Source organism: Toxotes jaculatrix, chromosome 1 (assembly GCF_017976425.1).
Source record: "Toxotes jaculatrix isolate fToxJac2 chromosome 1, fToxJac2.pri, whole genome shotgun sequence".
NCBI classification, from domain to species: domain Eukaryota; kingdom Metazoa; phylum Chordata; class Actinopteri; family Toxotidae; genus Toxotes; species Toxotes jaculatrix.
Window position 1 is genome coordinate 17,408,147 of NC_054394.1, and position 140,266 is coordinate 17,548,412.

General features: G+C 40.0%; 7 protein-coding genes across 11 annotated transcripts; 4 read left to right on the plus strand and 3 right to left on the minus strand.

Annotated features, from left to right (window-relative positions):
• Window positions 1-1,223: 1,223 nt before the first annotated feature.
• On the minus strand, window positions 1,224-40,213 carry aldh1a2 (aldehyde dehydrogenase 1 family, member A2). Its single transcript, XM_041067334.1, has 15 exons — window positions 40,197-40,213; window positions 35,463-35,571; window positions 23,042-23,198; window positions 14,981-15,085; window positions 14,607-14,747; window positions 14,055-14,184; window positions 11,794-11,855; window positions 10,981-11,109; window positions 9,055-9,168; window positions 5,492-5,594; window positions 4,675-4,859; window positions 4,366-4,530; window positions 4,086-4,243; window positions 2,417-2,491; window positions 1,224-2,161 (listed from the first exon to the last, which is right to left on the minus strand). Exons 2-15 carry the CDS (start codon window positions 35,534-35,536, stop codon window positions 2,089-2,091), a joined length of 1,671 nt encoding a protein of 556 aa, XP_040923268.1. The 5' UTR covers window positions 35,537-35,571; window positions 40,197-40,213; the 3' UTR covers window positions 1,224-2,088.
• Window positions 25,953-35,570, plus strand: aqp9b (aquaporin 9b). Its single transcript, XM_041029235.1, has 6 exons — window positions 25,953-26,140; window positions 26,979-27,105; window positions 29,965-30,102; window positions 30,372-30,490; window positions 31,503-31,762; window positions 35,463-35,570. Exons 1-5 carry the CDS (start codon window positions 26,039-26,041, stop codon window positions 31,722-31,724), a joined length of 708 nt encoding a protein of 235 aa, XP_040885169.1. The 5' UTR covers window positions 25,953-26,038; the 3' UTR covers window positions 31,725-31,762; window positions 35,463-35,570.
• On the plus strand, window positions 40,194-48,570 carry lipca (lipase, hepatic a). Of its 2 annotated transcripts, none has more exons than XM_041067447.1 (9): window positions 40,194-40,330; window positions 42,813-42,997; window positions 43,369-43,548; window positions 43,652-43,769; window positions 43,935-44,168; window positions 45,478-45,720; window positions 46,664-46,778; window positions 47,226-47,444; window positions 48,009-48,570. In XM_041067447.1, exons 1-9 carry the CDS (start codon window positions 40,249-40,251, stop codon window positions 48,142-48,144), a joined length of 1,512 nt encoding a protein of 503 aa, XP_040923381.1. In that variant the 5' UTR covers window positions 40,194-40,248; the 3' UTR covers window positions 48,145-48,570. The 2 variants fall into 2 exon arrangements, with proteins under 2 accessions (XP_040923381.1, XP_040885060.1); XM_041029126.1 differs by having other exon boundaries at window positions 43,935-43,964.
• Window positions 48,571-49,397: 827 nt separating this feature from the next.
• Window positions 49,398-72,772, minus strand: adam10a (ADAM metallopeptidase domain 10a). The gene is made up of 16 exons (XM_041067218.1): window positions 72,493-72,772; window positions 68,024-68,174; window positions 61,670-61,788; window positions 60,544-60,702; window positions 57,678-57,778; window positions 57,420-57,578; window positions 57,172-57,264; window positions 56,771-56,954; window positions 54,022-54,185; window positions 53,721-53,904; window positions 53,451-53,601; window positions 53,154-53,337; window positions 52,920-53,031; window positions 52,589-52,809; window positions 52,312-52,438; window positions 49,398-52,150 (listed from the first exon to the last, which is right to left on the minus strand). The coding sequence occupies exons 1-16, from the start codon at window positions 72,542-72,544 to the stop codon at window positions 52,053-52,055; spliced, it is 2,259 nt and encodes a 752-aa protein (XP_040923152.1). The 5' UTR covers window positions 72,545-72,772; the 3' UTR covers window positions 49,398-52,052.
• Window positions 72,773-75,042: 2,270 nt separating this feature from the next.
• mindy2 (MINDY lysine 48 deubiquitinase 2) lies at window positions 75,043-95,700 on the plus strand. Of its 2 annotated transcripts, XM_041043594.1 has the most exons (9): window positions 75,043-76,030; window positions 76,482-76,539; window positions 78,755-78,819; window positions 84,704-84,862; window positions 86,056-86,158; window positions 87,579-87,721; window positions 88,887-89,060; window positions 90,164-90,364; window positions 91,246-95,700. In XM_041043594.1, the coding sequence occupies exons 1-9, from the start codon at window positions 75,119-75,121 to the stop codon at window positions 91,429-91,431; spliced, it is 2,001 nt and encodes a 666-aa protein (XP_040899528.1). In that variant the 5' UTR covers window positions 75,043-75,118; the 3' UTR covers window positions 91,432-95,700. The 2 variants fall into 2 exon arrangements, with proteins under 2 accessions (XP_040899528.1, XP_040899538.1); XM_041043604.1 differs by lacking the exon at window positions 91,246-95,700 and having other exon boundaries at window positions 88,887-89,078; window positions 90,164-90,253.
• Window positions 95,701-98,090: 2,390 nt separating this feature from the next.
• Window positions 98,091-107,059, minus strand: sltm (SAFB-like, transcription modulator). Of its 2 annotated transcripts, none has more exons than XM_041043570.1 (20): window positions 106,925-107,059; window positions 106,171-106,258; window positions 106,032-106,087; window positions 105,778-105,805; window positions 103,790-104,411; window positions 103,142-103,185; window positions 102,891-103,003; window positions 102,623-102,772; window positions 102,385-102,497; window positions 102,070-102,233; window positions 101,870-101,970; window positions 101,707-101,763; window positions 101,471-101,616; window positions 101,161-101,341; window positions 100,720-100,844; window positions 100,019-100,192; window positions 99,464-99,775; window positions 99,208-99,346; window positions 98,804-98,958; window positions 98,091-98,706 (listed from the first exon to the last, which is right to left on the minus strand). In XM_041043570.1, exons 1-20 carry the CDS (start codon window positions 107,057-107,059, stop codon window positions 98,595-98,597), a joined length of 3,015 nt encoding a protein of 1,004 aa, XP_040899504.1. In that variant the 3' UTR covers window positions 98,091-98,594. The 2 variants fall into 2 exon arrangements, with proteins under 2 accessions (XP_040899504.1, XP_040899513.1); XM_041043579.1 differs by having other exon boundaries at window positions 98,091-98,738.
• Window positions 107,060-109,027: 1,968 nt separating this feature from the next.
• On the plus strand, window positions 109,028-134,981 carry rnf111 (ring finger protein 111). Of its 2 annotated transcripts, XM_041034929.1 has the most exons (16): window positions 109,028-109,145; window positions 109,484-109,547; window positions 112,094-112,980; window positions 117,781-117,913; window positions 125,236-125,390; window positions 126,668-126,862; window positions 127,112-127,503; window positions 128,138-128,390; window positions 129,567-129,930; window positions 130,013-130,138; window positions 130,313-130,430; window positions 131,199-131,279; window positions 132,007-132,102; window positions 132,391-132,477; window positions 132,929-133,032; window positions 134,362-134,981. In XM_041034929.1, exons 3-16 carry the CDS (start codon window positions 112,104-112,106, stop codon window positions 134,477-134,479), a joined length of 3,099 nt encoding a protein of 1,032 aa, XP_040890863.1. In that variant the 5' UTR covers window positions 109,028-109,145; window positions 109,484-109,547; window positions 112,094-112,103; the 3' UTR covers window positions 134,480-134,981. The 2 variants fall into 2 exon arrangements, with proteins under 2 accessions (XP_040890863.1, XP_040890870.1); XM_041034936.1 differs by lacking the exon at window positions 132,391-132,477.
• Window positions 134,982-140,266: the final 5,285 nt, after the last annotated feature.

A 140,266-nucleotide genomic window follows, 5' to 3' on the forward strand; every position in this document is an offset into this window, starting at 1 on the left:
TTGGCTTTATCTGGCTGATTTTGACGCCTTACTATACTACGACGTTTTTTATGACATTTTGAGGTAAAAAAAAATTTTGACTTTTTTTGGCCGATTTTGACAACTTACTATACAATGAGATTTTTTATGACATTTTGAGGTCCAAAAAAATTTTAGTACAGTAAAAACACAAGATCGACCAATGTGGTTTTATTTTATTAGTTTCTATTACGAGAACACACAGAAGGGTTCATGTTTGCACCTTTAACTTGAGAGTGTGTGTCCACAGTCTCCACAGACATTCCCTGTTGTGTTAACAGAGTGCTGCAATAAGGAGATCACTTTTTCATCTTCTCTTTGGAAAGGCTGCAGATACCAACTGGGAAGGGAATTGTGGGAAAATGTACCCTGATAATTTAAAATCTGATTGCCAAATAAAGGCTCCAGCGCAACAAGAACAGCAACAACCTCCAGTCTCAAGTTTCTGTTGGTTTAGCCCCTCTCAATGGGCACATGTCCTCATCTCATTCTCTTTTAATATATCAAAGGCAGAGCTAAAACAATGTAACTGTGTGTGCTTATTGTCCAAAAACAAATTAAATGTAGTTGAACATTCATGGGAGGGAGCTCCAAATCTGTGCTGATGTCCTGACTGATCTAGTTAATTATTAACGATAACAGCATTCCATTTAGCTGCTTCAGTTTCAGGGTCCTGGTAAAACAATATTTGTATTTAATCCTTTAATTCCTGTTTCATGTTACTTGCATGTGCCATATTTAACTCTTTAATTCCTTTGTTTTTTTACCTTACAATATGTTGCTAACAGCAGTAACAATACCAAAACTTTGAAACCGAGGAAGCTAAATGGAATAAAGCCATTATCAATGTATTTATCTACACCTGTGCAATGACAAATGTCTTCTGTGAAAAATGGCCCCGCATTTTGAAATGAGTCTACCTGCCCAGTAGGTGGAGCTGACATAAATAAAATAATCTCTTTAGGTCAGTTTATTTCCACATTAAATGCACCAGTGTAAGCATTTTCAAATACAAGTTAAATTATCAATGTGTAGGGACCCAGGTCTGTGACCCTAAGGTACGGAGTTGTTTCCCTGCTGGTTAACATGAACTGTGCCTGAATGCAGCTGTGAACTGTGTGACCTCTTGAGCAGTGGAGAAAAGTTGGATACTGAATCCTAATAACGTAGTGAACACTCAGAGAACAATGGTTTTCCAGGAAAAAAGCTTTTACTGAAAAAAAAAAACTATGGTCATTTTATAATTTTATAGCATATGATTGTATAAACATAAACATAGATGGACATCAATGAAAATCAGTTACATAATGTTTAAAATACATCTACTCCTCTTTTAGCAGGTGAGAGTAAAATGCTTTTAAGAGGTTAAAATCTTTCACGTTTACATCAGTCAAAGGTTGACATACAGTGTTAAGTCATATGAGCTAAAATATAAACAAAGACAATTAGAAATCAATTTTAATTCTGAACATTTCATTCATTCATATCTGAGGCTGACAACATCAGTGGTCTTGAATGAGCTGACATGCTTGCATAAATTCTACCAAGACAATGACACATGAGGTTTTTAATGATCATGCCGCACAGTACAAAGAAAAACTGCCTCCCAACACATGACAAGTTGCTAGTAAAGGGCTGATTGCAAGTGCAGCGACTGAGTCTCTGAGCATCCAGCATCTGGGGAGTGAGGATCAGGGTGTAGCGGCTGGGGAGGGGGGTTGTTATTGGGGTTTGCAGTCAGAACAGCCTCCCCTTGTCTCTGTGAGTGCTTTAGTGTAGTTAGTGGAGGAGGTATACAGTATGGGGGTAGTTCAGTGGTTGTCAGTTAGACTACAGACAGTCCACAAATTTGAGGTGGGTGGAGTTAGCTGGACAGGACTGGCCTGTCCAGCTGGCGAGCAAAGGCGGAGCTGATGGAGGGACTGAGAGGGCAGCAAGTGGTCACAGCCTGTAGTTACCATGGAGATAACAAGTTTTGATGGTTAATCTGGTTTGCCACTGTGGATGGGCCAACGAGAGGCGGGTCAGTGATGAGGAAGGCACTACCTCCTCCTGAAAAGTGTGGCTGCCTTAAGAGTTCTTGGCGACCATCTTCATTGTGATGGTCTTCACTTCTGAGTACTCCTTCAAGCCGTTTTCCCCCCTGAAAGCAGACGACAGGAAATATTAACAATGCTGCTCATTTTGTTTAAACCATCAAGCTGAGAGCAACATTGAAATATAACGTAGACACTGCTGGAACCCCTTGGAGCAGAAATATTGCAATATCCTCTTAGATAAAGATTTATGTGATGTTAAGCAATTTTGGAAAGTAGGTTTTCAAAACACAAAGTCAGTATTAGTAATATTGTGGTTAATTTGTGTATATTTAGAGGGCAGAGAACCAAGTCATACTCACAATTCACGTCCATTGCCAGACATTTTATATCCTCCAAATGGACACTGTGTGCTCAGAGCGTTGAAGCAGTTTATCCTGGGAAATACACAGAACATTGATCACTCTTGTGTGTTTGAATGATGTGGTTTGCCATTGTAAAATGGAACATAACTCTGTCCAAAGCAGTAGTATTAAAGCTGCATTTCCATTTTTATTTAGGAAATACAGCTGAAAGCTGTCAGGTTTTCAGTACATTTGTGAATTTTCTAGCTACATCTGCCTGGGAAAGAACTACTGAAAGGATGAAGAACAACGTTTGAGTAGAGTATGGCAAAAAAAAAATAAAAAATGAGAAAGTGGGTGAACTTTGGGATTGAGAAAGCTGAAGGGAGGAGTGTGACTGAGTGTCTAAGAATTCCCTTACAGTCCACCCTTGACGGTCCAGTCATCCTTTACATGGATGGAACTGAGTGAGAATAAAGCTATTTGAAGAGTTTTGAAAATCTTTTATTGTGAAAAATTTACTTGAAAATGGGGTTAAAGGAGTAACAGAATTTCTCCTTTAATGGGTTCAAACTAAATATTTGCTAATAAACATTTTGAAAAACTGTTTGTAACATTGAATGTTTAGTATTCATGATAATTTATCTTGTAAATTTCTGTGTCCACTAGGAACAAATATTTTGTAAATATTACTCTAAAAAAATGATGGTAGTAATGTTGTGTGTAATGTCATGTACTGATCAGTGGACTGTATGGATGAAAACCAGAAACAACTTCAAACACCAACAGGATAGTGTACCAGAGAGATGGTGTGTGATGTGTTTTAATTTTGGAAAGCTACTGAGCATCGTGGGAAAGCCAAGAAGGAGAAATCTACAGATGAGAGCAAAGTTATGACTGAATATCGAAGGAAAGACTAAAGAAAATTCCTGAAGACCTGAATCAGCATACGGTACAAAAGACATATCTATGACATCAAATGAAGACACAGCTGGTTGTCTGTGGTCCGTCCCAAAGATCTTTACATTACAGAAATTGGTCAATGTGGTGTTGGTATCAGCAGTAAGGAATTGTTGTTTTAAAAAGGCAGGATTTGTCGAGGAAGAAAAGATGGTCAAAAAAGGTATGGTCCTTCTCAAAGTTCCAAACAAAATCCTCAAAAGAGAAAGAGAAGTAGGATGGTGATTGGTGCGGCATCGTGGATGAAGGACAAGGTAGAGAAATGTTTTCTCAGCTAGCAGAAGATTGCAGTCAAGTATGACAAGTTGTGAAAATTTCTTGGCAAATGCTGTATGTCCGCTATACTTCTGCCCCTACCCATAACCATCTGCAGGTAATTACAAAAGAAACAAAACAATTTTAGGTGAAATCAAGAAGTAACATTTTATGACCATTTAATTTATACAAATTATAAAATGAGGGTGTCCGTTTACATTTACAGTTTATGTTTTACATTGTTGTCTTGCACTGGCACATTACTTCTGATATTTTTATGTCTTGAATGTCTGGGCTGAGGGGAAAAAAGTGGGAAAAAAAGGAAGGAAAACATTTCTTTGAGGCTTGTGTAATGATGAGTGCAGTGGCACGTTGCCAGTTTATAGTTTCTGGAAGCCTGTAATGGTTGATATTTCCCACATGAAAAATATTCCTGATTGCAGCTAAGAAAAGACAGCAGAATGAAACTTACCAGACAGTGCCGGCTTGCATGGCTGTGGATATGGTCATGGCTTTGTTGATGTCAGTGGTGAATACAGCCGCAACCAAACCATAATCTGAGTTGTTGGCTCTTTCTATCACTTCCTCGATAGTTTTGAACTTCATGATCTGCTGGACTGGTCCAAATATCTGTACAGAGTCAGCAACTTAGGTAAAGAATCAGAGAACCTCCTCCACCACTGCTTTCTACACAGCTATACAAGCATTAGTAGTGCCGGTGCTATCAAAATCCCTGTTGTTTATCATTTTACCTCCTCTCTGGCGATGCGCATGTCGTCCCTCACATTAGAGAAAACAGTGGGCTCAATGAAGAACCCTTTCAAGCCCAGAGCTTTGCCGCCACACTCCAGCTTGGCTCCTTCGCTGATGCCGCTCTGGATAAACTCCAAAACACGATTCTGCTGCTCCCGACTGATCTGTGGAGGTCAAGGACAGATACAATATGAGAACCCAGGGTAGAGGAGATAAAGCTAAAGGAGGAGAGACATTTTTAATGTGAAAGAAAAGGCAAAATGCAGAAAATGATACAAAGAAGTGATGGATCTGTTGTCCTCACTCACCTGAGGACCCTGCTCAGTGGTGGGATCAAAGGGGCTGCCAACTATCCTCCTCTTGGCTCTCTCCACACTTCGCCGAACAAACTCATCAAATATGGGCTCCTCCACATAGATGCGAGAACCTGCCGTACAGCACTGGCCTGCGTTGAAAAACACACCCTGGTGGGCCTGTTCTACAGCCAAATCCACTGGGGAAAAAATTGATTTTTGTTGATCAATACCTTAATTAAACCACTTGTTCAGTTAAAAAAAACTGCCCAATGGAAATCATATTATAACCATAACACTAATTATTCAGAACAAAAAATCTGAATTGGGAATAAAAGTGAAATAATGTTGAAGCTACATACATGAAAACACAATAAAGTTGTGTATGCAGAGTATTGATACAGAATTTGCCCTAATATTGACTGGAGCTATCCTGTGCAAATCTGATACCTAACACCTCAGAGACAGGACCCTGCTGTTGCCCACGAAGGGTTAACACCCCCCTGTGATTTATGGGTCTCGGCTGAAGCACCCGACTGAGTCAGGGTCCATTCTCCTGATTTACAGGCCATAGGGAGCCCCTCTCACGGCTGCTGAAAGCATTTGAAAGCCTCAGCACCCCCAGTTTGGTGAGCCATATAGGGTTTATATGAAACCTATCCATCCACAGGTTTTCATAGCACTACAAAACTTTTAGGATTCTCACTGCATGTTCGTTTATTCACAGATTGAAGGGCCTGAGAACAGGATACAAAACAGTGATAGTGGCAGACCACCTGGTGAGGGTGACAGGTAAACAGGGCAATGAATAAAACATTAGTTGAAAACTCACAATCAGCATCTGCAAATATGATGTTGGGATTTTTTCCTCCCAGCTCCAGCGTCACTCTCTTCAGGTTACTCTTCCCAGCTGCTTCTTGGATCAGCTTGCCGACCTAGCAGAGGAAACAGATCTGAGGTTTACTCACAGAGATGCAGGCACGCAGCCAGATCAGTAAATCAGCTGGAGCCATTAAAAAGCTTAAAGAGGCTGGTTAACTCCGAACAGGGAATGTACCGGTAGGCCAGCTGAAACATGAGTTTTGCAAACACACAGAATGAATATCTATTACAGGTTCCTGGAAACAGCAACAGGAAAATAAAATTATGTTTTAGCCAGGAACAGCATCTTATGTCTAATGAAGGGCAGGAAGAAGCAACCACAAGGTGTGTGGGTGGTGTCCTGTGATCTAACTGACCGAGCGGGAGACGGGCTGTTCGGTATGAAACGGGTCTAGTGTGTCAACATGGAAGACTTCAAGACCCACATCAGTGTTTTTACAAGTTTTAGCTTCTTAACTTCAAATCATGTTTTTTTTTTTGTTGTTGACCATTTACAAATGCATGTTAAACAGTTTTAGATTTTGTGATGCATTTTTTCCTCTTGAAACTTGTTTATATTGTGTAATCAATGGCAGAGAACATCATCTGCATTCAGTTTTGTTACATTATAGGCTATTGTTGCATGGTGACACAATTTAGGAGCAGACTGTGGAGAAATGTCTTCATTTCTTTACCTCACAAATGATAATTTGACTCTAAGCAAACAAAATTTAATGCAGACTTGATGTTTACTGTGATAGATTATACTACTCAAAGAGTCTGTGAAAGATTTTCATACTGTACAGAATTAAATGGAAACCAACAGATGCCTCGAGCCATTGACAAAATACACAAACACAGTTTGCGAAATGGCTTGTGATGATGTAAAGAATAAATAATTTGTAATCAATAGGCTAAAACCACCCCTGGTACTGTCCTTCAAGGGAATAGTGTGACATTTTGTAAATTTGCCGTTTTGCTTTCTTGCTTCTTCATGAGAAGATTCATACCACTGCATACCACCTACTTAGCTGGAGTCAGCTGTTAGCTTGTCTTAGGACAAAGACTGGAAACAGGGGAAAACAGCTAGCCTGGCTTTGTCCAAAGGGAACAAAAAATTAATAAAAAATTCAACTACCATCACCTATTAAGCTCAATAATCAGAATGTTATATATTATTTTATTAATCCATACAAAGTGTAACTGAAGTGTAAAAATTACACATTGTGGTTTTATGGGAGGTAATTTTATGTGTAGAAAGGCAAGGCAAATTTATGAGTATGGTAACTTTCAACATGAAAGACTTGAGTAGGATTTAAAAAGTTTAAATCTAACTAAAATAGAAGATTAACATAAGCTAAAATAGAATATGACTGATGTATTCATTATATCAAAGAAAAGTACATCATAATACATTATACACAGAGTTTTTTCTGTCAAAGGAATTTACAGGAATATTTAATAATAATTCCTGATTCAAATCCTCCATTCAAAGAAAGTTTCACACAGCAAGATAATGCTATGTGGACATTAATTCACACACTAGCAATTTAGGAAAACACAATTTTGGGACAGTAGAATGAATCAGCTGCTTTTTTCCAGAATCTAGAAATATTGACTCAACAGATAAAAACCTGAGAAACCCCACACACCTCCCTCACAACCCTAAACCCTAAACAAGTATTCATTTTCCTGTTACTCATACAGCCTATTTTATTTTCCGAAAGAACTGACAGGATAAAGTGGAAAAATACCCTCTCAGTGTCCAAGCTAAAAAAAAAACATGGAAGCACATGGAAAAGACTCATCTTCAAGTTATAACAGAAAACAAGAGAAGAGAACAGAGTCAACTGACTGCTGTGCTGTGGCTGGTACCAAAGCTGTATGAAAACAACACAGTACTTGGCCTGGCTTCATTGTTTCTGATGTGTTTTGTCTGTCTTTGATCAGAAACACAAAGCGGCTGACTAAGGGGAGGTTAGCGTGTGTTTATTCAGGGGTAAAGGAAACACGCTGGGCTTCTAGACTCCTCCATGTGGAGTCACAGTCACATGCAAGCCAGGACGAAGATGAGCTGTGGTCCTAAAATCCACCTGTAGCTACACCACCACCTTCCACAATGTGAGGAGATGCTGTGGCGGCTACTATCCCCCACCACTGCTACTACAGTGCGGTGACTCACTGTCTGGGCATCAGCAGTCTCTTACAGCACTGGCTCATTCTCTCAGTAATTGACTCCAGATCACATGAAACAACAGGAAAACTAGTAAAAAAGGGAAAAAAAAGAAACTGGGCCACTCACAAAGGAAACGTTCAATCAAGCCGAGATGATAAAACAAAGAAGATGTTTGTGTTGGAAGGTGCATTTATGCAAGCTCGCGTGCACACACTGATTGGGTGTGTCTGTGTTTGTGAGTGTGTGTGAGGGAGACAATGACAATTGGAAAATGTATGTTATATGTTATACTGTGCTGGAAAAGCATAAAGACACAATGTTAGAGCCCTTCATTCACAAGATGAATATTTGTTAATATTTCAGATTAGTACTTTATATGGCCGGTGCTAATGTCATTTGTTTAGATCATGAACCAAAGTACTGAACAAACATTCTGAACAGATGCTGCCACCAACCAAAATTATCAGAGACCTAAAATGTTATTACAAACCATCTTGAGGGAGACATTATGTGTGTAACAAATTAATGGCAATACATCCAATAGTTGTCGAGACATTTCACTAAAAAAAATAAAAATGTGAACCTCATGCTGGTGCTAGTGGAAAAGTCAGTGGGTTACTGAACAAAGTGGTGGCCCAACGATCAACAAACCACAGAGGCTGATCCACATATTATATAAACCTGGCTCATTTACCACAGATACATGTGAAATACAGACTTGTCATATCAAAACATAAATTCTGCATTGGAATTGCTGTAAATGGTTTTACCAGGAGGGTTAGTTTGCAGTTAGAAATAACAGATGTTTATAAATGATCTGCAGAAAAGGAATCTGCTGTCACTCTGGCTGTTACCTCCGGCCGGAGGAATGCATTTGGACCTCAACACCTCTGAGCGCTCAGCGCCTAACATGGTATGTCCTTGATGATTTAGCTTTCCATTAACTGCTTCCCTGTTCTGCAAAGCTACAAGGGTTTATCCTGTGTGTGTCCTGATAGTAAGTTCGATGAAAGGCTCTGTGAAGGTACATTAATAGAGCAGAGACAGTGGAGGGAAAACAGAAGAGAGGCAGTGTTTTCACAGAGATGTGTTTGTATATTCTCAACAGCGCAAATATGTGCATGTCTGCAAGATAAAATCAGAGCCCCCTGTCATGAGGAGTAATGACAGGGCACGCAGCTTATGTAAGACCCCATTTGTTTGTCATTTAGACTTCAATACAGGCACACAACGTCTCCTAATTATCCAGCCTGCTCTTATGCTCCGCACATGTTGGTCACTGTGTCACTTGCGTTCACTGACAAAAGCGAGCTGTAAGCAGGTGTTGATCTGAGCTGCTTTACTTTAGCTAAACGTACCTCAGTTGATCCTGTGAAGGCCACTTTGTCTATGCCCATGTGCGAAGCAATTGCAGCTCCTGCCGTTGGCCCGTATCCTGGCAAAATATTGATGACTCCCGGTGGAAACCCAGCCTGTCAAAACAATATGAGAGGAAACAAGCTTTAGCGGAGATGACCGCAGAGCCAAGCAAAACCACAGGCAGTGTGGGGGAATCCGGACCCAACCCAACCTCCCTACCAGCAGAGAAAGGAGAGAACATCAAAAAGAAGAAGGCAAGAGACAGATAGTCTCCGAAAAGAGGAGAGGCCACAGAGGGCAGGGGGAAAACAGGGAGGATGTGGACACTCAGACATGTACAGCATTATTTGATTTCACTATGTTATTATGCCATACTACATTGTCCCTATCGTGTTTAACTTTTGTTTTTTTTCTATTGTACACAGCTGCACTCGCTAACAACACTACAATTCACTGCTGTGGACATATCCCACTTTGGATTTGAATTTACTATACACTTGCATTAACTTTTCTTGGACATATTTATGCTGACTTGACTATTTTGGCTGCACTATATGTATAGTGTGAAACATGTCCTGTGCCATGTGTCAGCATAGATTACAGTAACCACTAAGTTTCATGGTAGATATGAAAATAGTGAACGACTTTGCTGAATCAGCTCAATTCAAAGGTCAAAATCACTGACTCAGTAGCAAGTTCACTTTTTTTTAAGCTAAACAATCACATTGCCATTCAGTCTGTTGCTGATTTAAACTGTTTGGTACTAAACTAGGCCTGTACAAGCACCGTTTTAGTTAATGCTGCAATGTCAGCAAAAATGGAAAGAACATTTCTTAGCTCTTTTTGTTGTGTTAAGTATTTATAGCAGTTTGTTACCAAATGAGACCAGATACAAAAAGTGTATAGCTCCTATAGAATGAGCTGCATTGATTATATTAGTGTCATTGCTGGATTTTATTTTGATAGTGATGCATTTGCAGCTGTTCTGCGAAATGCTTATTGGCATGTCTGTAGTTCTTTTCACCACGTGGCAGATACTGTTGGCGTCAGAAATTATCTCTGATATTGGAATAAACCCAGAGTTACAAGTTTGAGGATGACGTGAATGGTTGTAGTTTAAAAAAAAAACTGTTTCTGTGGCTTTTGCATTTTTTTAATAAGCTTTTAACAAAACAGTATAGAACTGTGAATCACAGCTGAACTGACAATGATGCTCCCAGTTGCCAGTGAGAGAGGCTCCACTGCTGTAAACTACAGATTTAGTCAATGACAATGGTTATTCAGTATAGTCAAAAATCCAAATTGGCTGATAGAGATTTGTTCATACATGTACATTTTTTTTTCATCTCATTCCCTATGAAAACTGTCCATAGGGAAGTGTCTGGGTTCTCCTGAACAACCAGAGCATTGTTCATCAGCATCATCAAAGACATGTTGCTGATGAGTTTTTAATGTGGAATGCTTTAACAACAACCAACAAAACTCTACTGACCTCCATTGTATGGAAGTAACAGCAAAAATCTCACAGACTGAAATCTGTGCACTTCAGCTGATATAATTATAACTATTTGTTTGGCTTCTTCCTTCTTTTGTGATTTAGGTGAACTGACTCTTTAACTCTGGGCAAGGTGTTGGCTAGAGTTAATCTAAGGGTAGAAATTCGGATTACAGACTCTGAAAAGATGCAACAGATAGACGAGTGACACTTCGTTAAACATCTGTTTTTTGTCGCTTTGTGGTAACATTAACATTGGACTATCCAAATAAAGTGTTGGCCAAATTCATAGTGAACACTGTGTTCTTGGCAAACTGAAACCTGTAAGTGATTCTGATTCAGTTATTGGACTATTAACATTGGTCTGTCCAAATAAAATGTTGGCAACATGCCTTGTGAACACATTTGTGGTTGGCAAGGTGTCATTTACCTCTTTGATGAGAGCTGCTATGTAGAGGCAGGTGAGCGGTGTCTGCTCAGCAGGTTTGAGGACAACAGTGTTTCCACATGCGAGTGCCGGGCCCAACTTCCATGCTGTCATCATCAGAGGGAAGTTCCACTGTGCATAACATACACACACACACACAGGAAAAAGACATCATGCATCTGACTGACACACTGGGTGGTCACAAGTCAAGCTCAATAACTCATCGCTCTTAAGTCACTTACTCTCATTTTCACTCTGTCTAAACATAGTCAAGTGAGAAAATGTTCTCGGCACTTGTGCTGTATTTTCTCTTCCCACAGTATTCTGAGAAAGCCGGGAAATTGCAACACATGTGCAATAGACCCGTATCACTGTACAACACACAGGCCTGTGTTATTTCTGCTTTACACAGGAGCCCATGGGGCTCAACACAGAACCACACGCTTTCTGCACTCTTGCACAATCAACAGTGTCTCTTTCTCCTTGATCTATTCCTCCTTTCTCACCCTTCTCCTTTCCTCAAATCAACTATGTTAAATCCTTCAGCTCAGTCCTCTGCTTCTCACTTCTTGTTCCCTATTACTCAAACTCACTGGCACAGTCATTCTGGGGGCTTACCAGCAGGATTTACCCGAATAAACAGTGACTGTCAGGGAATTACTGGAAAATGCAGAATGTAATGACAACAAACAGGCAAAACTAACAAACAACAGTGTCTCTTTTAAACGCAGCCAATTCACTGTTATCTGTTTTTTTAATCTTTTATGTTCATTTGTATCCATCACGTGTGTCACTTGTAGGAAGGGTAATACTCACAGGGATAATTTGTCCACAAACTCCAATGGGCTCATATCTGGTAAATGTCAGATACTCTCCATCTGTGGAGGAACACACGTGCAGACAAGCGCACACACACAGTTACAGACAAAGATGTTTAGCTTTAGCACTTTAAAGTTTGAAAAATGCCTCAAACACATGAAATATGTCACCACCTGATACCCCCAGTGTTGTTGACTCAACATGTTAATTTGTAAGTGAATCCACACGCAACATTCCTGGTTACTTTACCCCGGTGAGAGATTACATTTCGTTTCGAGCCTCCAACAGCACAGGCATGTGTGTAACTGTTTTAGGTCATAGAGATGGGTGTTATGCTGGAAAGGTTTGCTCATTCCTCTTGCATTACTTGAATAAAAGGAGGTACTTACTGAGGGTGTGCCATGCTTGTTCATCGTCCACAAAAACAATTGATATTGAGAAATGTGTGCATAAATTTGTTACAACAGTCATTAGCTGATCAAACATTGCTTAATGTAGCATTTGGACTGGAATGATGAGATGTACCAGATAATCATTTTCAGTATGATACAGTGAAAATATGACAATGGACACACAGTTGATGAGATTTTTTTCCTTGATTCCAAAGTGGATGCTGGATCTTTTCAAACTGCTATTGTTTGCAGAATTAAAAAGAATGAAACTATAACCCTTTTAGACATGAGACTTTCAGGAGAAACTCAAATATCTGCAAGGTTTGTTTGAAAGTATGACGTCTGCAAATGACTTATATTTCAGTCTGGAACCAGTAATGTAAGCTATACCAAAATGTGTAGCCAAAGGTGCTCCACAGGATGACACTCCCTGTTCATTACAAATTTAACACCATAATCATAGCATAATGTGAAGAATGAATAGATACCAACGGGTTGTTGCTGATGTCCTGCACCTCATCCTGACAAGTGAATAAATATGATTACTGACTTCCTTACATCTTATCTGCAACAGGAATATCCTTGTTTATTTTCTCTAAAAATCTACAAGAGGAATAAAGCTTAAACCAGAGCCCTGGGAAAATGCTCACCATGGTTGGTTTGGCAGCACTGTACAAGAGAAGCTTTGAGAAGGACAATACAGTGGTATCAGGAGGTTTCCCATGTCCTTTCTCTTATTCTTTTTTTTTTTTCTTTTTTGTGCCTCCTGCTGAAACAGAGAGCCAACTTTCCCCTCTTCCACCTCCAAATTCAGTGGCCTTAGAGCGCGACACTGGTGGGCAGTCTCCTCAACGTGTTAGTGTTTTGATTTATTGACAATTTGATACCTTCATCAGCTGAATATAAGCATGCTTTAATCAATATTTTTATAAATAAAAATGGATGAAATGAGAATCTAAAAAGAGCTGCTCAGATGTGCCACAGATAATAATCTGACCAACTTTACAAAGCTTTACTGTGCAATGATGCGAAATCTTTTCATGGGTTTTACTTTCATAAAATAATGCTAGTCTTTGTCATAAAACTTATTTAACTGCAGATCCTATCATGTTAAGTTTAAAGTTGTGCTATTTAAATGTCTTATATTAACAGCTGATCCATGATTACAGCTCAAAACAGCATTTTAGCATCTCCCAGCTTATTGTTTTGGTTCACTCTCGCTGCTCTTGAGGCATTGTTTTCGGTAGGCAAACAGCAGGTGACTGTTTTCAAACAAAAGCTCTAAGAACCTCAGCAGACAGATAAAGACAACTAGCTGGTGAGCATAGTGGAGCATTTAGCAGCTAAAGAGCCTGATATGGAATTGGTGAAAACCAAAACAGAGCTAAAAGAGAGTGAATATTGGACTCAGGTGGCCAGAAACAGGTCTCCAAGTGAATGATAATTTCTTTCTGGAAGCGTTGGAGGTTGGACTTTAATAGCTAATGGTTTCTTAAAATGTTCATCCTATCAGCTGTATAAAGATGCAAGTACGTTATTGTTGTGTTTACAGCTAATTTTAAAAAAAGTTTCTGGTGGTTTAAAATTGCATCTCTGTTTATTGTCCTAACACAAAAAGTTGTACAAGAACTTTGCTTTAACAAATACCCTAAACAAAGAAAACAATGGTTTAAATTAAGCCACATCTGATTCCTGAAAAGTAAACAAGACTAAGAATCTGACAAAGCAACCAACTTTTAATACTTTTGGTTTGGTACCCAGCCCTAATAACAAGCCAGAGATTTTTCCTGAACTCTTTCTCATCACCAATCTGCCTTTAGTCCACTTCACTGAAACTCTGCTGCAGTGCTTAAAGAGCAATCTTACCCATTGGAATGGAAGTGCCGTGGATCTTGTCTGCATATCCAGCAAAGTATCTCAGTGTCTTTATGGTTCCTTGGAGGTCGACAAACAGGGTGGGCAGGAAAGGCTTCCCACTGTTCAGTGACTCAATAGTCTGAAAAGAGACGGGGGAGACGTTTGAGAAATATGTGATATAACCTTGTGATCCTCACATAATTCCATACTGTTCAGGCCTTTACACTCTCCCATGGGTAAAATGTGACACTAAGACAACACTAAACTACAAATACAGCCCCTAAGTTACAGTTATATGTTCTCTTTAAGGCAAGTTTATTTGTATTTTTGAACAGAGGCAACTCAAAATGGTTTATTAACAAGGAAAACAAAGGAAAACTGCTTCAATGCAGTTAAAGTGCTGTTATAAATAACTTATTGAATATGGTGATAATCATGTAGATACAGCAAATTTTTATTATTACATCCATGTGGAAAATAATGTCTCTTAACTAAAAAGAAGGTTTGTGTTAGAGTTTACATTGATTAATACAGAGAAATGACAATATTCAGTAAACTTACTGCTAGATAGACACTGTCTCTCTCCACCAGGTCAGCCAGTTTGGACAGCAGACGACCCCTCTCAGATGCATCCATCCGTCGCCATACGGAGCCCAGAGAAAAAGCGAGGCGAGCTGCCTGCACCGCTTTATCAACGTCAGCCTATGAGACCAGAGGGAACCATAGTAATTCATTAACCTGATCCAGTGAACGGGTGTATTTTTGCACTGCCTCATGAAGTCATTTTGCATTTCTGCATTTCTTAATTCTTTGGATGCTAGTAGTTTACCTGTGTATATAGATCTAAAAGCAAGATTTTAGGCTGAAAGGAATAAAAAATGAATTTCCAGACTATCCAGGAACACACAGAAAATGTCATGCTATAGAGTATTTACCTTTTCAGCTTCCTGGACCTCACAGATCTGCTCTCCAGTAGCTGGATTGTAGACAGGGAAGACCTTCCCACTGACTGAGTCCTGCCACTCATTGTTAATGAAAATCTGCAACAGAAAATGTCAGTCTTCAGTATTGCAGCAATAGAAAAGCTGTGTTATAGAGATTCAAAAGTCATGAATGGAGTTTATTTATTTGAAGCAAATGCACAAATGAATTGTTAAAACCTTACGCATTTGCAAACATACTGAGCTTGTGCGGAAGACAGAGTAATGGCTACCTCTTTTATTTTTGAATATTGATGTTGTGTTAAGTGATCATTTCATTACACCATGTTGGCTGCAGTAATGTGCTTGTAGTTGAGGCTGTGAACCACTAACAGCTCTCAGGCAGCAGCCCTAGCACTTCCAGGCTCTTGTGTAAGGGATATGGTTGAATCTCTGGAAATCTGGACAGAGATTCCTGCCTGTCCAGCATTGCTCTCTGGGGAGTGCTCCACCATCCAGACAAAGGGGGTGGGTGGGGGCAGATAAATCCCTATCAGACACCAGACCCCCACCCTCCCACCCACCCCAAGCACACAGACACACGTTTCACAACATCACTGCTCGTTTACGAGATCATAAAACACGTGCCGCGCTTGGTTTCTGTGATGCGTTAAAGCAAGTCTTCCGTTAAACAACTGCCTGGGATTCCAAACAGGACATATTCAACATCTATAGAGGCCAAAAGAAAAATAAATGTTTACACAGTCACAAACGGAGAATTATGTCACTGGAATGCACACAAACCCTTCATAAGCTGATGAAAAGAGGAACAAAATGCATGGTGTGATTTGAAATTGTAACTACAACTTACGCAAGTTAAGCCACAAAAAAGAAAAAAAGTTCCTTTCTTGCTATAATGTTTGGATCCATTAGGCAGACTACTCACACACTGTTTTTAATGGCTGTCAGTCTGTCTGATAAATAGAGTGCAAGGAGAACATCTGCTGGCACAAATCCCTCTGTGTATACATATGCTCTTACCGTCCTTCTACTTTAGAGGAGTTCAGATGCACTGAGAGCAAACCTGAGAGCAGGGTTCAAGTATCCCACTGGCCTAAGCCTCCCTAAACTCTCCAACATGTTTACCTCTATAAACGCTGGGCTTTAAGTACTATTTAATTGGCTGTAAACTGTTGGCTGTGTTTACTTTTGGGCTGGTATAAAATGCCAGGGAGTCTGAAAACTGCTGGAGTCACAGCAAACACATGACTCTGCCTGCCTCCTCCTCTTCATTCCCACGGTTCACAAGCTCATAATGGGGACTCCACATATGAATAACTCACACACAGACATTTAAGGTGTTTAGTATCTGTGTGTACCACCCCACAGAACCATACGTTAACAGACTCATTCCTCTACGGCTGCTTTGTAGTGGTCACCCCCAAACCATCCCCCACACACCTAAACACACACACACACAGAGAGAGATAGACACAGGCCAGAGTAGCTTCTCTCTCTACCAGCTCGGTATTCTCTGTATTCTCAGGCGCCTTCCATCAGAGGCCACCTTTAATCTGCTGCTCATTAAGAGCACTTCATAAAATTGTCAGTAACGATAAGGAGCAGAAGGCCAGCTACAAAAACAGAAAGTCCTGTAGAGCACTGAATTAGCTTTTAAATTTATAGGGGCCACTGAAGTGGGGTGCCCTAAATCAGAGGAGCCCCTTGACAGCCTCAACAGTCCAAGCAAGAATGCAGGCCATGGGTAGCTTTATGCATGGCGTAACCCCTCTCACAAGACGCTGCTAAAGGAGAACGGATGAAGCACGAGAACAGTGGAACAGGCCGCCACCTAAATCACAGCCAGAAAAGGACAACTGTCAGCCGCCGTTTGGCTCGGCCCTCTCTCTGGGCTTGGACTGGTGTTAGACTTTTGTCTCGTTCCATTGAGAGACTTGATTAAGATGACAGGCCCAAGTTGTAAATCAACTCTCAAGGTTTCTTAAAATTGCTTTTAGGATCATTTGGACGAGGGGCAAAGAACACAGGAATGAAAAAACAAGTGCAAGGGTGCACATTTTCAAATGATAAATAGTGTTTTCTTTCCCATTCCCTGCAGCGTTGTTACTATCACTTCACATGATGTTTTCATGTTTATAAAAATCTATGCTGCCAGTGAGTCCTTAGAATTAACTTGGTATCCCGAGGCTGCAGGGATGATGACAACATTTTCAAAATAAACTGGTTTCTGCTCTTGCAGTGATGACATTTATAGGACAATCTTTAAGGTTGTAAACATTTCTTAAAAGATGACATGATTTTTTTTTTTGTGATAGTGCATTTCAAACCAGCTACAAAACGTTTTAACACTCAGCACTAAAAATGACCTTGCACCTAGAAAAAAATTTGAGAATGTTCATTTTTTTCATATTAACCAAACTTTGCGTGTTTTTTTGTGAGAATTCATTTTTTAGGAATGAACTGTAATGGGAAGGAGGAATCGCCAAAATAGTTTCAGCAGCCAACAAAACATCTGTTTGGCTCTTTGCTTCTTCTCACAGCTCAGATGCTAACGGCCGAAGGAAGATGTAATGCTACTCAGTTCCTGTCTGTTTTTTTTTTTTAAAGCAGGGGGATAAGGGGGAGGATGGGAGGTGGAGAGGGTTGGTGTAAGGGGGGAGTTTAGGGGTGTGTGTGAGGGGTGGGGGGGTTATATGTATATGTGTGTGTGTTTATACACAAGGCGCCAAGATTCCACAGCCACACGAATCCTACCCGGGCACCTGCAACACTCGTCTGCGCAGGAAGTTTCATATCCTCCTCTATCACAGGACCTCTATTTCCTTTCTGTTTCTGGATGGGTTTCAAAAGTCTTATAATTACTACTGTTACAAGTGAGTGGAGAGCATGTGAAAGTGGAGACCAGCTGGCGTTTTTTCTCCTACTCCTCTCCACATGTCTGACACCATGGAGCCTTCATGTTTTTCACTCACACACCCACAGACAATGCCACTCTGCGCTCCTGGGTTTGGTGAGGGCGACCTTGCTGTCACTGACTGGCAAACATCTTTGTCTCATTGGTGTGTGTGGGCCAGTGGTTAAAATTGTTCATCCTGACTCAGAAGTTATGTGAGAAACATTAATTCGACACAAGGCTATAATTACAAACAACTTCTTATTCATTTTTTCAGTTGATTCACACATTTCTTCCAGTAGTTAGAAACCACAGCAGACTCTGGACGTCACTGGAGTATCAAACAGTTCAGACTGAGGTCTTTTTCAGGCTGATAAGGTGCTCATTTCTTTACAACTTTTTTAAACCTCCAAAGGGGATATTAGATTTTGCATTTTACAGCTGAAAACAGTTGTTTGAGAAAGTTTCTGGACAGATTCTTGTACAATAATTTCATATTACTAGTCAGTAGTTAGTTAAGTCAGCAATTTATCCAGCTGACATCTATGAAACCCAAAACTTAGTCTCCATTTCGAAATATCTCAGTGGAGTAAAAAGCCAGAAAACTTATCACTCAACATAAATATATCACCTTTCAGACCTAAAATAAATATTGTTACCACTCAAAATATATTAGAACTTAATCTTAAAAAAGGCAGAGAAAAAGACAAAGACTATACGCAGTTTAATTTTCATGCATCAGCAATAAAACTGACCTCTCACACTCATGGTTGTTTTTTTTTTTCTCTTTGAACATCTGAGGTTTGATGGGTTTCCTGTGTATTTAACCATTTTTTTTAAATCTCAGGTCAAGGAAATGTTTGAAGAAACATTTTTCACGTAGTTTTACTCATGGGATCAGTGGACAAAGAAGAAGTCATTTTTAAAGAAATGTGACGCTTTTCCACAGACAAACATCTAGCAAAAGACCTCTGTCTCTGCTGTGTCTGATGCTCGCTGAAGGAAGAGCCTATTCCAACAGATTTATGAAGCCAAGTGTTTTTCATAATGACACCATAAGGATTTACACAGTCCTTGTCAAGAGGGCTGCAGACTGAAGGTATGGGAAGTTAACAGGGTAACCTCGCTGTCACTGCTCTTCCTTAAACAGTGATTAAGAGACAGGGGACATGATGTTGACGTGTCTACTAAGATGATAATTTACACTCGCTGCACAAGTAGGCATTTCACACCAATGGACATATTAATGGTGGTGCACACTTACCCTGTCACAATCAAAGAGATGTGTTTTAGAGAGTACGTGGCCATGTGTGTGCGAACAGGGAGATTGTGTAAGCAAAGGCATTGAAGGGGGTGGAGGGGGCTCTCGCTGCGCTCGTTGTGATAAATCATTCAGTTGCACAGTATCCCCTAACTTTGGCCCTGTTTGATCTTGATCGCAGTAAGATGGTGGTTTTGAAGTGAAAAACTCCAGAAATGCAGGTCAGGCTCTGGCGAGGCAGGGCCACTAACCCACACAGTGAGACAGGGTCATAATTTACACCCCAGTGGACAGCACCTAGCATCGGGGAGCCCCAAGCCTCCATCTGTACTATCTCAATCAGTGACAGATTGATGGAGCCTCTTATTCATCCAAACTGAGTAGATGTCTCGGCATAGACTGCTTTACAAATACACAGGTCTTCAGCAGACAGGTTGTGCACAGGTTCCTATGGAGAAAGTGCACTAATGCCACCATGAGCAAATCAACAAAGAAAATTTATAACTGTTGATTAGATTAAGAGATCTATAACTCAGACAATTATCAAGGCCACTGAATTTGGTTCTTGTTAGCTCTATCTTAGTTGCACTATTTTCTATGTTATTACCCTATTAGGACTACAATAAAAGCAAATTGGAACTGTAAGACACATCTTTAAAAGGCAGATTTCTTTGCATATACAGTCAACTAACTGCACTCATTTGTTGAAGCTTGAATTTTTGTGGATCATTCTTGTATTTTAAAAAAAGTTTGTAAAAGGCTCTATTATATCAAAATAATGGACAAAACATGTTCTGACTTTTCACTTACATATTTCACACACACACACACACACACACACACACACAACCATTTTACAGACTGTTCTTTCAAAGCAAAGGCAGAAAAGCCATACTTTTATTTCCATTCTTGCTAATTTTGTCCCCCTGAGTGTCTGCTTTAACAACTCATTATCACTGAATAGTGTGAAAAACCTCAAAGGCCAGAGGTATTACCCATCAAATAGAGCAGGAAAAGTATCTTCTTTAATTATTCATAAAACAGAGTCTATCTTCTCCACTACTGCCGCAAGTGAAAAACATCAATAAATAGCTATCATGGCTCTCTTATTTATGGCTTCCTCTGTGCTCCTATCAACCTTTAAACTGTTTCTATCTTGTAACCCAGCTGCTGGAGCCTTCTAGTGATAGAAAAGTGGGGGTAGGGGATAGAGAGAAAGCTTTCCTCCTCATTTTTTTTTTTTTTTAGCTACAAGAGAAAGTGTGTATGAAAACTGCTAACTCTAACTATTAACAGCACTCCACTCCAGAACACTTTCATACAGATGCACAAAACAAGGAGGATAGATTTTACTGATATAGTCACACAGTGTGTCTTTGATGATGAGCAGTTCATGACTCGGTGAAAAGGACAAGGGGCAAACCTCAATTGCAATAACATTTTTTATCACATGCTTCCCTTTATAGAAGCAAACCTGTTAAGTAATGATACGGTATCGGAGATATCTCTGTTGCCAGGGTTGCTCAGATGTAATCTTTAGTACTGCCAAACAAAGAAGTTGTGGTGACTTAATAGCTGAAATTTGCCAAGATGTTTTAAATTTTATTTAAGTTAGAAAAAGTTTGACATTGCCTTTATGTTGCAGAAAAAAGGTATGTATATTTAGTATTTTGTCCCTGAATGCTTGCAGCTCCATCCACATGTCCTATAGGCCAGTGAACAGAGTTGGCTGTTTCCCTTGCAGTCAGTGGGGTGGAGAACAGGAACAGGGTGTGAGGAGAGCCCACGCCAAGGGTGCCCATAAATCAGGGCCCTTCTGCCCCCTATGTCCACCAAACCAACAGGGACTGGATGATCCAAATTCCTGGGGGTTAATTCACCAAGTCGCTCCCTAAATTTCCTCCTGTACAACACTGTGTCCACCCGTTTAACTAACACTCTGCACTGTGAGGGAACGGAAAGCTTACAACACGACAGAGCCTATAGAACACGTACCGTCCTCTTTACAGTGCAGCAGCAGCAGCAGTGTGCCCTTTGCACTTAAAACACTGAGGTATGTGTTAACACGCAGCAATAATAGCACTGAATGAACTTACACCACACTATCATTAATCTGTCCTCTGTGAGACGCGCCCTTTAATCTCACAATCATAAAAACACTTGTTCTGCAGCTAAAAGACTCTTTCAGGACTGATGATAAGACCTTAGGCTAAAAATGACCATCAACATTACAAGAGTCCCAGAGGAGCTAAACATGTAAGTTTACTTTAAAGTGTAATAATGTGTTCATGATATGAAATTAAAAAAACAAACAAAAAAAAACTATCAGGACATGTTATCAAACCAAAACAAAACAATTCTTATGGGTGCTATTTTCAATATGTGTGTCAGTGGCTCAACATTAAAAGCGGGTGAAGAATCACACTCAAAGCATGAGGGCTTAAAATAAGGAAATAAGATCATGAGACTGATTAATTATTGCTTCGATTATACAACAGTATATTCACTCTTTCTTCATATCATGGCAACAAACTGTTGAGTTATGGCCAGATGTTTTAATTAAAATCTCTCTCTTTTTTGGGGGGGTCATATCTGCAACATGATTTGTTTCATGACTCAAATAAAGTTCTTTGTTTGTCTCATGCTCCTTTGTCCAGCTGTTTCTGCATCCCCTTTCTCCCACCCACACACTCCTGGCTGCAGAGTGATCCAAAAACTGCACTGATAACATGTTTTTTTGTGAACTACATGCTTTTTAATTCCAAGCAATTTATTCTCTAAAGCTACTTCATGCTTGTAATATAATATTGAGACAATGCACAAGTGTGTGTGTAGTCTCACTGATTTTCAAACTGCTGTGACAGATGTAATTAAAAGAAAATACTTTTAAACCAGGCAGAAAGAATGCTGGTTGTATCTGCTTCATCTATGTGACTGTGAACAATCTTAATAACACTGAACTCACTGAATACCACAAAAACACCAAGTGAAATATTATAATTATAATAGGTGGAAAAATGGGGGGAAAAAAAGAGTAAGGTTTGGCTCCAATCTGGCTTTCAAAATTAATTTTATTAATTGGCTCCCTATGCAGTAACGTGAGCGGATGTTCGCTTGCGTGTTGAGCACAACTATACTTCGGGTGCAGTGTAGAATAAATGTAAACGATATAATAACACTTGGAAATTGCCCATGTGACTCTAGTAGGTCTGGTTGGTCTGAAAACCACTTTACTCAGTTTATACCTAAAACACGCTCAAACTGTGACACGCCCTTTTTTAATATACGTTATTATCTCTACTATTTCTGTAGCATATACATTTATAACTGACACAAACTATATGGAAAATCTGGTTCAGTTTTTATCGTTATCTCAGTTCTGTGCAGTGACACAATGAATCACATTTAAAAATGTGAAAATCCACTAAAGTGCTTTGAGCAGCCGGGTCTGTTTTGTTTTTTGTTTTTATAAATCAATTAAAGTGATACCACGAAAACACAAATATTCAATGTAGTTTATAAAATATGTCCTATATTTGATCTACTTCATCAGTCTAAAACAACTTGCCCTGGAGTTATTGATAATTTAATGCTGATCCACACTGAGCACGTGGACGCAGGGAAAAAAAAAAAACTTGTCCTGACTTTAAAACGTGCAGTAGTCCGCTTTATCAGGTCTGTACCGGAGGTTATGAAGTTTTAACAGCTCCAGCCCTGTGTGAGCTGCAATGGTCTGATACTGAAACTTCAGCTGCTGACACAGGACAAAACAAAAAAAAAAGTTTTGTTCCAACAGATTTCTACGCCTTTGGGTAAAGGTACATACATGAGACATCTGCGAGTAGAAACTAAGTCGTTACGCGTAAAGTTAACTCTAAGAGGGTTGTCGAGAGAAACAGACCTTGGTGTACTTGATCTCCGGGTTGGGCACCGGTGAGGGCATCAGCTGGAGGGATGCCATGAGAGCGGCGGGGTCGCTCTTCACCTCTCCGGGGATCTCGATCTTACTGGAAGTCATCACTGCCGTCTCTCCGCGCTCGTCTGCCTGCTGCGCCTCTCTGGGATTTTTTCAACAGATTTCTGATTAGGACTTTGGGTTCCTTCCTGGGTTTATAGCCAGGTGTCAGCCGCGGTTCATTTTCATTGGGCAAAGAGAAGGGCTGTCCTTTTGAAAATTAAATTCACGCATTTACATAAACGACCTCAACCATGCGTGTTAAGGAGGAGAAACACGTCCACCCCACCCACCTCACACTCCCGATGTACTCAGTTTTCCACTGCTCTCATTCACCGACAGCTGACTGTTTTCTACTCTAATTCATAGTTTAACACATTTCAGTTCTGAGAGAAGATTATCGCAACATGGTGTCTTGGATCACCAGGACATAAACAATAGGTCACAATTTAAATCACAGGTATATTATCTGAACTGCCTAACAATAATCCAGCATGTTCATACATTTGACTTCCACTTTTCCCAGTTTGGCTCTAAAGTTCTAAATAACACAGGACCTGTTTAACAAAAGTGTTTATGAGTGGCCACAGTGAAGCATGATGGTATAATGAAGTGTTCATATTTACGTGGCAAAACAATCTCACCACAAGGTCCATTTAGTGGCTTCTGAAGCTTATCTCACGATCTTTCTCGTTGTAAATGTTCAAATTTCCATTTTTCTGAGCACTCTAAGGACTTTGGCATGACAGTTTAGATTAAAAGGTAATTCTTCACCTTGGAAACAGCAGTTAGGAGCCTCTCCACAGAGACATAAACGCATATCTCCTCTTTACTGAAAACATAAACTCACATTCTTGCGCCATCATTAACCATTTCCTAAGTGACATAAAGGTGTCAAACTACTTCCCTGGGCTCACTATCACCCTGTGGTTCTTTATTTGCCTAACACAACCTCCCCATGGTCTAAGATGTTATGTAAATGTGGACTGCTGCTACTTGCTGTGGTGTTGTTGGCAGAGATTTGTCCTGCAGGTGATAATTCCTTCCAGCGCCTCCTTTAAACCTCCCAATAAACATCCACCAATTAGCCTTGAGAGAGCCTGTCTCAGAAAACTATGGGGGAAATTAAAAGCAAATCCACGCATGTATTAACACACGCACAACAACTGCACACCCTTACGCATTCATGAAATCACTCAGGTAAGAGCCAGCCAGCACTTAAAGGGTAAATCAGAAGTTTATTTGTGATATAGAAGCCTATGTGGATTCAAGAAGAAATATAGAGATGAATCCAGGGAGAAACGTAATCTGTGGCCAGTGCAATGACAGTTTAGGTTTAATGCAAGCTCAGGCTCACTGATATCCCCAAAGATAAATCTCCACAACCGGCGCCTTTAAATGTTAGATCTCATAATCTAAGCCTCTTGACAGGACAAAGGAGTACGGAGACAGATGTAGACCCATAATTTGCAAATCCCCGGAGGATGCTTTTTCTCCATCAGCACGTATCACCCTTTTTTCACAGCATGGGCGACACTCTCAAAGTGTCTGTTTCACATCAAAGGGGGACGAGCCTGAAACAGTGACATTGATTAATGCATTCAAAACATCCTATCCTCAGCCTGTCGCCTCACCGTTTCACAAAGCTCAGCGAACGGAAGATAAGACATACCGGGGAGACGGTGTGACAAACTTTAGCAGGCGGTTCATATGTATTCACGGAGCTCCCTCTGTTGGATGAACCGGGCCTCGGACATTGCAGGGTTATACACACACTCACACACACACACTTAACAATATTCATCAAGGGTTGTTGGGAATAAAAGCGAAATGTGGTGGTAGTGGTCGCATGAAACCATTCTGAAAAACTTGAAAAAAAAGACTGATAAGATTACTGGGAGAAGTTTTCGCACTCGCACTCAGCTGCCTGCAGCGTGAAGAAAGGTGAGTGGGAAAAGTTTACAAACTTTCTGATGTAACAAAAAGAAAAGTGAGATTTTCCCCGAAAATGCAGAATCTCTGGAGTTTTAAAACGGGAGACTGATGGATGTAGGTCAAGATTTTTGAGTTTTGATTTGCAGTTTTTGTTATTTTTATCAACAACAAAGATAAAAGAAGATAACTTATGACCAAAAGTCCCTAAGTCCAAAGATGTTGCTTATAAATATGGTTTGTGTTTGTGTTTGTGTGTGTGTGTGTGTGTGTGTGTGTGTGTGTGTGTGTGTGTGTGTGTGTGTGTGTGTTCAGAGTCCTTAAGTGTACTTAAATAGTGTATATATTTGTGTGGATTGTATAATAGTCATGGCAAACGTGCTCTGAATATGGCCTCCGTCTTAAAATTAGTTTTCAAAATATATTCATCACTGAGGCCAATTTTTCTTGGATTCAGACACAATTGCATTCAGACTTAGTTGAGCGAGAGTGAAAGATTTTAAAATCCAAAAAAACAGCAAAAACTGCTTCAGTCACCTGGCTTGAGAAAATTACATTTACAAAATGGAAACATAAATAGCTACATAAATAAATAAATAAATAAATAAATAAATATATAAAATATAAATATATAGCTTTTTTTTTTTTTTTTTTTTTTTTAATTGAATATTATCTAAATGAAGTTCTGTTCACAAATAACAGAAACAGACACTGCTCCACTAAATGTGTTCAAATGTTTAAGAATGCGTACAGAAACCAAACATACTTTCAGGTCTCGAGGGCAGTGCAACAATCTGAAGCCCATGTTTGTGATAGAAAGTAGACCCCTTGTGGTTGTAGAGGGAAATAGATGCACAGAGCTTAACGTGCCTGTCAGCCTGCTGAGGGCTACACGGTTCGAGCGCAACCGAATGGGAGGCGGCAACCTGCACCGACTACTGCACAGAGACCGTAGTTGTTAGCTGTTTGTTCTGGTCGGAGGAAGACATCAAGGACCCCAGGAAAAAAAAAATGGAAAACGAGAGCAAGAGGAAGATGAAAGAGAAATTTGGCCTAAGGCGGGACATCTTTAAGGAGTTCCTGGCGGAATTTCTGGGGATATTTGTCCTGATAGTGAGTACCTCCCTCTGCACCTGTCATCCAGCTTAAACAGCCGCTTTAAAGCTGTGAACCAATATGCTAATAAGGTGTCAAACCGGGTCTCCAGGGGCTCTGACTGCTGTCTCTCATATGTCTCTATTAACAGACGCTATATTCTGGAAATCACATAGTTTCTCTTTGATGTGCTCAGATGTAATTTGCTCCTGACAGAGAGCTTGTAGAAATCAGAACAAGATGTGACTGATGTGGAACTGTTCGTTTTATTTTTTTCCCCTCACAACTCATCTTGAAGTGTACTGTAACACAGAATCTGAATCCTTATAAATACAATAAGTACATTTCATTTCAGTTATGAGGTTAAGGGGAAAATAAACACCGGATTAAAATAAGTAGAGCAAATTACCACTTCACTTTGCATGTCAGAGTACTATCCTTGTTTTTCTGTTTGTTCTTGTTATTTCTTGAAATAACTGCTTCTCAGTTATTATGTGTCTCTAGCCTGGACTGTCCTCCACCTGTCTCGCCTGAGCTCCACCTGTCACTTCTCTGAGTCCACTTTAGATGCCACACCAGAGGAGTGATGCAGCCTCCACAACAACCCCTTGTTATTTTTGAATGACTGCTTTCATCTCAACACTTTCCCCCCTCTAAATTGCTACTGCATTTTACTTAAAAAGTGGGGGATTAATTATTTTTCCAAAGCTCCAAGTTGGACAAATTGTCTGTGGCAGTCAGAGGCTGTTGGTGGACAAGAGGGCTAGTGTTAATGGTGGGTATAATTGGAATAATTAAAAACAATGAGTCTTTCTGCCTCCACCCTTTGTGTTTTTGTTCTTGTCTGTTGTCCCAGCTCTTTGGATGTGGTTCAGTGGCCCAGACGGTGCTGAGTAAAGGGGCTCTCGGGGAGCCCTTGACCATCCACATCGGTTTCACTCTGGGAGTCATGATGGCCGTCTACATGGCGGGGGGAGTGTCAGGTAACAGTCGCCCACACTTAAAATGAACACATACACAGCTCACAGTCATTACAGTCCTAAAACATCTACTTCTCAGGTCAGTGTCAACTGTTTGATCCTGAAAGTGGGGTTTGCAAATAACTGACATTTTCATTATTGTTTAATCTGAATTAATAAATTAATCGCTTGGTTGATGTGTCAGAAAATGTTTAACAATGCCAGCCACAATTTCCTAAAGCCTGAGGTGATGTCATCAAATTTCTTTGTTTTTGTCTAAAACCCAAAGATATTCAGTTCACAGTGATATTAAACAGAGAAAAGTAGAAATTTCCCATAATTACAAAGCTAGATCAAAGGGGATGTTTGGTATTTTTGCTTAAAAAAACTTAAATGATTAACCACCTATTGAAATGATCTATTGCTGATCAATTTTCTGTTGAATGATCAGTTGATTAGCAGCTCTACCTACAAGCATGTTGACACTAAGGCCATTTTGTTATCATTTTCTTCTTAGTTGAGGTGTTTTCTCAGCTCTTTGGGGTCTTCAGTGAAAGAACACTTGCTTAAAAGTTATTTAATATTTCAGCTGCAAACACAGGCTGGTAACAAAGGTCATCACTCTGTGTTTGTCTGTGGCGGAGATGAAATCTTTGGTCATGCATGTCTGGCCCTCTCTTTGTTCTCTTACACCACAACAGTTCTGTCATCTGTGTCACTTTGTGTCACTTCTGCAGAAAAGAAAACTATCACACTGCACTTTTGTCTTGGTACACTGACATCATTGCATTAGCTTACTGATCTAGGCAAAGTAATGGCCTATGAAGATCAGTTTAGATCTCGTGGACTTACAATGTTGCATAATGGGACTCACCGGACATATAGCCTAGTAACCTTTTCTCTGGTTTCGAAGGCAAGAATTACTGATACTAATGGGAAAATGTGGTTTTTATTGAAGAGTAAACAATTAAGCACTATTATTTAATTACTCTAATGGTTTTCGATGTAAGAATGGTGTAAGTTTGCTTGAGGGCCGGAGATATTGTATCCTGATGTCCAAATGGGACTTTATCTGGTACATTCCTTGAGGATTACAGCAAAAAGAGCCTGCTGTGGTTTGCCAGCAATGATAGAGATAGGGGGGAATAGTTGTTAAATGTCACAGTGCTTCTCCTGAGCTTTCTGTGCCAAAATGGTGAGTGTCCATTAAACTGCAATTAAGGGTTTCAGCATATCAAGGACAGCATTGTACACTAATTCTGTGGTCATTTCCATCATCCTTGGGAAGATAAAAAGCACAATCAAAAACGGAAAGAAGAGATCGTATTAATGTTGTGGTGTCTGATGGCATAATAACTGCTGAAAGGAATAGTTTGACATTTTGAAAACAAGCGGAAACAGCTAACGTGACTCTGTCCAACAATAACAAAATCCACCAATCAAATGAGATTTAGCCTATCCTGTTTAATATTTTTAACTAAACAGTTAGAGGATGGCACAGGTCCTCCTCTATATGTTTTAGTTCATCAGCAAACTGAGGAACTAATATGGTTTATGTTTTTAAAGAGATTAAAAATTACTCTGAGAAATTTAAGTTTCTTAGAAAATGGAAAGTGGTACACATTTAAACAAGCTTTACATGTTTTTGTTGTCGATTTGTATGGTTGTGGTGATCATTCTGACTCAAGTTTCAGTGTTACTTGTGTTACATGTTTAATGAGAGGAGTTGTAAAGCTTCAGGGGAATAGTAGAAAAGCCTGAGGACAGGGAGGTTAATATATGGAGAGCTTTTGCTGCATGACTGGGCCATTCAGCCCCAGGATCCACAGCTCAGTGGGAAGCTTCTGTCCAACGACATCTCTGAAGATGATCATAGGTATTGGACTAATGAGCTTTACTGGGGCATGGGTCTCTGGAGAGGAGGGGGGGGTCAGGTGTGACAAGCCTGGCTTTCTAGGCTTTCCTGGCAGGACGGCCCCATAGGAGAAGAAAACACAATTGTTTTCACTTTGTAGTCTCAGATTTTAGATGACAGTGTACCGTAAGTGTGACACATCATGGTCACTCTAATGACCTGCAGTCTACGTGTGCCTTAAGCAGATTCAGGCAGATTATGTCAGATGCAATTCAGACAGGCAGGTCTGGCTGGTTGTCGTGGTCAGTGTTTGTGAACAGGATGGGGAGATTAACAATGGGCGCATGGCTGATACCCCCAGTGGTGTTACCACTGCGAGGTCAAAGCCAAGATCCCACAGTGTTAAGTAAATGGCCCCACACTGCCACCACAGCCATGTAACAACTGGCTGGAATGTGTTCAAACACACCTCTTTAGGACAATGTATAATATAGATAAACAGGCCAACTCTGAAGGCACACAAATCCAGCACCTTTTGTTTGAAAATATCCTGAAGGTTTTGAATGAATGAGTACCAGAGGGTGTTTGGTATTTTTAGAGCGATTAGTCAGTTAATCAACGAATCAGTTGACAGAAAAATAATCAGCAACTATATTGATAATCAGTTGTCATTTAAAAGGGAACTCCGTTCATTTTACATGAGAGGTCTTGGTGAGTACCAAGTTGTTTTTCAAAGCCTTTGGTGGCTTCAAAGGAAAGTCTGATAAACTGCTTCAAATGACATCGCCATTGTTTCACCATTTTCTGACATTTGAAAGACTAAAAGATTAACTGATAATGAAAATACTCCTTAGCTGCATTCATTTGATTTTAGTTTCAACCGTTAAAAATGTTGGGACTTTTCTGTCACTTCCAGTTGTTCATGTTATAATCTTCTTTTTAAAACACTCTATCATCTGTTGTGTTTTAGGTGATCCTCATGTAAACATTACTTCCTTTTGCTCATCTGTTTTGTTGCATTGTTCTAGGAGCCCATGTGAACCCTGCGGTCTCTCTGGCCATGGTGATCCTGGGGAAACTACCGCTGAAGAAGTTTCCTGTTTATGTGTTGGCACAATTCCTGGGTGCTTTTGCTGGTTCCTGTGCCGTCTATGGGTTTTATTATGGTAGGTGTAAATGTCATCACTTCCAGAGAACTGTCTCAGAGAGGGATAACCAGATTATTGAAGTGACGTTATCCATGTACTTTAGTAATCTTGCTTCATGAGATGGCCCACTAGTAAAAACCTGAAAACAAATATGCTCCTCCAAGCAATTGTCCCCACTATACTTTTTTTAATGCTTGACTTATTAATAATAAAAACACAAAAAGTAGCTTGTTAGTAATAATTGCAAGAAATAGTTGCTTACCTTTATTGTATTTTCTTTTCCTCAGATGCTCTGATGGAATACACCAACGGAGAATTTGCTGTTACTGGTGCCAATGCCACAGCCAACATATTTGCATCTTATCCTGCTAAACACCTCTCAGTCCTAAATGGGTTTGTTGATCAGGTGGGGGCTTAAAACTAACTTCTAGCTGATAAGTAATTTCCCCTGAAAAATACTACTATACCCAGATGGATGATAATACTTAATACAGTATACACACACAAACTGCCTGATGATATGCAAGTAAAAGGTTTTGAATCTTATGTCAGCTTAGCTTTTGAGGGCTTTTTCCTATTTTTTTTTTTGGGGGGGGGGTGGGGGGGGTATTACTGCTGTCAGTGAGATAGCAAAAATTGTTCCAACAGGATTCTGTGTATATGGAAGCCACTAGAGCATACACAGATACATGTGAGCGTACATTTTGTGCAGTCATGGGCATGAATGTAAGCATAAATGGTGAGTGAGTTGTTTGCTGATGGATGAGCAATTCTGCTCTGATGCTAAGAATAACAACCATCTGTTCTGAATGAGTATGAGGCGAGATGTACGTGTTAGATTGTGTAGTTGTGAGGGTATTTAGAATATTATAGGTCTAATCCATGTTTTCTCTTTTTTCTCGATCATATAGATTTGAGGTTCATTCAGATTCATAAGAGTTTCTGTTATAGGTTAAACCGTAGCATTGTGTCTCGTAATCAATTGTATTTCAAAACAAAGCCATCAGAAACATGAATAAATTTGAGAGCAATAGCAGGTACTCATGGTGTGTTTTGATATGTGGTAATGGGCATTTTGATCATAGACTGTGTATGTTTAAGTGCTCAAATTAAAATCTATTAAAGATTAAACAAATGAATTTTAAAAATAATGTTTAGTGTGTTAAAGATAAGTCTCTGACAATCACACTCAGGAGTGTTTTTCTAATATACAGCTATATGGACCTACATGGTAATGCTGTCATACAGTCTGAAACCAGGGGAAAGGGGAAGCCCCATAATGAGCTTAGACAAAATAACATAGGGCACAGGTCACCATAGCAAATGAGGTAACTGACAAACATCCTCTCAACAACAACAACCACCACCAATATAACTATTGTTATGCTAATTGTCTGATATTTTCTTTTGTTTTGAAGATAATTGCAACTGGCGCTCTGGTCCTGTGCATCCTGGCCATCACTGACAGGAAGAATATCGGTGCTCCCAAAGGCATGGAGCCTCTGTGCATCGGCCTGATCATCATGGCCATCGGAGTGTCCATGGGTCTGAACTGTGGCTATCCAATCAACCCGGCTCGAGACCTCGGCCCACGGTGCTTCACGGCTGTGGCCGGTTGGGGCATGGACGTATTCAGGTAATTTTAATGATGTAAAAACGAAATGGTGCCTGGTATCATCGGTAAAATACAGTGTTTGAAACATGCAAATATGAAAGAGAGAATTTAAGAGTTTTTAATATCCAGGGCTAGAATGAAATTATTATGAGAAAGACTCCAGAAAACGGAAGAATATTTTTCTGAACCGCTCGCCTGAAAGAGCCAGGAGTGCATTATGTATTGCTACTTTCACTCTCGCCAGTGCCTGAGACTTAGTTGATGTGTGATGTAAGAAACGCTCAAGTTTAACCAAGTGGCTCCTCTTTCCTGTCCCACATGAAGAGCAGCATTTGTAGCTCCATTTCTACTCTCTTGACAGTCTGAATTAATTTTTCAAAGACCACGCATGTATTTCCTGCATTTTGAAAAGGGGCTCTGGGATTTAAGTTAACAGGGAGAGATTCCATGCATATAAATATGAAATATTCAGCACTTCTTTACTGAAAGGGCACAATTGTATGTTCCTCACTCTTTCTTCCTTTTTATTATCTCCTAGTCATCACAGCTGTTCCTGTTTTTTTTTTTTTTTTTTGTTGTTGTTGTTTTTTCATTTTGTTTATCAAAAGGCCATATATACCATATCTTGACCAGACCTTGAAGGATAGAAATATTATTTTTATCTAATGATGAAAATGTCCTTAAAGTATGTGAGCTCTTTAAAGCAACAACTTGAGTTATAGATTTTAGCAGAAGTTAATTTACCATCTATAACATTCTTGGCTAAAGGTACTTGAGGTTGAGGTTTTGACCACTGGTAGTGCTATGGAACAGTACTTTGTTTGCATCACATGTTATACCAATACAGGAATGAGGATGCACTTATGCATGGCATGTATGATGGTTTCACGCTATCCCACTGACTGACAGTTATGGCAGTAACATACTAAATAAATGCAGTTATATTTTAAAGCTGCAAATTAGTAAACATGGATATACACAATACAAGTTACCACACTATCCTTGAGCTTGTCCTGGGGAAATCCCAGACGCTCCCAGGACATACAAGCGATTCTGTTGCTCTTATAAGTTCTGCTTTGCCCTGTTTCTTCCTCCCATGCCGTCTGAATCATAGGCAAAGACACTCAGGAGAAAACTCAGAGACCCCAACCTTCTCCGATGTCTTATCAATGCAGCCACAGCTAAATCAAACCAACAGGGATAACATCACACAGCAAAGGTGCCACTCTAATGTCAACAAATTTCTAAATTTGAGATACTGTCTGCTTATTCCAAACAGAAGAGGGGACAAGGTGCACCCCTGTCTCACTTTCACTTTGGACTTTGTCAAGAGTGCAAACAAAGCTGTCACTATACATGTATATAAACTCAGTGGCCCACAATAGTACATTTTGTATGCCATACTACTACAGGATACCTTTCCAAAATCTAAAAACATATATAGGCTTAATGAGCAAACTTGTATGAGACCTTGATTATCTGTGCAAGGCTAAAATATTGGTCCACTGTTCTGTGTCCTGGACTTGATCTCCATTGTTCTTCCTGAAGCTGAGTAGCACTGGGTGACGTTTCCTTTCCAGCATCTTGATTTAGGCTTTAATTCTCTGCTGAGGCAAAATGGTGTGGAAAGTTGGAACACCTTCCTCAGGTCGCCTTTTGCATGCTCAGAGGATAACATTGACGGCGGACTCGTGCCAGTTAAGAGGCTCACTCCTCAAGATCCCTGTGATAGTGAAGCGGTGTAACAACTGTTGCACCCTAAAGGCTTCCCAAGGCTTCTAGCAATTCAGGAGCTGATCTCATCCACCCCTGGCACTTGGAGCACTATGGAGCCTTCTAACCTACCAATGAACTTTGCCAATGAGATACTGAAGGCTCAGAGCTTCCAGATCCTTCCAGGTCATGTTTTGTTTCTCTGTGTTTTTTTCTGCTTTTCTCCAACATTCCTGGTTGAAGTCAGTGTTTTCCTTGCTGTGAACAATGAATGAATGAATGGTTTACCAAACATGCCCTGGTGCTTTCTTTTTAATCCCCTTGAAAGTGTCTGTGCCTGCCACTGCTGAAATGCATTAAGAGGGGGAGAGTATGTGATTGTTAAATTAAGAACAAAGCACTGCTTGGATAAAAAATTGCGCCTGTGTAAAAGCAGTATGAGTGTGGACTTTAGTTAAAAGGTTAAGTTAAAATAAGGCAGAATTCTTAATTGATCTTCAAAATATTAAGTGGTTGTAGGCAGTTTAAAGGCTCGATCTGGCATAGATAGAGTTTCCAATGCTCTCTGTCCCTATACCACCGCTTCACCAGATGGTTCATATGACCTTACAAATTGCTTTAATGCACATATAAGCCCTTGGTACTATCAGATTCTCCCCATGTGTAAAGTATATGCTAAATCTGACATAATCTTTTACTGGTATGATATAAATACAGCAGCTACAAATGCAGTGTAGATTTCTTTTCAGTACAGTGTGAAGGGTGGCACTTGACTCCATACAATATCCATGCAGCGCTAATGTGACCCACTGTCTCCTGGCCTGATCATCTTAGCTGTGGTCATAGATTAAAGTCTATAATCCAGCAGCCTCCCTCCTGTAGTCTACTTCCTGAATGCCTACAGGAGAGAAAGATGACCCGCTCAGACGCTTGTTTACTTTCAGGACTGTGCATCAGCACTGTTAACTGAAGCCCTTTCACCTGCAGTAAAGGCTCCTAACAGCCACATTGACCAGCAGGACTCTAATCTCCCTCTGGCTAAGTAAAACGGTCTGTCTGAGGTCAGCTAGAGCGAGAATGAGGGCACAGGCAGTAGGTCTAACACAGAGCTCCTTAAGACTTTACAGTAATCTGGGATAACTGTGTATAATTTGCCTCAGGTAGGATGATACGTTTCAGAGAGACAGTGTACATTAGTTAATTTAAAAGACAACTGCTGTGATTTAACAATGTATTTATATAATATTATGGGACTGGTGAGAGAAGAGAATGGTCAAAAGTGAAGCAGCAGAGGTCAAAATATCCTGACTCTGTGTCTAGTATGGATCAAGCTGCACTTCCCATATTGCCAACAGAGCCTTTCATTATGCTGCACTATAACGATAATTACCAAATTCTGACTTGAAAATGGAGTTTGTGTCAATGTCCAAGTCATAATTATGATTAGAAAACATTTCTAATATATCTCACTTGGTGCTTAATAATACATGTGTCAGTATGTCAGAAAACCAAACCAACATCAATGCCTCATGTCAGCTAAAGTCTACCATTCAAGTTAATTGAAAGAGTAGTTGACAGAGCCAAACTAGCTGTTTCCAGTCTTTGTGCTAAGCTAAGCTAACTGCCTATAGCCTCATATTTACCATGCGGACATGAGTGGTATCAATCCTTTTATCTAACTCGCAGCAAGAAAATGAAAAGGCTCATTTTCCAAAATGTAGAGCCACAGATTCTTTGTAGATTCTTTCAAACCAAGATTTAAAGTAAATAGTATAAAACTGTCCATTGACAGTGTTTTAAACCCTGAGGTGCATCTCCACCCCATATCACAGTTTTGTAACATTAGATTCTCACTGCCTCATTTTCTCAGACTTGACAAAGCTCCTTCAGAGCCAAAGAGGAACTGCAATATTTCCGCAGGCTGTGTAATACTCCTCAGTGTTGGCATGCCCCATTAAAGCAAAAGTTTAAGATTTTTAAAGTTTAATTCTTGCAGCACACTCTGTAAATAATAGTAACCACATTGTTAAACTGTATTTTGTGTCCTTACTGCAGAGCTGGAGGTTGCTGGTGGTGGATCCCTGTGGCAGGGCCCATGGTGGGTGGAGCAGTTGGAGCTGGCATTTACTTTCTCTTCATTGAGTTGCACCACCCTGAGCCTGAAAAACAGGAGGAGAATAACATCCAGGACAAATATGAAATGATAACTATGAGTTAAGATTTAAGATTGCAGAGCGAAGAAATAAAGCTGCTGATTTTCACTCTCAGACGACAAAAATGTTCTTCTAGATGAAGCAGTTTTATACATTTCTACAACAGATTTACAGTTACAAAGCATGCATCTGACCACATAATATCATCGTCATTCATAGTATATGCATGAATGAAACTGTCTCTTTTTGTTTTAAATGTGGTGTATTTTTAAGTTTCAGGGCCTCTTTCCTGTATCAAAATATGAAACTTGCTTATAAGGTATATTGTAATCAGACGTCAGGCTTTTCCTTTAATTCCATGATATAATAACCTTGTATGGAAAGTTTCCTCTGTATTATAACTATGCAGTATTCTTTATGTGCTTGTATTTCCTTACTGGGATCATCCCCTCTTGTTAGAAATATTTGCCAAGTTTCTGTACAGCATTTTTATTGTTTTTACTACTGTCTACCTTGCAAATGGGGGTGTTAAATACATGTAGCACTTAGGAAACACTTGATTTAATGTGGAAATGAAGCAATTTATATATTTTTTTTTTGGTCAGCATATCACAGTAATGTATGTTTTGTGGAGTAACATCTTTGTTCTGTTTCACCTTATCCTTTGCATGTGTAAAAAAATGTGTGATTGCTTTATCCTGCTGATAGCATTGTAGTTTTTATAACACATTCATGTAGAAAATCCAGCCTTAAAACATTCTGGTGTCGCTTACTTTTTTCAGTTATTTCCATTATTCTGTGGCACAGAAATGTATGTCATACTGCTGGATTACAGATTTACTCGTTACAGATACCCTTATATGGAAAAGCCATAACTTTACATAAGAGATTTAAGTGTCTGATTTCTGCAAAAAAGAAAAAAAACTTTACTTTGTTTCCAGCAGAAAGTTCTGCAAATGTCAGTGAACTCCTCCATGAATTGTGTTTGAGGCAGTGCACCTACTGTCTCACACAATATGCAAACACTGACCGTAACTGTTTACATTAAAAACTCTTCAGAGCTGAGGTAAAATATGTAATAGAACACAGATGCTGGGGATGGTTTAGGTTTGGTTCCAAGTTAAACACTGAAAATTGAATCACACCTGGTAGAGTGAACACCACATAGCAAGGCTGAGTCTTTACCGGATTGGCCTGGTTTGAATCCAGGCCCTTTGCTGTACATCATCCCCTGTCTCTCTGCTCCCACCCTTACCTATTTCTCTCTAGTATGTCTATCAAATAAAGCAAAAATGCTACAACATTAAAAGTATTACAAAAGGAACAATACTCTGGAATGTAAAATGGAGTTATCAAACATTGGATTTTCCTTTATTAATTGTGTTTTTGTGAATCATAATGCTTGTATCCTGTGAGTACAGAATTGGGAATTTGAGAAGACCATCGTAATGTCAACAGACTTTGTTTTAGAATAATATTACTTGTAACCCAGCCTATAACTATGGATTACATGCTGTAAGCACCACAACATGATGCAGACCTACAGTATGCTGATGTTAATATGCATATGTGTTGGTTAAAAGGGCATTTATACATGCATTAACTGTGAGACTATATTGTAGTGCATTGAATGTTGTTTTACAACAACACAGTGTTTGTGTTAAGTACAAGACACTTGTTTAGCGACTTGACAATCACTGAAAGATTTTTTTTTCATATGTTTGTTGAAAAGAATCTGAGGAAAGTCAGTTTAAGATTCATGTAGTGTGTTAATTATACTTCAAATCCTGTATGTGGCCTACGTTTGAGTCAGATTAATTATAGTAGGTATGTCTGAAAAAAAAAAGTTTAAGGTGTTTTTTCACTGAATGTGTTCAGCGAAGTGGTTTATATGTTGGTACTTTTCTCTCCCTGTCCTACACTTTTATTTAAGTTGCTTTTTCTAAGGTAGTTTCCTACATTACTTAGTACCATCTATCTGAATAAATGTTTTTTTCCCCCATTCTATTCAGTCTATCATAACATTGAATAAAGTTTGTTGAAATGATTTATTTGCTCACAGTTGTTCTGTAGATTTTCTAAAAGTTACAAATAATTACAGGTCTAACCATATATGATGGTAGAATTCTTTGTGATATAAAAAAGGGGCAATATGCAACAATGACACTCTCTAAGAGGTATCTGGGTTTTTTAAACAATAAATGTCAAAGGGTGAAAAATAAGACAGTCAGAGGAGTTTTCCTATTGGATGGAACATAAACTGGGCCTATAGGCCAGAAATGTAAAATCATTACCTGTGAAGATAAATGGGTTTTCTGGCCTGCTAAGTTGCTCTTTATTTGAACAAAAATATTGTCAGTAATCATTGTTCATAATCCAGTGTGAAAAACAGACCTTTTCGCAGAAACCATTTTGACTTGTCACAGCAGGAAAAGCACAGAGGTGATGATCAAATTAATTATTCACACTTGTATTGTGCATGCTGGCTCAGTGTCACGTGTATATACATGTATACATGTATATAATAGAATGATTTTGAATGAATGATATAGCTGTTTTATTCTCGGCCAATATGTCTCAAATTGGTCCTCACAAGAGCGCACACACACGCTCAGGCTGTGTCTGCAAGTGCAGACATTAATTTCACAAATAAAATCAACAGTCATAAAACAGTCCAGAGTACTCCATCACCCAAGTTAATCTATTCAATGGGAGTAGCAAGTACAGCAGTAATACATTAAAATTTAAAAGAAGACAACTGGAAAAGCTTACATAACTTCATGGAGAATAGATGAAGAGTGAACTTTTTGTGGTTCAATGGTTCCAGAGCTCTTCTCCCAGAATGCATCCTCTCTTTGGCTTCAGTAATAACAGCTTTACATTATGACGGACCACACTAGCTACTGTAGACTTTTGTTTATGTGAAAATATTCCTTCAGGGGTTTTTTGTGTGTTTGTTTTGTCCTTAATCCGAATACACTGCATTATTCGTGTATATTTTTACATACAGGCAGTCATTGGCTGCCAAAATACTGTGCCCAAACACAGAAGCAAGCAAACACACACACACTCTCACAGTACGTGGAAAAGCAAAGGTTCATCATGTTTGCTTTTCAAAACTGTTCACCTGCAGATGTGACATCACACTTTGGACAAACTGTGACTTTAACTCCTTTGCTGCTGGACTGAAATGAGCCTTTGTAGAAAGTCACATGTTTACAGTCTGACACATCATTCTGTTCATGCTTAATGTACTAAACAGAAGTGGACACTCACTGAAGCCTGAGCTACAGAAACTATGTGTCTGTGTGTGTGTTTATATATGTGTATATATTTATATATGTATATACTGACCTGATTTAGGACTCAGCAGACACATCTTTCCTGCCACATTCCATAAATACATCTAATAAATAAGATGGTAATTCGCCAGTGCCAGTTTAAATATTAATGTCGATCATTTCACATACTCACTGATTTTACTAATTTTGTTGGTGTAAATGCATTTAAAACCACTGGATAGTTAATATTACCTTTATCATAGACGCTCATTTGAGAACACAGAGGCACCCAGTTGAATGGAAAAGCCTGATTTTATTGCAATTTGACTTCAGCATTAAATAATGACACCACGTACAGTCAGTGAAGGTATGTGAGTTTCCAAAGACTTTCAGAAATTTTTGACTGGCACATGGCAACTTGAACAACATCAAACTGCGATTTTTTCCTGACATATTTGAGAAAACAAAGTCATAAATGAAGGTAATACAGGTTTGTTTAGCAGTTCAAATTTTACCCTACCAAAATCAGCTAATTAGTTAGTTAATAAAGTTCACTTTTTTTTAGTATTGGCCAAGAGTTTTGGTTTTTTTAAGTAGATTGTAAGTACCAGACTTGCATCAGCATTTAAGGATCTCCACAACCACCGTGTGATCATTAACCTTGTTTTTTGTACTGTGCTTACTCACACCATTTACCTCAAACAAACTGATACTTGAAAACAGTCCACTGAAAAGGTGGCAGTACATGTAATCTGTAACAAATCATTGATTTTGATGACCCATTTGACTTAAAAAAAAAAAAAAAAGATAATCATTGAATACAATCTGTTGTCAGCCTGTGTACACTGCATATATGAAGTGCTACCTTTCAACTGTTTACAAATCTTTTGCTGCGATGCAGGAAAATTCAACAACTAATTCTTGGAGGGGTTTACTCACAAATGTTTTGGAATCATTTAAACTACATATAGAAGAACTTGTATGTGTAGGCGGGACATGGACTGGGTTTGAAAGAAGGATCTGGGGTCATTTCTACCTCACAGTCACTATCAGCACATTATATCCCCTCCCCGTTCATACCTCAGCTCTTTCACAATATGTTCGATCTATACAGCCCGGCCCCCCCGCCAATCAGGATAAGACCAAATCCACCTGATTCATAAGCCATTGCTTCTGGTGTCCCCTGTCCTTCTGTACAATATGTATCCTACTCTGATTTCAAGCCTCAGGACAGTGATGAGGCTTCTTTGAACAAGCTTCTACACCCTCAGACAAAAGGATCTCACCTTCGGACTCCTGCCTACTCCCCCACCCACATCCCACTAAAGATTTTAAGCCTGTGCTACTCACCTGTGAGAGAAGTGCTGGTTCAAAGGAAGTACCGAAGTGTCTGTGAGACGCCATGTTTGTGGTCAAAATCCTGTGCTGTTTGCTGTTGACGTATCACCTCACTGAGGGGAAGAAAATCAAAGGAAATGGAGTAGGTGAGTGAAATGTCATATTTAAATCATCCCCAAAAAGTGTGATAAAGACATTTGTTTCATAGGTTTAACTGCTTTCATTCATGGATAGATCAATGAAAAAACACACAAATCAACAGGCAATTCAGAAAACACCTTACTCATCGACATGATCAATGTGGTCTTGGAATTGGATTAGAAGACTGATTACTGTACTGATTATTGTTCAAATGTGAAAACATCCTAAATATAATTGTGCACATCCTATATTATCTGTATCTGTGCCATATTATCTGTTCCTATATTAGAAGCAAAGATACCAAGCTCCCTGTGACATTTTTCAACCAAACTCCTGTTTGAAAATTGGGCCTATAACCTCTTAAATTTGAATTAGGAAAAAAAAATCATCCTACTACATAGCTTCTGGGTGTAAACTCTCAGTTATCCTGTTCTTTTTTGTTTTATAGTACATTTGAGGTATCTTGATTTAAAATACATTATGCATCAAATGATTCTTTGAATGTTTGTTTAAAATCCACTGAACAACACAATGCTTTATCTGAATTAAGATGCTATCTCCAAATGTCTTCACATCTGGTTGCTGTTGTTCGATTGTAAAACACCACAAACATTTGTTTTGTGTTACACTGTGAGCTATATTTTATCATTCCATTTGTGACAGAAGGGGTAAGAATATCTAGCATGGTTTATTTAACCATGTTATACTCACTATTTTTAACACTATTCCGGGTATATTTGTGTTTTGCATTGCATTTGTTTACAGTTCACATCCCTTCAACATTGCAGGTTCAAGTAAAACATAGACAAGTATTTTTAAGTTTAGTTATTTTTTATTGGTTCAATTCAGGTGTTTCATAAGTTAATAATTTTCTTCCTCTGTTACTTACCATGGCCAGCTTGTGTTTGAGGGGCAAAAGGGGGAGGAGCCCAAACACTTCCTGTCTTTATACACTCTGTGACGTCATCAGTGATGTCACTGGACTAGACCAAGTATGGGGGGGGGGGGGGGTAATGTAGATTAAGTGTGTTATTTACCAAATGTAGAATGTGATTTACCTGTGTATGGTCACAGTGTTTTCACTTTAAGTTTAGAGGAAAATGGAGAACTTTTTACACTCACGTGTTTTATTGTGGTACAGCCTAGATCGATTCCTGCTGATGGAGGGGACTATTTAAGCTGTTGCTTTTGGCTGGATGGAGCTTTGAGTGTGGCTGTGTGTATGTGATGTTACTATGAGTTGAGTTTTGTTCAGTTAAGGTAACGGCTCAGCTGTTGGTTTTTTTTTGTTTTGTTTTGTTTTTTGCTGCAAATATAGTAAATACATTAACAAAATATAGCTGCATTCTGTTTAAAGCAGGAGTGAGACCAATCACACACTTCTTATATCATTACAATGCTGAAAAAATCCAAGTGTCCACATAGTACATAACATCCTATCTTGTCCACCACATAGTGAAAGCATTCTCATTTCTCATTCTCATTTCTCAATACCGTAAGACAATGTACCAAATTGGGTGTCCAAAAATTGTATGTCTTTTTTTTTTTTTTTTTTTAATTAATGATAAAAATCCTTCATAGTGGTGCTTATTGTCCAAGAGGCTTTGTTGTAGAAGACAGTGAAATGTAGATTTGCAAAGTACACTCAGTACAGATCAGTCAGTACAAATTCTTGAATTAGTGTGTTTGTGTTTGTTTGTGCTTCAGTGAGTAAGACTGTTTTTAATTGCTCTCCATGTTCAAATGGATAAACAGTCATAACGGGGAGGAGACACATCAATTAGCAGAGGGACTGTTGATTAATGATGAATGGATAATTACTTTCATTACTTTCACTGTAAAGATGTTTTCATCATGGGCTTCATATCAGCAACCAGAGCTCATCTGATGGCAACTGTATCACTGAGAGTTCAGGCGCCTGGGACTCTGGCATTATCAACATTAAAATGTTAGAATAATAAATATGCTGGACAAGAATCAATGACAAACCATAAAGGAAATGTAATGATAGATATCTTTGGAGAAAGATCTATAATGTTTGCGAATGAGATTTCTGAGGTTTGTGGGCTGTGGTTTTCAACATGATAAGGGAGGAGGAGTTTATATAAGAAATTACGAGAAGAGTCTGGCAGAGATTCACTTGATGGGACTTTTTGTGAAGTGTTATCTGTGAGCATCTGCCAAAGAGGTCTGCATGACCTGGAAACACAGCAAAGTGCCTCTGAAAGGGGCGTTAGTCAGCCTACAGTCCAACTGGGACTCAGTGGGAAGTCAAGGCTCTGATTTATCCCTATTTACTCTCAGATAATTGTATTGATACATGAATTAAAACATTTCCTCTGCTCTCAAGTCGACAAGTAAAGTGAATTTTTATGCATTGGTTGTAATTATTCACCTCAGAGTAAACACATCTAGTATCTCAGCATGTTCTGACATTGCAGAGTAATCATGAAGAACACACAGATAACTAGCTGTTTTGATTTCTAGGTGTAGAGGACACAGAGCAGAGGCGAGTCCTGAAGGTGAAAGAGCCGTATGTCAGCAGTTCAGTCTTTGGGCTGTTTTTAGAAGGTGAGGACACCTGCACACTGGACCCTCTGCAGCTGCACAGTCTCACCTCCTGTGGCTTCAACAGCAGTAATCCCCTCATCATCATCACTCACGGGTGGTCGGTAAGGTCAATCCCCCCTCCCCTTCCTTACGCTTCACTTACTTGAACCATTGCGTACAAAACATGGAACTTGACTACAGGAGAGGAAACATGTTTAAAAGCCTAAAATTTACTGAAATAAGAAAATATTCAGTACACATCCAGAGACATTCTGAAATGCCTGCTGAGATTTATCTGAATCAGACAGTAATTAAATTACATATTCAAAATTTTGACTGTTTCACATTTTTATCCACTGGGCCTGTGTGGTTAAGCGTATGTTTACTCTTTCCATTTCAATCTGGATAAGGTTTAGAGCATTGTAATTAGCAATAATACTGTGCATATGCACTTTGACAAGAAACACATTTCTGACCAGCAGTTTTTCCTAAGGTGGATGGTATGATGGAGAGCTGGGTGCTCAGGTTAGCCACAACCCTAAAGACACATCTGAAAGATATCAACGTGGTGATCACTGACTGGCTGTCCCTGGCTCACCAGCACTACCCCATAGCAGTACAGAGCACCCGCACTGTTGGAAAAGACATAGCTCACCTGCTGCAGTCACTTCAGGTCAGGGGAACTTTTCATACGTGTAATGAAGTAAAATCTGTTGAGTCGGTCAAGTAAGAAGAAACATTATAAAATTGTACCACATTACAAAAATTCCCAACAGGAACAGTACCAGTACCCAGTTAGAAAAGCCCATTTGATTGGCTATAGCCTTGGCGCTCACATCTCTGGATTTGCTGGAAGCTATCTGGAAGGCCCGGAGAAGATTGGAAGAATTACTGGTGAGTTTTTCCACAGTGTGAAAGTGACAGCTGTGCTATGTGTTTTAAATTCACTGGCCAAAATAAACATAATTTGCAAAAAAAAAGATGTTTTGGATAATGAACTTATTTATTCTGTATTCTAAAACAAACCATTTCTTGATTGCATATTATGGATTTGTCCAGGTCTTGATCCAGCGGGGCCGCTGTTTGAAGGCATGTCTCCCACAGACAGACTGTCTCCTGACGATGCTGAGTTTGTGGATGCCATCCACACCTTCACTCATGAGCGCATGGGCCTCAGTGTGGGCATCAAGCAAGCTGTGGCACATTATGACTTTTACCCTAACGGAGGAGACTTCCAACCAGGATGTGATCTGCACAACATTTACGATCACATAGCCCAATATGGGCTCCTTGGTATGATAAAGAACACACTGTAACACCTTAGAAAACTATACATACATAGATGTACTTCATGTATGTTATGGTCCTCTGGGGAATGTGTATTACACCACACAGTATCAACGCGGTAGATAGAAAAGAACACTTCCCTGTGGATGAGGTTGGAGAAAAAGTCCAGTAATTTGTAAAATCAAAAAGTTTTATCCACTGAAGACCATGAACACAGTCAAAGAAATTCATGGCAATCCATTCATTTGGTTTTTCATGGCATCTTGGTGGATTGTCAACTTTGTACCAAAGCCAAGGGAAGGAAACTCTCATGAGTAAATTTCTTGACATCCTGCTAAGTGGATTTTCTTGTATAAAGAAATTTTTGCCTGATGGTGGTGTAAGACAGGTCTGCAGGTAGCAGAAACATCAGGATTCAACCTCTGGAAACCATGAACATCCTCAAAACCTCCCAGGCAATCTAGGCAGTAGATATCATGACTTACTCATTTGTACTGACATCCACTGTCACAATTCATGCTTTAGAACTGGTCACCTACAGTGCAGGACTGAAATCTTTTTTTTTCCATTCAACTCCTTTATTATTATTATTTATTTATTTATTTATTTATTTATTTATTGTGGTTTGCAAGGATGATTTTTTGTGAGACTGAAGTCTGTGTGCCATTTATAACCCTGCATCAGAGCAGTGTGTTCTGCTGCTTAACTGCTTACTGGTTTGCCTCTTCTTCTGCTCTATCATAATATTTTTTTTCTTAATTGGGCTTGCCACCTCAAAACACTGGTTTAGAAGCCATATCTTGGCAGTTCATCTTTTGCTTGTTGACAGTTTCTCGTTCTGTATTCAAGCAGATGTGTTTAATTCCCTCCAGCCAAACACAAGTGGCTCTGGGATTTATGGTGCTTCTCAATCCAAAACACATCCGCATAATATGACAGTGAGAGCCACATTAAAGCATCTGTCATCCTCAGGAGTTAATTAGCAACATGTGCCTTCCTCTGCTCTGTCCATCCCTCTGAGCTGAGCTGCCTCCAGGCTACAAGAGTCCACTCAGAGAAAAGGCCCTCAGAGCAGACCAGTATCAGACATAATGAGATGCCGTTAGGAGACATGACAGAAGGACAGTCTGATCAATGTCAGGATTTGGTGATAATGAACTCAATCCACAAATAATGGGCTGAAATTGTGATGAAGCCTTTCAACCCACAGGAGGAAATGTTGTGTGGAAATGACATGTTAAAACTCAGATCAAATTTGTTCAAAACCCCATGTCTCACATTTAAAATTTCCACCATATTTTTCTTCCTCCTAAAGGTTTTGAGCAGACAGTGAAGTGCGCTCATGAACGATCCGTACATCTATTCATTGACTCCCTGCTGAATAAAGACAAGCAGAGCATGGCCTACAGGTGCAGTGACAACAGCGCATTTGACAAAGGTGTATGTCTGGACTGTCGGAAGAATCGCTGCAACGTACTGGGCTACGATATCAAGAAGGTTCACAGTGGCACCAGCAAGAGGCTCTACCTGAAAACACGCTCTCGGATGCCGTACAAACGTATGTAGTTGATCAATGACATATTTAATGTTGAAGTAAGTCTAGTGATGTTCTACATTTTACTTATTGCCAACAAATCCCCCCCAAAAAGCTAAAACTAGGATATTTTTCTCATAATAAGGATTACTTTATTCCTCTGTGCCATATATACACATCACTGGGTAACAGGTTTTGCTATTACGATGAACACGGGCAATGATGTTTAGTTTGAGTCAATCCCACATGGTGTACCCAAAACTGAAAAATAAATACTCACTAGAGCACTAAATATGTATTAATCTGCTGGCAAACATAGTTCCCATGTATACCTGTCACTGTTCCAGCCTATTTAATGTACTGTTTACCTTAACGTTTACTAAAACACAGTGGCAAGCTATTTTTGGAAATTACTGAGCCTTTTTTTTTTTTTTTTAGTTAAACTAAATATTTGTGATGCAGTTTACACCTTTAGTTGGAGTGAATGGTTTTGGGCCTAAATGCCATAGACAGGGTAGGAAAATACAGTTCTCACTGAAGTTGCAGACAAGAGGAAAAATATCTGAACCAATTAATGTATAAATAATTGTAATCAAGTACTATAATATAATATGGTATTTTGGAAAAAAATGCTTAGTCAGTACTTATACTTTAGGTATTTTAAGTGTATTTTGATGCTAACACTTTTATACTTTCACTAAAGCAATTTTTTTATGACTTTTTACTTGTAACAGAGTATTTCTATACTGTGATATTGCAGTCTGAGAATTTCTGCCTCTGAGGAACAGTGAGATGAATGAGCCGGAAACAATACAGAGATTACAGTTTGGTCACATTATGACCAGTGTTTATCACACTGTACATCAGACTGACAAAACAAAAAGATTTAAGGAAAGAAAACCTGTTAGATGGTTTTTCTCTCGTCATAATGCCTTCTGTTTCCTCTGTTTCTGGTTCCCTTCTGAAGTCTATCATTACCAGCTCAGGATCCAGTTTGTCAACCAGATGGAGAGGATCAAGCCCTCTCTCACCGTCTCCCTCACTGGAACAAAGGAGGAGAGCGGAGATCTCCACATCTCCTTGTGAGTACTGTACCACCTCCCATCAGGCTTACATTACATCACATCTATACTCAGTGTGCTCAGCCTTTCACACACGCAATATGCAGCTGGGCTCTCAGCTCTATGAAGAAAGAAAGCATGTTATGGAGAAGAGTTGACACACATGGAAACAACTCAAGCCCCTGCATGAAAGAGAACTATAAATGGGGATGATGGAGTAAATAATTTACTCAAGACACTGTTCCCTGACAACTGTGTTATCCTTCATGTTCTGTGCATCAAAGAGCCTCAGGCAAACCAGTGCAAGCAGAGATCTCATGTGCTGCCCTGCTTTAATTGTAGACCATCACAACAAAAGATCTTTGCTTTGTAATAAAGAAATGTGATGGCCTGTTGCAGGACGTTCTCTGCTGTAACAATTTAACTTGTCTTGTTTTTGTGTCTTCTTTTTCAAACACTTATCACTAGCGCTGAGAAGATTACAGGCAATAAGACCTACACCTTCCTGATCACTCTGGACAGAGACTTAGGGGATCTGATGTTGCTCAAACTGCACTGGGAGGGACTGGACTTGTGGGGTAATGTGTGGAGCCGGGTAAAGACCATCATTCCCTGGGGCGGCCAGGAGAGAAAACCACTGCTGACAGTGGGCAAGATCAGCATCAAAGCAGGCGAGACGCAGGAGAGGTACTCCATTACTAGTAAAAGTCAATTAGCATTATTTTGGTTCAAGTTTTATACTGTTGCTAGTTAAATCAAGTACTTACAAGTACTAAAAACAGAAAATACAAGCAACATTACAACCATCTTTTCACTAATTCTTACAATTAGCAACAGCTTTGCATTATATTTTTATTATTGCATTATATTTTAGCAGTCTATGTCCATTGTATGGTGCACTATGGATTTGGTCCAATACATCTCATAGTAGTTATGTAGTCTTTTTTGCTGGCCCACATTTATTTTACAGCAAGTTCTTTTGCAAAGTAAGATTTTTTATTTTATTTTGAGCAGCAAAAGTCAACCTTAAATATTTAAGGTCGGTGTTACATATCACGTACTGTTTGAGAAAACCGATAAACTAAATAAAATAATATTGCAGTGTCCCACTCCTGACAGGAAAAAAACCCCCAAAACTTTACACCATTTACACCATTGCAGACTATTAATGCCACCTAGTGGAAACCACTCTCTACTACAATTTACTCCTCATACATTTAGTGTAACCACACCGCTGTTTACTTTTTCTAGGACATCCTTTTGTGCCATGACAAACGATGGACAACGCGTTGAGGTGTCGCAAGATAAAGTATTTGTGCGCTGTAAAGAAGATACGACGAGACAGCGTAGAAGAAAGCACAACCAGCAACCTGTGTGGGTTCCTTAATCTGTTTAACAGACTGGAGATCTCTGATGGGTGGCCTGGAAAGTCACAACTGGAAACCGAGGCAACTTTTGTAAACTGTGTTTACGATTTGCAGAAATTAGTTTGATTATGTGATAAAATGATTAATAAATTAAGTATTGCATGTGATCTCCATTTACATTTCTGTTTATAAACATGTCTTTTAATTGTATAAACAGCTGAAGGTTTGCCGATTCAAACATTAACCGACAATGAACACACAACATGACAGTGAGTCATAAGTTCAGTGAGCTTTTGATGCCATCAATCCCAAAAACTATAAATATTTTTTTAATATATGTACTGCATAAAATTATCAATCTTAGAATTTAAAAACCTACATTTATCTTGCCAATAACTTCATATAAATACACTTGTTAATCAGACTCAAACTAGAGCAATAAATATCCAGTATTGTTTTCTATTCTATCTTGTAGTCTGATTTTTTGTCTACACCTGCATGACCTCTGGGTCTCCAGACAAGCAGTGAAGAACAGATGAGAGGAGGTAAGAAAAAACAAAAGCAGCTGAAGAAAAACAACTTGGTGGGACAGTCACAAAGAAGAGAAGGGCTCAGGGTTTTAAGGAGTGTCAGAGGAAAGGTTTAATTAATTGTTAACAGGCACAAGCATGTTTTTCAGTGTTCATTTAAAAAAAAAAAAGAAAATTAAAAGTTTTCATATGAAAATTTATAGTTTTTCTACTCACGGATTATGCAAAACAACTGTTTTTCAGATATTTCAGATATAAGGCAGCACCGTGAGCGATGGCCATGGTGTGCTGCTGTATCACTTTTATAAAGCAGCACTGTGAGCGAAGGCCATGGTGTGCTGCTGTATTACCATAAAAATCATTTATTTTTTAGTATTTAATTTAAATGTACTTTTATTTTAGTTTGTTCGTTTTTTAAATATAATTCTAAATTTGAAGATTCAAGCATGGGAGTACAGGTCAGTGGATCATTTACCAATTGGTTTTGCTTTTCATCTTCAGTGCAATAACTTCCAATAAACCCATGTCAGAGTGATCTGGCACATGAATTCTGTCCTGATGACCTCAAGGGAACAGCTGCTTCAGACTGTGGCCAATCATCACTGTCACAACTGTCAAATTTTATGTAGCAATGAAAACAATTTGTAAAATACATTTGAATTGTAAACTTGGTTTAAAAATGCACTGAAAACTGTCTCATAATACTATCTTTTGTTATTATGCATAAACAGAGAAATCAAACATTTGATCAATTCTGGTTTATTAATGCATTTCAAGTAGTTCAAAAGAAATCATATTTTTTCACAATACCTCTGCAAATTCAGAAAAATTTCCAAAGTAAGCACGGTAGGGAAACAGAACCAAAAAAGCAAATGAAAACAAAAAGACACCGTATAAAACAATAAAACACAGGAGACATTAAAATCAGACAGCAGTGCTGAATCTATACCAGTTTGGATTCTCAGTTTACATCACTTTCATTTCAGCGCACATTTTCACATAGAAATGCGAAAGAGAGAAAAATTTCCCAGAGCATTAACCCTAAACACCCACTAATGTCCACGTCATACTTTAACAACAAAAAGACAACAATGACTCAGCAAAGCCGCTCTCACACACACACACACCAAAAACAAAAACAAACATAGCTCTAAAATTTGCCAAAGCTAAGGAAAAATATAGCTTAAGCTCTGACCCAAAAGAAAGCACTACCAGTAGCACCAAAAAGACAAACAAAATAAGCAGAAGAAGCAACAGAGGATTGCATTTTATCTGCCCAGAAACTTTGTGGTAGCCCACAGACATGAGTTACCTATTTTATTATGAAAACACAATACCCATTTAGGAGAAAACAATGAAGGCATTTCTTTGTGAAGAGGCTTTTTTTTTCCGCTGTTGAGTGCTGTGATACTCTGCATAGAATCTATCTGATCAACACCTTGCACAGAAAACAATGCTGAGCTGCAGCTGTGCTTGATGCAGCTCTTTCGCAAGGGCAAGAAAAAAAAGAATGAGTTTATCTTTGCTCCACCAAAGTGTTCCCTACTAAAATAACTTTGAAAAAAACTATACACATATATTTTTGCCAGTAACTCAACTTGGGAGTATTCTGTGCTCTCATCCATCTGTCAGTGAAGCTGACCTTGATTTAACCTGGCTGAAGACAACTGTAAACTCAGATTAAGTCAAATCAGGGCTGGGCAGAAAATAGCTTTGACTTAATTTCTAATGGGAATAACAATTAAATACTAATTTCAATCTCTCAAAAAATCTGGAAACAAATTGCAGAATATAATTTGAAAATGTGTGTTTGTAACTTCATTTCCAACATATTTCTTCTTTCGATTTCAGCAGCCCAGACTGGGCTTGGATAAACTGTCACGTCATGCATTATTTCAGCTTAGGTAAAGATCACTGACACTAGCATACCAATTTCAGTCACACTGTTCTGAGTAGGCACATTTTTAATGCAATTACACAAACCAAGAGAGTGTAACAACAAAGCTCCTTGAGAAAATTGCGCTCAGTAGGAAAAGAAAGGACAGAGCAGAACAGCAGTGGATGGCTGACACATAGTGATTGTTTGCTCTGGTAAATGTGTTAACAGCAGCAACAACGCAACAATAAAATTAAAATCTTTAGTTTTACTCAGTTGATTCAATTATTCCACATATACAAATAATCTGAACAGCAAGTAAAATCCATAAAAGCAAAATCTGCAGTCACATTTAAGCCAGACAAGTTCTTCGTCTGGCTACGGAAGCCTAGAGGATCTAACTGCTTTTGAGTGGTTTTACCACATTTTGTAATTTCTTAAAACAACTGTGAAAAGTGTGTGAAATTCAAAAGTGTGATACAATCAGGTTCATTAAAAGCTATTCTCTCACCATTTATTTCAGCCCCAATTATACACCGTTATGTAAACGCAGCTGCAAAACCACGATCACAACAAGAAATATACATATCCAGAAAATTAATCTCCCCTCCACAACCCACCATCTAATAACAGATGACAATGTAATCTGATTAAGATCATTTATCTACATTCTCTTCATACAAACTGCCCGCTACATCCCACGGCAGCTAAAGTGAACTTTTTTTGTACAGGCGTCAGCCAGGAGGGACTTCACCCTGAAATATTCACGCAGCCATCTTTTCCACCTAACACACTTGCTTGCTGTTGCGTTATTAATCCTGAGAAAGTGAATTAAAACAGTAAATAATCTTCATTATGCGGAAACTCAATTTCATTTGAAACAGGAAAAGCCTACAGTAACATCTGAACAACTGCACACTGAAAGAACATGTATGCTTTAGAAATAAAAAGCTTCAGTTTTTGAGGGTGTGTTTTGATTTAAACTAATTACATTGGCAAAAAAAAAATGTTTTCTCAACACAATGTTGTGTCAGTGTTGTTTTTGATTGGCAGCAAAAACTCATGTGACTTGCAATCCTGCTATTGTGCTGATGATTGCAGCACTTCAGAGAGGAAGAACAGGAAAGAAAAAAGTTGCACAGATGGAGGACAGAGGAAGGCAACTACAAAGATGCTTCCCTCATCTCCATTATTTGAATTTAAAAAAAACATTCAAAGAAATAAAAATAATATTAAGACCACATAACAAAGATCAGTGAATTTCTCCTCCTGTTTCTCCTGGGAAAAAAAAAAAAACGTTTTAGCTCCTATAAAAGCTTTATGAACCGCTGCTAATCTGGCTCTTAGAGCAGAGGTGCTGAGTGAGTTTGTTAAGCCCAATAAAAACTTCAGGCTTTGTCCAGTGAAACTGTTTCAGTTGCAAGTTCTTTGAATTTTGCAATATGTGGTAAAGGTAACTCTTTGGAGTGAAGTGCTCCCATTGTAGGCACTAGGAAGAACCAAGGCAAAGAGCAGACCAGTCTCAGCGTCTCATCTGTCCCATTTGATAGTTTTCTCTGTACTGACGGTGGGCCTGTGGCTGCGGGTTTGCATGCTGCTGTCTTCTCCGTTTCAGTGTACCTACAGGACATCAACATCTCAGTAAGAGTCAAAGACAACGAATGCCAGAATCTATTTATCTATATGCCTGTATCTTAATCACTCAACTACCTGTAAACTGTACATGTGACCACATGTGAGAACATAAATATATATGATGAACTATATATGATGTACTGTACCTGGCAGTGGCTTTGGTGGGGGCAGTTTGGGGTTGCTGCTTGGGGTGTGGACACTACAGATCTTGATGAAGCCAGCCATTAGCATAATGAGAGCGATGCCCATCAACAGCACAGCCCACCAGTGAGCCTGGATAACAGAAGATATATTAAATAATAAATATAGGTGAGAAGCACTGCAGAACCAGCTTGTATATGTATTTATGTCATTGTGCTGACCAGTCTTTAGCACTGGCTCCATGGAAGAAAGTTACCGCACTTCCTTTATGGGGACACTCACCATTATCCACTCTGCAATATTCTCATAGAGTTCTGCGTTGAAGATGGCTTTCTTTAGCCTTGCCAGAGGCCCGTCAGCATCCACCAGACGACACTTCGTGAACACATCACAGTAGCCCTTAAAGTCATTGCAGGGTGAGCCAGGCTGCAGCGTTATGATCTTGTTGTTGAAGTATTTGACCCATTTCTCTGAGCCTGTGCTGCTGCAGGTACTGGGTTTCACTGAGGGCAAAAGGAGAGGGAATGACTTTTGAGGTACTGACAGTAGCTCAGTCCTTCAGCTTGAAGATAACACAATTAAGAACAAAAAAGCAAAAGCAAAACTGACTCACTTTTCTCCATGCAGCACACGTGGCACAGCTCAGCTGACTCGTCCTTGCCATCTTCGCTGGCACAGGTGCATACCTCGAGTCCATACCTCTCACAAATGGAACCAGAGCAGACCTGGTCCAAAGAAGCGGATAGCAGGAAAAAACTTAAATTAAATATTTTAATTTAAATACAAACACAAGCTCAAAAACTGCACATACCAGATATCAAACAGTAAGAAGACAACTAAAACTAACCCCATTGATGCAGACTTGTGTCTCTGAACGGCAAGTGGTGTAGTTCTCCTTTGGTTCTGAGGTGGGACACAGAGCTGTAGCTCCATTGCATGTGCCCTCTTTGGCACAATCAGACTCGTTTCTACACCTGTCATTTGAGCCCTTGTAGGTACACTGTGGTGTGCAACATGGGCCTTGACTGGGACTGTGGAACAAGATTTACAAATACGCACTTAAATATTAAATCCTGCACTTTCAACAGCATTATTTTTTGCATAAATTACAGGACTGTGAAAAGAAATGCTAATCACATCTGACCTGCAGATTTTTCCAGGTTGGAGTTTGCACCTTTTTCCCTCCTCTTCATTGGCATTATAGCAGCAGGGGTCGTTACACTGATCACTGTAGCCACAATCACACTGCTCTCCAGCTTCCACTAGTCCATTACCACAGATAGGTTGGCCAGACTCTGGACACACAGACACAACAGAATGAAAATAGAACCTCACTTTCACACACTCACACACTCACTCACACACTCACACACACACACCCACAGGAACAGACAATTTATAAGAGACAATTTACCAACAAAACAGTCGTCTCTCTTCTTTGCCAGGACAGCGCTTATGTTGCCAATGCTGCAGATAGAGAACTTGTTATTGTTGAGCTTGTCCCCAGATGTGGCTCTGGCGTACATGATGTAGTTGCCCTGCTCCTTTTTCTCCTGTAACTTGGACTCTCCAGGGGTGCATTCAATTCCAGAGTCATGCTATAAAACAAAAGGCAAGTTAAGAAGAGAGCACAGAGAGTTGAGACCTGTAATATGTTGCTCAGCTTGGCAAGAAATGCACTGGCAAAGGCCAGAGTATGAAATCATAGTACTTACAGGAGAACCAAAGTTGTGCCCAACCTCATGAGCAAAGGTGATGTGTGACACCTTGGGAGGGACATGGGAGGCGTAGTTCTGCACAGTGATGATACCAGTGTTGAGAGACTTCCTCTTCCCATCTGAGTACAGTTTGCTCTTTTCACAGATGCCCCCAGAGCTTCCTATGGCAGGAAAATGAATTTTTTCACACTATTTAAATATTAGACAAGATGACACAAAGAATTATTATAATATAATAATAATATTATTATTAATTTAACAATGGCCTAATTCATGGGTCAAGGTGCCACGAGTTAGGTGACATGAGCATTTGAATGCAGCAAGGTTCCCTACCAGGGTAAACCTAAACGTGTATACACAAATACACATCACACACACAGCAGGATAAGTGGCCTGCTGGTGCTGGTAGTTGCTCCTGAGGAGGGCAACAGCTTGGCCACACCAGGGGTCACTGTTCCACTATTCACAGAAAACAATGATCATTCACTACTGCACTCCAGAGAAAAATCACTATAAACTACAGTATCCTTACACCATACTGGTTTACATACAGGACAAAGTCTAAAATATGTTTTATAAGAGATACACAACATGTGGAGTAAGATAGAACACCACAAGTGTCCCTGATGCTGTAAAACATTTCATTTGTAATTATCACTTTCATCCCTTTTTGCATCAAGTAAAGAAGAACACGTAAAATTCTCTTACTAAAACCATCATAAAAATATGAGCCACTTTCCAGAGTGATAAAATGGCCACGAGTCTGGTGCCTGAATTGAGGATAAATTGGTCATAAAAACTACAACTTATTTAATAAGGAAAAACAATCAATAAAAGATCATAGCATGTGCCAAACACAGACCAACTGTTTTAGCAGAAGAATCGGTCCCAATATGCAGAACATAAGCATATTCTAAATGACTTGAAGTAGCCCTCCATAGTTAGCCTAGGTAAAGTTGACTTTGTAGTGGTAATTCATTCGAATCTGGAGGTAGGTAAACCACACACCACAATAAACATAACTGAGCATCCATATTATAATGGCTATAAAAATATATATACATATACATGCATACACTGAACATATATATGTGTGTGTGTGTGTGTGTGTGTGTGTGTGTGTGTGTGTGTGTGTGTGTAAAACTAAAATTTTGATCTAAAAACCACAAAGCTGTGATCTGAATGCTGTGATGTCTGTGCAACACGTCTGTGCAACACGGGGCATTCTGGCAGCTCAACAATAAGCATTCCTGCAGTGTTGTATGCAGGAATGCATACAACACATCCATAAAGGCAGCTTCTAGCTGCACAGAAACAAGAGAGCCAAGCACTTAAAGCAATAAACAATGTGTCCATTATGTGTAACTGTACATGAGTATGACTGCACATTTTATGTTTGTACACTGAGTGTGTGTGTGTGTGTGTGTGTGTGTGTGTGTGTGTGTGTGTGTGTGTGTGTCGGGGGGGAGGGGGGGGGGGATGTATGTTCTTTAAGCAAGCAACTGTACAGTATCGTGTTTGTATAACTGGTCACATCAAATAAGACACACAAGTTGTGTTTCCCCAGTATCCCTGATGTCCGTTTGTTCTAGACTCCCTTTGTTCAAACATTTACCCCACAGCTCACTGCAATCCATCTCTTACTCTCAATCGATTCTTTCAGCTTACAGCTTTGCTAATTTGCCTGTATTGATCGCCTGAGTTTGCTGCTGTATTCTTTATGTTGAGGTGGTGGTGGCTGAATGTATTCAGAGGAACAGGAAGGAGAACCCACCATAACTATAATTCATACAGCTGTGTTTGAGAGCAAAGAGATAGCTTATATATATTTCTGTGGAGGAGAACACAGCACGAATCCTGACAGAGGAGGACAGATAGAGGCATTCAATGCCACATAAAAATATTATATCTATTATGTTATCACACTTTAATACTACAGCAAACTTTTTTCTAAAATATAAACATAATCATAAAATTCAATATCCGCTCCAATCAATGGCCCATGTGTAGATTCTGATACTTTCTTAATGTTGTTCACAATATAAAGTATAACAATAGGTTCAGTTAAACTTAGTCACAGAATTCTCAAAAAAATTAAATATCAATGATTAAAACATAAATGAATTGTATTAAGCATGACAGTTTAGTCACCTAACTGACCATAATGTTTGTGCTGTTACACAAATTTCCTCTTTAAGCCTCTTTGTGAAAGACAGCTGTTGTATTTAGGTTCACACCTTTGATAATGGTGAAGACGAGTTTGTTAGATTACTGCCTTTGGTACAAACAAAGAAGAAACCAATAGAAATTGTTCATTTTGGCATTGAGATTAATTCTCTTATAAATCTCAACTTTCACTCTGACTTGATTCTGAGTTGAAAACTTTGCTGTCTTTAGAAAAACCTAGAGCTCCTGATGAACACACACAGACATAGCCTAGCACCTTCAAATTAGTTATGCTTTGAATCATTCAGGAGTGTGTGAGTGTGTGTGGTGGAGATGGTAAGGCTTATCAGGGTCTGCTGGGATTAACAGAGACAATCCTATCTGCGATGTGTTCATTATTTCAGGGAACATCAGTACAACGATAAGTGGCAAATAGAGAGGGTACTGTTAAACCTGAAGGATGACCTGAAGTAAATCCCTGAGTTAGAAAGCACCCAAGCCAGTTAAAGTATCTCTGAGCAACACTGGAAGTCACCACTAGGGCTCTGTGTATGTGTGTGTGTTTGTGTTTTGTACAAACCTGAGGGAGCCCCAACCCAAGCCAAGCCAAGCACACCATCATCAAAGTCCCTATCAGTGAAGACGTAGGCCAGGCAGTACTGATCATGGTTCTGCTCAGAGTTAAGCTCCAAAAACTTCTCCACTCCAATATTGGCAAAACGAAAAGGATTGCTTTTGTCCTTTTCATCATCAGTGGTATTTATCTGAAAGAAAGAGAGTTAAACATTTGCAGGGGCAAAGTGAGAAAGGAGAGACATTTCTACACTGATGGCAGAGCAGACAGAGCGTGAAGACACTAAAAAGGTCCTTGGCAAAAAAATGACAAATATTCACCCTGAGGAAACTATGTCTATGCCACAATGTTCACTGCCAAGCAGACAGGTCAACAGAGTTCTCCTCTCAAAAATATTAACAGCTCACCCTGATCCGTTTAACCATGAAGCTGATGTTTCGGATGCCCATGAAGTCTGTGACCTGGTAAATGGAGTCGATTGCCTTCACATGGCTGGAGATCTGAGGAGAAAGTGGTGAGGTGAAGATTAGAAAGAAGGCAAATACAGCAGTGAAAAAAAACAACATACCATGATAGCTAGGTTGTGTTATTTCCAAATCAGCAAAGATGCGAACCTCTAGAGTCATGTTTACATACTGTATGTATGGCTGCATACCTGGGCAATTACAGCCTCTCTTGTGACGTAGTATTTGAAGAACAGGTGGTCAGTCTGGATGAAGAGCTGGCAGGTGTTTTTCTCTTTCCCGGCTGCCCTCTTCGTCCTCAGAATAACTGGACCATGGGAGCTCTCCTCTTCGAACACACTGTTCACCCTCTGTACAAAAAACAATTGTCGTTTCATCTCATGAGTCTTGTTCACCTGTGTGTTTAATTATGATTTGGAAGGATGAGGAGGGGCTTTGCTGGCACTTACTTTGGCTGGCTCTTCTACTACCGATGCCTGGTATTTCTTCATCCTCTCAAACACCGAGTGGTCAGCACATCCGCCCTCTGCGCCATACTTATGAGGATAATCTGGCAAATAGGGAAGAGATAAGGGAGTGGTTGAGAAGAGCTTACACTGCACCATGGATCGCTTTAGGATCATGTGTGGTGGGCTGGAGGAGATGAATCAGGGTGGTTTGGGATTCAGGAGTATCTGCATTACATAAAAGGGATTGAGCAACAGGATTTCTAAGGACAAAAGGCCATCCCAGCAAATCAGTGTTATCTTTATCCTGCCTTTCAATCTTTCTTTGTACTTTCTCACAGTATTTTCAAACACAATCTCTACTACATTCACATCTATACTGCACATTGTGTACAAAGCAACTGCATTCTTCTATTTTCATATGAATGATACATACTTCAGCAACAACAATTGAATCTGTGTCCCACTACAGTACGGCCATTTGGCTTCAGCAGCTGTCTCTACTGGACGACAAAATCAAGATGGGATCAGTCTGATGATAAACAATCACCACCTCTGCTGATAAGTAGAACACAGTTCAACACTGGCCACGCCCATATAGCAACCCCATATCAAATGATGGATGATTCACAGTTTCCCAACAGCATTGAAAACGCAGTTTTAGATAAAAGGGTTATGAACAGACAGACTAATTACAAGGAATATATCAATATTATATACATACTCAAAGAAAAAAAGAGATTTATACCACTAGTTTCAACCAAGCAGCTGATGCAACCGACATCACAGATTTATGAAGTTAATAATGGGGGTTGTCACTCTTAGTTAAACAGCAAACTGTCACATGCCATTTAGTATTATGTCTTTATAGACCTAATGTGGGTCAGAAAGCAGAATGGATTTGGTATATATTATTAACTAGGCATGCAAATCAGTGTGTACTTCTGATGCTGGTTTCAATCGAACTGTTGTAAACTAAAGGATTACTTGCCTCTAAGCATGTATTTGCAAAACTCATGATCGCATTAATTATAGTGCAGGACATTAGCCTAAATGTCACAAAATGTTCATTCTGGAAAGAGAACCGTCCTATGCTGGTTACTAAACTGACTGGACACACAATCAAACAATACATTCAACCTCTGACAATGTGTGTTCAAGTTTTAAAGAGAAAGCCGCCTTTGTCCCTACAGTGAATGCTGTCTCATTCAACTTGCTAATCAAAAGGCCCTTGCGTTTTGGACAGAAGTTGGAAAAAAAAAAAGTTCCAAGAAAACCATAAGAGTCAGAAGTGAATAATTTGTGTTTCATAAGTGCAACTCCTACATCTTTTTTCACTGACACCATGGACAGACTTCTAGGAAACAAAGTTGATCTGAGATGACCTCATGTCAGACTTAAAATGTAGTTTGATTTTGAAGACTACGTGACAGTATAGCTCACACTGTCCATATATCATAAAAATCTAAATTTAAAGAAAATATTTCATTTTTAATCAACTGTTTTCTATTCATCTTAGTGTAAAATCACTGTGTACACTGTGTCTGATTACAACTTAATGCAGATGTTAACAGGGACCATTTGAAAACTTCTCGTCTGTGCATGGAGGACATCAGGGATATTGTGTTAATTATAAAATGCTATGGTAAATTTTAGAAAATATCAACACAAGTTTGAAGTGTCCACCCCCCTCCACCCTGATTAGTGGACAAGTCTTCATCTAAAACTACCAAATCAGAATTTATCTGGATATTAACAGGTAAGGATGACGACCAGATCATTACATTATGATGTGGCTTGTAAAAAAAAAGTCCTCAATTCTTCTGAGGGGCTTTCACTTTTCCTCATTTTCAACTGCAACCTTTCATTCCAACAAGCTTCAACGCAGCTTCTCCTCCCTTCGTTTGCTTAAATTTCATTTATCAGCTCAAAAGAATCTCCCTATCTTTATGTTTAGGCATGTATGTCTGTGTCTGTGTATGTCTGTCTGTGTCTGTGTCTATGCATGTGTGTGTGTGTGTGTATTCCAGAGAAGTAACCAGCAAGACAACCTGCAGTGAATATCAGAACCCAAATCCAGGGTGTTCATAGCAGACTCACTGCCTGTCTGCTAAATGCAGTTCTTTGAGCTGGAATCATAAGTCTCAAGTCACTGGACTGTGTTTTTACTCATGCTGTGATTGCTTCATTGTGTTCACCCACAACCACACCTTGCAGGTCTGACTGATGACTGATTATGCCCAAACATTTTCAGAGTTGTCTGTTCTCGAGAAAAAGATTGAGAAGCTTTCGGTCTCCTGACGGAGAATTTCTCTGTTGGCTGTGGTCTGACCTTTAGCAATGGCTATGAGTCATGCCTATGCTGTGACGTGCTCCAATCCTGCCTTCAGTGTGGACACTGGCCACCCTGTCCTTGGCCCAGGAACCAGAGCCAAATCCTGCTGCTACCAGTCTGTCAAACATAACCTTTTGTCTAATCTTCTCAGGCTAGTCTATGAACTGCACCAACACATCACAGTTTTATTCCTCACAATACAAAAACATTGTTTTCTCCAAAAATTATACTTTTTAAAATATTCAATTTCTGCCTTCATAGCTTTCAATATACCATCTCATTTTTACATACCATGGTTATGGTGAGTACGTTCAGTTGTTTACATCTTTAGTCAATGTATTTCTTCTAAAATGCATTTGAAAAGGTGCCTTTTAAAACTACTTGTACTGCTACTAGTTGTCCAACAAACCCCACGTCTGTGTCATTATATAAAGGTAAGCAGTCAAACTTTGGTCATTCTTGTACACAGTTTCTGTGGACTTAAAAGTGACTGTAGTGCTTAACATTTCCTCTCACTTAAACAAGTATACTTACTGATGTCATCCTCATGATAGATGACAGAGTGGAAGGGCACCCTCTTGTCCTGTAGGTACCTCTCTGACGGTTCAACATAGTATGTTCCTTGGTGCGTTTTAATGAAGCCCTCAAATCGCCCATTGATTACAGAGCCATGGGTCAGTGTGCCCTTTTCACCTGAAACACAGAAGAGGAAGGGTGAGCCGAGGAAAACGAGTGTTTGCCTGTAAAGAGAGTTGAATTTTTGGCCAAAGGAATATTGTTCAGTCATGAATATAAAATGAAATAAATCCATTCTAGTTATTCAAGCAGTTTAAGGGTAGAAATGATCTGTTCAACAAGCTTCTTCAGGCACATAAAGGATTTACTGCCACACGAACTGAAAAACATCTCATCCAAGTCTGCACAAAAAGTCCAGGGCTCAAATTTGAATAAAGCAAGTTGAAAATTCACTTTTTGCTGAGCCTGCACATAATCCAAGGTTACTAATAAGCACAGTTTCATGAAGCAAAATAAAAATCTGTAGCATTCCAAAATTTGACCACAAGTACAAATTATATTTGTCTCATGAAATCACAATGTTTGTGTGAGAACTAAATGTTGTGTATTTCATTCCATTCATTAACATTTTATATTATTAATGTTTAATTTGTTTAAGGCTCAAATATTTGTATGGATTTCCACGGCTATATTTTTCATTTTTGAGCAAAGATTAAGGATACTTATTATAAGGGCACCAACCTCGATAAGAACAATATAAATCGGTTACTTTGTCCCTTTTCTCCTTGTTTCATACTACTGATCACAACAGGACACACAGGCTTGTTTTTTCTCTTGTTCATTTGAAGTCTGCTGGACACAAGCAGAAGGAAGACGCCCAGGAACAGGAAGGGACTGAGAGCAAACAATAGCTGGATGAAAGGTGAAAGTTAAGTCCTGTGTGTGTGTGTGTTGGGTTGTGATGTGATGTGATAAGGCTGTAGATGATTTGAAGAGATAATTTGGGGAAAATGTAGGAATGATAAAATGAGGAGTGATGATACAGACTTTCAATTCTATTGAAATATGAACACCATCATTGGATTAGGGCATTTCCTGTTAAGACACTGCACCTCTGCCCAGGATGTGCTGTGGTGCAACTTACCGAAGATTTCTCCACTGTAAATGTGTGATGTATCAACAGGTGTCTCATCTCCTGATACTTCAATGATGAGTTCTGGAGAAAACAGAGTTGTATCCCTCTTCATCCGCAAGTTAAAATGTCTAAAAAGAAAAATATGATCAAATCTGGTTAGCATAATCTACACCAAAAGCAAAGTTGTACTTTGACACATTGACACATGGGCAACGTAATGTACAGTCCTACTGACAATTTGACAATCACACCCTCAACCCTGACACTGTTAATGACATGCTCTCACCACAGAGTTTTAGTATAAGGAACTACATACATTGGAAAGCTAAGACAGAACACAGAAAACTCGGCAGGAAAAAGCAGGATTAACACATTTTTACTGAGCTTCACCATTTCTGCTCAGTGCTGCTGGGCTCAGTGAGTCAGAAGAAGAATTATGTCATGAGGAAAAACACATGAACTTTCATGCACAGCCATAGTACATGTTTTTTCATAATCCTCTTGTTAACATAACCATGATGGCAAAGACAAAAAGGCTTTCATCACATGAGGTGCACATGAACCACTAGCTTCCCAGAAACCTGAGGCGATGTAGTGAGCAGTTCAGAGGAACACTCCCCACTAGGAATCTCTTTAGTAATCACATGGCTTGGTCTGAAGGTGTGAAGCTTCCTCCACATGACTCAAACGGCATCTCTCATACTGAACCCTTCATGAATTGTACCACTTTTGTGTTCTCTTGATAACACAATCTGCAACAAGGCAAAATTAAGAATTCCTCAGGGTTGACGTTTTGGGGAAAATTAAAATTTTAACTGTCAACTAGTCTTTAATTAGCCTTAGGCAGTATCAGGCACAAATAAAAAAAATCATTAAGAAACATCCAACAAGCGCAGTACATGTAGTTTAGCTCCTAAAACACTAGATCTTCCATTTCCCTTAACACAACTAATAGTATTTCATTTCATTTGACCCTCCCCGTCTGGTTAATGGCCAGGTTATTCCAAAATCCCCCAGTCTGCAATTGAGATTTTAGTCTCAAAGCCCAAGATGAGATAATCTAACAGCATCATCGGGGTTATTTTCTTAGACTTTGGAAAAAATCTCTCACAACCACAGAGGACATATTACAGCTGTTTTCAAAGGGCTGTGTGCTACACTTAACTATTTGTAAAATCTGAAGAGTGCCCCTCTGAAGTCTGTGTAAAATTAGGAGAACAGATCAAAACTAGAGAGATGTTTCTTCCCCAAGAGGCTCAGTGGACACTTAACACTGTTAATGACTAATTTAGCCATTAGCTGTTTGCCGAGGATGTGTAAGCAGATTTACTATAAGGCAGGAATGAGTAAATGAAAACATCAGTGGAGTAAAACAAAGAGAAACATGAACACAAGAGACATGCAGATGACTGTGGGGAGGAGCAGAAGATGTTTTTGGAAAAAGATACTGAATATTCGGTCAAACACAGCCCAGGATTTCCTTCTCTAGGATGACTCCCTGACCTGCACCAGCATTCAGTTTTCCCTTTCTCTTTCCTGCTCTCATTTCACAAACACACCCCTTTATGTTACCGTTAAAGTATTTTCAAATTAGTGGCTCACTGGTACAAAAAACATGTTTTTTCACCAAGTAGACTAATGCTTGTATTTCTGGGAGTAAGCAAAATGAATACTTTGTTACCATCCAACTTTTCTGTGTCTGTATTGCTTCGCTTTTTATTCAGTTTGCTACGAGTAATGAACCAACATGATCAATAAAACTCTCTTTTTTATATATGTAGACCTGGATCTGTGTTTCAAAATTATAAAGTTAAAAGAATCAAGTGGATTTGTCCTTACTTTAAGCAGTCTAACAGTATGTGTGATATGAGGTAACAGAGAAAGAAAAAGAAAGAGTCTGAACAAAAAAAGACAGAGCAGCTAAACATGTGAAACAAGCCGCCATCATCTGGCAATAGATTCAGAATAAATTCTTCTGCTTTTTATTCATACTGGTACACCCACTACAGTTCCCCCTGGCCTCTCCCCATCTTATTAATGGCCTCTACAACAATCAATATGACCTCATGACTTCATCTGTGCTCCATCAAAAGCTCTGTCAACCCATGACACCACAGTGACACACTGGTCTCTGCTGAATATAAATCCATAAAGAGATTATTCAGTTAGAAATTTAATCTGTATTATCAAGGATCTACAGAGTATTTTAAGGTTGACTGTCAGCAATTGTTATACTGTCCATGAAGGCTTTTTTTCACTGAGCCAGAAACACACATTTATACAAGCTGCTTTAAAACTTTATTGTGCAGCTTTTTCCTGTTTTTTTCCCTGTTTCATGTTACTTTATTCTTCATTTATATATCTGTACCTTTTTCCAAACAACTGAGGGCTGTAGGACTGCCAAGAAATCACTGTCAAACAACATCACAAATGGCCAATGATTTTACCAAATGAAAAACAAAAAAAAAAAAAAGAAAGAAAATCACTGTATCATTTTCCTGACAAAAAACTTTCTGACAAACACAGCAACAGACAAGGGGAGAGGAGGCTAAGGATCAAGTCAGAGAAGCAGCTGACGGATAAATTATTCAGACATATCTCAAATGCTGAACATACTGACTCAAGCATCTGACAGTCATATATTTTGCTCAGTAAGCATGCCAGCTCAAAAAAAAACTGAATGCCCTCAAGCAATGTTCACAGAGATGGTATGCCTACAAAGAGGCCAGTATCTACCCTATACATATTCTAGAATTACCGCCTCACAGTTGTACGCCTCCACCAACCAGTCAAGTTGCAGTCGAAATCCGTGTCTGTCCAGACTCATAATACATGTAAGTATTGTAGTTGTATATGTAGACTTTGAAGGAATTTAATACAAGGAATTAAGTATATTTCATCAGAATTCAGTTATGGTCAAAAATGTGTTTTGTGAGGTCGGAGTGAACTTTGAGGACCAAACTCTAATAAATTTCTCCTTGGGTCCAAGTGAATGTTTGTGCCAAATGTAAGGAAATTCCAGGTGTTCCTGATAAATCACATTCACAAGAGTGGGATGGATGTGAGGTCACAGTGGCCTTGACCTTTGGCCACCAAAATTTAATCAGTTCATACCTGAGTCCAAGTTAACGCTTACGCCAAATTTAAAGAAATTCCCTCAAGGTGTTCCTGAGATATCATGCTCATGAGAATGGGATGGAAAATGTTTTTCAGCAAAACTAAGAGCTTAGCTTTCTCCTCAAGATGGGAGCGTTACAGCATTAGCACATCCTTTTGATATTATCTCTATAAACAATCGAAAGCCTCAGAAATTATAATTATATATGTATGTTGGTACTTCTGGCCTGCTAACCACACTATCACTGAACATTCACCAGTGAGTGTACCATGACTTGGATTAGTTGTGAAACATTAGTTTGTGTTTGAATTGCAGAACTGCCAAGTTTTTCCTGTCAGAGCCTTTTCAATGGACAGACCAGATGACAGGCTGTGTGTGTGTGGTCCATTATTTTATCTTAATTTACAAGTATGATAAAAATTAAAACGGAGATAGTATATCAGTGTGTGTGTGTGTGTGAGAGAGAGAGAGAGAGAGAGAGAGAGAGAGAGAGAGAGAGAGAGAGAGAGAGAGACAGAGAGAGAGAGAGACAGAGAGAGAGAGAGAGAGAGAGAGAGAGAGAGAGAGAGAGAGAGAGAGAGAGTAATGATTAAAATTCAAAATCAGTGAGATAATCACAACTCCTTTTAGCTGAGCCTGGGCCTTTATGTTTGCAAAATGATGTATTACAAAGAGGAAAAACACATCCCATTCTTGGAAAGCAGGACACTACACTGAACTGTGAATTGTCACTTCCACCAGCACTGTATTAGCCAATGCTTGACTTCTTTTTGGCAACTCCTTGTGTAAAGAAGCCGTCCACAGAGACAACTGTCTGCCCTGCCTTGTTCCGTCACCTGATCCAGCCTCAAATATGCGAGTGGGCATACACAAGTAAGCTTTTCTCTTGTTACAACAAACCTCTACAGTGCCACACAGCCTCGCTCTCACGGAAGGGAGAGTGTGTGTCTGTGTCTGCATTCGCTGCACTCACTCTAATGAATTCAGTGAGGATATAAAGAATAAGATACTAGTTTTATGACCACTGGCTTGGTTCAGTTCCTCTTAAAGCTAAGCTTATTACTGTCATGTAAAGCACAGATGCTGATGTACAATATGAGGCCAATAACAACACAACAGACAACAGCCTTAACACCAAGTGAGTTAAATCAAAATATTTATGACACATAAAACACTAAACTTAATATTGTAAGCAGCACACAGGTGACTGTTGTTTCAAAACTATCATATTAGTTTGTGTTAACTTGTATAGGATGTAGTGTCCACCCCTGAGATACTGCAAAAACTGGACCATTTACAACTAGGAGCTAATAATATAAAGCTAAACTTCCTCTACTACAACATTCACTTACACCAATAAAAACTGTCAATAATTTGCCCCCAAGAAGAGGTATGCAACAGTCGTGTTACATTACAGTCAGAGAGATTATTAGGTTAATATGTAACAAGCGATAGTTTACTGACACTTCTAACAGAAAGGCTTTTGTGTACTGGACATGAGTGCTCTATATTGTCTGGCCTGCTCCTCTACGTGTTATTATCTGTGCAGTACTGCTTAGTTTTACTATTTAAAGCATTCATGAGAGTTTGTTTACAGTAGATATACTGCAGGACCATCTCCAATTCAACATCTTCAACAAAATATTAGACACTACAATGTACTCAGATGATTACCTCACAAATTCAGGCAGTGCCAGCTGTTTCTCAAAGGCCAGCAATGACAGGAAAGAGCACAAACGCACAGGAAAAGGATCTGTTTGACAGCAAATCCGCAACAAACAAGCTTGGAGAAGAGGAAAACGGAGGGGGTGGGGGGGTTTCGCTAAAAAAAACAACACTGCTGAGGTAAATTATTGTTACACTCTTCAAAGTGGCAAAACAGAAAAAGAGGAAATCGGTTAAAGCAGATAAAGGGACAAATGGAAAGGCACTTCACATTGGTAAGATCAGCCCCAGAACTGCACTGGGATTACAATTTCGCTGTGGGTGCATTTGTGCATGTGTCTTATGTGCATACCAAGGATATGACATTTGTGTTCAAATTAAAGGCAGGAGAAAACAGACTTCTGTTGTTGGTGAGATAAATCAAGCCAGCTCATCCACGTTTTCTATGTCATGTGTTGAGGTGCTAATGTAGTCCTAAGCTAGGTTCTGGTAAGGAAAAGGTAGGCGTGACTCAATGTTTGTTGGAGGAGCATATCATTTTACTCAGAAAGACCTTTTGAAAAGTTTTAACTATATCATTGATTCCTTGAGGCATCTAAGGTGTTTGAATCAGAAATGTTAGTAAAGAAATGTTCCTTTTTCTCTTTATTTGGTAAAAATTAAACTGCCAGTCTTGTGAAGACACAATGTTACATGGATCAAAAAAAAACCCAAAACATACAGACATGTAAATGTTGTGTTAGAAATTCTTCAAAAGCATTCGCAACAGCTGTTGCTTTCAATTTCAATACCTTCATTTATGAAATTGTACTATGTCTGGTACAATTACTGCATAAGTAAAATGACCAGCTGTGGAGTGTAGAGTGACAGAAATGTTCTTGTTTATGCAATAACAGAATTTATTTTCTTGTCTCAGCACTGCAAGCAATTTATTTGGAAACATTTTTCTTTCACACATTCTGCTGCAGCCAGCTGTCACTTATTACCAAGTGACAAGAACTCAGCAGATACAAATCTAACAACATTTAAACAGCGCTGGTGCTCGAAATCATCTGTTTCCAAAACAAGGATGGCACCACTGTACTCAGACATCCTGGCCTTGACAAGCACTCATCTCAAATTACATGTCATTGAAAATAGAATCAGAAAGAGGCAGAAAAAAAATACAAGGGGGCTCCGCTGTCAGAGGTAAAATGAAAATAAAGAAAAGGGAAGCATTTAATTACAGCTTGCAATAACTTGGCTAGTCTTGTATTTTCAGAGCAACCACATTGTGGCAGCTAGTGTTCCCAGAGCACCCAGCACTTTAGTGGCGGGTGTCTTTTATACCAGGTATAAAACCCACTCAGCACTAGATAAACAATATTCCTTCAAATGTCTTGGGTTAATTCAACTTTCACACATTTCTTGACAATACATACAAATAAGTAAAGAAGGGAAGGACAGGGCAAGGACACTTATTCACAAAAAAATTTAAAAAAGAAAAAAATGTAAGTGGCATACTATGAGGTTAAGTTGGACGACAGAGAGAGAGAGTGAATGAAGTGCGGAGGACTGAGAGTGTTTGTACTCAAACTGACCTTCCATGTGCATGGAAATCCAGGTGCACAGTCCTGTCTTGAGGAGAGAGTGCCCTCTTGGCTCTCTGGTGACTGTTGTGCAGGGTCTCTGTGTCATATGACAGACCTTCATAATGGCGAATATATTTGTTCAAGGGGTTCCCAAACTGACCTGAAAGAGAATTCAATGGCTCATCAATATTTGTCAACAAATATCTGCTGCAAGGCAGAAAAGGAAAGCTACACTTTATCAATATTTTAATATGATATGGAGGTTTGGTTATTAGCCTGTTATCCATCGTGCATAAAATTTGTCTGATACAACAGAGAGATAATATAACTTGAAACAGTATAACAAATTCAGAAAAAAAGGCACCGTTCATGTCCTCATGTCTTCGTCGTTTTAGTGAATTTCATTTCAGTTAATGGGCTGACAAAAATGCTAATATGCTATAAGCTTTCATCAGAGCATATATGACAGTGTATATTGTAATGCCTCATAGTAGGAAAGGTGTCTCCAAATAACACTGATGATGGCTCTGTTCTATTCAAGTGTCCCAGTAAGTCAGAATGGTGTGACAATGAGCCAACATTCACAGTACCAGGATCCTGAAACTGAAGCAGCTAAGTGGAATCCAGCCATCAATAAATTGTACTATTTAGCTGTGCTTTTTCTACTGTGACATGTCAAATGTCTTCATGAACAAGTCCTTAGGGGTAAGGTTGGGAAAAGAGGGATGAATCTCTCCGACAGTGGCCAGCTATAGTACAAGCTGTCACTCACTAGATATGCTTAACAGGCTTATTCGGCTTACTGATGTGACCCCAAAGAGGTAATCCTGCCGCTTTTACACTGACCATTTTCTTTGTTCTTTTCACAAAGACAAAGAAAGCGGTCAGTTTAAAGCACAAGTGAGGAGCATGTGATGCACATCAGGTGACTGAGGTTCTGTTTCAGTAGTACTGTATGTCATTGTGCGAGCTCAGTGACTGAGTTTGCTGCAGGCTGTTCAAATGCTAATCCACATTTCAAGGCAACAGAGAACGGTATTAACTAAATATCTGACAGAAGTTTTGGTTTATAAAAGGAAAAAATACAAAATCAGCCTTTGGAGATATGTTCATTAGCAAGGGCTCAATTTAAAGAGCTGGGACTAACACTTAGCTCTAAGCCTTTGTAGTGAAAGGCCTCAGAAAGATACACATTACTGAGAGACTCCCACAGGACAAAAAGGATAATGTAGGTGCTCCACCTTCCCTCTATTTTACACTGCAGTGTTTTGTTCATTACTGTAAGGCTTCCAGGAGGTGGGAGTCACAGCTCTCCTAACAGGGAGAGGCTGCCCCAGGCTAGTAGCAACTTGTCCATGAATGCAACGAGAAACTATTCCAACAATCAGCTTCTTTAGCTCTTCTCTGACAATGAAAACCGTGACAGCAAACTTAGACTGAACCAACAACCAGCCTGGAAAACAACACAAGAGGTTTGGAAGTGAGAGAGTGAGGCAGTAATTAATCAGAGAATATGTTGATTTCGTACAAAAACAAACACTGCCAGCTCTGATTGCCAGCTCTGATTGCCCAGATCGGTCTTCTCAGTAGGACGTGGCAACTCTATTAATATGTAGTAATGTGACAGTACAAGGCTAAATTAACAGCAGATGGTCATTTGCATAATGACTTGCCAATAAGTGACATTTCTGGGATGTTATAACATTTCTGATCACATTAAAACCTTAACAAGAAAACTAAAATATTATATAAAAGTACTATATGGAATAATTACTATGGCATAATTTGTTGTTCTCTTAACAGAGTACTTTCACATGCACACTAGCATCTTGGTTATTATCAGGGTTACTGGAGAGACCACTTTGTTTGAGCATGTAACCATGATATACTGGTTTCAGATACATGAATAAGCCATCATCAAAGTTACAGTGACACGTCTGTCACTGGTACACGTCCCATAGTTGGTAAAATGAGGTAAGCATACATAATGTAAAGCTGTTTTACATACTGAAGTGAAGATCTGTCACTGATTATACAGAGGAGAAAATACTCATTGTTTGTTGCAATTGCCAGTCATTACTGACAAGAAGATGGAAAAACCAAATCCAGAAAAAAGCAGAAAACGCTCAGGTAATGCCGTTGGTGGAGAAATAATGGAGACTGACAAAGATGGTGAGGAGTCAAAGACGCATCTAGACAATCAGAAACCTGGACAACGATAGAATCATCAGGTATGAGTAACCAGTTTACCCTGTTTTCCATGTATACATCACATCCTCAATATGATAAAAACTAGGATCATTCTCATAAAGACAGGCAGCTGCTCAACAGCAGCTGCCTGTGAAAACAAAAGCAAAGACAAGAAAGCTTATTTCTTACAAATACAACAAAGACTTTAAACCTGCTGTCATTCCCAAGTTGACTGACACATCTGTTAATACAGTAGCTAACAGTGGACAACAACTAAATCTAGCAATTAAGTTATTAAAAGGATTACTCACAAGTTAACCATATTGGTTAAGTAAATACTCGGCCCCCGGGCAGCTGAGGGGTGTTAAGGACCTGACCATCAACTGCAATGTCCCCTAGTATGACTCTGAGGATCTTTTATGTCTGTCACTCTCCCTCTCTCTGCTGTGGACATATTTGTCCAATATGTCAATCAAGATTTGTTTGTGGTGTTTTTTTTTTTTCATTTAATTGTTTTTAATGTGTTTTTAAATTAATCACTAATAATTTTGAGCTGATTTTAATTACATTTATAGGCCCTCCTTGTTATTGCTGATAAAAAATATACTGAATCATGATCTGACAGTAAAGCAACAATTTTACTTCTGTGTGGGCCTACATAAATTACCTCTCTCAGAGGTAGTAGCTGAAAATTCTGAGCAGACAGCAAAACTGGTAATCAGTTTCCCCGTAAAGACCAAGTCATCATGATTTCGGTGCAATCTGTTTCACCCCCAAGTGCTGCAATGAACAGTGAAGTGCAGTTCTCGACAGAGAGGAAACCGCTGACAGGAACAGAGGAGGTGGGAACAGCATGGATCACAACTGATCTGAGCCTCGCATTACCACACATGCTGGGTGATGGCAGCCCAGCTAACACGACACATCAGAAACCCCACAGCTCAAGGCAACTCACGTCTCTCCCTAACACTGTGCATCATATAGTACTGGAAAATAACCTGCAAACATTAAGTCCTTTCTGTATCTCTTGGGAGAAAAAAAATCCTTGCCTTCTGTCTTCTTATGCCAGACTCTCTGATATGCCAGACAGAATACAAGGACAACGTTTCAGCACCTCAATCAAACACACAAGTAACTGTATGTATGCACAGACAAAATGGTAAGCATCATGATATATGTATATGAAATAAGCCATATATTTAGGCTTTTGTCAACATAAGTCAAGAAAATTATTTTATAATGAGTGCCCCATTTCGCAAGCACAAATGCTCAAAGCTTACATTCAAGAGAAGCTTGGTTGTAACTAAGTAAAACCATTTTTTTTTTTTAAAGTCTAGTTGGTTTTCCTGTCCTGGTTTTGCAATACATCTCTGCTCACCCTTCACCTGGGTCTGAGTCTGAGCAGAATCCTTAAAAATATCTCAGTAATCTAGCAATGTTTTCAAGGGTTAAAAGAGAGTGTTAAAACACGTTGAATTGTTGTATCATTTACCAATTTTGTATGACTAATGGTGACTTACTGAAACGTGGAAACTATGATTAAAACTTGAAAGTCATATCAAAACTTCTACAACTCACGCAATAAACGCAGTGTTACTCATCCCTAGTACAAACAGGAAATGGTTATTAAGCTACTTGACGGTTTTTTTTTTGTTGTTGTCGTTTTTTTTTTTGCTGTTGTAAACAATGCCACTGTACCACAGAAACTTTCAGTAAAGGTCATTACAGTTAAAGAGTGTAGAAATTACAGATTTACTTCTGGCAGATATAATAGCTGTCAAACGTCGCAGCAGCGGAGCATATCATGTATCTGCTTAAGACCCTGCCTTATATATATACATGTATACACAGATATAAATATATATATTCCAGCGCAGCTAAACATGACGTTTAACTAGTTGTTACGAAATTATTCAAACACTGCTGAATATTTTGGTTCCTTTCGAGTCTATTAGCTACATTTTGATGTCTGTTTGAAGACGTTAGCACTGTAATGATAGTTTAACCCCCAGTAACTGTCAGAAGACACGCTTTTCTTCCATTAGAGTATTTCACTTATTTTACCCAAACAAAATTAAGCTGAAACCCAATACGCCCTGGCTAACCTGCCCCGGGTACAAACAAGACAAATAAACACAGGTTAGCAGCCACAAACAACACAGTTAAAACATTAGCCAGCTAGCTAGCAAGTTTGGTAGCCAGAGTACAACTGCCTGATCCGATTAGCGCTAGCTCCGCTGACGATCACTCAACACTTTCTTTGCCGTGTGGATCAATGGCAAACTTACCTGCAATATCTCGTAGGAAGCAAAACAAAAGAATTAATTTAACAAATATCATATCGAAATCCCCCGTAAGCCCAGTAAACCAGCCTGGCGATCCAGCGGTAACGCTGACTGATTCTTGTTTCGGTTTCTCCCTTAAAGGTATAGCCGCCCTTCCTAGTTAGCTTGCTACCATCAGAAAAACCGGCTCTATCTGTCAAAAGCAGTCAGTCCGACATCAGACAGACAGAGAGGCAGGCGAGGAGACCGACAGGAGAGGCCCTCCTCCCTTCCGCCGTGGTTTCTCGAGAAATCATCGACACACCCAGAACTACTATTGTAGTCCAATGTCGAAGGCACTGTAAAAACCAGCAACAAATCACCTCCACACCACCGTTCAGATCTACTCAAGAACATTAAAACACTGTGGTGGGAACGTCTCTGCAACCATCCTGAAACACGCACTAAACTTGCCGTGTGAGCATTGTTTTCATTCAGCAGTCTACGTTTTGTTTACTTCGTCAAAACAGGACTTTCCACACTTCCGCATTTAACTATTTATGGAGTTTTGTGTGATTATGTTATACAAGTGATGAGGTTATATGGAGGACAAACTACTTATGACAGCAGACTACTTAAAACAGGAAATTAGTGATTGAAGAAAAATAGCAAAAACAGATAAATACAATGAAAACATTTTACATAATGCAAATGATCATGACACCATTACACATATTGGTTTAAGAAAAATGATCACTCCGAGTTCTTCTTATAATTTATAACGCAAATGATAACATTTCCAACATATCAACTCAAAACTCGAAAAAATTGATAAATAAGATACTAAAAAAAAAAAAAAAACATATTCCTTATTTGATATTTAAAAGCATTTTGACATTTGTTTCAAACAACATCACTTTTTTATTGTCATGTGTACCAGTGAGGTGCTCATGTGAAACAAAATTACAACTGCCACTGGACCAAGCTGTGTGAATAAAGATATTTCATTATTGAGTAAGTAGCCATGGTTTTCACAGAAGTATTCTAGCTGTTCTGGGCATCATCATCAGTTTCCTCAAAGTTCACCTTGGTATGTCTGGTATCTGTTACTGGACGGACACCCCTGGATTAGATTGGTTGATACATTTTGTCATTTTCATTCCAATATTTCCCACAATTAAGGGCAATTGTGTATGAAAGCTCACAATACTAACACAGATAATATACAGCTCAATAAATCAGAGGTAAAATACATACAATACAATGCCTTGTTTGTATTACTAAATGGTACTAAAACTATAAAGTACTGAGAAGACAGAAGAGAGCTAAATGACGGGTTAGCATGATGAAACCGTGCTGCCAGCTGTTAAAATTAAAGATCACTCGTGTCTTTAAATAAACTGAGTATTGGTGTCCTGGTTTGATTTCCTTTATCAGCCACAAAGTTATGTAAAGGCTGTACAACAAAATTAAAGGGAAAAAAAAACTGTAAACCTGTTGCACTTTTCTCTTTGGTAGCACTTCCCCTGTACTATCACTGTATTACTGCCCCAAACAATTTTAGTTTATAGGTCGTTAAGGTTAAGGGTATATTTGTGTCCCCAGATTCTGTTGAAAGAAGGGTTTTATGCAGTTTGATAGAAAGATGTGATATGCCTGCACAGCTCCAACAAGAAAGGGTGCTCATGCTCCTCTTCCGCCTAGTTGTGAAATTGCTGCCACCCAGTGAATCTAAGAAGTAACTGCATTAGATTGATTAGACCTGTCAAAATAACCGTGTACAGTAGCCTGCATATGGATTGGAGCTGTCTAGAGTTATTTTCCCCCCAAAAGTAGAAATAAATGGAAAATGTTAATGGTTAGAAAAGGTTAGGTTAATTTCGGGTTCAAACTCGCAGCTGAAATAATGATTGTCTCATCATTTCCAAAGTCTCGTTTTTCCGTACGGCAGTGGGGACTCGGGAAGTCTGGCTACGCGAGATTACACTGGCTTCACAAATGCGCGTGCACTCGTACGCAAGACGGTCACGTCCACGGCAGGTCCTTTTCATCCTACATTCAGGAGTCCTCGTAAAAAAGGGACACCGAAACATTTCAACGGATTGAAAATGAAGCCATCAACACACTCTTAAAAGATTTGAGCCTGTGCAAATATTTCAAAGGTTTAACAACTTATACACACTCACTCCAGTCTGCGAGATTCGGTTACTAACAACACATTTGCTTGCTAAAGAGTCAAAATGAGTAAACTGGCCACTCTGTGTTGGACACACCGCTATCTCGAAATTACAGAATTTGACTTTTTTGTGAATCATTAATAAATACCATCTAAAATGTAACCACTCATGTAACCACTCATGTAGTCTAGTCACCCTAGTCATTAAATAATGTTTGAGGAAATATAGCTCGTAGATTAAATAATATGACTACCTCAGATGGGTCACACAGCTTTAATCCAATAGAGTAACTTTACGGAATACGAACGTACTCAAACGCAGCACCGCCTGGCCGTTGGTTTTCTACCGCCCCCTTGCTCTGCCTGAAATCAATTCACCGATGACGTCACTCGCAGAGTTGTCATGGCGTCTTTGGGACTGAAGCTGCTGCTGCTGCAATTTAGCTAAAATCTGTCGACAGTCTGTAAATCGAAATGGAGAAAAATGCAAACCCGCATCGAGACACTGACGGGAGTTCTTTGTGTGCCACGATTTCGGCAGAGATGGGCGATGTTGGGGTTGTCGGCGGAGTGAAAGGAACAGCCGAGAAATGCAAGAATAGTGAGGCTCCTCTCAGTACTTTGGTCAACGTTAGTTGTAATGACAGCACCACAAATGTTAGTGCTCCCAGCGCCGTTAATGTCACGTCCAGTACTGGGAAGTCTGTCCTTCCAGAAGCGGTCGAAGTCCTCCCCGTGCAGGAGGATAAGAAGAAGGACTCTGAGGCGAGCGGATCGTGGTTGGGCTCCGGGGATCAGATCAGTAACGGGATGGGGCATGACTCGGTGCTGGCTGCAGAAGATAGCGAGGGTGGTGCCTCAAAGTTAGTAAACAACAAAAGCGACAGCCCGTCCTCACCTCCCGCTAAGGAGAGTACAAAGGTAGAGGCTGAGGTTTTGGCTTGTGGAGAAAGTGAGCCGACAAAACTTGCCAAGCCGACTCATCTGTGTTCGGACAATGCAATCACAGCAGACGTCAAGTCGGGGCTGTCCGGTGATCGCACCTTATCGGAGGGATTGCCGAGTGGGAGTGACCCCGATCCCAGCCTCGGTGGAGAGTCCCGAAGCATAGATTCACTCGAGTCCTTCTCCAACCTGAACTCCTGCCCCAGCTCCGACCTGAACAGTGAAGGTCTGGAGGACAGAGGGCTGGCCCTGGCCTTGCAGAACGAGTACGGGACTGATGTGACAAAGACTTCGTGCATTAAGGACCGGGCCGCCGGCCAGTCCATATACCACATTAAGTGGATCAAGTGGAGGGAGGAGAATACGCCGATCATCACCCAGAACGAGAACGGCCCCTGTCCATTACTGGCAATTATGAATGTCCTTCTGCTTGCATGGAAGGTAAAGAGATGAGCATAGATCAATACAAACCATATTTCATAGGGTAGCTCTGAGCTACCAGCTGTTATTTTTGTGTCATTATAATGGAACATTTGTTATCTGATTTACCATTTACCATTTAGCTTTGCTAATAATTAACATACACATCTAATACTAGATCTACCATATAAGTCCTTGCGTCTCTCCATCTCTTAGCATGTCCTGTCAAAAAATAATTTTTGCCAGGACACGTTCATATGTGATTTCACAGTGTTAGCAGATTTATTTCAACATGTCAGTATACTTTGAATGCTGAAGAGAGACGTGAGGTGTTTTTGCAACTGAAGCGCACACATCTCAATAGTAAATTGTTTTGTCTTGTTTTTAATTAACTCATGCTGGTTGCAGTGCTTTGTCTGATAGATGGATACTAAATGAATGAACACTGAGTGTCCACATGTCTGTGTTGCAGGTTAAGATGCCACCAATGATGGAAATTATAACTGCTGAGCAACTGATGGAGTATCTTGGTGAGTGTTTGTCGCCATTAAACCTGTTACACAAGGACAAGTTAATGCGACACCATTGATCTAAGGGGAAAATGTAATGATTTATTAAGTCATGTTATCTCACTGGACTTGGACCTCTTTTGCTTGGCTTTTTTTCACCTGGTTTACGATGTACAGTAATAACCTCATTTGGAACTTTTAGGAAAAAAACTAATTTGTAAAGTATCGTAGCTTAATACTATCATACCATGCGTTTACAGAGTCACACCATTTAGAATAAGCTTTGCCCACGAGTCCACACTGGGAAACGTATTAACCCATAAAGCCACTGGCAGTGAGTTTCAGGAACCTAGTAAACATTCTTGTGTTTCACATCTCCTCAAATGAGTGGATACATACTTAAGGTCAGATATATATATTCTAGAGTCAACAGAGGAAGAGACCAGAGCTGGGGAAACTCCCACGAGCAAATCCCCCGCTGTTGCATAGGAAACAGGAGCTATCTCTTCTTTCTGGCTGTCTCCTGCCCTTCATAACTAGAATTACTCCACAATATCAAAGCAGAGTATCTGACTACAGCAGGGGTTCTTCAAAGGTAGAGTCAGTTCTCACTAGTGTCTCCTGTTAGCACTATCAGGACCTTCAATATCCATTGGCATTAGTAGACAAAAATGTTCCTCATCACAGTACTATATGTGTACTCTTTTACTATGGTGGATTTTGCCTTAGTGTGATTGTTGAACTTATTTGTGTCTGTTGGCTACCACAGCTCAAATAATGCTCTCAATTTCACAGTTAAGTAATAGAGAAAAGTATCACTTAGTGCATTTATTTTGTCCAAAATCGTTCTTTTGTGTGTTTTTTGGGAACATGAGTTCACCATGAGTTCAATTACAGTGTGTAATGTCCAGGGGCTGCTTGATAGCTTCTAAGCTCAGCGCTGTTTGCCATAACACACTTACACAAACACCAAGGGTGACTGAAGTTCAGATGTGGTGTTTAAAGTGGTTGGTGGCGGCTCAGAAATACACAGCGTAGCATGACCATTATCTAGGCACGTAGAGACGGAGAGATACCGACATTAAGGGAGGACCAGAGATGAGTGAGTGCACAGTTCAGTGGATCACAGAACAGTGAGGGGTTTTCCTTGTTGTGGACAGCTGTAGTAAAAGCACTCAGCTGGCTGGCCCCCTGCTGGAAAAAATCTTGAGTTGCACTAAAATCTTCGTCTAGGATGACAGCATAACTATCAAGTCAGAAACTTGTCAGCTTGTCTGTAGGTCAGTCCAAACATCTTTAGTTCACTTGTGCCACTGCAGAACACAGCTACAGAGCTCATGAGCCTGGCTGGGCTTTCTTCAGTGAATAGAGCGGATGTTTGCCACACAAACTCCTGAGCTGTAATAAAGAAAGAGGAGGACAGGTCTATACTTGCTCATCATAACACTAACTATATTCTGTGCTTAGAGAGAGCGTGCACATGAAGAAAAGATCACGGTTTTCTAGGTCAGTCATTACAAGTATTAAAATAACTTTATAAAGCACTAATTACAAGAAAAAAGCTTTTTTTTTTCCTGGACACACTCCATTCATTCTGTTTGCCTGAGCAAAATACATATGAAAGCGTTTTGGGGTTTTTTTAATGTCCAAGTGTAGCTGTTTTTACTTAATGTAGCTGTTGATGACAAGAAGTCAATGGCATTCCTCTGAGTAATACTCAAAAAAAATGTGTGTTGACAGTGCAGTATGATAGTCTCGCCAGTTCATAATAAATTAATGATTCTTTGTGAAACACTCTGCAAAATACTTACACCAGACCTTTAAAAGTAAAGAGTAGACTGCAATTCACAGCAAAGAATGTATTTGCATGGCTTTTTCTTGCCCTTCAAAGTGTGTGAAATACTTTAAATGTAGCTGCACGTTTGTAGTGTTGATCAGACCGAAACAGGGCAGGAGCCAGACATCTGCCAGGCTTTGCTCTCTGCCACAGGCCATTCTGCTATAGAGTCAAGTCAGCAGAGATCTCAGGTGACACTACAGTGGACAGGGACTCAAGTGATTCAACATAATTGGCACAGCCTTCTCTGAAAAACCCTCCAGTGGGTATTCTCTACAAACGCTTAAGCTACGAATCCACAGTGATAGTCAGTACCAGTCAAGATAGTGATTCTTTTGGTCTGTCAATACATTATAACTCGACATAAATGCCAACATCTCTCTTTCTGTCCCTTTGTAGGAGACTACATTCTGGAAACCAAGCCTAAAGAGATATCAGAGGTTCAGCGGCTAAACTATGAGCAGGTAAGACCTGCCTAATCAATGCCGAATATTATTATTATTAAACCAGCATGTGTTTTTGATTATGTGTGTGCAATTGTTAAGCTGCTGACTGTTCATGGTACTTGAGGAGCACAGTGTTTTTGGAATGAAATCACTCTTTGTCTCCCCTCTCTCTGTCTCTCTCCCTCTCACTGTCGAAACCGTAACTATGCGAGTTTAACACAATCTCTCACTTTGTCTCAAAAATTCTCAGCTGTTCTCATGGCTGCTATTGATATATTTTCACCACAGATCACAAAGTGAGGTGCACACTCCTCTGACATGCCACACACACGTTCGGTGTACCTGCAGGCTTAATGAAAGGTTTACACATTTGCATTGAGGTAGCAGAGAAGGTCAGCAGTTGTTCCGTAATATGGAAATAAGCATCGGGTTAAATGCAAACCACATAAACTGCAGCTTAGCATGTTTTTTTTCCACTGCTCTATAGGTTACATAAGATGTGTCTTGCAAGGCCCAGGGAACAACAGGGGTCAGGAGTGTCAGATTATGTTGTTTCACATCGCGGTGAATGCTTAGAGACGCATGGCTGGGTTCTGCTCCCAGCTATTACTGAGGCTGTGTGTGTGTGTGTGTGTGGCTCACCATGAGAGGCGCTTGGAGATGGAGCTCCAGCTCCAGCTCCCCTGCTTAGTCCCATCTCCGCCGCCTGCCTACGGTGTGGGAGGGGCCCTGCCTCTCCTCCTCTTGCGTGGCAGAGCACCAGCACATCTGTGAATGATTTGAAGCCACACTTGTCCCTCATTTAGAGAGGAGAAAAAAAAATAATGTGCAGTCTTCTCATAGACGCTTACTGAATGAGTCTTTCTAAATTTAAGTCAAGCTGAAATACAACCTCCTAAATAAATCAGTGGTGTTCTCAGCATGCAGAGTTAAAGTAAGGGAGTGGTTACAGTTTGTGTTGCATAGTTATTATGGCGGTCTAATCCTAGACACTGGCCTGGGAGCTTGTTTTGCATGTGGGTGTCCTCATGTCCATGTGCCGTCTGTGTCAGGGCTGTGGTTGACACAGTGTGTGGAAACTACAGTGGGCAGGGCTCTGGGAGGCTGGAAGCTGGGATCTAAGAGAAAGCGAGTCTGTGAGATGTGTTTATGTGCACGTCAAACAAAAGGTTTCCTCCTCTATACAACTTAAAGAAATGTGTTTTCACCGCAAATTGGATTGTTATAAAATACAACTGAAGCAGCTCAGACTTTGAAAAGGGCTTTAGGAGTTCATAACAGAAGCAGTTCTATTTATAAATTCAGCTTAAAAAACATCATCTGTCACAGGAGCGTATGAGGGTATTAAAATAGCAGTTGCACGGCTGCTCTTTAGCTATTGTTAAATATTTACTCGGAGGAGCTGTGGAAGTGAGAGTGTAGTTTTGCTCTGCTTTTGTCTCAGTGGACTCAGCTCAACAGCACTCTTACAAGGCAATTCATCCATGATGACTGTTCAACCATTGGAGGAAATGGGTTATCGTGTTAAAGAAGCCTCTTGTTTTAATTCGATGTAATTCGCAGTAATGGGCGTTTTTCACAAATGTTTCTTAACCCTTTCTTTTGTTCTGAGTGAAGCAGATGAAATCCCAACATGGGTTTCAGGAAGCATCACTTTGCAATCTTGGGTATGCTCCTAAATCATCCAGCCTGTTGGATGATGAATGAATGCAAAATTTCTGTTCGGTAGAAATCCTGCTAATCAAATTAAGATTTCTGGATAGAAATCCATGAGAAATCAGAGACATTAACTGAGACGAAAACATGAGAAGAAAATGCAGATGGTGTGTCAGAGATGAAGAAATGATTTGATTTTAATTTAGAATCCTAAAGGCTCATAAAAAGAAATACATGCTTAGTTTATTCACTTCACACAGAGAGCAAAGAACTGAATGGGTGAGTAACAGGAGAAACTCTGGTATCAGTTGTGCAGGTTATGGTGCTGGACGCTGATTTAATTCAAGCAGCATCCATCTAATTATAAGATCAGAAACTAAGCCATTCACAGGTTTATCAGTGTGTTAGATACATGTTTACAGTTTAATGCAATCCATTATTTTAGCTCTGGTGCAAAAAAAAGTATCCTTTTGAAGCTATAATCACTTTGTTGACTATGTCAGAAAGAAGCTGATTCACCTCTGTGGTCATTTTTAGGCCATAGTTAAAATTGTTTCTGCACGGGACTGCATCATATTGACAGGTGTTCTGTCCTCCATTAGTATTTAAATAGAGACTGACAAACACTGGAAACATGAGATTATTTTGATGAAACAGCTGACAGAAATGTAGAGCAGTAGCAGCTGCTGATGTGTTTCATAAAAGTCTGACCCACATTGTGGGACATTACAGTCTTGTAAACTGTTCATTATTTACAGCTCCCACTGATGGCCAGTGGCATTATGTAATGGTTTAATTTTGTCTTCCAGTGATTGATATGATGTTGTTTTTTTAGGTTCATAGATTTGCTGTGTATATTTTTATAATATAAATAGATTTTTATAGATATGAATGCGGACAGACTCATACAACATTTTAGTTTTTAACTGAGAGGGCGACATGAGGAAAGCTGCTCATTCCTCCAAATCTAGAAGTAAGGCCTCTTTCTTTTATATAAATTTTCTTAGAGCAGTCTCTATTTAAAGAGACCTGATTATAGTTTAATGTCTTGGCTTTGTTGTGTTTTAATGTGGGAACTGTCTCACGTGATGAACTGGGACCATCATGTGAAGAAATGAAAGCCTTCCCTCATCTTGGAGCTGTAATATCATATTCTCTGAACTACCAGTTAATTGGATCTAGGTTTCAGGTGAATGCTGGGTGAAAATCAGCAAAGTGAGAGAGAAGCAGAGAGGCCTTCCTATAGACACTTACACTGAAGAGTGAAAGTAAAAATACAGAAAGGCCTCAGCAGAGGGCTATGCTAATGTTATACAGTGAAACTGCATCCAACACAGGCACAGATGAATGTGAGTGATGCAGTGCTAATCATCTGATCTCTGAGCGCTCATCTGCTGTTGGAGCCCTCTGCCCTAAAGTGAAGAGATGTGGTCCATTACACAGCCCTGCTAATCCTGCCATCACTGCTACTCATAAACGTCCTAATCCACACACTCAGATAGGCCAGCTGAAGGCTTTTCACCTCTGCTCTCCACACCAAACCCGTGGTAGCTCACTTCTCATGGGATGTATATTATCTCTACTGTAAACTGAGTCCACGCCCTGCACTGTGAACATTTTCAAATATGTTTTAAAATGGATTTATGTGTCATGATACCCATGACTGGACGTATTACATTTCATAATACATACACAAGGAAGGCAATATACCATGGGAGACAGAAGATTCTCATTCACAATAGTGATTGACAAATTTAACAATAGTGTGTCAAAACAAGCTCAGCAATATACAGTAGCTGAAATTAGTTTAACATTATTAATAAGAATATGTTTGTAGTATCAATATCAATATGACAAGTCAATGCAAAAATACAAATCAGACAAAACTCTTCACTTTTAAAAAAGTTACTGTTTTTTTTTAACAATTTGCATTTTTATTGTTTTTGACAACAGATTTTTAAAAAATGATTGATTATCGTTATAATACAATACCACTGAGAGTCAATAAATGATGATCTTTAATTATCTTCTGGCTTCTGGCTAAATTATTTATTTCAGCCAGTAAACTCAAATAAATCTGCAGTTTGTAGACTAGAGATTCATTGTTGATGTCCTTTGGGTAATTTTTCTTGTATTTCCTCGTTTCTCTAGTAGTGTACTGGGAAAGAGTTGAAATAAAATGAAAATTGCTTACAACTGCACGCTCATAATAGAGTTGTAGGGCTCAGCTGCAAGGTTTAGCTTGATCTCTGAGTTAAATGGCAGCAGAAGTTCAGAGCCAGCTGGGAAACATGGCCCTGAGGCTGAATGCAAGAATTAGTCTAGTTTGTTGGGTTCTCAGGTGTGTGGTGCACACATGTGGCATTTATATATATATATGATGTGATGTGTATGTAAAGTATTTTCCCTAGTGTTAATGCAGTGTAGCAAAAGGTTGCTTTGCTAATGAAATCCTCAGTCAGGATAACTACAAGAGTTTATTGTGCTCAACTCTTTAGTCGTTGATTTGAAATAAATGAATTTGGTGGTATTTTTCTCAGTTTTGTTTAGGCCGCATGAATACCGAAGATGACAAATCCAATTAAAACTCCACAGGAACCAAGTGGTAGATTTATTTTAATGAAACTTGTAAACACCCTGCAAATTCCTCTCCTAAAAACCATACAGGCCGCTTTAAAAAGAAAAACATGAAGTAGGGTGTTTGTGCAAATCACATAACATTTTAGGGAAATCACAGTTGCAAAAGTCGACATCTGTCATCGTGCATTCACATGGTTAAAAGCCCATTTGAAACAATGGTAAGTTGGGAACTGACTGGGGAAGTTTTTTTTTACAGGCTGTTGAAGGCCAATGAGAAGAGAGACAAGATGAAGTCACGTTTTTATCAGAGTCTGTGTAACATCCACAACCCCAGCATGCAGTTTAGTGAATTACACGTAATAATATTAGAATGTACTTACAAACCTACACACAGACAACCATAATATTATTTGAAGCCATCAGCAATTACATTTAGCTGAATTAAACCCAAAACAGCTCTTCTTACACCATTTTGTGTTCTATGTTTGAGGGTGTCCTGGGTTTTTCTTGTAGTAGTGTCTAGATAGATGGTAAACCTGCCCCAGGCATTGGTAAACCCATGGTGACACAGGTGTCACCAGCTCTTTACACAGCATGATTTCTAATCAGGAAAGTCCCTGAGTGACTGCACTCTGGTGCAGTTATGTGACCATGTGAGGATTTGTGTACTGATGACATCATTTCCAAGCTGGCAGTGTGCCTGGTTAGAAGAAATGGGTCCAGGTTCTTATGGGTTAATGCCTTCAGACTTTGTTTTGTATAATGTTACTGCCCTGGTGTGAAGCTACATACTGTCCATACATCAGGAAACTCGATTTCTATCTACATCGTAATGCCTGGTAGAATAGCATGGGGCATTGTAGATTCTGATGGTCTTTACTTTTTCAGAATTTTTACATTTTAACTGTTCTGTTAATGCATACCTCCTGCTACAGTGTCTCATCTCCCGTCATCTGGACATAAAGACACGACAAGTGAACAGAATTAAAGTCATAAAGGCTATGTTTATTGCAGAGCTATCGGGCTGCATTATAATGTCTTGTGTGCCTGTTATTTTGTCCACTCATTGTTAATATTATCAAAGGGAAGTATCATGTCTCATGATGGCAAGTTTGAAAGCTTACACAGAAATTTAATACCAAATGGCTTACTGGCAGAGACTTCCATTTCTTCTTGTGGCTGTAGGTTGATTTACGGTAAACTGAGCTAAACCTAATAAGAGCAGTAAATATGAAAACAGCTCATCTTAGTCTCAGTAAAGTAACTATAAAACTGACAAATCTGACAAAATCAAATGAAGGCTTGAGTGTGTTGAAGTTTTGTTTTTGTTTTTTTTTTGTATTGTATTGTATAGGCATAAATGGCAGCTAATGGTTTCTCGTAGACGTAGAAAAATCAATCCTTGATAGCTCCAGCTATGCTGACTATGTGCAGACAACCAGGAATAATGTAGCAGTCAAAGACAGCGTAGAGCACATGAAAACAGCTGGACAGGACACAGCTCTTGGTTCTTAATAACATTTACAATACAGAAGCAAACATGTCTTTTTTTAATTTTAGGTTTGTCTGGGTGAACGCCAGGTTAACATTATTTAATCCCTCTGCTGCATTATTATCACACTGTTTTTAACAAGAACCTGTATCTTTTTTTTCTCTCGTTTCCTAGAACATGAGTGATGCCATGGCCGTGTTGCATAAGCTGCAAACAGGTCTGGATGTGAATGTGAAGTTCACAGGGGTGCGGGTCTTCGAGTACACCCCAGAATGCATTGTGTTTGATCTGCTGGACATCCCCCTTTACCATGGCTGGCTGGTTGACCCCCAGGTGAGATGGAGCTTACTCATCACTGCTGTTTCTCTTTCTCTTTACCGCTCTGAAGCCCAGCTTGTTTTATTGTGTTCCTGTCTATCCTCAACACGTCTATTTTCGAATTTGCCGTGAATACTGAAATATTCTTCCTGTCTGTGGTTGGAAGTTGTTTATTTTTTTTATTTAGGTCTATGCCAAGGGATAAAAAAAGTATATTGTTACCTTATAGTTCTGGTCCAGTTGTTGTTGTTGTTGATGACGCAGGGTGAGAGTTGCCAAAACTGTTCAATCAATACCTCAGACTTCACGCTTAAAGGAAACACGAAATATAAGGAGCCAAAAGGCAACAATGCATTTTCTTTTTCCTTGATGTGGACCATATGGGCCAAACTGCAGGTGTGAAAGCACCTGAGTTTATGTCAAACAAATAGAGAGGTGTAAACATGTTTAGTTAGTGATTCTTTCTTATACAGCTTTGGAGACTGTCCTGCATCGTCAGTGCTACATGAACCCACAGGGAAAACACAGCGTATTCTGCTGACTTATACTGAACATTATTGCTCCCTGTGGGTTTATTTATCCTCTCTAGTGTTGCAAAATGCTCAGAAATAAATAGACGGTTAAGAGCATTATTAGTCAAAGCAGAAACTTGATATGGGCTCCATATGGGGTGGAGACAGCAGTTGCTATAAAATAGAATGTGGTCTTTTCATTTTGCTAAAAATGTATACATGTTACATACATGTTGCCATACTTATTGTAGTGTGGTAGCATGCATACCAAATGATTTTGGATAGTTACAGGAGATCAATCCCTCAATCAGCAATCAACAGATGGATTGCATACATGCAATTATAGTTTAGCTTTTGAATTCAAACTGTCATAACTACTACCGCACAAACCACGAACTAACAACTCCAGAGGTCTCTTAGAAGCAGCAGTCTGTGTGCAGTTGTTTGGTCTGAGTTCAAGTGACAGCGTTCACACCACACTAAATAAAGAAAATTATGAGGTAAATGTACCAGAGTTCAGTTGAACTGCACCAAAAATGAATCAGGTTTACACAGCGATAGTTTCAGCATGAACTCCTTGTCACTGAAATTTTTTTTCTCTGTTATAAATTTTGTATAAACCTACTGTGGATTTTAGTAAAACAGCACCAAAGCATGGTGAATGTTCTCTCCCACAGTTTTTATCTTTGTTTGCAGATGCATGACATTGTCAAGGCAGTGGGCAACTGCAGCTACAACCAGCTGGTGGAGAAGATAATATCCTGCAAACAGTCAGACAACAGCGAGCTGGCAGGTGAAGGTGGGTGCTCTCTCTTCACTCGCTACTTTCTGAACTGCCTGACTCCACTTCTGTCTGCCCCTCATCTCTCCCCTTTCATCCCTCTGTACTTGGATGTGCAGAAAAAGAGACAAATTAATGCGTTTTTTGGGGAAATGTGGAAGTTAAATGTTGAACTTAAATATCCTCCTCCTATTAATTTTACATTACATGTTCAAGTCACCTATCACCATCTTCTTTGTTTCATATGTAGTAGCACAAGTACAACTTTACAGAAGAACAGCAGTGTGCAGTGTAACATTAAATCAGTGACACATTCATTACATGAGATGTGTTTACTGGACCGTCCAGTGTAAAGACGTTCTGGACAAAAACCACAGACCAAGTTCAAATAAAACCAGAACTCATGTGGCTACTCATCAAATGACCTACTTTCACTGCTCACAGTTTTCTTACCAGCTGTCAGTAACATCTCCACTAAATATTTGCTCACTTGACACTGAGCTTCCTGAGTAGATGTTAGCTGGGCTGCTGCCAAGTCAACACATCAAGGCCTCAGTCGACAATGATATTTATGTGGGAGATTTGGTCCTTTTTTTTATTGTATTTCTGCATTTGCAGCATAGAAATTCCTTTGAGGACTTAAGTGCTGATGCTATCCATCACTGCATGAAGAGATGGATTTGGTACCCATTTTAGATTGGCTGATATAACTCTCAGAAGACTCAGACCAAACTAAACAAAATCTCTGAGTTTCATTGTTCTGCTTTAATGTTCTTAAGTGGTCCGTAGTTAGTTTAGTGAGAGAGACTGTCTGTCTTTCCGAGTATCACACTGCTTTTGTGAGTGTCTGCTCCGAATTGGGTGCTGTTCCGTCTTACAGACGTTGCTCGCTGTCTGCCTCTCAGCCTATATTGGATTCACTATTGTAACTATGACCAGTTCCAGCAGCAGAGAATCACACTGTCCAAATAGAGACATTACAGCAGGATTTCCAGTATGCTTTCCAAATAGTGACCTATGTTCATGAATGAGTAAGGATTGCTTGATTGTAGTGTCGATGACATCTCCAGTGGTCTATGGTCTAATGATGAAAATATTTGTTATGAAAAAGAGGTCAGATGAAAGTTCTGCTTGCACCCTCCTAAGCTAGATAATGCATTATCTTAAGAATTACTCACAGGTCAACAGCTAAGTGACGACTGAAGCTTTCCAACTAAAAAGCATCACAATTAACATAGACATAGTATCACTACTTTCAAGTCAGTTTTAAACCTCTCTGTATATTCCGCAACATGCAGGCACTAAAATCCTACAACAGAGGTACAATAATATATTCAAATAAGACTCATTGTGATTGCTAATTTGTGGATGTGCGATCAATTATCAGTCTCCCTCTGGGTTTTTCTGCCTGTCTCTCCCTCCCTTTCTCTCGTCCTAGGCATTGTAGCAGAGCAGTTTCTGAGCAGCACAGCCACTCAGCTGACCTACCATGGCTTATGTGAGCTCACATCCACTGTACAGGAGGGAGAGCTCTGTGTCTTTTTTAGGAATAACCACTTCAGCACCATGATCAAATATAAGGTAAGCACTAAAGAGCACTGACATCACCTTCCCTGTAACTGCTGGCATTATTTGCATTAGTTAAATTGACGTGCACACGCGGAAGAATGAATTCACTGTAGGAACTCAAACAGGTCAGGGGTTCATGGTATCATCTGTCCTTCGAGTCAGTGACAAGAGTCATGAAGCCCGTTTTTCTTTATAAGACAGTTATAGTTATTTTTATTTATTTTTGCGTGAGATATATTACCACCAGGAAAAACTGGATTTCTCTTTCTCTCCAGATGTTTACACATATCAGCAAAACTACCTTTGCGATCTTAAACAGATTCGCTATGTTTTGTCTGTGAGCTAAACTTAATAAAGTCGCTTTAATGAAATGATTCTGTGTTGGCTAGCCTTTGAGTAATATTTAATTGTGTTTCAACATTTTGAGTTATTATTTGCAGTAGATTCAGGAAAAGAACACTCTAGTTCAAGTTCCTGTTAGGAAATTTGGAAGCTCCTCTTCTGTTTTTCTTCCCATTCTGCTAAAGCTCCTAAACACTTTCCAATCATGTTCACTACACAGGCTCGTTACACGTTCTTCAAACTGATGAAAGCTACAGATTTATATGTAATAGATATATAATATTAGATCAATCCCTCTAAGAGATCCCATTCAGTGCCTAGAGAAGTGCATCCCATCTCTAAGAGCCTCCTGCCCACAGCTGGTTCGACAGATCACTGCAGCTGGGACAGACCTTTCCTGTTGACTACAGGAGGGGAAGTGAAGTCTGCATACTCTCATTTTGAATAGTACACTGTTGTTGCCAATATAAGCAAAGCCATGTGTGTCACCTATAACCTCAGTTCTCTTGTAATCACTTAGTAGCTGCAGACTTTTGCATGAACACACACACACACATATATATATATATAGTTGATAAACAACCATATTATGCAACTTGTGTGGGTGTGTACTAACAGTAGAAACCATGTACGTCTATATGTAGTGTAACACTGATGAGATATGTGAGATTATAAATCTCACCTGGCCTGGGAATGCCTTGGGATCCCAGGAGGAGCTGGGACACGGTGCTGGGGAGAGGGATGTCTGGGCTGCCACCGTGACCCAACCTCAGATAAGCGGCAGAAAATGGATGAGTGATAAGATTTGTGTATGTAATGTGTGGTTGTTTCCTAGGGCCAGCTGTACCTCCTGGTCACAGACCAAGGTTTCCTGACAGAGGAGAAGGTCGTCTGGGAGAGTCTGCACAATGTTGACGGAGATGGCAACTTCTGTGATTCAGAGTTCCGGTTGCGGCCTCCGTCTGATCCAGAGACTGTGTACCGCGGCCAACAGGATCAGATAGACCAGGTCTGAGCACTGATGCAGGCAAGACTAGCAGAACCAGCAATTATCTTCCACCATATCTTGATATGCTTGAACAAAAATGTGCTTTTCACACCATCAGTGTACCACAAAAGCCAAGACAGAATGCAGGACCAGTAATGGCAGACTGTTCCTCGCTGCACTTTCCTCAAGCATCTTGTTTTAAACCCTGGGGAAAAGCAGTGACAAAAACAAACAACACACATTACATCAAATTCCAGGAAACACCAGAATGGCTCAGAATCGTTAAAGTGAATGAATAGGACAGAAAAAAATGGACTGTTCACCATCCTAGGCTAAATAAACTTTAAGGGAAAGATCTAAATAATAGATGTGTTAAGGCTCCCCACACAATCTTTCACACACACAGCAGCCTGAAAATCACATAGCAGGGCTGCATGGCGCTCCCCTCCGTTCCCATCCATGTGGGACGGGACCACACCATCTCCACACTGGCCCCTAAACAATGCATTGGGTTTATGTCTCCCACGCATTTTTACTTCAGTTCACACCTGTTTGCTCATTGGTTGGCCAGGGTGGTCCGAACACAGAGCTCACTGACAAATTGTCTGGCTTGTTCCCACACACACAGACTAGACCTGAGCATGGGGGCTATCACTTTTTATTCCCTTTGCTTACTCAGGCCCAGTCCTCCTTATCTACAAGATAGGCTTGGTGAGAAAAATCTATTCAGGCAATTTATGCCTTCATAATCAACTGAGTTAAAACTTGTAATCCCCTGTAGGGAAACTGGGTCTTTGCTGTGACAAAGGACAGAATATTGAGAAGAATAGAGCATACTGAATATAATACAATAGATGACTCCACCACGTTTTGTTAATTATACCACTAAAAATAGAATAATGAAGGTAATACGACAAATGAAAATGAATGAAGATGTGTTTCTCACTTAATAAACAAGGAACTGTGGTTATGGATTGGTCTGTGCCGTATAGGCTGAGGAACGACCAAGTTCACCTGTTGCATAATCAGAACATGGTACATACGCATAAGCATCACAACGACAACTTTGATCATTAATCATCACGTCTGTCTCTCTCTTTGTGCATGCTCATGTGCATTATCAGGACTATCTGATGGCGCTGTCGCTGCAGCAGGAGCAGCAAAGCCAGGACCTACAGTGGGAGCAACTCCCTGAGGGCATCAGTGACCTAGAGCTGGCGAAAAAGCTTCAGGAGGAGGAGGATCGACGAGCCTCCCAGTACTACCAGGAGCAAGAGCAGGAACAGGCGGCGGCAGCGGCGGCGGCAGCAGCAGCACAGGCACAGGTGGGGAGGGAGGGACTCAGGGAGATAGAGGCAGGTGGGAGAGGGAGGAGAAGTAGGACTTTGAACAAATGTGGGGCATTTAATGTAGTGTAGAGGGAAGATAGTAACCTTTTGGAAACAGATGGATGTTTACATCAGAGAGTTTGATCCAGTCCAGTCCAGAATTACCTGGTTTTATGCATTAATTTGTCATAAAATGTGATCTGATCTTCATCTAAGTCACAAATGTAAACAAAGGCAGTGAGCTCAGGTGAAATGGACCCCTGCCACTGTGGTGTCCTGCCATGGACACCATGCTCCATGCAACCATGCACCATGATTTGTGTATGGTGGACGCATGAACAGAGATGTTAACAGTTCCAATGTTTCCTTTAAGCCCTTAGCTGATCATTCTGTGCCTTTAGAGTCATCTTGACGGGGCGCCAACTTGTAGGGAGAGTAGCCACAGCACTAAATCGTCTCCATTTATAGACATTTTATCTAACTGTAGACTGATGAATATCTAAACTCTTTGACATGACTTTGTAACCCTAGCCAGCCCTAATGAATATCTAAAACAAAAAACCTTCCCTCCCATTTTCCTCACTTCGTTTTTACTCTTCCTCACTCTCTTTTTTACACACACCTAAATATACATATATTTTTATATAAAATATATAAGAAAATAAATAACAGCCTGCATTTCAACCTATCTTAAATGAAGATTTGATCATAAACACTTCTTTTTTTCCAGTAGGTGCCATAATTTTAACCCAGACTTTAATATTTGGATTCTGATTTTTTCCAGTTCAGAGCAATAAGTAGCTTTGCTTGTGATGTACACCTATCTATGTATTTTTATTCTTTTGCTCCTTTGCTCTTCGGTCCTGTTTGTACCGCAGGGCCAGCAGGAACCTGCTGAGGGAGATGAGGCGGACAGAGGTGGTGCAGGAGCAGGTGGAGCAGCAGCTGGTGCTGGGACGGCAGCAGCAGCCGGAGCCACACCCAGCCCGGGAAAACAGTCATCTAGCGGGGAGCGTAAAACCAAGAAAGAATCAAAGGATAAAGACAAATGTGTTATTTTGTAACATACAGCGTGTCTGTGTGAGTGTGTGTGAGTGTTTTGTGCATTTGCTTATCTGTGAGGAAGGGGACAGCATTTGTTTCTCCATGTACTGGACACACAACGCGGAGCCCCAACTTGATGACAAACAAGGGAAGGAGACAAATGAGGAGAGACGCAACAAGACTCACAGAGGATTTGCTGTTCCCAAACCACTGGTGCCTGCTATCCTCTAAACCTAGACATCAGAGGAAGGGACACGACAACTACCCCTTATCTTTCATAAAGTTGGCCAAACTTTGTTACAAGTTGCATAGTGCACTATATTTGTGATGTGGGGTCAAGTTTATCCAGGGTGGTATATTTTATAGCAAAAGACATAATCTGAAGAAACAAAATGTCACACATTCACGGTGTTCTTTTTCAAAAACTCATTCATTTCACCCATTTTTCATGGTTGCAGCTTATAAGCTTTTTTGTACGTATCAATATTTACAAAGCATATATAGACAAACTCCTCTTTTTTTGGTTTTAGTTGAGTTTTTTAAGTTAGCTGTCAATGCCAAGATTCACATTTTATTTATGTATCTGTGTAACAGGTAGCTTTTGGGAGCGGTTTTATGTTTTTTGTTTTGTTTTTTTTTTCTGTAAGCTGAAAGGGATTTTCTCATAAAATTGCCTGTTGGAATTCAATGTAACACTATTTGTGTCCCCTCTGAAACACTATGTTCCTAAGGGTTAATTACAGTGCATTCAAAATGTATTCAGACCCCTTCACTTTTTTCATAGTTTATGTTGCAGCCTTATGCAAAAACCATTTAAATTAATTTTTCCCCTCATCAATTTATACTGAATACCACATACTGACACAGTGAAAATAGAATTTTAGAAATATTTGCAAATTTATTATAAAGGCAAAACTGAAATATCACACTGGTGTAAGTATTCATATCTGGGAACAAAACTTTTTTTGCTGTATTGAAGGTTCCTGAGAGCACAGTGACTTCCATAATTCTTAAATGGAGGAAGACTGGAACAACCAGGAGCCAAAACTGGCCTCCCAGCCAAACATAGATATATAGGGGGATGGGCCTTGGTAAGGGAGGTGACCAAGAACCAGATGGTCACTCTGAATAAACTCCAGAGACCCTGTGTGGACATGGGAGAAACTTCCAGAAGGACAACAATTACTGCAGCACAAAGAAAGACACATGAAATACCATCCCAGTGATGAAGCATGGTGGTGGTAGTATCATGTTGTGGAGGTGTTTTTCAGTGGCAGGGACAGGGAGACTGATCAGGGTTGAGGGGACGCTGAAAGGAGCAAAGATCTCCTTAATGAAAGCCTAGTCCAGAGCTCTCAGGACCTCAGACAGGCCCGAAGGTCCACCTTCCTAAGGACAATAACCCTAAGCACACAGCTAAGACAACTCAGGGGTGCCTTAGGGACAACTCTCTGAATGTCCTCAAGTAGTCCAGCCAGCCAGAATCCTGACTTGAGCCCAATCAAACGTCTTTGGAGAGACCTGAAAATGGCTGTCCACCAGTGGACTCCATCTGACCTGACAGTACAAAGTTCAAAATTTCTAAAATCCTGTTTTTGCTTTGTCATTATGGTCTATTGAGTGAAGACTGATGAGGGAGAAAATAAATTTAAACAATTTAAGCATAAGGCTGCAACATAAAGTGTGAAAAAAGTGAAGGGGCCTGAAAACTCTCTGTACACACTGTATATACTGTAGCTTCATAACAATACTCATCACAGCTTGTCCTGTTCAGATTTGCCTTAACAGAGAATGGCAGTGTTGCATTCTGCTCAGTTTCAGTGTGAATGTGTGTTTTTTTTTTCATGTGTATGGTATGTACAGTACACATGTACTATGTGGTATAATGGCGTGTGGTGAACATGTCTCATTTATTTAGCATCACTGATGTAACAAAATTTCAAATTGGAAATAGCCAAATCTATTACGCTGTATTAGTTGAGCTACACATTTGGGACATTCAGTGTCTTTTATGTTGTGATTCTATTTTACACAAAAAAACTACATTTGGGACAGTAAGACTTTGAAAAGCATTGTTGATTTTTAACTGACAAAGTTTGTCTGAATTTGATGTTGTTTCTGTGTGAGACACAACTAGCTTTTGGCAAATTAGATTCGTGTTAGATCGCACCCAGTTGTAGAGTGTATGGTAGTTCTGAAAGGCTCTTTTCTTTCCCACAGTCTCTTCTGGTAGCTTCCTGAAGAGATGCAGTGTGTGTGTGTGCGTGTGTGTGTCTGTGTGCGGGCATGTTCTCCTGTGTTAGGTTCTGCATGTAGAAGTTCCACTGCAGCCAGGTTTTTGAAAAGAAATACCACAGAATTCAGTAATTCACCTGTAATCGTCCGCTTATCTGGCTTCAAAGTTGTGAACATTTACTGTTCTTTTCCACAAACCAGAATCCAAACTCCAAAAAGGCGACATTAAGACATACTGTATGACGTCAATTTCAACTCCAGTTGCTGTGTTGGGACTTCGCTCTTTGAACGACTAAATATTTTCCTCCTGGTTCTCCACAGTTCTCCCTGGGTTAGTCTTAAATCCACCTTTTCTAGCACCTTCTTATTAGAAATTTACCTTAGCCACTCTGGGTAAATTCATCTGTTTTTTGTGGAGAATAAAGGTCTAATAGTGAAAGTTCACAAACTGAGTTGCTGTGGAGGTTTTAGATATACGCTCTGAATTCTGTGGTATGGACTTTTAACTTGTGATCATTTCACTGCAGAATTGAGCGTGCAAACACATGATGTACATATTTACCTAATGCATTCTTATAATGGATTTAGCTAGTGGTTTGTGCCATTATTGTACCATGGGACTGCCTCCTGAGAAACTTTTCTATCTATACATTCCAATTGGATGCCTTGACTCAAGCCTTCTATTACAGACTGAGGGAGACAGTTGTCGCAAGAGGTGTTTGCAGGGCTTGTAAAGTGGTCTCCATTATTTTGTTCAGCGAGAACAAATTCAGTGTCGGGACAGGACGATTACATGGAGGCAGCAGGCTACCTACTGTGTGGGAACCCGTTCTTATGGGCTTTTGGGTGATGGCTGGAGTTTGAGCTCTGTGTTTGTTTGGCCCCAACAAGGCCATGTTTTGTACATATATATATGACGCCTTATAACATTTCAGCAGATTTTATAGGACAAAAGGAAACAGGCGTATTACCAGAATGAGACAATCCATGCATTTTTCACACAAACATCAGAAATACTCTCAGGCCTTTTAATTGAAGGGACATATCCTCGAGTGTCTTTTCCAAATGGTATGCTTTGTAATGGCACACTTCCTTGGCCTGTTGTCACTTTCTCCGTCACAACTTTAAGTATCTGTGTATGTATACTCACAACTACTATTTTGACACTTGAAGGACTTAACATTATATTATTTAAGACCCTCATTGTTGAACTTCACATTAGAAAACAATGACTCAAGCTGCTCCTCTTGTGTTAACTTGGACTACCTGATAAAAAAAAATTAAAAGAAACCCTGGACAGGGTTAAGGAACATTGTTGACTATGTACACTTTTCATTGACTCCTTAGCAGTAGTTTTTTTTTCATGCAGCTTAAATAAATAACACTTATAATCACAAGGTGAAAGCAAGAAGGCAGAGGAGAGACTCAGTGGCAATATTGTGCTTTTTTTCTGTCTTTACCAAGTTTCCATCTCATTTATGTCCCTGCCCATCAAGTGAACATGCTGATTAAACATTCCAGTGGAAGTTTAAAAAAAAGAAACTTTACTCACAGCAGTTTGAGTTGATGTGGAAGATTGTTGAGTGGTGGTTGTAAGAGTGAAAAGAGCGTGGAGAGACACATGCCACACATTTTTGTTATTATTTCAGATTTACTACTGTGCATTAGCCTGCTATCCCTAGTCATTACCAGAATTTGATATTTTTGTTGTAATGTGTTTGTTTCACCCTAGTTCCTATGATGAATTGATCAGAAGAATATTGTGTGTTTAATGTCTCAAAGTGGTTTCTTGTATGCCTTGTAAAAGTGATGGTGGGGTAAATGCTGTAAAATGTGTACTTTGACAAGGTGGCTGTTGAACGTATAATCGTTGTAATTGGTTTTGCACTGTTACATTGATATGCACTAACAGAAGAGAAACATACCTCATTTTATACAGAACATAAATTGTGCAAGAGTGCTATTGTTCTTTGGGTACCTTTAAAAAAAAAAACAACAGAATAATGGCCAAAAGAATTATATCAAGTGGTTGCTCTTAAGCCAGGTGAATAATATTCATTTGTGAAAGTGTGAAAGGGCTGTTTAAATGTTTTGGCTTAAAATGATAAGAGTACATTTGTTAAAAGATAGTGCCACTTTAATAGAACTTGCTGCAATTTGATATATTCAGGTTAGTGGTACACCTATACCAGGCAAAAGGCTACCAGTAGGAAGCCCTGAGTACCAGCACCCAGCTCATAGATGATGAGGAAGTTATGAATTACACGATGGCTAGATAGATGTAATTTGAATTGCCTAACAGAAGCAGTTTTTCTATAAAGCACGGAAAAAATATGTAGACAACACTGGTATCCATTCAATCAGCAAAAAATGGTGTAGGTGCACCCCTAAATCAGGTCGTTATTTTTCCAGTCCAGAGTCCATCATTTAACCACATGATGTTCACAAACAAGGGCGATACACCCCAACTTTGACATACAAAGAAAAAAAAAGAGGGAAATGCTGCTTTATAAGGGTTGAGTGTTGTCATCTATGTAGCAGAGGGAAATGTTCATTCTTGTTGTATGAGACACACATCCAGAGTGCTGAACAGTCTAAAGGGAGACATTTTCTTTAATGCAATATCAGACTCCCTAATTTTATTTTGTGGTGCATGTATAGTGTGGACTGAAAAGTTAGGCAGGGTGAAATTTTATTATTGATTACCCCAAGAATATAATTTCCACTGTGCGGCTCCATTATGTTCATATTTCACATAAAACATACAAGCAAAAGGAACGTGTTTGTGGATATGGGAGGTTACTCATTTGTGTTGATTTCAATGTTCATCTATTTACATAAATGACCAAATAATGTATGTAGCCTTTCACATTACAGTCACATATTGTATATGGTAATATATATATATATATATATATATATATATATATATATATATATATATATATATATATATATATATATATATATATATATATATATATATATATATATATAAACAAAATGCCTTATAGACGAGGGACATTCAACCTGATTAGAAGTTACCAGGATAATAAAAGACTAAGATCAACAGTTGGTTTGTTGTCATCGTTTGTAATGAGCCCTATTCACTTTAAAGGTCAATCTAGGAAATTTGTAAAATACAAACTTCTGTGTCAGTGATTTACTGTCTGTTGCATCCCGTTTCTGTCATTTTTATCCTACAAGGACCAATATCACAAAGTCTAAATTTACTGCTGCTTCGACAGAATGCAACCCCATTACTTTAACACTTTTGTTCATTGTTGCATTGTGTTAACAGGGATCTACATACAAGAACTCACAACAGCACAGATGTTTTGTAACTGATAAGTTAAAGTTGAATACCTTTGTCCCCAAAACGAAAGCTCATCTGTGGCCAATTCAATTGATAGGAAATTTTTCTTTTAATAAAAATGTATGTCTGTGTCAGGTCCCACAGATGACTGCAAATGTCAAGGAAGAAACTTGATGGAAGTTCAAAGAAATAGGTGTATCACTGAGTGACATGTGACCAGGGCAGAGGTAGACAGTTTTAGCATTTTGAATATGGGGATTTACTGGAAAACAAAAAGAAAACATTTAGATTTAAACACAGACCTGACCATGCGCACAAACTGAAAGACCAAAGAACTAAGGAAGCAGACTAAGAGCTCAAGGATCACTGACACAGTCAGTGAAGGGCATTACATATCTGAGCTGTGTGATACAAGACTGACAGGATGTGGGAGGGTGAGGAGAGGGGATACAGCTGCTAACATGACTGAACAATCAGCACGAGTCATTCTGCTTTTCACTTTTTTGTAGTTTAATCAAGCTTTATCAACCAATTACAACAAAGGTGTATGTAAAGAGTGTGTGTTGTGAGCCTAAGTAGGTGCACGGCAGCCCTGGACATATTGGTCCAACTATAAAAAGATAAAGAAACTTCAACAGTTTTTAAATTAAAGGAAAAAAGTGAAATGACTTGAAAAGCAATACAGAAGTACCTCCTCACAGAGGCAACGTCAGGGTTCAGTCACAGATGACAATGCCTGCTCCACAATGTAGTCCTTTCAAAGTGCAGATCTCATGTTGTGTGTACCATATTTCACATGATGCCATCAAGTTCCTGCTTGTATCACTGGGTTAAATAAAGCACACAGGCCCTTCTATCATGCATCTCACAAAAACACTGTAAACTGACTGAAAAGTCCCAAACTACCAGACTCTCAGCCATTAGTTGACAGTCATTCTAGTAATTCTGAAAATTTGACGAACAGCAAGCCAATATATAACAATGTGTTATGGTCCTTTCAGACTCCAGACACCACTGAATGCCCTGCAGGAAAAAAAAAAACTATTTCAGAGACACAGGCCTGTGTGTAATTCAACCCATGGCCTATAAGAGGTATTTTGCTACAGCGCAGGCTATTTTAGAGTTTGATGTTCCTTTAGCAAATCCAACTAATCTGTCCAAAAATATCAACATCAAGTATGACTTTCCAAAAAAAAAAAAAAAAAAAATTGAATGTTTTCCCAACAGAGAAAAATCCAAATGAGTGAACGATCCATCACTTAATGAGCTCTATAATACACTAAAATAAGACATATTACACAGGAAAACCGAGTGCCACTGAGCTATTGAAAATGTACATACAACACTCAATTAGAGAAGTTGGTAACACCACTTGAAAACTTTACTTACAAAGACCTAGGGCTGTACAATAGCTTCCTAAATATAAGTAAAACATGTGCACAGGGTTGTGTAATTGTAACAGCAGAACTGTCAGGAAAACCCTACACTGAGGTAAACACTTTGTCTATACAAAATAAAATAGTGTTATCAACCTCATGGCTACAAATGTGCCACCTAAAACAGTTGATATTCTAAAAATAAAGAGTTCTGAAAATTTCCAGGTGCTTTAAAGTGGCAAAATTTTGGCTGCAGTTAGAACTGCCGCTGTGTTCCTTTGAAGGGCTTGAATCCACCCACGTTGCCACCACTGGGAATGGAGTTGCTGGTGATCTGTACAATTCGGTTCATTCCAGATGAAGAGTGACTGCAGAGGGACAAAGTCCAAGTCTAAGATGACTGGAAACAAGAGTCACACCACTGGAAAAGCATATGATTGTTATTTATTCGTAATTCTGGTGTACCTGGAGGGAGCCATCATGCTGCCCCGGGTGTCTCCTATCCTGCGATTGTCAGGGAAACCTCTGCTCTGGGAGCTTGACCCACCGTGCCAGTCCTTCCTCAGTCCCTGCTCCCTGCTGTGACGCTCGACCACGACCTGGCGGCTGGAGCTGAATGGCTGCAGAAACAGAAGAGATTTGGAGTAAGAAATTTGGAGATTTGGAGTTAAAAACTCAGAACACTTCAAAATATGATTATTTTTATTTGTTTGGCTAACAGTTTAAAATCTAAAATGTATTCATTTTAAAGAATTTTAAGACTTAAGATAACCATAATATTCTTTTGAATGATGTGACAATATCTTGCACTAATGGTACAGGAGAACCTAACAAATCCACCCCAACTCTTCATCACAAGGTCAGCTGACCTGATCACTCATCACCATGGGTCTTCCTCCATCTCGAGCATTGAAGTTGTTTCTTCCACGGCTGGCCGAGGAGCCTCCCCTGAGTGCAGGGCCCGGACCCTCTCTGGCGGATCGCTCAGCACGCATTCGCATAGGTGCGCTGCTCAACCCAACAGTACATCAGGGGAGAAATTTAAAACAAATGAGTTTTCACAAACTGGGGAAAAACAATAAAGTGACGATGCTTCTTTATCAAAAACTGCCTTTTTTTTCGTACCGTATATCTCCTTTGTTTGAGTTCATCCCTCCATCGTTCTTCCATCCATGCCCTCCATCCCTGGGTGAGCGGTTGTGTGACATGCTGGGCATTGTAGCTCTGGCTCCAATGGGACGATCATGCATGGGCACAGGTCGTCTCTCATCTCTGTCCCTGCGGTCGGTGTCCCGGAGTTCGGTGCGTGGGGGAGGCGGTGGCTCAGCTCTGCGGACCGTTTCAAAGTTCTTGGGGTAGCGCTCAAAGCCGGAGCCCTCCCTGTGAGGAGCAGGGCGGCTTTTTTTCACCTCAGGCTCGCCATCAAATCGGGTACGTCTAGCAACAAAACAGAGACCAAAATGGGATTAGTCACATCACAAAAAGCTAGATTAGTGAGTCAGTGAGCCAGCATAAACAATACCAAGCCCCTGAAATGGATGCAGCTAAATGGAATTCATTCACACAAATGCTCTTCCTCCTGTGTTATGTCAAAATGAAATGAAATCGGCCTCTTGTTCCTGATAATGTGGCCACAATGGACTAGCTATATATAGCTTCCTATAGTGTCAACACTTGTACCTGTCATACGTGTTGGGCTGCTCAACAGCGGCCTCAGGAAAACGACCCCTCTCTCGGGGACTGAAGTTTGAAAAGCGGTTCTGCTGCCGGTTATAGTTCGAGCCTTGGTTCAAACGGACATCAGACTCAGGCTGCATCTTCTTGTTGCCATTCCAGTAGGGATCATCTCTCCGACTGCAACATTACATACCAACACAACTCATGAGCCATGCGCATGAATAGCACCACTAAGGTTTAATCAATTCTCTGGTATAATTTCAAGATACATTCAACACTGTGCTGTCACTTGTGTTACATTTTCTATTTAAACACAACTTTATGTTTGCATAATGAAGGTTACACATTGATGTAAATTTGAATAACAATAACTGCCTATAAACCAGAACATCTGACACAAACACCAGAATAGTTTCAGTACCAAAACTCAAACAGACCAAAAGTTACATTTCAGAAAAAGAGGGATTTCACTTTATACACCAATGGAAATTTTTCACAGTTCACTTTGGTTCTTTGTCTCAAAAGGATCCCTGATCATCAATACTGTTTTCTTTCATTGGCAAAAATTTTCAATCAGATCAAATGCTAAAATATCCAACTTGATGAATCACTGCCTTACAAGTCCCAACAAAAGAAACAATGTTTGTCATAGTAACAGCACCACCATAAAACTGCTCAGGAACTGAAATTCAAACAGTGAATACCTGTGTTCCACTTCACGGCCTCTTTTGAGGTTGTTTCTCTTTTCTTGCTCATAGCGGAGCTGCTCCTGCTGCCTCCGCAGCTCCTCACGTTCCCGGGCCATGCGCTCAGCCTCTTTACGCCGTTCCTGAAAGAGACAATATCAAAAATGCACTAACTAAAAATAATCACTGAGATATGTAACGAGCAGTAACAAAATCACTGTCGTTTAAAACCATGGAGTAAATGAGCCAACTAATAATAAACTACTAATTCTTGCTAACAGACACAACTGTTTATGCCCCTTTTATTGCCTTATGCCTGAAATCCTAGACCGCAACTGTTCAACACAATCTTTTATCCCTGAGGTGGACAATTTCCTAAGAAGCCTCAAGATCTGACTGCGAAAACATGCTTAGTTTTTCAAAATTGGAAAAACTGAAATTGTTTTATGTTCACTGTACCTGCTCTATACGGATTCTCTCTCTCTCAAGCCTCTCTCTCTCCAAGCGCTCCCTTTCCAGTTTTTGTCTTTCCATCTCCAGTCTCTGGCGCTCCCTGAGCAGGTTTTCACGTTCCTCACGCTCCCGCAGCAGACGGACACGCTCACGCTCCCTTCGATCTCGTTCTGCAATTTCACGGCGTCTGGGAGGGGGAAAAAAAAAAAGGAAAACATCCCTTGCCTTAGAACTTTACGACAATAAATAACAATACAAGCACACCTTAATATGAAATTTACAAAATGCCTGCGAACTGTGCACTGTTCCAGCATACCTGCGCAACTCTACGGCTCTACGGACGCGCTCCAGACGAGCCATCCGCTCACGCATCCTCTGCTCCTTCATCTTCTCAAAAGGCAGGATGTCCTTGTCTTCCCCCTTGTTAGTGAAAGCTCGCTGTTTCTCTTTTATCATCTCTAACTGGGAGGGAAAAATATAAAGTTAAAAAAAAAAGCTCATAGGTGAAGCATGATAAAAGTTGTATTGTCCATAGTATCAAGAGTTTTATACCTCTTCTGGAGGAATCAACCATTTTGGACGCCTTTGAACATTCATATTGACAGCAGGCTAAAAAAAATGTTTTGAAAAGAATCTCATTTAACATCCTCAAATGACAAAATTTGAAATATCCTTTAAAAAAAAAGTTAGATGAAACACAAATAAATGGTCTTACCTTATCAAAATACCTCCCCCTTCTGAAAGGTCTCATTTTACCAAAGTTAGAATCTCCTTTGGCATGATCTACCACCACCATCTTGCCAGGGCTCTTTGTCCCTGAAGAAAAAAAGAAAATAATAGTCAGTGAGACATATGCCTACGGATTTCCTGAATTGGATTCTCTAAATTAGTGATGAGAAAAGGAATAACACCTACGCCCATGCTTTCTGTCATCTTTCTTCAAAGAATCTTGTCCTGAGTTAGATGAAACGGACTCAGATTTTCCGCTTTTGGCCTCCTGCTTCTTTGATAAATCCTTGTTGTCCTTTTCTGTAAGTTTATCTGATTTCTTGTCTTCTTTTTTGTACAATGGCTGTGCTCTAAGAACAAGAATAAGAATCTTTTTATTGTCATTGCAGAATACAAGGTGTACAGTCCGGCGAGATTTTGTCCAACGAGATTTTATGTATTACTCTATGTATAAGGAGAACAAAAGGTTAAATGTGCTTTTCAACTCATTCCGTCACTCACTTGTTAGTCCATTTCATCCCTGTGGAACTGCGCTTGTCACTTGATTTGCTGGAACCTGATTTGTCCTCTGCTTCTTTCTTTGAGGGTTCTTTTTTGAACGGATCATTTTTGGCCTGAAAAACAGCAGCCGTGAAATATAAACGGACACAGGCCTACAATTTTTCCATAAATAAAAAAAAAAAAAAAGACAGAATTAGTCCGATCAAACTTTCTCTGACAACTATTTCTGCTAACTTACCCTTTCAACATATATTTGCTGCCCATGGAGCTCTGTGCAGTCGAGGTGGGAGACGCACCGTGTCACCTCTGTACTAGAAGACATGGTCACCAAGCCGTAGCATTTTGAACCAGGGCTACGAGCATTTGTAACCACCTTGGCACTTAAAACCTGTTGGCAACAAATTTCATTACAATATTTCTGAAACGGAAAGTTTTCAGACATATTCAAAACAAGCAACAACTTATTACCCACTCGCCTCCCAAAATAAACTGCACACAGTATTTACCTTCCCATATTTGCCGAACAGGTTCTTTAGATCAGCTGCTTTGGTGTTCGAGGACAGGCCGCTCACCCATATATTACGAGAGGAACTGTTGTTGCTGCTGCCGCTGACGACTCCTGACAGAAATGTTTCCCAAAACACATTCAGCACTCACGTTTTTTTTTTTTTGTTTTTTTTATAAATTAGATACTGTATTAAGTTGTCAAAAGTCCTTCCCCAGGTTTATTTCTAACAATATCTAGACAATATCTTACCTTTCTCATCCTTTGCAGCTTTTCCGTCTCTGTCTCTTGAAGAGCTACGAAGCAAATGTTGCAACAACAAACAGATGAAAATGAGTGAAGGTAAATAAAACCCTGGTGTAAAGTGATTGGCATACATCTAGTGGATTAAAAAGCAATATATTTTGAACTTTTCAGGGGAAAAAAAAATCCTGTTGGCAAGGCGTGGATCTGAACCAATGTCTCAAAGGCTTCATTGTTTTTCCAGTGGTGAGATGGGTCAGGTTGTCAGCCAATTTATTCCCTGGACCAATGAAATCTTCGGAGGTTTGTTCAACTTCACAGCGAATCATTTGACCAAAAAGAAAAAAAAACTGCCATCACGGGGACTAATGCTCTTTTACAATGCCTTGTGAGGAAACTGGAAAAGGCTTTAAAACTGCTGGAAAGGTCAAAGTAACAAAATAAGAGGTGTTTCTCAGCTCCTGGTTAACGTCACAATTTAACCAACTTCAAAAAAATAAATCAAAGTAGTATATGGCTGGATTAGGTACATCAGTGAACACTTCCCTTATGGCAAAAAAAAAAAAAAAAAAAAAATCTTGAGGCTACCCACAATGTTGCGTTCTTAGTGAGCTGGACTTGGTAGTAGTATCAAAGAACTGACATAGAAAGACAAACCTCTTTGCTTGACCTGATGCCCCAGTAGAGGAGGGGCCTTTCTTCCCAGAATCCTTTTCTTTATCCGTTTCAGCTTTCTTCAAGGAGTCTCTGCTGTCTTTCTTCGTGGGCTCACACCTGGATCCATCATCTTTCTTACCATCTTTGTGGCCCTCTGTCTCTTGTGCCTTCATGTCATCATCTGGGCCCGTCTCAGCAGAGGCCTCTGGCTCATCAGTGCCCTTCTCGGCATCTGGATCTGGAAGTTTCACATGTTTACCTGTTTCCAGGAGATCGTCACCATCAACATCTAGGGTGATGGCATCTTCATTTTGGATCGAGACGGACAGGTGATCATCCTCAGCTTCTTTAGAGGAATTCATGGCTTCAGCGTCCATCTCAGCCAGTTCGGTGTCCACCTCTGGCTCAGCCTCCCCATCCATCTCTGGGTCAGCGTCCTCATCCACCTCGGGCTCAGCGTCGGCATCGATCTCTGGCTCAGGCTCTGAATCAGCCTCAGCCGCCACAGCTTCTGACTCTGGTTCAGCCTCAGCCAGGGACTCAGCCTCAGGCTGAGTGAGGCTGTCCTCACAGGGTGCAGGCTTAGAATTTTCACGAGTACCATCATCTGTATCAGTTACATCTGAGGGATTTAATAAGGATAAACATGGCAAAACATAACTTTTAACATTTACATGTCGTATCTCACTTGACCTAAAAAGTAGAATAGAAAGCACATTTAGTGTTAATGGTCATCGAGGGCGTAGACACCACAGGAAGACACAAAACACACAATCTTCACTGAAAATGGGAGGTGATTGAGAGCTCCTTGTTTCTTGACAAATGTAAAGAACTGGTTCATTCTTCAGTCACACTGAATGTGCAATGCCAGATGTTTCCTACAATATGTGGCAGTTCTCCCGGTGGGAATATTAGAACAAAGTTCAGATGAGGAGGGAAAACTCATCAGTTCACCCTTCAGTTTTCTACATCATGCAAAATGCATCCCCAGTCAGTCCATGGTCAGTCATCTGAGTTTTGGGAAAATCTTGCACATCTTCCAATACTTCTTCAATAATCAGTGTCATCAAAGTCTTATCTGCAGATTTCAGAACACTCAACATCAAATCCAACCTGCTGTAATGGGTCCCATCAACTGTACACAAAAAGTGTGTCCCTTTGGTCACGACAGTCTGTCCTTTGCAGTCCCAGGCCATGCTGTATGTCAGACCTCTTCACTGCACTCATCATGCTGGGTCTGCAGTCACATTTAGGTGATATTTTGATGGATGTTGTCCGGGATGAATGTATGAGGTCTCTTGATCTTTCAGCTGCATCCTGGCACAAGGCCTTGGGATCTTTATAAAGTGTTTTGAGTTGTCTAGTGGTCCTTGAGCTACCCAAATCCCAGCCTCATTCACAGGCAGTCTCACCTGGAAAGATGTGTAATAAGGTGTGTGACTCCTGTGGTTTACGGATTGAAGTATTTGGACCCACACAGTGTGCTTGTCGCTGGTCTGTCCACCAATGTTATCAAAATATCAACAGGACAGTGCAATGATCCCCGAGCTCTACAAGCTGTTGCTTCTTCCATTTCTTTTGACATGATAAAATATCAGCTCACTCACTCTTCGTTTCCATGGGGAATGTAGGAGGTTGAATACCAGAGGATGTGGAAATCCACTTAAGCAAATAGAACATTTCTTTAAAATATTTTGTGTAATCCAAGGAAACTGGGTACCTAAGTCAAGGAAACCCACATCCAACAATTCAAGTGTGTATCAGTAATGAAAAAGCTGGAGTTGGTCTTCAGAAATGTCTTCATTAAGCATGTCCTTATTGCTCCTTTCGTGGATTAAAACCTAGATAGTACAGTAGCTAGCAGAAGCATGGAATACAACTAAATCATCATAAGGCGTTAACTGTAAAAACAGACAGACAAAAACAAAAAGAGAAGAACGAAAGAAACCTACTGTTGCCGTTGGGAATTTGTGTACCAGCATACATACCTTTTTCTGACTCGTACTCTTCAGTTTCCTGGGGGGGAAAAAAAGTGAAATGAGCCCACAAATGTTTCAATTCAGCAAACACAGTAAGGAAAGGTAGTTTTAACTATATACAACAACACAATTACAAACACTTGTTCAATTACTGTTTTTGCCCAACAAACTTCTCCAAAGATGTTCTAAGATAATTACTGTGAAAAAATTCTTATTCGTCCTCTTTGACAGATGTTGACAACAGAAATGTTTGCCACAGTCACCTTAGAAAACACATCTTCTTCCACTGTGGTGTCTGCATCTGAGTCATTTTTTTTCCCTGAAACGTGAAATTAAAAAAACATTTAAAAAAAGAATTGCTTCACCATCCTGTCTCATCGATGAAATCTAAAACAAGATCACCTTTAGCTTTTCCACCTTTACGAGGTGATGCATCACTTGAAAGCTGGATTTGAAAGTTTTCTGGGTCACCACCTTCATCCTCAACAGCCTTGGAAGAGAAAAAATAATAATAAAAAGCAGTTAACCACTTCTGATGGCACACGAACTGCCTGAAGGCACTTCATTTGCTAGTTTAAATATTAAACCAGAGCCCATTAGCATATATATATAACATTTCATAAAACAATTCATGGATAAACATGAAGCACCTTCTTCATGATAAATTCGTTCAATCGCAAAAAAAGAAAAAAAAAAAAACACAAGTGTGCCACACTAATGATTTAACAAAACGACATACCACAGCTGAACTCAATCACGTGCAATCTCCTACTGTGCAGGAAGTATTAACGTTGTGCGCTCAAAATATTTGATAACATTAAACTTTAAAGGTTCAGAAACATTCACATTATTCACGTGCCGTTTCGAGGCCTTTCGTAAGGCTAAATAATGCGTGTTCTCGTTGCTGAATAATTCTCTCCCTGTAATCGTTCGAGTATCCCACGCACTTTTATTTACAGACGAGTGTACATGTAGTTGCTTAACTAATGTGTTAGCTAGCTAAGCTGACATATAAAATAAAGGGAGCCAGCGGTTAGGTCAGTGGTTTACGTTAAGTGTTTACCGAACAGGAAACCTATGACAACATTAGCTAATGTTAGCAACTCTGCATCGCGTTCACTTCTTCTCGCACAGCATGACTTCGTTTCCCAGTTACCTGTCTCAGTCTTGCAAGAAGAACGCTCTTTACACCAGAAGTGTCCAAATTCCTTCGCTTGAGCTCGGATTTAAGATCAACAACCCTTAATTCTGATATTTTCTTGGACTCTGTTGAAATGGCACCCGACGCCATTTTACCTCAAGATTACCAAGTCCTGCGCGTGCGCAGACCATTTTGCCAGTCTTCTTCTTCATTGTCTGTATTCGTCGTCATTAAATGCCACGCCGCCACCTACTGTGGTTAAGGTGCAAATGAATGAATTAAAAAATAATAATTTAATTTAATAAAAAAAAAAAACTCATAACACCTGAAATTCAGTTTAAAAAATCTTTCAGGGCAAATTGGTTCATATCAAACATGTTCAGATTATTCTGATTATTTTCAGGCTCTGCTGCAGGAAAGTCCCCCTTCAACTCAACTACAGTCATGTTTAGGTGAAATTTTGATCCAATTCTGACTTTTATAATAATTATAATTTTTTAGTTTTGTTCCCTTCACAGCAAGACTGCAGTTGGTATCCAACACAATTTCACAAGTAAGCAGTTGGTCTTTTGACTACAGTGGGCACGGTTTTTAATTTAATTTGAGTGCTTTGCAGAAGGAGTTGAGAAGCTTTCTTTATAGTCAACTGAAAATTTGTTGTTACAAAAAAGCAGGGACACAGATTTATGATGTGGAATCTAATCTTTAGTGAAGAAATGAAAATGTCCAGTCCAAAATGGCCAGCAGAGTTTCCTTCCTTCTCCAGCCCACACATTCCCAGTTTTTGCTTTTACACAGACTACGTTCATTTTCTTCTCTGGCTGTCTGTCTGTTTTCAAAAGACATTTAGGCTTTCTGTCTAATCCAATCCTAAATTTGTCACAGCATCCTCAGATACATATAAGTCACAGCAAGGAAGATCTTGCCTTGTGTTGTCCTTCACCTGCACTTTGTCAGTCTTGCTCTCGTTCCTATGCTGTACCCATTCTCAATTATTTCATAATTTGCATGTGTAAATATGCTTCAGGTCCAATTTAGTTGTGAACTCTGGACCGTCTCTGCTCATATGGTCATATGGTCTGGAATGTTCAATTTAAATATACTTATTCTGCATTGTGTGGACATTCATGGTAGTGGGAAAAGTCAGTGTATGTGACTAAATTCTTCAGAAAGAGCAGTTTACCTATTCAGTGGTTAATAAATGGCCATCTCAAAAAATGATTCCTTGTAGCCTGGATAGGGATTGTTGGTGCACGTGTATTTTATATGAATAATTTATACTTGTCAGGATTATTTATGCTTCTCAATGACAGTTGTTTGTCAGGCATATTTCATTATAGTATGTTCTATTATTTATTTCTGTCTTTCAGTTCATTCATTTTGTTCCACAAAAGAGTGATTTCTTCTGTAAACTTCTTAGATGGTTTCATTTAAATAACTGTTTGAGGCTAAAGAAGTAAAATGATCAAATATTTCACAAAAAAAGATAAAAGTAAAGTTGTAAAAACAGAAAACAGATTGGCGTACTGCAAATTTGTTTTTTCTTTTTTCCTCTCCCATTCATCATTTCACGACCCCTCAGATTTATCTGGTGGCTCTTTGGAGGGGCTCTAAGACTGGGAACCACTGGACTAAATTACCTAACTGTGTATAAAGTAGCTTAAATTAGGTCCACCACTATGCTATAATATTTTTACTTATGTAGGATACAGGACCTTTACTCTGAATGCAGTATTTTTACAGAGGTACTTTTCTTTCAGTAAAAGAACTGAGCACTTCCTCCACCACTGGCAATTACTCTATTTTTGTTTCCACGTGTCCAACCTACATCCACTAGTGGTCGCGCTAGTATTTGGAATAGAGGAATCAGGGAGATGATACATGCAAAACAATGATGCATCAACTCACATCCTCATCAGTACATAGGAACACAAACCTATAATTACACAGCGCGTGTTCTGATCTCTAGAAACGGGCCGAGAATAGAATAAAGAGTATTTCTCCCCCAACACCGTATGCTTTGAAATTGATTAAGCCAAGCTGTCGCAAAGTGTCGTGAAGTAGCTGGTGGGTGGCAGCGAAGTGGCGCCCCCATGTGGCGAACATGGCAACGGCTCATTTTTCTCCAACGGCGGCGCTGTAGCCGTGAGCCGTAGCCAGCGAACAGACGACCTGCTGGGTAAACAACAGTGGATTCCTCGGAAGGCAGGAATGGGAACTTCGTCGAGGGCTGATAGTGAGGCATTCCTGTCTTTTCAAATACAAACGTAGTAGAGAAGTCGTGGTGTTTTTTAAGGTTCGATAGGATTCCTGTACGCGTCAAAATGGCTGAGTATAATCGGGTATTTGATGAGTGAAGTAGAGCTAGCCTTTACGTTAGCTTAGCTCGTAGCTACCCAGGGCCCTTTGCCGTCGATTTCGCCTCCCGTCTCAGCTCGGGACTGTGTTGTCAGTTTCTGACTCCCAGCCACTAATGTCCTCGGACTGCAATTTCTTTATAGGCCTGTCTAGTTGGAGTTAGGATTAACATTAGAATTGCTACCCGTTTCCAACGCTTGTCATTATTTCCCACAGGATTTATCCTCACATGTTTGAAAAAGGACGGTGACACAATTTGAAAAAAAGGACTTAGACCCAGGTACGTGTTGTCTTTGTTGTCTTCTGTCTGGTATATGTGTCAGGCTAGTTGGCTAGCCGTCCACTTCTGTTTCTCTTGATTCGTTATCGAAATAATTGTAATATAACTTACTAACAGGGAATGTTCATATTTTACTGCTTCTCCGTTAACATGAGTTTATCCGGCCTTAGTCACATCAGCAGCGTTTGTGGGATACAGAGAGACAGCAGCTAAGCTTATTGTAATTGTTAAGCGTTGTAGAAACTATGCTTAGCCTCAGTTTCAGGCTTGATGCTGTCACGATAAATAAATCTATGTAGCTCTGTTTTTGCTTGCCTAATCACAGTGGTCGGTTGACGTTTCACAGGCAGAAAGCACAGTGGGCTTCGTTAGCAGCAGCTCAGCAATCCTGGTTCAGTCGTACATCTTGAATTGGTTCACTGTTACCATTTCTGTTACACCATATATTTTCTTCTACAAGTTGTTCCGACTGGTTCAGTTGGTCCTATCCACATTATCTCTCCCTGATCGTTATTCGATCTTCTTTATGAGAAATCTGTATCATACAGCCTTGATGTGTAGGGATTTTTTCTTCAGGGCTGTCCTCTGAGGCCCCTGACTTCATGCATGTCATTGCGCAGCTTTCTCTGTGGCATCTGAAGGACTCTCACTCATCAGTGAGTTGTATAGAAAAACACAAAGGGCATTTTGGCTTGTGCTATTATTATCAGGCTCACTAAATTCACAGTTTCACTAAATTATTGAGAAAGGCGCCCCTTGGTTATATCAACCTCATCAGCCCTATTACACAAAAGTTACAGCTTCAGGTCAAGTGAAAACTAGAACGTTGTGATTAATGGCACAGTGCTGGCTGCAATAGAGATGTCCACAAAAATTTTCATAACTCCAACTAGGAGTGATCAAATTTAATGTTCCTGCTTTGGAATTTTTTTTTATCATAAGTACTCCTTGCAACTGCACAAACACTGTGTGTTTGTTGCCTAAAATACACATTTGGGATGTCCAAACCGATCTGCTGGATCAGTATTGGGGTCCATATTTTTAAGCATCTTTTGATGAATTAGTATTAGCTATATAAAACCCAATCTGTTAGAGATCTTTGGTTCACTGTCCACTGGAATCCAGGTGCACCACCTGCTGAAAACAATCCACTCCTATTTCACTTCATTCTCTTGTTTCAATTCAATATCTTGCCCATGATAACCATGATATCACAGTATGAGTTGTTGTTGGATATATGATATATTGTAAGAAAGCCAGCAGGTTTACATCAGGTTACTGATATAACTAGGAATAAATACATCAAAATAGCACCGTTTTTTTTAAATGCAACAATCAGTAATATACTAAATCAATTTACTTGTCAATTTCCAATTTGGAAACTCCAGTTCCCCAGTGTTGTAACCTTTGTCACTTCTAACACCACTGTTGGCTGGCAGAGAGGGTTATCATGAATATACCTTCTGAAAATAATTACGAAGCAGCCTAACTTTTGGCTATGCTGGAATTTGTTGTTGCTCTGGGAGAGACCTCGCACCGCTGTGAAAATTCTCCCACTGCAACATGCTTAAAGAGTCTCTTCCTCCTGGGAGTCACTTCTTGGTGCACACAGACATATACAGAACTGTCCCAGTGTCATGACATAAACACGAGAATCAGTTTTCATGGTGGATATTCCCATTTTTACAGAGTATGATTCATGTGTTTCAACAATAAAACAGATCAGTATTGACTCAGCCTTTACTTTTGACTCAGCCTGTGGGTATTTATTTTCTGTCTTTAATCAGCACCCTTAGGTCACGCTGTGTTGATTTGTACTAACAAACAAAATGACTGTTAGTGAATGAACATATTGCCCAGTGTTTAATTCAGTATTGTTACGGGCATATTAATGCTTTTTTTTTTTTAGGTCTGTGTGCTGTTGGTCGGTCAGTAAAATACTAGAAATACATTTTTAGTCAAAAGAAGATCTGAAGAATTGATGTTGACAATTCAGTGCAGGCAGCATAATGAGAACTACAATTGTCACATTATCGGCATCATGGAAAAAATAAAACAATGTGGATCTGGACAAAAATGTAAAAATAGATGGAACATTTTCTATTAACATGTTTTATTGTAAACATCTATTAACTGATTTATGCCTGCTCATACATTATGTGTATATTTCTTACCAAGGTTTTGGAGCTGTTTTTCTGTATTTATCAAATTCTTTTGTGGCATGTGGTATTGTTATTTTTAGTCATTTGAATATGTTGTCCTTCCTTGTTATCAATTACACTAGTTTTTAAAATAAAACAAAAAAAAAGCTGGTCAAGTGAGCTCGTCAGCAATTGATATTTGATTGGACCATTGGTGACTTGCTTTTTATTTATTTACTTAACAGTTGATTTATTAATTACAGCAGAATATTTTTCGACCATTGATCGGGCTCATTTTTAGATTTTTTTTTTTGAAATTGGTCATGATGTTTCAGAACCTTTGAAAGGCCTTCATCCTATCACTGGCATAATGATCTGTTTGTCCTTTGTCCCTTGTGAGAATAGACCTGCCACCATGAAGAGTGAGGTGCCATCTGAGGCCCCCAGCAGACAGGAGCATCTGAAGGAGCCACTGGTTAACCCAGAGCCAATGGAGGCAGCCAAGAACTTCCCTAACAACATGGAGGTGATTGGAAAGGCAGGCAGTGATTTTGAAACCCTTTGTGAGTCCAGGCATCGGCCCCTGAGGGACACAGGAACACACAGAGACTCAGAACGGAGCCTCCCTGCTCGCAGAAAAAGAAAAGGCCAACAGGCAGGGCCTTCAGACTGCTCACTGAAGGAGGGCCACATCAGTGAGAGTTCACTGGCCCCTCAGCGTCCAAGGGTAGAACTTTTACAGCACCCCAGTGAGGATGAACATAATCATGAGTCCTCTTTTAGTGACTGTGCTTCCTCCCCTTCCTCTAGCCTGCGATTTGGGGACTCAGACACTCTCAGCTCAGAGGATGAAGGGGAAGCTGGAGCAACAGGGGGCCAACACAAGGCTCCTGCCCTGACAACAGGAGGAGCCACTGGACACGGTCTGCGCCCTGTTCTGGGTCGAACTCGGGGGAATCGTTCTCATAAATGGGTGCGGTCTGAGGCTGAGCCAGTGCTGCTGAAGCGGCCGTGCCTGAACAGCCGACGGCCTCTGCATAGGAAACGCTTTGTGAAAACAACTCCTGGAGGGGGTCAGCGGACTCAGAAGCAAAAAGAGCGACTATTACTTCAGAGGAAGAAACGTGAAGTGATTGCACAGAGGAAGTATGCTCTTCTCCATAGCACCAGTAGTTCTAGCGAGGAGCTGAGTAGTGACTCGTCCTCCCCCTCTTCGACTGAAGCAGAAGATGAGCTGTATGTAGATGTCAGCAGCACCAGTAGCCAGCCCAACAGTGCTGCTGTAGCCACAGGTAATTACAAACCCTGCCTGTTACTTTCTTCTTGAAAAAGAAGAACTTAGTACAGTTGAATCTTTCACACTGTTCAGAACTGGCATTTATCTGGCATCTGATGTATGATCTTAGTATGTCAGTTCACATCTCACATTAAAATGCATCTCCAAATACATCTCAAATGTAAATAAACGCGTACATCAATTCCATTTGCAAAGACAGAATGTATTGTTGTTTTTAACGGGGGGAGCCAGCAATACTCAAAACAGTACAAGACTGGGTTTATTCCTTGGTGCGTACCAGTCAAACCAAATCGTCCAAGGTGTTTGACACACTCATAATATATCTCTGTGGGCTGTTCAGAAATCCAGCTTACGTGGTTTGTAAGACTTGTACTTGTTTACAAATGACTATGTACATCAGCTTAAATAGAGAATGTCAGCTGAAGCGGTCCTTTAGTGCGGCCCAGGACACATTTGCATTCACACTCCTCAAAGAATGTGGCCATATGTGGCCCAGAGCACCTCCAAATGTGGCCTGAGTGATTGGAGCACAGATGTGTCCTCAGTGCCTCTTGGGTGTATTCACACCTGTACTGTCCACAAGCTGTCCACTTGTGATCAGATCACCCAAGATGCATGTTAATGCCAGGTCTGAACAGGGCTTTTGTGTTGCTTTGTAATCTCTGTGTTGTATCTAACATATGTTGTTTTACAGCATGTGGTATGTTTAAGTAGGCTATATCATATGGTTAGGAGCACTGTAAACCAACAGGGAAGGCTTACGTAATATACTGTGTCATCACAGTATGATCACGATAGCACTACAGAGGCCAGGCTGTGCAATCAGAATCAGCCCTTGTGTGTTTACATGTTTAGGACTTTCAATGTCAGTGGCTTGGTACACAGTGCACTGGAGTAAAAACTGAATTGAAGTGCCCAACTTTCCTTTTATTAAATCTCGAATCGTTTTGAATTGAGAACTGGCTTCAGTTCAATCAAATCATGACACCAAGAATCAGAATATGAATTGAATGAGATTTCCCAAGGCTTCTGCCTCAACAAACATAGGGCAGTGTTCCCCATGCACTGATTTATTTGTGGTGGTCCACAGTATCAACATTGACTGCCACATATTGATATCCTATTTTTTTTCTATTTCAAATGGGTAAAATCTTATTTCATTGCAGAGCTGTGTGCAGCCCATTAATGTGCTCAGCCCCTCCTCCCCCCCTCTCTCCTTCTCTTTCTCTTTCTCTCTTTCTCTCTCTCACAAACACATTGACAACTGACTCGTCTGTGAATAGCCCCTCCTCTCCGTGCACACTGAATCAAAACATGATCATGTGCGGGAGGAAGGATTGTCGTTGGCTTTTCCCCGCAGAGGAGACGACTGACATAGCTGATAGTTAATATTGACTGCTTGTGCAAGTGGATAGCTTTCATGTTAATTCTGATGCTGAATGTTTGCTCCCTCAGTCCAGATGAATTTTGAAAAATATTTTCAAAGACTTTAAAGGGCTCGTTCTGAGGATGTGCAAAGATGGTGTGGACCAGAAGTATTAGCAAAACGGAGTACTTAGAAGCACATGTGGGTAAAGTTGAACAGTCCGACCAGTGTGATTAGCTATCCAATTAATTTGTTTGGAACGTTTCCAGGCTTCAGCCAGTGCTGCTGTGGCAGCCAAAGCAGCAACAGAGGGTCAGGAAGGGATAGCTGTAGCTAATGAAGAGAGAGATGTAGGAGAGGAGGAGGACAGCAGCCAACATGCTGCTGTGGGACAGTAAGCTAGGGCAGAAGCAACTGGTGAGATTTACAGCAAACACAGAGATGGAGCTGTATACATCGTTCAGTTGTCGGTCAGCAATCATCACAAATAGAATCCAATTCTGTGGGAAGCACTGGCCTATGCAGCCTTTAGCTGCTCTGTGTCCCAAGTCTATGTGAAAATAAAACTGCATTTTAGCTTTCCATAAACATGATAAATGTTGCAACATTCCCAAGAATATTATCTGAATGTTTTTGCAATGGCTTCTGCACCCCTGATAAAGCAGTAGCTACTCCCCTGTGCTTTTCAGGGCCCCACACCTGGCAGGCTGTAATGGAAAGCGCTGCCCTCTGTACCTGTTGGAACAGCAGGTTTATGCAGCCCCTAAATCTAAACCATCACTTCGTGCTCTCATTGTCAGCGAAGAAGCACAGCTCAGTGTGCATATCACCTTCTACTTTCTGATTTGAAATGTTTAAGCTTTTGCAACATGAGTCAGAATATCCTGTGAAAAGCCCCACCTTTACCACGGTTCATTGTTTTCCTCATGTAGCCATTTAGCTTCAGCAATATTTCTGCTGCTGTGGCCCTCGGGGAGAATGGAAAGTTAGTTGTTGTGCCTCTATGGTGGGAGGCAGGTGGGAGAAAACTCAGACACTGTTGAGCAGCAGACTTTGCATGGAAACAGCAGGTCTCGCAGGGAAAACAAGGTATGTGTTTACAGCAGGGAAAGGCAAGGAGGCAAGTGATGAAACCTACCCTCACCAACTCTGGAGTAGGAAGCAGGTTTATCATACCTCTAACCAAAACTCAACAGAAGATCTTTGAATACACGTCGCTCCTGAAATGTTGTTTTAAATACAATAAATTCTATAAATTTGATCACTCTCAAAACTATATTACATGTCAGTATACTAACTGAACATACCAACTTCAAGTTGCTGCCTAAGCTGGACTTGTACATGTGACTTTTAATATATCTGTTCCAGTTTATGTTGTATTGTCATTTTAGGAATAGTAGTGGTGGATGTTTGCTTACCTAACCAAACACTGCAAATATCGGTTACAATTCTCTACCGGCTTGAAAGGTATTGTCGTTTGTGTAACCACATGAACGCTTCACTGGAGTACCAGGCAGGGAGACTTGCAGAGGGGTGCTAAGCAGCAGTTCTCAGGAGACATTGGAGTAGAAATCACAGTGGGGTTTTATGGACTTTACTAGCATGACATGTCACTGAGTGATGCACATTAAAACAGTCCCCACTACTAAAGCAAAAAAATTGTAGTAAATGTTTTTAGTAAGTCATATCAGTAATATAGAAGTTACTTTAAATGCATTGTATCAAGTATTTTACAACATCTTAACTAGATTTCAGAGACTGCAGTGCACTAGATTATCTGCTGAATTTTGGATGAAGTCAAACCTTACCAAATATTGTCAGAATGTGGTATGGTTTTGCTCACAGTCATCATGTTGTTAGCAGTAAACAAAATCATCTAAATATGCCAGTTCTTATAGTTTCACATATATTTTTATAATATAGGTTCACAGTGATATAGTTAACACTTGTTGTCTTCAGTGAAGATTTGGCATGAGATTTACATAGAAGGCTTAAGAGCGTAACTTTTGACTCATATACCAGATGCATGAGTCAGCAACTCTCACTTAAACTGAGAAGTTGGGACAATAATTAGAAACAGGCATGAGAGTGTAAGCACAAATAAATGTAAATTGTTTGTGATTATATACCGTATTGTGTTCATCACTGGTGGGACTAAGATGATAGGTTTATGCCTGGGCTTAAATAGAATATACCTGTAGATTAAACCGTGCATTCTGTTATATTTTGGGACACATTGTCCTCATTGCCCTCCTGTGGCACAGACACAATCTCTGTTAAGACTCTGAGGAGAATGATGCATTTGTCTCGAATTAGTTTGCCATGACTAACTTGTTTGAGCTGTGCCCGGGGTGAACTAGCTTCCTTGTTTATGATGTGGATCGCATTTATACACACGCAGGATCCCTAGAGATGAAGTATTGACAGGGATCTTCACTAGGTACATGTGTTCAACTTAATAGGGAAATAAACAGTACTGTTCAGAAGTTTCAAGTCAGGATGCTTTCAGAAATAACGCTGTGAATAGTTTGTAACCATGTAACTTCATACAAAATCCAGTAAACAGAAAAAAGTTTTAAAAATATGTTAAAACTAGGTTAAAAAAAAGAAAGTACAATCAATATTTGGTGTGATTAGCCTTTAAAACAGGACCAATCCTCCAAGATACACTAGTACATAGTTTTTCAAGGTACTTGGCAGGTAGTTTGTTGGAGAAATTGCCACAGTTCTTGTGGATTTATGTTGTCTCTGTGTCTTCTGTCTGTCCCAGATGGACATGTTGATGTTGAGCTATGTGGGGGCCAGACCATCTGTTGCAGGACTTGTTGTTCTTCTTGTTGCTGAATATAGTTCTTTATGACTCTGGCTGTATGTTTGGGCTCGTTATCGTACTGCGGCATGATTTTGGGACTGATCACATCAAATATAAGCATCTAAAGTGCCTAAAGCGTTTGTACAGTACTGTATATATAAAACTTGAAGGTGTTGATGTTGTCATAATTATGGGATATTGTTGTGTAATTCGTAATATTGAAATCAGTGTTTTAAACCATGTGGAAAAACGGTATTAGTCTGTGAATGCTGCAGTCCTCAGGATCTACATTTGTATGACAGTATAAGTTTTTACTTATGCTCTACTTCCTTCTTTCTGATCTCTCATTCTGACCATTTGCTCTTGGTGACCACATCTGAGGAGGTTCTCGCGGACAAAGGGCAGGTGGAGATCTGTTTTCTAGTTAACCAATCACAGGGCAAATTTGTGAAAGGTGAAGGAAGAAAGCCAATCTCAGTGCAAACAGAGTTGAACACTGCTGACCTACATTTTTCATTTCAAGTATGCATTTTTCTGTTAATTTTATTCTGCTTTTTGCCTTTGTGAGATTGAGTGGTGTATGTCAGGACGACACTAACTTCCCCTGATGTATCCAGGTGCTCTAGATGAGGATGTGGTGGTGATCGAGTCAACCCCAGCTCCAGCCCCTGCTGTCCCTGCAAGCGAGGAGATCAACGTCACCTCCACTGACAGTGAGGTGGAGATCGTCACAGTCGGAGATGGTTTCAGGTAAACGCCTTGCCTTTTTCAGCAAGCTGCTAATTATGTGCTCAGTGGTATGACTAACCCTGGGAAGTATGGATCTGTGCTGTGTGGAATCAAATAGAATCTCATATGAATTTGTCGTTACCTGTATATTATAACATATATCTATTTTGCACATGATGTAATGTGATGTTGGACTGTAGCTCAGACATATTGTATAGAATTTTTTTTGTTCTTTTTTTCTCCCTGTGTATCAAAAGCCTTAGGGGCATAGAATTTTACTTTCAGGGACCGTTATCCATGTTCTTTGTATCGTTGAGAGAGTCAGGTGAACTAAAAAGAGCATGTCTTACAAAACCTTGAAGCACACCACAAGTACTACAAGCGAATGAGACGTAAAACTCCCCTCTTATAACAAAAATCTTGTTTGTAATGGTTGAGTCTGAGCAAAGGGCAACTCACATTTCTAATGGTTTTGTCATTTTCTATGGGTTTTAGTCACTTTGGGTTCCAGTAGGACTAAAGCTGTACAGTGGACTGATGTCAGAGGAGTTAATTTGCAGAGCTATAAATGAAACTTCAGCCAGATCAAAAATCAGAAATGTGATTGTGTGTCAGAATTGTTCAGAACATTTTTCAGCTGTGAGTAACCAGGTCTGTTGGAGCCTGGGGCTGTGGACAAGCTTCTCATCAGTATCTTTTGCATGACTGGTCATGTGGTGTTGTTCCCCTTTCTTTAGAGCAAGAAGAACCCCCTTTCCCTATTCTGCAGAGCCATATTGGTTATGCTATTTATGTGTTGTTTACTGGGGTAGTCTAATGTCTTCTTGCTTTTATAAAAGAGCAAGTTGAAATGTTTTACAACTAATGTCTACATTTGGTGGGGTGCCAAATGTGAACTTGGATGTTAGTCAACAGCATGTTCTCTCTGTAGCAGTGAGGACATGCTACACATATCACTCATCCTATAACTGAGCGCCAGTGTACGGGACTGACTTGCGTACTGTTTGTGGAATGCAGGGGCGAGAGTTGGTGGTATGGCTTTAGCGTGCTTGTGAGCCTGTCACACTTTTGATTGCAGCCATAAGCAAGCAACAAGCGGAAGCAGTGTATGAAGCAATATTCAGGCAAACCGATGAGTGTTTGGAACAAACAATGGAGAAGTGGAAGATGCTGCAAGAGAGGTCGCAAGATTCACATGGCCCCTTTAATTTATTTTTACACTGTGAAGGCAGCCTGTCAAGAGCTGACAGTTGTTTGTTATGTCTCCTTTCACCTGTTTTCCGTATGAACAGCTCTCCTCTTTAATAAGCTGCTCCTGCTATTCTGATCATTCCTATATCTGACCTATATATATCAATGGCCAAAGTGATACTCTTTTTTTGGATTTGTGATATGATGTCCTGTCTCAGTACTCTCCTGTGCATGTAGGTGCAGCCATTACGACACAAGTAGGAAAAGGAGTAAATTCAGGTTGCTGATTGGTAGTGTTTAAGGATATGTATGGTTCTTTAGATGAAAGAGCACAGGTTGCAGCGTGGTGTGGTGGGTTGCTCCAGTGAATTTGCTTTGCTCATGGATTCCCTGGCTCTGCTTACATTGCCCAGAGAACGCAGGCATAGTAGAGCTGCATGCCTAGTTGTTTATAGTAGTGAAACCACATCACTCTGAAGGACCTGCACTGTGCTCTTGTTATTTAGCTCTTTGTAGAATCATCACACATAAAACTTACTGGTTGTCTGATTAATTGTTCATAGTTAGCTGTCTCACAGGTGTATGCTTTGAGTGGTAGTGACAAACAGGGTTAGCAAACAGAACAGACAGCAGCATGGAGGCCAGTGACTATGTAATGTTGGTTACTTACTTCCTCTCACTTCGCTGTCTTGCCAGTGTTGCATCTTGCAGCGCTGCCTATGAACAACAAAAGTGCTGTTACGTGTTACTCCCGTAAATGTAAAAAAGTGTTGTTACGTGTTGTTACGTGTTATTCCCGTAAATGTAAAAAAGTGTTCCTAGCTATCAACTCACCAACGTTTGGAATTTTGATGCGTGTCATAAAATCAGAAAAATGTCCAACCAGGTGTCCATCCAGATTTTAGGGGGGTTTAATGGGTATTTTGTCCAGTGTGAAAGGCCCTATACAGTACTACATTGTGCTTAAATGTGGACAGGCTTTTTTTTTTAATACAGATATTTAGAAGTTAAGCTGTAGTTTGTGCAATGTGACGTGTGACAGTTAATATCCATTCTACACCAACAGTATACACAAAACCGTATCATCTTGTACTGGTATGAATCTTGTTAAACGGGTTTGGTTAAACAGGGAACTCAATAAGGGTTTTCTGCCTTAGTTTTAAGAAACATATAGAGGATTAATGAGTGGATAATCTATGAGTTGGAGAATAGTGCTCTGTTTCTCAGAGGAACTGCTAAATATTTACAGTGTGAGAGCAATACATTCACAAATGATATCTCCCATTACCATTTACCGCGGCTCTCTCCATTTTCCTCACCTCATTGAGAATCTTATTTCCTCATTCTCATGATATGACTTCCTGTCTCAATACTCTCCTAATTCCTCATGTTGGTGACTATACAGTTCACTTCACAAACCTCTGCCTCTGTGTTAACCTCTTTCTGTCTTCCTTTTTGCAGCTCTTCTCTAACAGTATCTTTCCCCCTTTGTCCACTTTATATTAATGTATCAGTATTATCTGAGAAAATAGTTCCCAGAAGTGATTACCCCAAGCTTGGAATGCCATAGCTTGTCTAATCTGCCTGTTTTCCTGACTTCCAAAGATGTCCTGGCTCGTAAGAGAATGTAGAGATGAGCCCCACTGAATGGGGGATGGGCAGCAGTGGGGTAGGAGGGCGGAGAATCAAAGGCCACCAGAATGAGCAATGAAATCTTTGTTTACACTGCCAGTGGTCCAATTTGTGAATGTGTGCTGACATGTATGTAGTACTGTGTAGTTTATGTCAATATGGGCACAATGCATGTGCACACACACACACACACACAAACACACATGCTTACTATGTTATGGCCATGGCTGTTTTTTGGGGAGAGTCTAAGGATGTCTTAATTGGTTGTTTTTTCTTTTCTGGTTAGTTGGTTGGTCAGTTGCCTCTGATGCCATTCACTTAATTTAGACTGTGCTCAAACACCATGTCAATGTGTTATTTACATTCTCCTGTATTAACCAGCCTCCCAGTGCACTCACATTCTCACATAGGCCAACTTTGATCAAACAAAAATCCCTTTAACAGTCACATAAACATATATAAAGATACAATATATAAAGCTTTTCTTGTAATGGTTCCCATGGTATTTTGTATAGCATCTAATAGTATTTATTATAATATCTGTTGATACTGGACAGCCTCTCTTCTGGGAATGAGTTTGAATACAGTTCAAATACAGTTTTCAACCAATAGCAGCATTTCAGGGACATGGTGCAAAATATTACTGGAATCAGGGCAGAACCCTCATTTTTCACCCAAACCTGCTCCTCTCACATTGCTCAGTGACATGCTGTCAGTATGGATATCTTTAATTTGAACGGCTGGCTGTTATTTATTTGTGCATGCCACTTCTCAGTTCACTCACTTGAAAAGCAGTGCATTAGGGGAACATTCCAGTGTTTTAACAGTGCACTGTGGGGCGTGTTTGGCAGCTGCTTTACCCAGAGTGCACTGAGTTACAATAAACAAGGATTATGTAGCTGATATGGATCAATATAAAAGACCTTGATCAGTCTCTGCCCTGATTTTGCAGCTCAGCTCAGGACATGCATAGTAGTAGGGTGACAGAACTTTGTGAATGTGAACACATACCCATCAGGAATCCAATGTAGATCCTATCATGTATAAAATGGTAAAGTTGTACCTGTGTTTGAGACAGCTAAAAACAAACAGGAATGAAAGTCACGAGCATTGCATGACTGACCCTCAAACACATCCCATCAACCTGAAATACAAACCTATTCTATTCAAGTTGGAGATTAAACAAATGTTCAAAATCTACTTACCCAATTTAACCTCTCACATTTTCTTTGCATCATTATCATTGTTGAAACCTCTACCTTCATATATGATTTATAAACTTTGAATATTAGAGTATTTTCTGAATATTTCTGTTGCATAACAGAAGGTTCAGCCAATTCTGGACTGTTCAGATATGTCCCTAAGTAGAGTTTGTAAGACTATTTTAAAATGGTGAAATGACAAAAATCTAGGTGGCATGATATTGAGCCAGAACATTATGACCACTTGCAGATAAAAGTAATAAAACTGATGATCTCATAATTATGGTACATGTCAGCTTCCGGCATATGTTAGATGTTAACCAGTCATAGTGTTGGATGCAGGAGGAATGGACAGGTTTAAAGACCAGAGTGACTTCTACAAGAGTCAGTTCCACAAGGGTCAAATCATCAGCCAACTGGGTCAGAGCTTCTCCAAAATAGCAAGGCTCTTTGGGTGCTCCTGGTCAGCAGCGGTGAGTACCGACCAACAATAGTCTGAGGAGGGACAGACCACAAACCAGCAGCAGGGTGTTAGGGGATGTGCTGGTACAAGTCTGATCCGCAGCGGCTCTACCTTGCAACTTATAGGACTTAAAGGATCTGCTGCTAATGTCTTGGCGCCAGATAACACAGGGCACCTTCAGAGGTCTTGTGGAGACAGGACCAGTGGCATATTCGGCAGGGCTGGTCATAATGTTTCGGATCATCAGTGTATGTTTCTTTTGTTTGATCCCAAGCAAACAAAACATACAGCTATGTCAATGTGAAGGGCTTGCATGGCACTCTGAATTTTCTTTATATTAGATAAAGGGATAAGTGTCAGATCAGTGCTCAGTGTGAGCAGATATTTTCTACTCAGTTTAAGTTTTCTACTCAGTGCTGAGAGTTAGAAAGTGACACCATACTGTCTTTAATTGTTGAGACAAACTTGATACTTTTGTCCACGTAAAGCTTGGTGCCTCAAATTGTTTACCACTCTTACAGAGTGCTGTTCCTACCTTCTATGATCTCCTCCCCCTTAACTCCCAGACTCCCAGCCTTGGCTGTCAGTAGCATCAGTCCCAGCAGTTTTCTCTGGATTACCACAGTGCTCAGCCCTGCTCTGATCCCGGGGGCAGGTGGCTCACATCACGCTGGATTGGCACAATCTCAGCTTTGCCAAGCCACCCATTCCCATAGTGTTCATGTTTACAATGTACTGTTTTCCTCCTGGCTACCCCCCCACACACACCCAGGGGGTCATGGTGGTAAACAGATATTTACAAAATAATCCCAGGTCTGCTTAATTAGGAACTCATCCCTTGTGGATAGTCCTGCTCCCTGGGATCAACCCAGAGCTGAGGAGCCTGGCCAATTAGACGTCAACACAACCACCATGCATTCCCCTTTGCATACCACCCTCACTGCTGTGTGTTTTGTGGGTAGTCACAAGTGTGTGCATGCATATATACAATAACCGAGTTAGCTTTTTGCTATTTGTGAATTAAGAAAGTTAATAAGCTTCCTCCTTTGTTCCATTTTCATTGTTGTGCAGTATGTCTCACAGGAAATTGAACTGGATTCAGACAGCATGAGCAAGTGGGAATGCCCCTATCACAAACAGCACTGAGAAAGCATTTCCTGAGTTAAAACCCATCTGAGGAATGTGATCAAAGCCACACTCTTAATTGAGCATTCTGCATAATGAGCAATAGATCAATAATTTAACAAGTCCATAATGTTACAACCTATTATTTATGCATTTACACTTTAAGTAAAATCTTTTTACTTTAATCTTTAAAAGACCAGTTGAGAGCTAATGTAATAAAGTATAACATAAAGACAAACACATTACATTAGCTTAATGTTTCTAATCCCCTTCACCAGTCTGACTTGGTCTGTGGGAAATCCATGTAAACACGATGAGAAAAAACTGCATCAACTGAGTAAGGATTTATTGAATCACTTCATTTTTTTAATGTGTCTGTGATTTAATCAATAAGAATCACTGAGCTGATCTATAATGTAGTATGACACATCAGAAACTGTGGTTAACAAGGCTGTGCTGTTGGCACATACACAGCCTTTTTCCCTCTGCTCCTGTGTATTTTTAAAAATCTCCCAGGGAGCAGCTGTGATATCCCCTAGCTAGAGAACTCCATGGTATCCAGCTTTACGGCACTCCCATACAGTCTCTTATCTCTTGTCCCTCGGGCCTATCCCTCCTCCCTCTGATCACCTGGCTTTACGGCACAGTGGGGGGAAATGCAGCTATTCCCTGGCCTCTCACTCCAGTCTCAGAGAGCAAGGGTTAGAGCAACAGGAGCCTCTGAGAGAGAAAATTAAATGGAAGAAAAGAAGAAGGGCAGAAGGCAGAGGAAGAAAGGTACAGAGCATCCAAGAAACAAGTAGGAGAAAGGAGAGCATGTGGAAGGAATAGTTAGCTTTAGATGGACGTGGTGGGGTGGTCATGGATGCAGAGCTCCATGATGGCAGGGAGCATATGACAGAGCCACAGATCACAATCACTGTTTTGCTAAATGATCAGTTGTGATACAAAAGATAACAAAAAGCACCTTCATATGCGTGTACATACACAATTAAGGAGAGGTAAGCCAAGCTTGGGATTCCATTTCAGTTTCAGGTATATATGTTTTGTTAAACTAACCCTCCTAAATCGCTGTCAGAGAGCACACAGGTCTTGGCTGGCGTTCCTTTTGAGCTAGGATAATATTTCCAGTTCAAAATTGTCTGAATGTCCTCATGTAAAATACAAGGGCTGTCTTAAAATAAATTCATTGGCTTATGCTTGTTGTATTGTAACAAATGTGGTTGTATGCACTCAACAAGAGTTGTGTAGGTAATCAGCAACAGAGACAGATCTGTTGCTGAGACATTGTGTGACTGCTAACACTGTTAATGTTAATGTGACTACTAGTCACACTGGTGCTTTTCCTGCTATGACAGGTCAAAGTGTCTGCCATAAATAAAGTTCAGTTCTCAGTTTGTTTCGAGTGTGTGCCTATTTTTTTTTTTCATCACAAAAGGTAAATGTCAGATGACCAAATTTCAAAATTGGTTGTACAGACTGCAGTAAAAACTGCTATGCTCACTAGGTTGTAAAACCAGAACTAAATACTGCTGCTATAATTGTCCATTGTTGCTTCATTTCATACTTTTGCACCAACCGGCTTTTGTCAAATCCGCTGTTCTGGAAATGAGCTTGAGAGTCTGGCTCTGGTGGAGCAAATGCTTCACTGAACTGTGAGTATGTTCCTGGTGGTCCTGCACTACAGTTTGGTTTAATAGTTTTTTTTTTTTATGTGTGTATGTCCACAGGTCACGCTCAGTGGGGGGTATTGGCAGGATTTGGGCTAATAGTTGCTCCCAGAATCGCCTTCAGGAGCCACGTGGACGTCACAGACTCTCCACTGTCATCCAACCACTGCGTCAGAATGCTGGGGAGGTGGTGGACCTCACTGTTGATGAAGATGGTAAGAATGAGCCTTGAGAAGTCGTCCATCCTAGCACATTTCAACCATGTCTGACTTTAATTACGCGCAAAGCTGAAGAGCAGGTTTTTGTTTTTGTTTTTTTGTTAAATGTAAGATAAGAACTTTATGTTGTTGAGCAAGAATTTAAAATGACATTAATCCTAACTGTTTACTAAAAGAATAATGTGTTGTATTCAGTTACTATGTGAAGAGCTGACGGAGTCAGAGCAATCATAAATTTTAGTTTCACAAATGTGCGAATGATGTTTGTTATCAAAAAGAATACTTCAGATCTTGGTATCTAGGAGTTTATTAAATCAACTAGTAAACTAAAAAGGGCTTGTTATGATGGTAATGGACATCAATTAGCCACTCAGTTATGAGAATAAAAAGTGGATTGTTATACACTAACCATTAACATTAACCCCCATTAACTTCAAACAGTGCCAGATTTATTTGCATTTGCATTTCTTTTCCCAGCACACAAGTACTTTATTTTCTATAAAAGCAGGCTTGTTTGTGACCTTAGTCATTTGTGTGACTGAAATCCAATGTCAGTCTTTTTATCAGCCCACACCCATGATGGATAGCAAAACTGTAGAGCACTGAGTATTAGAGTATTTGCATTTCTCAGGAGAAAGAGGGGAAATTAAATTGTGAATATGAAAAGCAGATGGAGTTTACACACTGGAATGCTAATAAGGCCTGCGCTTCTCCTCGGCTGCTAAGCCACTGCAGACAAGTATGCACATGCTACAGTCCACATGAGGATAATTCTTTTTCAGACAAAGTGTCAGGATGGATTTTAGGTGGTCATATGAATTGTGAAAATCATTCATTTAATCTACAAGTAACAACTGGTGCATCTACATGTTGCCATATTATGTTTTTAGTATTATTGTAAATTTGTTTGACAAATACTAGCGTAAAATCAGTACATGTCATTGATCATCTGGAAAACAAAACACAAACAGTCTGAGCCCAGGCCACGTTGATTGTATTGACTTTTGATTCTGTTAGGAAATATTTACAAATGAAACAATTTTTGATCAGTACTTCTCATTTCTTTCAGTAACTCAAGAAATGAAACCTAACGAGTTGTGTGTTGTGTGCTCTTTTATTTCTCTTCTTTTTAATGCATAGACTCTGGTGAAGTGATACCTCTATCTCTCCCTCAGAGCACATTTGTCATTAATCCTTTCCTCCTCCTCCTCCTCCTCCTCCTCCTCCTCCTCCTCTTTCTAAGTTACCACCTGATTTTTTTTTGTTCTCCACAGATCTCTCAGTTGTGCCAACAACCTCTAGCAGCATTCACCCTCAAACAGTCAGGTCGTCGTCGTCATCATCTTCCCATCATGCCTCTACCTCAGAGCTCAATGATGCCCCAGGCCCTTCCACTAGCTGCCCAGGCTCAATACCTGAAAGTATGCACACACAGAGGCCAAGTGGCTCTTCTCGCACAGCCACAGAGGGTAAGACAGGACATGGCATGTTGGAACCAGCTGCTGTAGACCATTTCATTTACTTGGAGGCAGCTAGGGTCCAAGCTCCCTTCGGCTGCTCATATTATTTAAAATGTTTATACGTTAAACTGTAACATGGCCTGTGCTGTTTAGTCATATTTCACACCACCTGTATTTCTCTTCCTTTTCCACTATTTAAAAAGCCAACATGCTGTCTTGTCCTATATTTTTCCTAATGCTGTACCTTACTCTCATCAGATGACAGCAGACCAGGTTTGTCTGGAACAGCAGGAGAAAACACTGGCACGACCATGCCCAGACTCCCATCCTGCTGTCAGCAGCACTCCCCATGTGGAGGTCCCTCTCCTGGTCACCTGTCCCTGAGCCACTCCCATTCAAGCTGCTTGCAGGCGTCATCCTCTCAGCAGACCAGCAGCTCGCAGCACAGCCACGGTCACAGCCACAGCAATGCTCATCACTTCCTACACCATGTCCATCACCCAGCACCGCAGCCCCCGGGGTCCCTGCCCTTTCAAGAGTCTAGCTGCCCTGTGGAGCGGCCCAGCGCTCTGCCCGCACCCTGCGCTGGAGTCAGCAGCAGCAGCAACAGTAGTAGTAGCAGCAGCAACACAGCCCACTACCATGACCAGGTATGCCTATGCTGTATTCAACACCAACATACTGTAGTTATACAATAGATTATTGTTAATGTGGCTATACAAGCATGCAACACTTCTACATAAACCTGATATCTGTGACCAAATTAATGAGATGTCTGCATTTAATAGTTTTTATTAACGAGAAAAGGTACCACTTCTAAATAACTGACTTTGTTATGGTGACAGGGATTGTTATTTATAAGGTTTGGTGGCAAGTATTTGGAAGCACAATTTATTGGACCTTTGATGAGTAATTGATTAAATGTATTCAATATGTATCACCTTAAGTGTAATACTGTATGAATGTGCTTTAAGTATTGAAGTTTTTTGCTTTGTCAGAGCTTAATTTTGCATCATCCCACCCTCCTCCCCCTCAGTTAGTGATCGTGGTCCAACAGTTGTCTCTACTGACTCAAGATGAGTTGTCTGTCTTTAAACAGCATGTAGCTAGGGAAACCGCATAAACAGAGGTGCCTTTCACCCTGAAAGAAAAATGCAACAGTGAAAAGTAGATTTCATTGTACATGGTGTATGATATGAATATGTGTGTGAGTTTATTTGAACTCATTCCACAGGAGAAATTTGTCCCTCTTTTTTCTATAACATCTCCGTCTTCCTCCCACAGCAAACTCTGCCAGTGGACCTGAGCAACAGCAGTGTTCGGAGTGGTGGAAATAGCGGGACTAGTTTCCATGGCAGCACCTCAGCCTTTGACCCTTGCTGCCCAGGCTCCACCTCACGGCCTCCTGCTTATGTCTCCCAAGCCACCCCTGGGCCCAGCCAGCCAGCTGTGGTGGACTCGTTCAGCTCCTCCATGGTCGCCCAGCCCCAGCCACAAACGCAACCCCAGCCCTGTAGACATTACATCCACCCCTCCTGTAAGTACACCACCTTCGTGCAGTGCGGGAAACCAGACATCCACCACTGGTTTTAATTTCTCTGAATTTTTCAAATCATAACGCCAAGCGTTTGCTGCCACATTTGGAAAATTCACTCATTTGCAGTGCCACAGCACTTATGAAAATTGGCAGACAGCTGCACTCCTAAAACCTAATGCAAATAGTAATTAACAGAAGCTGATGGTTAATGTGCCAAGTGCTGTGGGAACTGTACCAGGCACAAGTAGTTAATTGCTCATTCAACTCGGAATAGCTCAGTATGGAGGGTGAAGCGGTGTGACAAGGCTTTCTCGTGGGGATATAGTAAGAGAGCTAGTTCCTGCTGCCTATTCTCACCTCTCTCTTGCAGGGAAGTTTGCACCAAAAAAATTAAAAGTGAATATTTATTAAAAGGGTGACTCACAGTAGTCAACGCAGATCTTTTTTGTTCTTTATTCATTTTAAGGTTTGTGCGAACAACAACAAAAATACCACTGCAAATGCATCATTTGTAACTTGATGAGCCAAGATGTTTGTCTGCTGGTGTAAAGTATAAATGAAGAACCCTTTCACCCACATTTTGACTGATGCAAAAGATCAGAAATTACTAAACTTTTGTCTTTTCTTTAAAGGATAAGTCAGGTGACACTCTGTATTTAGTTTATTGGTAATATATGTCACAAACTTATCGAGAGTGGAAACTAATTGAACCTATCAACAAGTATTTCCTTTGTAGCTGAAGTCTGATATAGCTCAGTCCTGTATGTCAAAGAGCTCCGCTGTTGTCCATAAAGTATTGTAGAAGAAAAAATAGAGCACTCAACCTTAGACAAAAACAGGGAGCTGAGAGTCCAGAACTTATTAAAAACCCATCAGCAAGCCATGTAAGACCTGCATGTTGATTACAATGAGCTTAGACACTGTAGTTTATTTTGAGTCAGTGCCATAAATACTCTCTAGTGCCTTTTTAAAAAGTGAAAGTATATATTCATGAGCCGTTTTTAAAAAAATGTAAGAATGAATGGGCTCAGGGCTGAATGTTACAAACATTGTTGGATTTGGACTTTCCCTGGGATTTGTTCACAAAAACAAAAACAGAGAATATTGCCAGCCTTATCCTTCAGTGTTTCAAGATGTTTTACTTTTTTTTTCTTTCTCTCTCTCCCCTATCCCCAGATGGTTCTCTAGCACGCTCACTGCATCATCAGCCCTCCTCCACCTGTCCTCACTCCCATGGGAACCCCCAGCTTACACCTCAGCCCGCTCCACAAGGCGATTATGTCATTCCCCACACTGTCACCTTTCATCCGCCGCTGCCATCCCACCCTTCAGGCCACGCCGTGCCCCCTGCCCCTCCCCCTCCTCTTTCTACCCACCACCTTTCTAGTTCAAGTGCCCCACTGGCGCAGCACCTGCCTGCGGACCACCAGACCTTGCAGCACCATATGCCGGCACTGGGAGCCTCTGTACAGCGGCTGCATCAACACGAGATGCTGCAGAGGATGGAGGTCCAGAGGCGCAGGATGATGCAGCACCCTACGTGAGTAGTCATATTTCTGTAAAAGATAAACTCCAGCCATGAACCACCTCCTTGTCAAACTTGTATTTTCTTTTCCTTGCAGACGAGCACATGAGCGTCCGCCTCCACACCCACACAGAATGCACCCCAACTACGGCCATGGACACCACATCCATGTGCCACAAACTATGTCTTCCCACCCTCGCCAGCCTGAGCAGAGAACAGCATGGTCAGTATCAGAAGCAATCAGGTTTGGCAGATGGTTGGTTTAAGTCCTAATTCAACCCAAACTTAATCTCAGTTTATCAAATGTTACAAATGTTGAATGTGATTCTGCGGTTCCTTGGTTTTATGTTCACGTCTATTAGAGATGACTAATGGCTATTTATGCGTCTGTCAACAGGGAGCTTGGCATCGACACTGGAGTGACTGTGGCACCGTACCCTCCAGGGCACCTGCACTCCCACTTGCCCCACTACCACCCTCCCCCCAGACTGCACCACTTCCCCATTCCCTTCATGGTGAGAGAAACCCTCAGCACACACGCATACATTAGCATAAATGAGAAAGAATCACTTTTATATGAAGTCTGGCTGAGATTAATGGTGTTGGCTCCTTATTTATAACATCAGTTATTTCAAGGATGGTTTGGTGAACCGCATGAATAATGCATTAGCAATTAATAGTGGCTCATCAGGCATTTCAAATGCACACTCAACAAATCCAGAAGCCTTGAGTCAGATCCTACGCAAATATAGTCGACAGTTTTGTGATGTTATTATGTTTTGTTCCCCCCCCCATGGTCACCCTCAAACAGCCAAACATTAGTTGTCTTCTGCAATCAGTTCTTCTCTTTAGCATCAGTGCAAGTGCACATAAAGTCAGGGTACTGTTGAAAGTTTCTCAGATGTTTTGAGTGCATCCACAGTCGATTGCAGCAATCATGCGCAGAATTAGGGGGTAGAGAAGTGGAACCAAAGGATATGCAAGTGAATTTTGAACAGTCTTGGCAGACTTCATTAGTTTTTGTATACGTCTGTGACCTTCATCATTACATATGTGCCATGTGAACACTTTTAGAAGCCCCTGAAATTAAGTTCTTCTCATTACATCGGTGCTGGTGGTATGAGAAGACTTAATTTCAACACTCAACAGAAGCTTGCCCCCAAAAATGTGTAGTAAACATGTATTGTAGTCTTGTGTTTCAGAAGGGTTAAGTGACAAGTAACAAAACGTTTTCCCGGGGCTAAACGAAATATGTTGTGCGTGTTTTGCTTTCTACATCGCAGCACACTGGCATATCTGAAGTGACCTACCCGCACATTCGGTACATCTCATCTAGAATGACTGGCTTTGGAAGAACCTATGAGGTGGGGATTGTTTTGTGTTTGTTTTAAATACTACTGTTGCTAAATGTGTTTTATGAGCCCGAGGACAAGTTAGGCAAATAAGTTAGTAACATTATCACTGCGTCACCATCCAGTGTTAGGTTTATTGAATTCAGAATATAAACTGGATAAACACAGCTGTCAAGGAACAAGAAAGGAGGAAGCAAGATCTCAAACAAAAAACCAAAATCTTAACTTAAGGATCTTAACTTACTAGCCTTTAGTTGAGATTTCAGCCCCTAAGTCACACTTGCAGTTTAACTTGTCATATAACCTGTCATGGGCAGCCATGGCTCAGTTTGCGGAGCAGGTCGGTGATGGTGATTTAATCCCTGAGCAGTGGTCCACATGTCCAAGAGTATTTGAGCAAGACATTTAACCTCAAATTGCTTCCAATATGTGTGTATGTGAAAAATGAAAGCATCTGGCAAGTGAGGGTAATTTAATGTTGCTCGCCTGTGTTGGAATGACAGTAATTTACAAATTTTGCCATTACATTGGTTTTCCAGTACATCAACACCCGCATGCAACAGTTTTTGGCTGAGCGTGTGCTCAGAACAGGCTTGTGTTAATGTGATCATTGATGTTTTTAAAAACAAGGCTAACTGGCAAACTCTTTTAGTCACAAGGTTTAACCATTACATTGGTGGGAGATTTTGTGCATGTGTCTGTCAGTCTCATAGCAATGTATTTATACTACATCCATCAGGACCTGCTGCATTTAGAGGAAAGACTGGGGACTGTGAACCGAGGAGCCTCTCAGGGAACCATAGAGAGGTGCACTTACCCACACAAGTACAAAAAGGTGAGGACCTGTGAGAGTGTGTTGTAGCTATGTACTGTACATTGTGTTCAATGGATTTTACAGATACTGTATGTAGTTGTGCATGACTGTTACAGTGTATTCTGGGACAGAGTGCGCAGTGGTCTTTTGTGCTCATTTCAAACGTCTGATGTTTTGCCAACATTTAGAAAATACTGTAGTGTCTTTTACCAGAGATTGCAGCTGTGAAGACATTGATGGGGAAAAGTTTCCTTAGAGGTTTCCAAATGTATCTAAATAAGCAATCTAACACCCTGCCACCCAATACAGAAGGTGTTGGAGAGAGACATTGACCAACAGTTAACCCCTGAAGCTTGGGCATCTATTGGGAAAAATATGCACGCAACCCCAGAATCGGTGAGAAATAATGAACAAATCAATTTGGGAACATGTCTCTGCTCACATGTACAGTAGATGTTAGTATTAGTCTTGGGGGCCAGGGAATTCGGCTAATAACTTTGATTTGAATAACTTTGATTTGTGTAGTACAGAGACAGCAGATAGAATTTTTTTTCTGTTTTCAGGACAAAATGACCATTCTCTCTGTCCCCAAAGGAATTTGATGCTTTTTGTTGAAATGTTTTGATCTAAATATAGTTACCTCTTCGTAGACAATTTAAAATTTTTTATACAAATGTAATATGTGTATTTGTAATGTTACCACAGTGTTTTAGTTGAGCAGTTAAATGTTTTTAACAGAGAGTGGATTACTATGATTATCAACCATATGTTATGAATCTGTTGAGGTTGCTTTACCGATCGATGCTGCGTATCAAAAGTCACGTGTCCAAACCTTTCTCACAAACAGAGAAAGCTGCATGGTAAGCAAGACGAAGACGAGGGGGCAGACGAAGACACAGACGAAAAATGCACCATCTGTCTGTCGATACTGGAGGAGGGGGAGGACGTCAGGTAAATGGATCCCCTCCTGGGTGTTTTCTCCGTTTGTTGCTGGCAGTTTTGAGTGTGTTCAGTTATGCTTTCAGGAGGGCGTGTCGGTGAGTCTTTTAACACAAACATGTGGGATGGCAGGTGTAGCTGTTCCAGTTTGCCACAGCCTCTCGAGATATCTTTTGTAAAAACCCAAAGGTATAGTAATCAGCAGAAAACCCCAGAGTGCCTTAAAATTACCGGCCTCAAGGAATTGCTTTTTGGCACTCACTCAGGTTTTTTAAAGAGGATTTTCTGCCCCCTGTTGGTGTAAAAGAGGTGAAGAGTGTCACTTTTTTTTCTTTATTTTTTTTTATTTACAAACTGAGGTTGGTGCTAAATTGATAATTTGTTGGTAAATTTCATTATTATTCTTTGTTATAAATTGTGAGCAGAAACTGAGGTTTTACACATTTCTAATCCAATCAGATGTTCTTCACACTTCACACAGTTTAAAGCATCAGTGTTTCCCTGATTGCTCTTGTTTATTTTTAAAGGATAAGGCAGGAGGTGATATGCCATATTTCCCTGTCAACATATTCCACCAACAATGTGTCTAGTTGGTGTTAGTCTGTCTCTTAGACTCGCTTTCTATTTACCCTATCCTCTCTGTGGCACTCAGCCCCAAGCCCATTTGTTCCTACTAAAGATGACCACAAAAAGATTTTATTTAAGGCTGAGTTATTTCCTAAAACAACCCAACACTGTGGTTTGCAACAAATGTTGCTCAAAAACGAGCAAACAGAGTTTTGTTGGGTACTATTATAAGTCATGGATTTGGTTCACTAGTGTGCGGCACGATGGTGAATGTGGAATTAATCAAAATGAACTGCAGTGCCCATCTTCATGATAATGTAGTAACAGGTCATATGGTGTAATGATGTGGCTCACTGATGTGTGGAGCTCTGAGGCTCAGAGGAATACGCTCCATCAGGCTCTGGCTACACAGACACCGTGTTAATAGGATGAATCCATTGTTGAGTTTGGTCTTTTCCTTGGATTTGATCACAATAAGAAAAATATAGAATATCACCAGACTTACCACATAAATAACAGGGATGATCAGTAAATATGTTATTATGACAAACACATAAAGACCACTAAGAGAGCAGAAAGTAGACAAGGAGAAGGACCGGGACCACACAATGTCCTGCTAAATCTAAAGTGAGGCACAACATATGTCTAGATTGATTAAAAAAAAAAAACTAAAGAAAAACAGGACTGTGTTTAAACGCAGAAGTGTTGTCAAAATTCTTTTTTTTTTTTTTTACCACTCCTTTTCTGTCTTTCGCCTTTGTGTTTTCCCTTCAGGCGCCTACCATGTATGCACCTCTTCCATCAGCTGTGTGTGGATCAGTGGCTCCTCACCAATAAGAAGTGCCCCATCTGCAGAGTGGACATTGAGGCGCAGTTGTCTGCTGAGAGTTGATGCTGTTTTTTTTTTTTTGACCCTTTTGTTGAAAATTTATTTTGAGATCATATTAATTTTCTCTTCAGTACTGCAGTCAACCAAAGATGGCATGAATTACCTGTGCAGCTCCACTACGAGAAAATAATAAAAAAAAAAAACATCTGACAAAAAAGCATTGAGCCTAGAGTGCCAGCTATCACATATTACTACAACAGCTAGAATTCTCCATTAAGGGTTTAAGATTTTATTGTATTTATAAAGCTTTTATGTAGCTTTTGATTGTTTCCTCAAGTGTCATTTTTTTTGTTTCTCTGCATGTTTCCTTGCAATGCATTTCTTTGCACATATAACGTGGGCTTAACACAGCCTAACAACTTGCAGGTGAGGATAGCTGCTCTAGTAAAGATGCATTTCTGTAAACCTAATGCCTTGCTTTACTAGAATAGAATGTCAACCTCCAGTTTAAAAAAAAAAACATTGCAGGATTCATTTTACCAATCATTGTATTGATTAGTTTATGTTTAGAAGATGTGGATTGTTAGTGAAAGATGTTTTTTAAGTAAATCAAGACATTCCTAACTAGGGAAATATGTTAACAGATCAGCTGCTGTATTAGTGCACACCCAGTATTTCTAGAGTGGAAATAAACTCCAATGTTCACCTCACTCCCAGAATATGCACATGCTTTGCTACGATTACACCTCCCTTCAGCACCTTCATTTGACTAAAACACCGTTATCACCACCATCTGATGTATTTTAGAGAACAAGAAAAAGAATGTCACATCCCTCTCTTGACTGTTCTTTCTAAACTGAACGATTGTTGGGATCTGCTGTGAATCTTTTCTTCATTTTGTCGGGGGTTCCTCTCCCCCCGCAGACAGGCCTGTGACGGTTAGCTAGGTTTCTGTATGGTGATCTCAGGTCTACACGTGTGTGTAAGAAATTTCCGCATGAAGCTGCAACCTGGGATCATTTTGTCAATTTGATACTGGCAATGGTGTGGACTTTCATTTCCAGTGTGTGTGTGTGTGTGTTCAGCGGGAAATACACAGCTCAATTTGGGATTAATATTTACTGTTTGTTCTCACTCTTCAATCCATTTTATCCACCCTCCCTTTTTGTCTCTCTGTAGTTGAGCAGCAGTGTCCATTTTGGCTGCTGCAGAAAGAAAAAACACTAATACTGTTGACTAACTCACTCGCATAGACTTGCACAAGAGAGAAAAAGGTAGGAGAATAGTAGTGAATATGACAGTGTGCTGAGGCCATGTATTTCCACTCTGATGAATATGAAAAAAAAAGAAGAAAAAAAAAGATATTTTGAATGGAGTGTTGAAATGCAGTACTTAAAGCAGGTATCCATGCATTCATTGACTTAAAGGCACCAGGATCATATTCTGTGGGATTTATATTAGTTTTAAAAAAATAATATTAATAAACTTGGATAACTCTTAATTGAGTCTTTTCCTTGGTGTCCTCTTTGAAAATCAGATGTTTGAGTGAATGTTGGGTTCTTGATGAAACAGTCATGCTATTTTATGAAAAAAAAAAAATTGAATCTGAATCAGTAAATATAGAGTTTAAAGATATTAGTCTCATCTTTGACACATCTTAAGTTTTTTTTTTTTTTTTTTTTTTAAGTACTGAGAATAAATCCATTTAGTATTTGAAGCCTTTGCTTGGAAAGGCTTCAAATACTAAATGGATTTATAATGTATATAAACAATTTACATAGAAAGCTATAATGTCCTGAGTTGTACTTTTGAGATGACACAATTTCACAAAAAAACAGAATTTCCGTGTGTGTGTGTGTATATAGGCAAGAAGTTGTTTCATATAGTAATATATTGTATGTGAGTTGGCAGGTAGTTTTTGGCGCTGTATGAAATTGTTCTGAAGCTATGCCTACTTGCAACCCTTCATCTGTCCTCTAATCAATGCTTAAATCGCCTACCAGAATAGAAGAAGATTAGGCTTGTGTATGAGCCTGGATTATGAACCAGGTGTAAGGGATGATCCTGTTTAATAAATCAACATAAGCCTTTACTTTCAAGGCAAAGAATAGATTTTCCACGCTGCCCTTTAAAACAGATACAACTGATAAAATACATGATATAGGCACAACAAAGCTGGGAGATGATTAGATTTGGTTAATGTCAAGAAAACTTGTCAGATTTTCTTTAAAGCTTTGGCAGCACTGATTACCACGGTTTTAGAGATGAGTAGATTCAAGGGACAGGGACAGTTTTCTCTGATGTAATAAAGGTCAGTTCAGTCTGGTACAAAGTCACTGAAGTTCAAAGAATTACAAAATAAAAGTGGTAAGTTAATGGGTTTCAGTCTAATTGAGGAATTTCAGTGAAACCTGAAGTTAAAATTGAGCCCATGTAACTTGTAACATGTACGAGTAGGAATTATGAAATAATGACAGATGCTAACCTGTTATGTAACCGTAGTGCAAGTAGACAAAGTCGAGTCAGTTATTCAGCAATATCAGTCTGAAGTTTCTTCACATCAGCAAACATCCACCACCATTTTCTACTGGTCATACCAGACCCAGTAAAGATGTAGCAGCAAAGCCCCTGAATGTACAGGATTAAAGTTTAGTTTGAAGTCTTATAATTTCAATGTTTAATTTGTAAGAGACTGAACACACTCCATGTTCTTTTAAGACAAAAAATCAGGTGCAGTACCTACTGCGGCCACAGGGTGGACGTGAAGCACCATGGAAATCTCAGTGGAGCACAAAGGACTCTTTGAGGAGCTGTACCAAATCAAAGACGTGGCAATCAATCAAGTATAAAAGTTAAAGTTTGTTGATCCGTGTTACAAACATCCTTTGATGTGCTGCCCTCAACCTTAAGAGCATATTTTGTTCATCTCTTCTTACAAAGTAACGTGCAAACCAAATGTTAAGTTTAGGAATGTTCCAACTGACACTAACCATACAGCAATAATGTAGTGATGTCTGGGGGATAGACAAAAGGGTAATGATTGAATCTTAGTCAAATTTCTTCAGTATGTTTAGTTCAGCAGATGAGTATCTTCAGGTCTGTGTAGGGAGGAGATGTTAGAGACTGGAGATGTGTTAAGAGACAGTCTGAACAGCCTCAGATCTGATCTGTAGTTCACTACCAAGGGGGGAGTTGTAGGTTTCAGCAGTGAGGATCACTTCCGCGTTCAAAAAGCTGCAGTTCCTCGGCTGCCGCTGGGGGCTGGCTCCAGAAGTGAGCAATTCTCCATTGACCCCCATGTTAAAATAGCCAACTTTACAGCCTAAAAAACATATTTACAGCCTGGTACATTTTTTGTTTTTGGTCTCTATTGATAGTTTCCACCTCCGTGAATACTGTGGGAGGAGGGGGGGCATTTTTTGTACCACAACCGTTTTAGTGTCATTTAGGCTTAAAATTCTTACATAAATTACATTGAGTGACAGCCCGTAGACAGGCACTGACAGCTCGTTGCTAAAGCATCGGCTGGGCTAGGCGGCTACATCCAGAGGCCTCCGGCTACCTCCAGCGGTTGACGGGCTGCAGTGTCCGTGTTTGTTTGCCAATGTTCGCATAGGTTTTTGTGACAATATGGCTTGTTGTAGCGTAGACTGTACTAACCGACCATCGAAGGAGTCTGTGTCCCAGTTTTTTCGGTAAGTAAATTTCTCACTATTTCGCCTGGATGTTTGCGCTAATTAGCATCTATTAGCATATTTTGCCGCTGGCTTATGACTTAATTGCCGATTTATGGTCACTGCTGATACAGATAGAGGACCGGAGCAGCTAATGTTAGGAACGCTGCTGCGGTGTGTTCCGTGCTCTCAGAGTCCGTTTATTGCGGGAATACTAGGCTACAATTTTATTTGGTCTCATTTTTCTGTTTAAAAAGTCCGACATTGCATGGACAGAGCAGCTCCGTCGGTAAGCGGCTGCTGTAACTGTAAGTGGATAGTGGGTGGAGGCAGCGGTGAAAACCGGTAAATATTAAATATTAAACATTTTAATATATTATTATCATTATTATCATCGTTATTTTTATCGTTATCATTAATAATAATGACAATAATAATTAGAGCGGTTACTCTACGGGTCAGCCGGCCGAGAACCCGGCCTAAGGCTAATCAGCTAATCAGCTAGGCTAACAAGCTAAGCGGCAGCTACACGCGCAGCTACATCCACCACTTGACAGTCCCCGAGTCCGACCCGACTAGCTCGACCCCGTACGACCGCGACACAGAGCATACAACAGAGATCATAATGTTGCTGCTGTGTTTTAAACATGACTGTTTCAGATAGAGAGGTTTTAAATGGAGCTGCAGGGTTTGGTGGAGTTGTGGGGGGAAATTTATTTCTAGCCTGTTATTTAACTGTGAAGCAATCATTATTTTCATATTTCATATTAATAAAATATATTAAAAGGTTAAAAACATTATTATTGTTGTTATTGCTGTTGTTGTCATTAGTCATTACGGACACTGCAGCCCCTGTCAACCGCTGGAGGTAGCCGGAGGCCTCTGGATGTAGCCGCCTAGCCCAGCCGATGCTTTAGCAACGAGCTAACTGCCTGTGCCCGTCTATGGGTTGTCACTCAACGTAACCATGCCCTAATTTATTAAGCCTAAATAACACTAAAACGGTTGTGGTACAAAAAAATCACCCACCCACCCCCTCCCACAGTGTTCACGGAGGTGGAAACTATCAATACAGACCAAAAACAAAAAATGTACCAGGCTGTAAATATGTATTTTTAGGCTGTAAAGTTGGCTATTTTAACATGGGGGTCAGTGGAGAATTGCTCACTTCTGGAGCCAGCGGCAGCCGAGGAACTGCAGCTTTTTGAACGCGGAAGTGATCCTCACTGCTGAAACCTACAACTCCCCCCTTGCTCCAGAAGTGAGCAATTCTCCATTGCCCCGATGTTAAAATATCTAACTTTACAGCTTAAAAAAACATATTTACAGCCTGGTACATTTTTTTGTTTTTGGTCTCTATTGATAGTTTCCACCTCCGTAAACACTGTGGGTGGATTTTTTTGTACCACAACCGTTTTAGTGTCATTTAGGCTTAAAATTCTTACATAAATTAGCGCGTGGTTACGTTGAGTGACAGCCTGTAGACAGGCACTGACAGCTCGTTGCTAAAGCATCGGCTGGGCTAGGCGGCTACATCCAGAGGCCTCCGGCTGCCTCCAGCGGTTGACGGGCTGCAGTGTCCGTGTTTGTTTGCCAATGTTCGGATAGGTTTTTGTGACAATATGGCTTCTTGTAGTGTAGACTGTACTAACCGACCGTCGAAGGAGTCTGTGTCCCAGTTTTTTCGGTAAGTAAATTTCTCAGTATTTCACCTGGATGTTTGCGCTAATTAGTATGTATTAGCATACTTTGCCGCTGGCTTATGACTTAATTGCCGATTTATGGTCGCTGCTGATACAGATAGAGGACCGGAGCAGCTAATGTTAGGAACGCTGTTGCGGTGTGTACCGTGCTCTCAGAGTCCGTTATTTGGTCTCATTTTTCTGTTTAAAAAGTCCGACATTGCATGGACAGAGCAGCTCCGTCAGTAAGCGGCTGCTGTTCTGTGTGCTGCTGTTACTGTAAGTGGATAGCGGGTGGAAGCAGCGGTGAAAGCCGGTAAATATTAAATATTAAACATTTTAAAGTATTATTATTATTATTTTTATTGTTATCATTAATAACAACGACAATAACAATAATAATGTTTTTAACGTTTTAATATATTTTATTAATATGAAATAATAATGATTGTTTCACAGTTAAATAATAGGCTAGAAATAAATATCCCCCCACA

Coding starts and splice junctions, on each gene's coding strand:
- aqp9b (XM_041029235.1), top strand. CDS start 26,039: ATGGAAAACGAGAGCAAGAGGAAGATGAAAGAGAAATTTGGCCTAAGG. Junction 26,141..26,978: donor TGGGGATATTTGTCCTGATA/GTGAGTACCTCC, acceptor CTGTTGTCCCAG/CTCTTTGGATGTGGTTCAGT. Junction 27,106..29,964: donor CATGGCGGGGGGAGTGTCAG/GTAACAGTCGCC, acceptor GCATTGTTCTAG/GAGCCCATGTGAACCCTGCG.
- aldh1a2 (XM_041067334.1), bottom strand. CDS start 35,536: ATGCCAGCTCCAACTGCTCCACCCACCATGGGCCCTGCCACAGGGATC. Junction 11,856..14,054: donor CGGCACTTCCATTCCAATGG/GTAAGATTGCTC, acceptor GTTCCTCCACAG/ATGGAGAGTATCTGACATTT. Junction 9,169..10,980: donor TAGCAGCTCTCATCAAAGAG/GTAAATGACACC, acceptor TTGTTTTGACAG/GCTGGGTTTCCACCGGGAGT.
- lipca (XM_041067447.1), top strand. CDS start 40,249: ATGTTTGTGGTCAAAATCCTGTGCTGTTTGCTGTTGACGTATCACCTC. Junction 44,169..45,477: donor AGCCCAATATGGGCTCCTTG/GTATGATAAAGA, acceptor TTCCTCCTAAAG/GTTTTGAGCAGACAGTGAAG. Junction 46,779..47,225: donor GGAGATCTCCACATCTCCTT/GTGAGTACTGTA, acceptor ACTTATCACTAG/CGCTGAGAAGATTACAGGCA.
- adam10a (XM_041067218.1), bottom strand. CDS start 72,544: ATGATATTTGTTAAATTAATTCTTTTGTTTTGCTTCCTACGAGATATT. Junction 56,955..57,171: donor TCATGGTTAAACGGATCAGG/GTGAGCTGTTAA, acceptor TCTTTCTTTCAG/ATAAATACCACTGATGATGA. Junction 54,186..56,770: donor TTGGGTTGGGGCTCCCTCAG/GTTTGTACAAAA, acceptor TTCCTGCCATAG/GAAGCTCTGGGGGCATCTGT.
- mindy2 (XM_041043594.1), top strand. CDS start 75,119: ATGGAGAAAAATGCAAACCCGCATCGAGACACTGACGGGAGTTCTTTG. Junction 84,863..86,055: donor GCTGGCTGGTTGACCCCCAG/GTGAGATGGAGC, acceptor CTTTGTTTGCAG/ATGCATGACATTGTCAAGGC. Junction 89,061..90,163: donor AACAGGATCAGATAGACCAG/GTCTGAGCACTG, acceptor GTGCATTATCAG/GACTATCTGATGGCGCTGTC.
- sltm (XM_041043570.1), bottom strand. CDS start 107,059: ATGGCGTCGGGTGCCATTTCAACAGAGTCCAAGAAAATATCAGAATTA. Junction 102,498..102,622: donor AGCAAATATATGTTGAAAGG/GTAAGTTAGCAG, acceptor GCTGTTTTTCAG/GCCAAAAATGATCCGTTCAA. Junction 100,193..100,719: donor GGCCGTGAAGTGGAACACAG/GTATTCACTGTT, acceptor GTAATGTTGCAG/TCGGAGAGATGATCCCTACT.
- rnf111 (XM_041034929.1), top strand. CDS start 112,104: ATGAAGAGTGAGGTGCCATCTGAGGCCCCCAGCAGACAGGAGCATCTG. Junction 128,391..129,566: donor ACATTACATCCACCCCTCCT/GTAAGTACACCA, acceptor CCCTATCCCCAG/ATGGTTCTCTAGCACGCTCA. Junction 131,280..132,006: donor GCTTTGGAAGAACCTATGAG/GTGGGGATTGTT, acceptor TACATCCATCAG/GACCTGCTGCATTTAGAGGA.